The sequence below is a fragment of the Lepisma saccharinum genome, chromosome 22 (genome assembly GCF_977018435.1).
Source record: "Lepisma saccharinum chromosome 22, izLepSacc3.1, whole genome shotgun sequence".
Classification (NCBI taxonomy): Eukaryota; Metazoa; Arthropoda; class Insecta; order Zygentoma; family Lepismatidae; genus Lepisma; species Lepisma saccharinum.
In genome coordinates this window covers 30,001,894-30,123,789 of record NC_139250.1, presented here as the reverse complement: position 1 = coordinate 30,123,789, position 121,896 = coordinate 30,001,894, and the positions used below count along the sequence as shown (strand labels likewise).

Sequence of the window (121,896 nt, the reverse complement as noted above, 5' to 3'; positions counted from 1 at the left end):
TTATTGCATCGACTAATTGCTGTTATGGCTGGGAATGAACCAATGGGCAAATAAAAAAGTATAAAAAATACCAAAATTCCTGGCATGAGTAGTTAGTAGTAGTAAAGGTTAGGTAAAGTTCCTCGTGAGTATAGCAACGTGCCATGAAGGCACATTTAGGGGATGTGGTAGTAGGGCACCGCATATTCTCGAGCTCGGTCATTTTGGAGGTGATACGATCAGCAGCATGCTCCAGCCGCCTTTTTTTCGCTAGGGTTGTAGTAGAAATGAGAAAATAGAAATGTTTTGCATTCTGCGTATGTGACAGTATTCTTTGGATATTGTCCCTGAAATATCTGTTAACATCCTAACCCGCAGCTTTTTCAGGATAAACTAGTTGAAGGCCACGAGTGGTTCCTGAGAAGTAATGAACATATCACAGAATGCGCACGAGTTTAGCTCACGTTTCTTGGGGGGGGGAGGGGGAGAATGATATACAAATTTATTCTACGAATGCTTACGTCATTGTGACAATGGAGTATAATTTGCAGACTAACGAGGATCTGGCGTCTAGACACAAGGCCAGTATAATGGTCTGTGAAGTTTGGGCTGTGTCCTATGTTTGTGATTGCCTTTCACAAATTTCGTCTTAACACACCTTTCATCCTTATCTATGTGATTACTCAAAAGTGGAAGAAAAGCGAAGTAAAATAAATAAATCAATTGGTCATTGTATCCCTGCGTTTTTCAATATTTCTTCCTGAACGAAAATTAATGTTTCACCGATGTAATGCATGAATATAGTAATGTGAATTATTATTTTCCGTCATCATAGTGTGCTTAATCATTCCTTAAAGCATAGACTTTAACGCTGTTGTCCTTAGTGTAAACGATCTTAATTGTGTGGAAGTTTTTATGTAGGCAAAGAAATGGTTAAGAGTAAATCCCAATTGATTGTTAGAAATTTAAAATATTATAACTCTGACGTGACGCATATTAACTGTTCTTAGTTCGCTGTCAAGGAACGATTTCTCCTAACTAAAAAGGATTCCGCCTTCGTGGTTAACACAGCTTGCTTAAACACTGCCTTGGCATTGTGTTCGTTCGGTGTTCATTGTGACTGTCCCTTCATCAATTTCATCATTTTATCGCTCATCCTCATTGTCGCGTTTAGCCAAAAGTGGCAGAAAAGCGAAGTAAAATAAACCAAATCAAACATAAATAAGAAGCTGAAGGGAAAAATATTCCATTACCAAAAATAAAATATATAAAATACAGTAATTACTTTGTTGACACTGCAATTTTTTGGCAGTGTGTAGCTGTCTTAGGGTCATATGTTCGAATTAACTGACCTCAAAATATACGAAGAGTGAATGATTAATGGAAATGGGGATGCACATTTCTATTACTTTAGTAAGCGTTCAGTCGTAAATCCTGTGGACACAGTGTGATTTTCGTGCAAGGAAGGGTTCCTGGGACATCAACTAGGTCGACGTTTACTTATAACGTTACGAGGGTATGGATTTCTCTCAACAAGTGCAACAAATGTTTATGGTCATGGAAATTATTTATACAACTTGTCTGAGTAACGTCGTTTTCTGCCTCTTGAAATTAATGGTGACTGGAGATAAAAAGACACGTGGCAGATTGTAACGTGCTTCGAAGACAGAGGTCTTAAGTTCGAACCATAATTAAGGCATGTTTGCCCCATCACATCCATGTTATCAATTGTTCAATCAATCTCATCGCCACGGATTAACCAAGAGGCCAAAAGGCAACGTAATATATCCTAAATAGAAAATAATACAGAAAAGGGGCAAGGAAATGCACATATCGTGCCGAGTCGAGGTTGTGTGTTGCAAGACGGAAATGTGTAACTATTATCGCAAGAGCACGTTCAATTATATTAGGGCAGAACCATATATCACACAATACAGGTGAAATTGTTGTAGGTTGACGTGAACTGTTAATCTGCCTAAGCTCTTAAAATACTCTAATATCAGGTTTGTTTTTTGTTCCACTTATTATTTCAATTTTGAGGGTCTTCATGACCGAGTGCTTTGCATACTGCTCTATGAAACCGGAGACCCTATGTTCGATTGATTGATTGATTTGCTTTATTTTACTTCGCTTCTTGTGCCACTTTTGGCTAAGTTGCAAATATGGGGGAGGCCTCCCCGATGGCGCAGTGGTAGCATCGTCGCCTTGTGAACAAGGGTTCCCGGGTTCGATACCCGGTGGAAGCACATAGTGGTTCGGATCCCACTTTAAACTGTAGGTCCAGTCCCGATTAGCCTTACTGTGCATAAAGTGGACTTCAAACACAAACTCAATCAATCAAACTCAATCAAATATGGGGATTAGTGACGATCTGATGAAATTGATGAATGGACACTCACAAATCCAAGGCCAGGCCAGGATTCGAATGAGGGACGCCTGGCGTCGTAGCGTGATGTGGTAACCACTCTGCCACTGGGGCCGGAATCTATTTTCGAAGCGTGGGTAATATTTAAGAGCTTATTGTGTTCGTTCATTTGTTCTGGTCACTCCAACATTCGTCCTTATCGTTGAAAGTAAACAAGAGGGATATAATATGGTCGTAAAAATAGCAAAGTTACCATATATGCCTGTCACGTGCCGAAAGAAACGACCTTCTTTGCTCGTTTTCTTTTTATATTTGTTTTAAAGCTAATGACAAAAGAGAGGAAAGAAACGAAAAAATTAACAACCTATTTTCGTTCATGAAGGAAATAAATCGCCAGCTCAGAACCCGATTTCTTGAAAGCTCAAAATGGACAACAAATATTTCTTCCGAGGCCGAATGACCACAGAAAGAAACGCTGTGCTAATTCCTTGATGACTCATGGTTAACATTGCTCCTTCTGTGAGGTGTTCGCGACGGACAGCTGTGCAGCTCTTCCTTATCTTGGATGGTTTCAGCATTGACGCTGCAGTGTTTCCAATTCAATATCGGTTTTTGTTTGTTGCTTCCAATCTAACTGAGAGGAGGCAGACCTTTTTTTAAAGTACGCCAGTGTACACAGCTTTTTCGTATCGAGGACGACAGCGCGTGTTTTGTTACTTGCCATTTGGTATAAAATCAGCTGTTTCTGTTTTTGTTGAAAGAATGAATAAGGTGTTTGGACCAGAGACGCATTCATTTCTGATGATATATGTGGATGACATTTTAATATTTAGCCCAACAATAGAGAAACATTTTGAACATCTTGATTATGTTCTACAGACATTGCAGAAGACGAACATGTCCATAAAATTTGCCAAATGCAAATTCTTCCAAACGGAAATTAAGTTTTTGGGTCATGTGGTGTCTGGTTCCGAGATTAAGGTCGATCATGATAAAGACTCAGCTATTCTACAGTTTCCTGTTCCTCAAAACAAAAAGTCACTTCGCAAATTTTTAGGACTGGCAAATTGGAGGAATCGTTTTATACAGGGATTTTCAGGTATCGCTAGTCCATTATATCATCTTTTACGCAAGAATGTGCCATTTTATTGGACGCCTCAGTGTCAAGAAGCTTTCTTGTTATTAAAGAATGCTCTAATTTCAGCACCAGCATTAAGTCAACCCGACTTTGAGTTGAGGTTTTGTGTTTCTGTTGATGCAAGCCAGAAATGATTGGATTGTGTACTTTGGCAAGTTGATAATGATGAAATTCGTGTCATACAATACGGCGGTCGTGCTCTTAGAGGAGCAGAGATTACATATAGTAACACGAATTGGAATGTTTAGCTATATTATTTGCTCTGGAGAAATTTGCTATATATCTTAAAGGAACTGATTTCAACTTATATTCAGATCAAAAGTCGTTGTCTTGGCTTAAAACTGCACAATCACTTAATTCTCGTCTTACGAGATGGGCTCTCAAACTGCAGTGTTTTGATTTCACGTTATATCATGTTCCAGGAGTTTAGAATAATATTGCTGATACGTTGAGCAGATTTCCGCCTTGTACTACTTATTCTGCACTTGATGATAAATTATATATCAATCAAGTAATTGTGGAAGATTCACAAGATGATACTTCTTCTATTTGGTTAAAAGCTCAACGAGCAGATGAAAAATGCAATAATATAATTTCTCAGCTGGAAGATAGTACAACTGATAAAAACTTTTCAAAGTATCTTTTTCACAACAAAATTATTTTTTTATAAACCCAATTCAGATGAAATTTGTAAACTTGTAGTGCCACGTGAGCTTATACCTTTGGTATTGCACAAAATCCATGATTTAAATGGACATTTTGGTTATCAGAAGGTTTTAGCAGCTTGTAGAAGGACATATTTTTGGCCGTACATGAGAAAATCAATTAGAAATTACCTGAAAGATTGCTTAGAATGTGCACGAACAAAGATTGTAGGTCGGCCGTTGCGGAGAGATGAATATCACGTCGTTTCTCACCAACCTCACGATTTCCTCTCTATTGATTTAATCGGAAAATTACCAAGATCACGTACATATGAATAATATCTCCTCACAATTGTAGACGTTATGTCAAAGTTTGTTATGATTTACCCGTTAAGAAAAGCGACTGCCAGGGAAATTATCAATCGTTTTGAAGAACAATATTTTAAACATTACCCTGTATGTAATGTATTATTATCAGATTGTGGAAGCCAATTTACATCAAATGATTGGAAAGCCTACATGGATTCAAGGAAAATTGAGCATATTACTACCACTACATACAATCCGAAATCTAATCCTATTGAGAGGTACAATCAACAGCAAATGAATTAGGAGAAAAAAGATTTTCTCGACGAAAAATGAGTTGGCAATGCTGCGAACACCGAGGCAATCTTGATAAGACGCTTGAGGAGCGTCGAGCAAACTTTCCTGAAAAGCACAACTCCAGTATCGAAGGTCATGCTACACGTGGATTGGCAACTTTCGGGAGCATGCTGTCTGTCTACACAATTCTCCCCAAATTCCTGTTTGAAGATGAACCTTCTGCTCGCATTTTATTTTTCAAATGTAGTTCTGACGTTGTAGTAATTTTACAATTATTTGTATTTGTTCTTATTTTGCTTTGCTATTATGTCACCTTTACATTTAATCGAAACTATGAAGATGGATGATAATGAGATTAAATTGATGAAGAGACACTTAGAAAAGAGATTGCCAGACCAGGACTCGAACCCGGAACCTAAAGCGGATAAAGTGGGGAGACCGTCAATAACTCCCGGCCATGAACTGGATTATAAAATTTGTAATTGCTCAGGAGTATTTTTTGTTCTGTTCATGACTAATATCTGCTTTCGGACACTTAATTTATAAGTGACACACTTCGTTCGGTGGGGACAAACCACGTATTGTTTGAGAGGAGGGACACATCTCGTTCATATACTAGATACAATCATGGACTATACTTGAAATGTGACGTGCTAAACAATACTTTCGGAGATCAGTTGGACATAGCAATTTTGATATACAAGTTGCATTGCCTCATAGATAATCTCGCAACAATGCAAAATATTTTAATTGACTCGAATTCACAATGGCTAATATACACTGGACCTACATATTTTAAACGCAAAATCTAGGTGACGAAAATATGCCTCAACACGAAATGAAAATGCAATATTCATTCAATACACTAAAAAAGCTAACCAAAACAGACTTTTAACAACATTACACATGTAACGTTTCCATCCTCTAACAGGGTTTTTGTTGGAGTAAGATTCACATGGCGTAATAGGATTATCATTCACTACAAAGCAATAGCTATAAACATGAGATAAACCTGAAATGAGGGGTTAGAATTCACCATAAGAGAAGTGCAGCAGGTAAAACAAAACACATATGTAAGGAAGAGGTGTGTCAGGGATCCTAGGTTCGAATACCGGTCTGGGCATTGGTGTTGTTTCTGAATGTTCTATTTATTTTATCTTCACTCATCTTCGTCGTCGCGATTGGCCAAAAGTGGAAGAAAAGTGACGCTAAATAAAAATAAAAAATGTATGTGAAAATTAGAAGGTTAATTAAGAGCTGATAGGTAAAATATACTCTATGAGCGATGTCGATAGAAGTTCTGTTAAGGTGTCAAACCTGTAAGAAGCAAATAGCGAAGTTGTGTGAAGGATTGAAGATAAGCTTCGATAACATGGTCACCTGGATTGTCTCGAGCTGAACCAGTAAATGGGCGATGTTTAATCCTCAAGGCCATTCTGCAAAACGAATGCCAAAAGAGGTTCGTGTGTGGATTTGGTCAGCATGAAATTGTTGGTTGATGATAAGTGAATGGTATTTTTTCTGTTTTCGTTATTTTACGTTGCTCTTCTACCTCTGGATCTTGAATGACGAATAAATTAATTTGGTGAACTGATAAACACAAAAAAGCCAATCCCGTGGCTAATTGGTTAGCGCACGCGCTTCGAAGTAAGATGAGGATGTGTCATTGTCTGCATCCCACTTCCATCTATCACATCTTTAACCTTCATCATTGCGATTATCCGAGACTGGTAGAACAGTGACGTGAAATAACAAAAATATCACCCTAGGTGTCGATTTCAAAGTTTGAAGTATTGCTGTTTCTGCATTCAATAGCGGCTCTAGATTGTGACAGTGATGTGAAATGCTTCTGATTTTATAAGAAATAGTAAAACGAGAAGAGCGATAGATATTCCTCTATTCAGAATTATTATTTTAGGGTTCAAATCCTGGCTTCTGAAAGAGGGACACTTGACCCCAAAAGTTTCAGGTTTGTTAACATTTACTAGTTAAGCATATTTTTGTTAAGCTCCTAGGACCTGAGGAACAAAAATATAGATATTTTAAAATGATTTCTCAAATCAAATGTAGAAATCATGCAGCACACTATAGATCGACCACAAGGAAAAAAACCTTGGGACGAAAAGTCCCCGCGCAGCTTTCCCTTCTTCCCTCCACCTCGAGCCATAAGGAAGCATGGTCCACTCTCCCCCTCCCCTACTCGCGGGGGTACGGTGCACAGGAGTCGCGGGTCTGCGCAGGCTGTTTTGCTCGTGGTTCCACTATAGCCCAGGGACGCTATAGCTTATTCACGGGATGGAAAAATTGTCATTTCCGCCCCCGCCCCCTCGCCAAGCTGTATATTCGATTGACTTAGATTCGAGTGTTAATATTGGTTATGATTCTTGGTAAGGTGATAAGGGCTTACGTCATTAATTGAAACTGACGTAACTATGCTATTGGTTATACAGTATAAACAATAATAATGACAATTATCGTGCCTAGCACTTTGATTACTCTACTGGGAAGATAATTTACACCTGTAAGTTTTCCGAAACAAATGCACATTTCACTTCGTATGACAAGAATCGACGATGAAATCGGCGATAAGTAGAAATTCAGTAGCATTAGTTTACCTTAACTTTCGCAAGGTATGAAAAATTCCGTTTTTGAATTATTGGATCGTAATGTTGTGACCATCCCTGATATTTTCCTTGTATATCAACGATATTTTTTTTGAAAATAGGGTTAGCGACCCTTAATTGAAGACCAAGTGAATAACTTGCGATGTGGTAGTCGGAAACCTGGCCAGGACGAGCAATCGTTCATTGGAGCTACGGAGTCAAGATGCCATACACGTCTGAAGCTACTCGTGGCCGTATAATTGGCATGTTTGAATGTAGCCGCACAATTTCCGATATCGCAATAGCTATTGGAAGGCATGAAAATGTTGTTCGTCATTGGATAGAGCATTTTAAACATGAAGGAGAAGAGGGCCTGAAAACAAGAACGAAAAGAGGGCGCCGCAGAGTGACATCGGGACAGCAAGATGCTGCTATTGTGGAACACATTGCAAATCATCCATTTTCTCCAGCCAGCATTGTTGCCAGACATTTACAACTGCAGTGCTCAAGTGATACAATACGAAGGCGTCTACAAGCTGCGGGGATACGGCACAGAACACCAGCGAAGAAAGTGTAACTCACAGCACAACACGTAAATGCTCGTCTTGGGTTCGCTTTACAATATCTACCCATGACAAATGACTTTTGGGAAACACTAATTTGGACTGACGAGAAAGTGTTTTGTTCGGGTGAAGATGGCCAAATTAATTTGTGGCGACCGGACAGAACTCGTTATGATCCAAGATATGTTCGTAGCAATCGAAGAAGTGGAAGAATTTCAGTGGCATTTTGGGCGTGCATCAGTGCAGCTGGTGGAGGAGATATCGTAGAAATATCCTCGAGGATGGATTCCGAAGAATATATTAAAGTGCTTGAAGAACATATGCTACCGACAGTTCGCGTTATTTATCCTTGGAAGGAAATGCCCATCATCAACTTCGTTCATGATAATTGCAGTATCCATACGTCCAAAAGAACGAAGCAATGGCTTGCACATCACCCTGACATTCAGCCATTCGAATGGCCAGCAAAATCACCAGACCTCAATCCAATTGAAAACGTATGGTCCATTATGGTGAGAGAATGGGAACCTGGCTATGAAAGAACAAGATAACAATTACGTGACCATGTGTATGACGTATGGAGAAATATACAGAACAGGCCACGTATTTGTCATAAACTTGTTGAATCTATGCCCAGAAGATTACGTGAGGTAATCGACAACAATGGCTGGTGGACTCATTACTGAACACACGTCAACATTGTTTGAAACATTGAAAATCAAGTTTATTTTTTTGTTTGTTTGAATGAGTGTGTCCTTTCTTTCTTTCGGTTTTCCCTAGAGACAATATATTTATTTTCTTTGAAACATTTTGAACTCTGATTTTTACAAGGCTGCATTAATTTAGCATGTGACACAATGGTCTCAAAATATGGCATTTCAGTTTGGAACAGGCATAATAAAATAGAGTTTGCAAAAGCAAATACATTTTTTTCGCCCTTGTAACTCATTGTTTCTTCCAATTATCGAGTACTTTCTTTGCTTTGCGTTGCTTTAGGTAACTCAGTCGCCATTTTTGTTTGTGAGCATATACTAAGTTTAATCGAAGCTTATCCTATATCCTTTCATCATACAACTTGACTATGGGCTTCAGGTTTGACATCTTAATAGAATTTCTATCAAATATAAATCATCAACTTGAAATATATTTCACTTACTAGCTCCTACTTTCCAAAATTTGGTATGTTTGGTTTTCTGATGATACACGTGATATCGTAAAATTTGAATATGATAGATTTGTATTTTATACCTATGGAGATTACTTACTTACTTTTGTATCTCAGATCTCTTGTAATTACCTACAAATTATGTGAAACAATACATTAAACATCCCCTCCCCCCGACCTGTTTTCAAGGATCGATCCAGCATCCACCTCACAGAAATTTCCATCTCGATCATTGCATATCAAGTGACTGTGGGTCTTCGTGAATCTTCCCTGTAATGCAGATCCATAATTTGCTCTAGAGCATGTGAAGATAACTTAAAGCAATACTTGTGTACTATTTATTCATCTATTTACTTATTTCATTGTGGGAGGGAGACTGGCAGCCGGGAGATAGGCCAAGGCCCTTCCAGGGCTGTATAGCCACGTTTTTTTAATTTACTTCTTCCGGTCCGGGGTTTCATACCCGGTGGAAGCACATAGTGGTTCGGATCTCACTTTACAACGTATGTCAAGTCCCGATTAGCTTTTCTATGCAAAACGTGAATTGAAAAAATACTTAGTCAAAATTTGTGACAGTTAGTTACTGATCGCAAGTTGCATTTTTGCAGAATATGCGGATACTAGACGTGTTGAAAGCAGAGGTGTTCATTTGGAATCAAACTCCCTCACCCTCCGAGATCGCAGTAGCCCTTACCCTCCACCACCCTCACCCTCACAAGTCTTCCGGAGGGTGAGGGTGAGGTCTGCCCTCACGAGGGTGAACACATCTGGTTAAAGAATCACGACGATGAGGATGAGTCATGATATGATAAAAGCACACAAAAAACAATGACCAGGCCGGTATTTTTTTAAAAAAGGAATACACCTATTCGGTAGTATCCCCCGTCATTCACACATTTCTTAAACTTTCACACATGTCAATTTTTACTCTAATTGTTTCTCGGATATGAACGAGACGTGCCTCCCCAAACGCCCCGTCAAACAAAAAGCGGATTTTCCCCGACGAACACATTTTGGATCTAATACCACTCATAAATTAAATGTCCAGAAACAGATATTAGGTATGAATATACGATGAAATACTCCTTAGCAATTACAAATAATTATAAGCTAACTCGTGGCCGAGAGTTAGAACAATGTGACTAAACTTCCCCGCTCTTGCTTCCGAGTTCGAGGCCTGGTCTCAGCATGGAGTTCTATCTCTTCAGTGTTTCCTTATCAATTTAATGTAATTATCACCCATCCTCATAGTTGCGACAAATTATAAATGTGTCATGGTAAAAACAAAGGAAAATAAAAAAAAATATTGTAACATTACTGCAATGTCAGAACTACGTTGGCAAAAAAAAGTGAACACCAGATCATTTTCAAACAGGCATTTGGGGAGAACTGTGTAGAGGTAGACAGACAACATACTCCCGAAAGTTGCCAATCGACATGACCTTCGTTACTGAAGTTGAGCGTTGAGAAAACTTTGCTTGAGGCTCCTCAAGCGTCTTATCACAAATGCCTCGGTGTTCGCAGCATTGCCAACTCATTTTTCGTCGAGAAAATCTTTTTTCTCCTAATTCATTTGCTGTTGATTGTACAATAAGGAGATTGTTAGGTTACTGCGATTATTCTGCAATGATAACACTGGTCTACAAAAAAAATATTTGTGAATGTTACAAGAACAAAACAAGCTGTTTCTAGTAGTTGCTGAGCCCCTGAATGCAGATCTAATTTCAGAATTTCTCCATCGGGCTCAGATTTCCTGTAAAAATGTATTTTTGTATTTTCCTACCTCAGCCTATGTTCTATATGTATTGGTCGAAAGGAGTTGCTTTTACAAGAGTAAAAGGTAATAAATCTGTGTCAGTATACAAAGCAATGAAGCAAATGAGTAACATGAAAGTGTATAAACATACCTAAAAATGTTTCCTTCCCGATTTCCTATGAAACTTTGCCTCAGGAACATCTCTTCGTAAGGTCCTGCAGAAGTCTGACAGCATTGCAGCACTCCATTTGCCTTGATACCGCTTTTCCATTAGAGCAATGTCTTGGTGAAACCGTTCACAGTGTTCGTCACTAACGGCACCAAGGTTAGTTCGGAAGAAGTCCAGGTGATCATTCAAGTAATGTAATGTTGCATCCCATATGTTGGTATGATCTAATTAGTCCATGTACAATATCGCGATACTTCTCTGCCTTATGGTTCCCTAAAACGTTTTTACATACACTTGTAAAAGACAACCATGCCATTTTTCAACATCTGTTAATTGTTGAATGAAATTCTCGTCATTCATCAATTCCCTTATTTCAGGCCCTACAAATATTCCTTCTTTAATTTTGGCATCGCTGATTCTTGGGAATTTCTGTTGCAAGTACATGAATCAACGTGAAGTTCTGTCTGCCATTGGCTTTCACAGAGTTTTTAATTAGTACCAATTGTATGTGCAGAGGAGGGAGATACACATTTTTGGGGTCAACAAGAGAAGTGTTCTCCACATTCTTCTGTCCAGGCACTAATTCACTGCGAAGAGGCCATTTTTTCCCACAATAGTGATTTTTTCTGTCCCACTCGCATAAGTAGCAGCAATGCTTTGTGTACCCAAGCTGCATGCCAAGCAGAATTGCAATTACCTTGAGATCTCCGCATATATTCCATTTGTATTTCTCATATTGGATATTTTTCAGAAGCTGTTTCAAGTTCTCATACGTCTCCTTCATGTTAACAGCATGAGCAATTGGTACTGATGGAAATTTGTTTCCATTATGGAGAAGTACAGCTTTCATACTAACTTTGCTGGAATCGATGAAAAGATGCCAATCGTGTGAACTGTATTCATGGCCTAGACAATCCATAACGAATGAGATTACAAAAAAACCATGTCTCCTTCGTGGGAGAAATATTCTTAGAAAATAGTATGGCGGTCACGAAAATAACACACTGTCGTATCGCAAGCGAGGAGATTCCAACCTTTCAGTCGCGAAGCTAAAAGTTCAGACTGTTGCTTAGACAAATTTAAATCCTGCGTAAGATAGTTCAGATGCCCTTGTGACAAAAAGTGTGGCTCCATTTATGAACCGGACACTTTAGATGTTGGGTCAGCAGTTTCTTCACCTCTTGCACTTTGTTCCCTGTGTTGGTCACGACAATCATCTTCACTCACAGTCACATTCTCAGGAGGCATTGGTACCGGCAATTCTTCATTGTGACATACAGGTCTCATGGCTGATAGTAAATTTGGGTACTGCACAGTGTTCCTTGTTTTCGACGTGATTCCAGCTGTTTTGGTCAGGCAGAAATAACAGTGTTGTGTGATCTGATGGTTCCCTCCAAACCATGGGAACAGCAAACGACATGTGACGTGATCCTTTTAACCAGCTTGTCAGAAGTGTAACACAGGTCAAACAGCATATGTGGGGGACCCATGTTTTGTCTTTACACCCAAAATAAAGTTCGTAGCACTTCTTTGTAAGAGGGGTAATTCGTCGCTTTTGTGACTTAAATGTCAACTCTCCACATATATAACAAAACAAATTGGGGTTATTTACTCAGGTACGAGGCATTTTGTTATGCACTAACACTACACACGACTTCTGAAACTTTGAATCACAACCTAATCAAAGGCAGTCACTTCCCACTCTGTCCGAACTCACAATGATGAGAAGCACATGATAACAAACAACACTGCGATTCTACATGTTCGGACATGACTCATCGACAGTGTTGCCATGCCTTTTTTACTTATTCACAATTTGGTTTGTTGCAACTGGAGGAAGGTCCCTGGCCTTTGGAACGTGCTGGTCATTCTATGGTCATATAATGACTGTTATTCAACAATATCTGTAGAGTAAATATAGGTAAAACTACAGCCGAATAGGCAGAATTGTCATGAATTGCATTAGGTACAGGTTAGTGTGTAACAAGAAAACTGAGCCCGATAGGAAAAAACTGATTTCATTTTCGAATTCAGCACCATCGACTTACCTTAGAACACCATTCACATTCTTTGTAACAAATTTCATGTTGACCAGTGCACACCAGTTGGTATCCAAAAATAAATTCTATTATTCAGTTATTAAATCATTCATGCTCTTCCGTTACCGGATTATCTCCTAGTGAACTTTTCTTACTTGAAGATATGAAGGACTCAATATTTGAAGAAATCGGCTGGCCAGAACAAATTAAATCTTTGCCATGGAAACGCAAATTGTTTTTAGCAGAAATCAAGACTAGACAATCTAGAAGTAGAAAGATTAAGAATGCATTGAACTCGATCAAACTTCAAACAGGAGATTTGGTTATGATAAAAAATAGGTAAGTTAGTTCCAAAATTAACAGCCAGATTCATAAATTGTTCAACTTGTATATTGGGCCATTCCTTGTCAAGGAAATTAATGACAATAATGCAATTCTTTACACAATGAACCAGCAATATTATGACACGGTGAACTTTTCAAATCTTCGAGTGTTTAACTGTTCGGAAGAAACGAGGAATCAACTCTTGTCTGAAAATTAAATTTATGAGAGTAGATACTGGAAAAATGAAACCATTCTATTTATTATTTTGTACAATTGAATGTTGTATTATGGTCTGATTTGTTATTACCTGTTAAGCACAAATCTGTTTATGTGCACATTGTTGTCGAATGTCAGATAATATTGTGCATTTGTAACTTTGTTTTAGTTATGTTGATAAACATCTGACTGATTTTTAAATGAAAACTCCTCCTTGCTGTTTCGTAGTTTTCATTTTCCCGGAGGAGGGGAATGTTGTGACGGTCCTGTGGATCCTGACAATATAATTAATTATATGTTTATTGAAATTATTAATTTCATATTATACAAATCACTTTATATTAACGGTTCAAAAAAATGTATAATTATTACTTTGTCCAACGTTAATTATGTTTTATGTTATTCATTGCACTATACGCTGTATAAACGAGATATTTGGAATTCTAACGTTGCTATAGCAACGAGAATCAATAGTCATTATGTGGTAATGTGTGTGACAAAAAAAATGGAAATATAGGTAATAGTGAACTGCATATTGCTCAGTTATTTCACTAATAGAATAGACCCATAGAAGTTGTATCTTCACCTTTGCGTTTTAGTTTCAAATATTTATGAACGAAATGTAATCGTGCAAATGATTGACTTGTGAACGTCACACGTTCCTCTTTCTTATTTATTTTAAATTCTTCCACATTCCTTTAATTGGGTTAAAAATGAATAAAAATATTGCTTGCATTTCTGTTATTGACGTAGACCAGACCCATACGCAGGATTTCTTTTGGGGAGGGGCCAGACCCAAATTTATATATATATCTATATTGTGTGTGTGTATATTTATATATGAGAGAGAGAGAGACTAATATTACAAATTAGTTCAAATAGTGCGAGCGCCATTTAATAGTCATGATAATTCTATGTTTAGAAAATAATATATTTATAAATTAAATGTTGCGTACTAGGAATTATTATTACAATAAAGAACATGTCTAATTGTGAGTTAAGAAAAAAACAATAATAAAGAGACTTTCTCGCATCACGATTGCAGTTCGAAAAAGTCGGGACAGGGATTGAAAGTAACTCACTGTCCTGACTAAATCGGTGAATCGGACGTCTACTAGCCTTGCATTATAAAACTAAAACCATCCAATGTTGCAGCCTGAAGACTTTTGCGCAAGAAACAGATTCATTTATGTAAGAACAAAATTAGAATGTTTACACACTGTTATTTTCGTAGTTATTGATAGGTTCACATTTAAACATTTCAGAGTTTGAAAGGGGCATGGTCCCCATGCCCCCTGGGTACTGGCCTGACGTAGACAGTGGGAGAGAAATTTTGAAGAATCTTTGTATTAAATTTATTATATAAATCCACCTTATGCTCAGAAAGGTTTATTGACAATCGTAAACTTTTCGTTTAATAGATAATATTTGGTTTTAAACGACGGGAAAACGTTGGTCTAATTTCCTTTCTTGCTCTTTTGAGAGAATATGTACTTCTACAATAGCAATCGCGTTCGGAAACGGTGAAAAAAATGACCTGGTTTTCAAAGGCAGACAAGCTTGGTAGCGTAGCTTGCTAGCGTTCAAAGTGACTCACTCACGCTATTCAAGGTCGCGTCTTGTCGCAAAACACTGTGCGCCGATGCATAGTGTCTGCACCCAGCAAGTTACAAGTGAGAGTGACCAGAGTCGAATTTTAAATAGAATCTGAAAATGATATATTTCATCAGAGGCGGCTGGGTGGGCACTAGCTCAACATGCAATAGTTTAAGTGATAATTTCTGACAAACAAGAAAACTTATAGACGGTGTTAAAGGCGGAGCTACTGCGGAGCATGCGCACTCGTCTGGTCCCCCTCGAACATCCGGTTACGCTTACGATGCTATGGACGTTAATATGAAAGGGCAAAGTGGAGATTATTTTACAAGGAAATAGGGTGTCAGCTGTGTAGCATATGGTTGTACAGTTCGATCGTGAACAACTTTATTGAGTCAAGTATCACTTCGAAAGTTTCCGAAGGACGTAGAGAGACGAAACCTATTGATGCAAGCAGAACGAAGAAAGGATTTGTACGACTTGCATTTTGTTACAAACATGTTGATCGTATATCTGCGTATTGTGTTGTGGTGAAAAGCACCACTCTTAGTGAGGTTTCAAACCAAAGCGACACGCGACAGCAGTGGTTCGTACCGAAGTGACAAGCGACACAGGCCCATTTAGTCTATAAATAAGCATTTCCCCCTCATGAGAAATCAAGTCTCAGGCGGCACAATACACGCCATTGGAAATCTGAGCGACACGTGCAGCTTGTCGTGCTGCTTCGGTTCGAGAAATTTCATTGATCACTGAGGATTCACTTTTAAGTGGCACGGAGATTACACATCGAAGCGCCAAGCAACAGCCACTTTACTCTAAAGGAAACAATTCATCTTGCATACGAGTACAACAGACCGGGGCGACACGATGCATGGTACTGAGAAAACAACAGTCCAGTCCAAGCGACATGTGTGTTTTCTCTTGGTGATTTGGTTCGAAAGGAAGCTTTCGGACTGCAGCGATACGTGTCTCTTTGAAACCAACATTCAAAAATAGACAACGCCTTCCGACTTAGAGACACACGACAAATTGCAGGTGTCGCTTGTCGCTCGGAATGAGCCGTTTTATCAATACCGTGCATTGTGATGCCCCGGGCCTGTTATTTGCGCAAGCGTGACTGGTGAATGGTTTGCTTTAGATCGAATGCTTCTGTGCGAAATCTCAATATCGCTTGTCCCTTCAGTCTGAAAACTCCATTGTTGTTTGAAATAAATTCGTGCAAGTGAAAGTAGCATGCCATATCATAGGTTTTCCCTAAATCCCCCAGGCGGAAAGGCGACGTTGAAAGCACATATATTTACTAGCATTTGTTATGTGTCATTTCATTAATTCTACAGATTTGTTGGCATGTTTAAGCATACTTTATAATATAATAATATCACTAGTTTTATAGATTTATCTTTCCCTCACTTTTCCATTTACAAAATAATTGAATATATCTAAACTTTCGTACGTTTTGAGTTCGTCGTGCGTGTACATGCGATACTTGTAACTCCTCTATGCTTGTATCATATGTAGTGCTATACAACTGGCGGCCACAAAGACGCGTCATATTTTAATAATCTGCTCTGCAGTTGATCATCCGACGGATTCTAGACGTACACTCCTTCATAGTAGAACCTTAACAAATACCTTTCTTGACTATCGTCGCACAACTAATGAAAACAAGCTCCCATTTCTTACTTCGTATGCCGGTGAATCTGCACTGGCAACAACGGGGACCGGCCTAAACCGGAAGTTCCGGGGGGACCGGGCAAGACCTCGCCAATGTTTATGTTTACATTTTTAACACGGTCTATTGAATAAGTATTGGGATAGTAATACGTGTATCTGCTCCCTCTTAACAATGTAAGCTCGAAGACAATCTGTATTCCATTTGTTTATATTGGCAACTTGGTCAACCGGAGGTAATTATAAGGAACTATTTCATAGATGTTCATGTAAACGTTATAAAATTACAAAAATTCACAAGCTTAGATATACTAACAACGAAGAAATAAATTCAGAGTTAAATTACAAATGCATGTGTATAGAGTAATTCTAGAAGTACAGAGCTATATCAGAGTATTGAACTTCTTTTTGCACGCCAGAAGAATTAAGAACTGTTGATTCAAGGGAAACAAAGGGCGTAGTGTATTGGTTAGAGTCCTTGAAAGCATTGACTGCTGTCCCAGGTTCGATCCTCCATACTAGGTTTTCTTTTTATTCTTTTTCTTAAATCCCCTTCTATTAAACAAGAGCATGATAACATTATTTGTAATAGCAATGTATAGTGACTACATTGTTCTGCATATGGAATTTATAAAGAAATAAACAAATAAATGAATTGACACACGTTCAAAGGGATATTTTCATGTATAAGATAGTGAATTATGATACTCTAACAATAGGCTAATTGTGTACTGCTTCAAAGACATTGACAAATATTAATGAAATTACTATTTATATTTGTGGCAATTCAGGACATACTAATTTTACCCCTTTTCCCACTAGAGTTCAATGCAAGGATACCTCCGCAAATATCGAATGAAAAGTTCTCATCATGTGCAATTTCTCCATTAAATGTTTTCGCCGAGTCGTACTACCTTCGTTTTCTTTGTTACAAACAAGTATTGTTTGCACACCACATGTAGGAGAAGAGTTGCATCTACATTTCACATTGGTCAGCTCCTTCTACTTACTTTCAGGAGTGAAAGCTTGTAGGGTAGTGTTTACCGTTCAGGCCTGTCAATCTGATGGTCGTAGGTTCAAACCCTTCCGGTGGCAGAAAATTTTCGTAAGTTTTAGACCAATCCCATTGTGTTCATTGTCTACGCCGTATGAAACGGAATGATTCAGTTCGGTATTAATGATGGGGGGAGGGGAAATAATAAATTACAAAATCTCCATTTCAACGAACTGATAAGTGGACAAAAATTGGATGATTCTTACAAATATTAAAACTACATTCATGTTTTTAGTGGTATAATCGCAGTTAAAATCAAAGATCTTACATGGAAGATTTTACCTTGCTCTGAACTAAGCCAAAAGGCATTTCGAACTGATCTAATACATTCTCCAATACTTTTCAAAATGTTATTGAATGTTTCATGTCGATAATTTGACCAATGCATCAATTCTTGATGCTAAGACGATATTATCTTCAACTACTTCTTCTCTTCAGTCCCTTCTCCTTCTTCTTTCCCCTCCTTCTGCTCTGCTTTTATCTCGTATCGCTTTCCCTATTTTTCTCGCATCTTATCTCCATCCCACTCATCTCCACTCCTCGTATCTCCTCTCCTGTCTTAGATTTCCTACTCCACTGGACTCTTCTCCTCTTCTTTTCGTTCTTATATTTTTCTCTCCTTTACTCTACTCTCCACTCCCCTCTTCTCGTCTCCTCTTCTCTGATCTCGTTTTCCTCCTCTTTTCTCTTCTTTGCTCTACTTTCCTTATCTCTCCTAGAATATTTTTCCATTCTCCTCACTACATCTCCTATCCTCGTCTATCCTATCTTTCTTCTCTCCTCTACATTTCCTCTTCTCCTTTCGCTTTCTCTTTCTCCTGTCCTTTGTCACCTTTCGTTTTCTCTCACCTCTTTTCCTTTCTGTAGACTCATCATCGACGAAATACTAGAAAACCTATTTCTTTTCTTTGAGAAATAATTTTGTCACTTGAGATATAATAGTGATATTTTAAATAATTTTATACAATAATACTGGTTTTTATTTCTTTCGCGTATTTTATAAATATCTATTGTGTATGTGGCAACCCTGAAATTGAGCCTAACTCTACACGCAACCCACCAACACCTTGTGTAAATTGGGTTGCCTAGTTTAAAATGTCGTTGTCCTAAAACTTTTGAGGGACACTGTACATAAGGCATAGTGATAATCTCGTTGCCTTTTTATCAAGGGTTCCTGAGTTTGATAACCAGTGGAGGCACTGTAGGTCCAGTCCCATATAACTTATCTGTACATAAAGTAAACTTAAAACAAAAATTTAAAAAATATTGAGGATCTCGAGTGCTAGAGAACATTTCAAATTTTGACAGGAGGCGTAGATGTCGGACAGCCTCGGAAAGGGATCTTGTGTGGAGTAACAACAGATGTAAACCGTATGCATCAAAGATTATTGAGAAATCCAGCTTCACCATTTAAACCAAAGGAAAAGACAATTAGATGATTGAAAATACGTACATGAATTGCTACAACCTTTAGTATTCCGCTGGCATATTCTTCCAGTATACCTACGAGACCTATAATACCATTTTATGAACATTCAGTCTATAGACTAGTCAAACTTACAGAAACGAATCATTGATTTCCACAAGTTTTGTAGGATATGTGAAACTTTGAAAAGGTTCAGCTGGAAACACAATTCTATTAAAATTAGGGCTGAGCCGATATGGATACTCTCACCGATGCAAATACCTGTAAAATTTGACTTTAAAATGACAAAGGCTAGTTACCGAGTCATACTAACTCATCACATCACATTCCTTTGATAATATTAAATAACTCCCAAATTATTCTCATGTAGACTTAGAACAATAAAATAATGCTTGTGATATTTGGTATTCTTTTTATGTGAACATCTCGGTATACCCAGAGGATGTAAAGAAAGAGGTTTTTGAAATGTTGCAAGACTTTTTAACATGTTGCAGTTACAATATAAAATTAAAAAATAGGAGTGATTTTACAATACCGGACAACTCCCCAATTTCGTTCAGATTTCACATAGTCAATAATTTAGGGCTCCTAATCACGAATCTGAAGTTAAAATTTGGCAGTCACATGTCGAATTTGCAAAAAAAAAAAAGCGAAATTGATTGCTCATTATTTACCGGAAGATTTTGTGTTTCCAATACTTAAAAAACGAAATATACATTCCTGATATTACTACGACCCCAAATTTTAACTGTTTGCCTAACCTAACCTAAGCTTACCATGAATGGTTTTTGGCGCTATGCCTGAATGGTTTTGGGGGCTATGCGTGAATGGTTTGCACCGTAAAAAAATGTCAGTTTCGTAGCACTTGAGCGACAAATTTTAACTACACAATCGTGATCAAGTGTCCCAAATTATTGACTATGCAAAATATGAATGAATGCCCTGTATTATTAATATGTACCCAACTGAAAGTTACTAAAAAAAACTTACGAAAGAAAGAACTTTATTTCCTACCTTCAAAGTCGCCATCTTCCTCACACCATGCAGATTACTGAACAAGTGAACGCTACGTTGAACAAAAATGGTTTTCATCCTTGTATACGGAGAACGATTGCGGTAATTGAAAAGCTTATTTTACAACTTCTACACGTCAATTAACAATTTCAACACGTCGCCCCCACATGTTAACCTCAGATACTTCATCGAAACAACGTATTTCGTGAGTATAAGAAGGATAGAAATTACGGAGTAGTCCAGTATTGTAAAATCTTACCAAAATATATGCAAACACTATTCATTCTTGCAGTTTGGGTTAACCTGAAGAGGGATAGGAGCGACGTAAAAATATATGCAGATGCAATTATTAAAATAATGCCCCTTTATGCTAGGCTGTCCTTCATTCTCTGTCATTTGCAATAAAAACAAGTTGATGCAATATCAGCAAATACCAACAGTCACATAAGAGACACAGGAAAGAGGACAAGAAGAAATTTTTGAATCCACAACTCTCTCTTCCTGCTTGCATGTAGATAAAGCAACCTTCACGCTTTACCAGTCTTTCCCAACAAACCCACATTTTTATCATCTGACCCGGAAACAGCCCATCATGAGAGTAATACTCTTTTTAAAACTGTCCATCTGTCTTACCCTACGAGTTTGCGAGCAGGATTTGAAAATACATTTCTTTTATTTCCACACAGGCTTTACCAGGTAGTTACGTGCCTTCGAGAAGTTTGGGTGCAGCTTTCCCTTGGCCCATGCCTTTGATCTGGTCAATCATCTGCTTCTCAGGAGAGGGGGGGGAGTGGGTGGGGCTTCCAGTCTGCCACAAAGAAGGGTGAGCGAATTTTTGAAAAAGACAAATGTTGCTCTTGTCCGCAGTTTTAGCGACATAAAAACAACAGTGGTATCGGTGGGAAAATTTCAACCGATACTTACCGATACTGATACATCGGTATCGGCTCAGTGCTAATTAAAATGCAACTTCGAAAAGAATAACAAGCAATATAAAATTTTATATACTTTATTAAAGTTTATTGTGGTTGGTTACTTTTACAAATATATAATGTCACAGGTTTCTTTCCTTCTGGCACACATACCATATACACACACACACACACACACACACACACACATAAATTTACAATACAAGAAAATAAAAAGAAGAAGTTTCAATAAATAATTTTCAACAGAATTTCAAATTATGAAAATGCATTTAAATTTCAAATGCTTAAAAATTGGAAGGAGACTATGCAAAGTGCATCATAACCAAATGAAAACTGTTAATTCATGATCTACAAATCATCACAGAAAATATTAAAATAAAAAGTGAATATCATAGTGAAACTTTCCATTTGGTAAATTATAGTCAGCTGACATTAATTCCACTGGCTATGTGAAACAGATAAAATTAAATTTAAAAAACAAAAACAGAAAAGTCAAGATGATCACAGTATTACTATGCTAAAAATAGTGGTTCCTGGATAGGAAAAGTTGTACTAGAACAAAAAACTGAAAATAAAAGACGTGTGTCAATAGTTCAGGTCATTCCATACAAAGTGTGTGTGCTAAAAAAAAAAAAGAACCATATAGAATTACATACAAATAATGAGGCCGAACTGAAGACAATTATATTGTACGATAACATTTAATTTAGTATCATGTTAGATGTTTTACTGTACTATAGTTGGTATAAAAGGGAAGAAGTAAACATTTTTGCACATAGAAATTTTTAAAAAAAATTATTTCTTATTGATTTTAAGAGCAGATAACTATTCACTACCATCTTCTGTAGATCCAAGACAGAATGTGATTCGCTAAATATTTTAGGGATGTAATACATGAATCGGCCAGTACTCTACCAATATTGGACAGTGTAGGGAAATTGATGTATGTGAAAAACTACCAATAATTGCACTAATCCGATGTGTCTATGAATAGCCTTTATTTAGTGCAAAATTCTACCATGTAACATGTCCTAGTTTTGTAAATGTGTAAATACACAGTTTCTATTTCCAAGCCAAAGCAAACATGTCATTACATTAAGAAGGTTAAAAGAAACATTCATGTTCTTAACTATGAATCGGATGGGTAAAGAAGAGTAGCATAATCAAAGAGGTTGGGTCTGTCAGACCTGAAGTGAATATATTAATGAAATGCATATTTTAAAACAATATGTCAGTTGTACTAATGTAGCATTACAATTGAAACATTACTTTTAAAAATCATCTTGTGATGAGGGCATAAAATGAACACAGAATATAATTGAATTTGGGGCACGTTTTATACAGGTATGTATGAAAAGCAAAGAATCTTGTATAATATGAAACTAATGTTCAGTTCTGATTTAAATTTAAGTCGAGAACCAATTGTTATTCATTTTAGTTGTCTGTGTTACATGAACTTACACATGGGTCTCCCCAATGATGTAGTGATAATGTTGTCGCCTTGTAATCAAAGGGATCCCAGGTTTGATACCCTGTTGATGCACATGGCACGGTCGTTAGCATCGAACTTTAAAAACTGTAGGTCCAGTCCCGATTAGCCTTTCTGTGCATAAAGAGCGGACTTAAAATAAAAAATCAAATTCATGAACTGACACCTGTGTCCTTTGCATAACTCAAAAAACAAACACAAATGCGCATGCTGGGTCTACTAGATCCAGACAAAGTTTCAAATACTTGTAGCTAAATGGCTAATGCAACGAATGTCACGATGATACAAATAGTGACCTCTACAGGATGTAGCCAGAAGGTACTGAGAGCTGTAGTACAAAATGTTGAGAACTCTATTAGAAATTTACATAACTATTACCACCTGAGTCGCATACACCCATCCATTGTAGAGTTAAGGGACAATTCAGATCAGTAGAATATCAGCTATCAGTAGTATTAAATTTTATATTAGTATTTTTTAAATTACATTTTTGAATTTATGTATATTTATATAAATTACAGGAAAACTTATCCTAACAGACACCTCTAAATTATGGACTTTTTTAAATTCCCCGGCAGAAATGCATGGGGTTTAATGGCAATATTACTTCTCAATAACGGACATTCTTAATAACGGATGCGGACACTGAAAACTACCTCCCCAACGCAAATAAGACTTCTTAATAACGAACAGCCTGAAAGAAAACAGTCGCAATTCCTGGAATTCGACACAACAATGGCCAGTATTTCGAACTAGCGCGCATTGTTTCATGTTACACCGAACGTATTTCTTTTTAAAAGTGCAGACAGTAGACAGTATTCTTTGTGGTTATCTTGAGAAGTGTGTGACTTCTGCTACGATGTCGCAGAAACGCAAACGTTGAAAGTCCTCAACGTTTACGAGAAAGAGAGACTTAGTGCTCGAGACATGGCCATTCGGTTTGCCGTTGGAAAATTACAGATCAGTGACATTTTAAGAAACAAAAGTGACATCCTTAAATTGTGGACTGGAAATGAAAATGTTTTTGGTAAACGCTCATTTCCCAATATACCGGGCTTGAAAGTTGACAACTTAACATTTGAATGGAATTATGTTCGTAAAGTACGTACTGTAATATGCTTATCCTATTGTGTAACATCCAACACTTTCTTTCTGAATAGCGGACACTTCTTAATAACGGACATTTATTTTTCCCGCAGGCCTGTCCGTTATTGAGAAGTTTTACTGTATAATAATTAATTTATATTTATTGATATAAGCAAAAATTACATTTTAGTCCACGCCACACATTGTGAGTGCACAATGAACTACATTCTGAATTTTTGACCTACAGAAGAGAACAGAGAGCAGAAAGTGAAAATCATTTCACAAAGTACAGTAAAAATTATACTCTAGGTTAATCAGCCACCGTGCTTTCTGCCATTCGAGAAACCAATTATTTCTTGGCATGGCCATACAACACACATGTTCAAAACAATCCTCACTTTCTTGGTTTCAGTCTAAGCTGACATAGTCACAGTTCAGAAATATTATTTTATAAAGTATCACTGTAATTGGTAAATACGAGTAATGACTAGGGAAAGGATTTTAAGGTGCAAAAATATGGTCCGGAAAGGGGAGAGGGAAAGGTTCTGAATATGTTTTCAAAAAGGTGAAAAAAAAGGGGGGGCTGACAAAATGCCTTTACTCAATGCTCTCTTTTTCTGCACGCAGACCGCATAGAGAACTGTGGTTCTGCCAAATAGGTTTTGTTGAGGTTTGTGTTTTCTCTCGTGGGTTTTGCTGCATTATCTCGGGAACTATTGGGGCTGCAATGATTATATTATACCATTTTATAGCTCTCGTTCTGCTCTACAAAATGAGACTACACAATTTTATATATAGCTGCTCAAGAAGAGTGAAAATCATTTATTTCTCTGTCCAATTTTATAACAAAACATGAAAAAAGAGAAAGGAAAAATTGTGCCGAAGCATCAAACAGGGGGGTAAAAGGGGATAAATGTGCGAAAAGGTGCAACAGTGTGTGTTCATTTTACTTGATTTCATGTCCTAAAATACATATCTCAAGCGATCGGTATGAAAACAGCTACATTTTTGAAAATGTGCTGCATCTTAAAATCCGTTCCGTAGTAATGACACTTTTGTATAGAATGACCAATTTCATGTTACCTACATTCACACACAAATATCCACATATATATGTACATGAAAATGTATCCCCCTTCTTGTACAACTGACAACATTCCTTTTGCATCATTAAAAATTGCCTAAAGCGTCAATATTTGAGGACGGATGGGTAAAATCGAGGCACTCTGGACTTAAAATGTCACCCATCAGTGACGTACCTGAAGTACTATACAAAATAATGCACTTGCTCATGTCCTCATTATGTACAATTTGTATAACCATTCTTAGATTAGACACATTGATAGATTATAACAAAATCATAAAGGACGGTTTGTATGTTCAAAAAGCAGAACTTCTTCCTATTAGATCAACAAACCAGATCATAGTGCACATTTACTTGTAAATGTAAACAAAATCAAAAATAAATTTCAAGTACACTGCAGCATTACTGAGTTACATCTGTTCAATACTTAATAGAAATTTACAGTTTTGTGAAACAAATACTGTTCTGAGCAAACATTATTTTTCAAATTTTCATGTCTGAAAAGACACAACATTTAAAAAAATACAGTTTGGTGTAGTGTTAAGCAAAAAAGAATAAGGTTTCGTTAAACATAACTGAAACACAATATAATAAAAATAACTTAATTTGCTTTCTCAAAGTTAATGTTTGACATACCACGACCCCTAATAATACAGGGTGACCCAAAAAAAGGTAACTGAAACATAAGGTAACGAAAGTATTCAGTTAACTTTTTTCTGGGCCACCCTGTACTTGCATTATTTTTTGTCATTGTTTAAATAAATACAAATAAAAAGGCACTACAGTATATTTTCCCTTGCAATATACATTAAGAGTTTTAGCTTCTTATTATCTTTATACTGCCAATTAAACTTATGTTGACATTTTTAATAATAAATAATGCTATTGTTACACGGTACAAACAATGAACGCAAACTACTTCCCAAATAAAGAAGTATAATAACCATCAAATCAGTCATCTATAAAAAAATATTACATCTTCAAATTTCTGACAAAAAAGAACATCAAAAAATATGCCAAATCAACAGGAAATAATAGTGAACGTAAAGTGATTGACCTTTTCATGATACACATGTAACACAACACGATCAAGCAAATTAATGGTGTTCATCCTGAGTGTATTTCGCTACACACTGTTTTTGTATTACATTACTTCAGAACAGTAATATATATTTTCCTGTGTCGTTAAGTGCTCATCATAACAAACAACTGATCTGCACGTGATGAACAATGAATTACGATGAATGAAGGGTGAATTTTGTAAAATAACAATCAATGAGTATTGATGAATGATAATATACAGGTGCAATTAAGTATGATGAGATGATATATTGTTTCTTTAAATGTCTGACTATGCCCAATTTTCCTTCAAGCTGGTCCCTTTCTTAGCTGTGTCTTCTTGCCTAGTCACTATCTGTTCATGATAATTACAAATTGTACTAATTGTATAAACAACAATAATGAACATGCCTTTTGAAATTCATTAACATAAGGTACAAATAAATACATTTTATCACAGTCTTCATCTTGTCTTTACAATGGTGCCAGTAGCATGACCAAGTACATCCACCAATGTCATTTGAGGTATCTGGAATGAAAAATTGCAAAATGAATTTTTCACATTGAAAAGGAATTAACCTTTAGTATACAGTCTTGTGCGTGGGTAAAGCCTCCCCAAATGGGACCTTTTCAAGTACATGCTTTTCAAACATGCCACGAAGTACAAAAAAAAATCACAGCTCGAGAACTAATTATCATAGAGAGATGAAATCAGTTTAATTTCCTTTTGAAATGACACGACTTTTAGCAGAGGTGAAATTTACACACTGTACCTCCCAATAATGACAGTCAAAGGAAGAAGAAAATCAAAATTTAACAAAGACATTGATATTCAGTATGCATATGCCCCTGTGGCAACCACAATAGACTGAAGTTAATAAAAAAAATGTATGTAGCAGAGCAGTGGTACATTCCTACAACCATGACAATTTGTGTTGAAAATAGGCTGATACTTCTTGGTGAAAAAAAATAATAACAGTGCATAAAAACAGCAGTGTTTCCAGCTTACAATTTCCAAAATATTGCTTCTAGCATCAGCCCTATGGGCGCTGGATGCACCAAATTAGGATGGAAGCACAACAAAAGGCCACTTTTTGAGGATATGTAATGCCCGTGCCCCAATTTTGAAAACAAAAGAAGAAATTCAACAACATTTCCAGAAGCCGTAATTTAGAGAAATTTCAAAAATTGGGCATTTCTTCCGGATCCCCTCCCTGGACTCCTAATTGTTGCACATGGTTTGTGTTCTTTTGTTCTCCTTATTACATGGAAAAGTAAAATATATCCGAAAAAAGTGCTGGATGAGGAGTTATAGCTGATTTTATAAGATCAATCCCATAATACTCAACAAATACTTTTTCAAACTCTGCTTGTTAGAAACAGTAACAATGGAAATATTGTTATGTAATTCAAGTATGTCATACCTCCATATGTATACTAATGAACAAAAAATACAGAAATGAAATACCATGTGTAGATTGCAAGATGTAACCATTTCTTGTATCTAACCAGGAAAATTAAATATATACTGCAAGAAAATGTAAATTTCAGGAATGTCAAATTACAATTCTACTCTATTCAAAACTGCATGTTTAAAAACTACAAGAATGTACTCACTTAGCAGCCCAATCTGTTCTTCCATGAACTCCAGCACTCGGTCTTGGTCCTCCTACAAGTGCATTCCGAGAGGGACCAGAATTGTAAATGTTTGATTTCAGAGAAACATGGGAACCTGATATGCCTTTCATATCTAAAGCTGTTGAAAAAAATTAGAAGTAAATGTAATGTTATTCTGCTCTTATTAATATTTTATCGCTATTTCTAAATTTACTAAGCATAACTTAATCCTCTATACTCTACGGTATAAACAGCCGACTGGCAGCTGTAAGTTGCACCTTGTGCCAGGTATTGTATCAGTCTCACGTGCCGAAGGTCCTGAATTTGATTATCATCATTTGCTTGCCCAAACCATTTGGTTGTTTACTCGAGCAACTGTTTATTAAATATTATTTCAAAACTTAGTGAAATAAATATGAAATAAAAGTAGTTTATTTTTTTTAATGAGAAATACTCCTTTTTAAATGTTTCCTTTAATTCTTTCATCATTTTACAAACATTTGCATATTAAATCATACATGTGTTATTTTCAACAAAATATTATGTTTAGAGAAAAGTACTCTCTTCTCTTATTTTGAGCAAAAGTTCAAGAAACAAAATGCAAGAATACTCTTCACAAGCAATGCTTATATTTACATTTTTGAACACAATCCAGAGTGGTAATTACCATAAACGAATTGGAAACAAAATATTTCTCAGCAATTCTCACAGGAAATAAAAATCAATTTTTGCAATAAACATTTGCTGGAGTTAATAAAAAAAGAAAAAAAGAGAATGAGCAATCAAATGGAACTGAACCCAGAACCTTTGACACATGGAACTGATACGCTACCACCTGGCCACGGGATCATTTGGAAGTTGGACAACGTCTTCGACTAATGAGGAGCACATGGAAAATTTCGAAACTTTGAAGTTGGACATCATCTTCGACTAATGAGGAGCACATGGAAAATTTCAAAACTTTGAAGTTGGACAACGTCTTCGACTAACGAGGAGCACATGGAAAATTTTGAAACTTCGAAGTGCTTTTTCTCAGAAATGGTTGACTAGCACAGGCTAGTACCATGGCATATTAATATCTATAGGGTACCCTACCACTACACCAAGTCCCACTCCAAATTCAATTTCCCAAGCGGTGCCCTCTCCTTGTAAGTGGGAGTTCTACTAATATGCTATAGACCCAATAGCAAAATAAATATCTTCCATGAAGAACCTTAATGCTTCATTCAACTTCTTAAACAATGCATGGATCCAGGTCAGTGCAAAGGTATTTGCTTTGAAGTAAGAAAGTGCATATTTAGACATTTACTTTTAGAAACCACAGGATATGAATTATACCCTTCTATTCATAAAACCGGCCAAATCCTGTGCTAAATTAAAGGTTATTTATACAGGTAGAGATATATCTGTGCCATACCTATTAATGACATCAACAGTTATTAAGCACAATATACCGGTACCATATTTATTTAAGATGGCATGAAATTTCACAGAAAGAAATTATATTTTGTTTATTTCAATATACCATCTTAAAAAGGACAAAGAATAATGAAAAGTCACAAAATTTCAAGGAAAAATAAGAAAAACGGGATAGTTATTAAAGAAACGGCCTGCCGTTCTAGTGTTAATCACCCCCAGAGGAAATAAACTCGAAACCACACAACTCCTTACCACTGCTTCCATAAGCATTGTTCTGTGGAACTGCAGCGTATGCCGCATTCTTCGTGCTCTGGCCTGCAATGTATCGAGATTTGGTGAGGTAATGTTGCTTCGCAGTCACAGCACCAGATGTCACTCTGCTGTCTCCATAGTTACCTGCCCTGCTCCACGACAAGTCTTGATTTGAAGGCACTAGTTCGTCTCTTCCCCTGAAAGGACAAAGAGGCACAAAAGACAATCAGAAACATACTTATATATCCAAATATTCAATAAGATATTATTCAAATGTAACATGGAAGCTGTAGCTATGCATGCAAATATATATACATGGGTTGGAGATATAATAGTGGCAACACACAGAACTGGTGCTTCTCACTTATACCAAATGTTACTTTGATACCTAACCTACCTCCCAGTAAATGGACTCTTCCTTCCAACACTAGGCGGATGTGCAGTGATGAGAGGAATAGAATATCGTTAGAGTTGGTGGTTTAAAGCTGTATAGTTGCAATGTTTTCAAATCAGGAACAGCGGAGTTGGATAAAGATTGAATGTGGCCACGGCCATACAGAACGACAGTGGCATCAAGGTCTTCGTGAGGCATGTGGATAACCTGCATTGCCTACGACCTGTGTTGTGAAAGAAGAGGCAACACTTTCTGCTGAATCTTCCCATCATTTTGCAGGACAATGCTCGGGTGTATGTAGTGCAATCTGTGTCAGAGTTGTTAGCCTGATGGGCCTCTATCACACCCCATATTCCCCAGACTTAATCCCCTGTGACTTGATTTGATTCCTAAGATGAAAGGCATTTGCTTCCGAACTGTTCCAGATTCTTCAGGCAATAGACTGTTCCATTCGAACCATCAACAGAACAGGCACTGCTACAGGTATACTACGATTTCTACATCACTGGCAATAGGTTGTACACAATGCTGGTAACTTCATCGTAGGACTGTAAAAGTTACACAGAGGTATCTCTTTTGTATCATTTGTAAATAAATAGTTGCCACTGTTAAATCTCCAACCCACTTGTATACGGCAAGAGGGCTAAATCATGGTTGTATGTGTGCATGTAGCAGGTAGTCATAATTAAAGATCCCCTACTCGGAACCTGTTCAAAGCATTGGATTGCGGTGAAACTTGGTATAGAGGTTATGAAAACAATGGGGAGGCGAAAGGTGACGAAAAAAAAAATAGTTCAAATTTTCATGAGGTGGAAATGTGACACTGAAATCTTGAGCTCAGTGAACAATATTCCGGGAAACAATTTGTGTGACAATTGATCACACTGTCCTACACTTTCACATTGACCGCATGCATATCAAATACTTCTGTACTGACAAAAACAAAAAATAAAGTTTTGCACATCCGATTTCTGATTGTTGTTATTTCAGCACCACACTTCCACTTGAACAATTTTTTTCACCAGCATTTGATTCTGCATGATCTCCATAGCCTCTACACCAAGTCTCACTACAATCCGTTGCATTGAACAGGCTCCAGAGAGCTCTGAGTAAGGGAACTAATTCAAAACGCCACATTTCCACCTGGTGGTGAAAATTTGAACTACTTTTTTTCATCAGTATTTGCTTCTCCATGATCTCGACAGCCTCTACACCAAGTCTCACTACAATCCGTTGCATTGAACAGGCTCCAGAGGGCTCTGAGTAAGGGAACTAATTCAAAACGCCACATTTCCACCTGGTGGTGAACATTTGAACTACTTTTTTTTTTCATCAGTATTTGCTTCTCCATGATCTCCATAGCCTCTACACCAAGTTTCACTACAATCCGATGCTTCGAACAGGCTCTAGACCACCCAGTATATGTATCTTGGGAATGTAATGTTGAAAACATTCTGGGGTACCAGGACAAAACATCACATCAAGAATAAAAAAATCACTTTAATAGTATTATTTTCTAATTTACTGATATTCTACCAATCTGATATAAAAGTACACTGACATGCCTACATTGGTCAATACCAACAAAACAGCAATTAACCTTTTCCATCCTTAATACTGTATGTATCCAATAGAAGCAGAGTATTTACAATCCAAGAGTTTTACTTAAAACTTAAACATGCTCTGAAATATCACAATAAAACAATTATATTAGTATGTCTGGAACATTACACAGGTTTGCCACCAGCATTAAATATAAAACCTCCTACCAACTACATTACTAAGAACTTTCTAAGCATGCCTACACATATACTATTAGACACGGTTATCACTATTCTCATGTCTTTCTACATGACGAGCACATTCTCCAGACAACACTTGGACGCCCACATGCTGGTAGCATGAATATTACATGTTTCTTCTCATTTCATGCAGCATAGCTCATGCACGTCTCCATTACTCGTTACTGATTACAGATTGCATGCTTACTATATGCCACAATGAATGCAATTATCATGGGTATAAAGCCAGGCCAGATGACAAAATAATCAGGATTTCCAGGTCCCTTTAAAATGGATACAGCTTATTAATCCACACTTATGCTAACACAAGCACAATTCAATTTAGATACACTTATGCATGTACAAATTCATACGTCTTGCAATTTTTCCCACTAATTCCATCAAATTTTGAGAAACTCGAAAGGCTTCTTTTTTTTGGGGGTAGGGGGGAGTGGTTGTTGTTCAATATTAAATGAAATTAAAATTTTAATTACTATACTTCTTCTTGATTTAAACATTCCATGTGTTTTATTTATTTCGTAATAAAATATTATAACTCTCGACCAGACTTACGACAGGCACTCTACATTCTGGCAAGGGAAGTGGGGAGAGACCAATCAAGTGTGATAAGAAATGCAGCAGCCTGTAGAATGAGGTGCACGTAGTTCTTCCTCGTGCCACATCACTGTTGTCTGGTTGGTCTGCAGCGTATATTCCCCGCTTTCCACTTCCCTTGCAAGCATGAGGGCCCGACCATCATAAGATTAAACAAGAGCCAAGCAGAGGCTGAGACTGCTTTATATGTAATTCAGTTCTGCATAATTCTGTTTTATATGTAAATTACTGTAGGTTCAGGAAAAATATAACTTTAAAACATATTAATTAAACCTTATTTGTACGTAGTGCATTTATACGTAATTTGGTGTTATACGTACTAATTTTTGTAAATTACAGTTGATTTGTATGTAACCAAGCTACAACAGCCTCCCTGATGGCGCAGTGGTAGCGTCGTTCCCTTGTAATCAAGGGGTCCCAGGTTTGATACCTGAGGCACATAGTGGTTCGGATCCCACTTTAAACTCTAGGTCCAATCCCGATTAGCCTTAAAGTGGACTTAAACAACTCAATCAATCAAACCAAGCCTCAATAATGTCACAGAAGTGACAGTTTTCAGTTGCTACTGGTTTGCCATGGACAACAGAAAGAGGAAAAGTTACACGCTTGACCAGAAAGTAAAATTTGTACGGGAAGTGTACGCTAATCTACATAAAACTAAATCTGAAATACCTGCAGTTTTAGGCAATGCTTACACCACACTTTGCACAGTCATTAGTTAAAGAAATGCTATTTTATAAGATTTTTTTTAAAAAACTATAAAACTGTGTCTGCTCTAGTATTTCAGTATCAAAGTGTTCACTAATAAAGTGCAAATGTAGTGTATTTAAGAATCAAACTTTCATAAATTTGTTAATATACCAGTTTATGACAGAAATAACCTGTATTACGTATATCTTGTTCCTCATAACAGATAATGATATGCCATGGTATCTAAATCTGATTTTTAAGTAATTCTCAGTTATATGTACAGTAAAACCTCGTTAATCCGGACTAATGGGGGGATAAGTTCACCGGTTTAACAAAAGTCCAGATTAACTGAAATAACCTAAAAGAACAGTAGAAAGTGCATTAAAACTCAGTTTATAGCAACAAAACATGTTTATTATGGTGTATTTAAAGGACATAGGCTTAAATACACTATGCAGTACAGTAAAATGTAAAGCAATACTGTACATACAATGCAGTACGTACGACGAATGCAATTGCTGACTTCTAGCCACATTTAAAACCTTGCATTCTTTTTTTTTTCTGTCTGGATTAAGTGAAGTCCGGCTTATCAGGGTCCATATTAATGAGGTTTTCCTGTATTGTTTTCTCTTCACCTTGGCATACGTATAACTCAGGTTCAACTATATATCAATAATTTCCATGTAGTATATTTAGATATTTTGGCTTATTTCAACTGTATTTTGTACTGGACACAGAAATTGTGTAAGTGGGATAGCAAAGTCCAGGTCTCCACCATATTTCATTATGTACAATACACAACATAATCCATGCATAAGTGTATATGGAAACAATTTGAATTAATTTAAAACTAAACTATGTGATTATAATGATACCACTGTCATGGCAACATGGCATACAACAAAATAATTCTCTACATACAAGTAATTACTCCTCAAAATTAAAACTACAAGCCTTTCTACTGACTAGCTTCTATGTCAAGCAAATAACGTCCGAGACAACATGATGCGAGCCACAGACAGAATACAGTCTCTTGCCTAGCTAAGTTTGTGCTCTGGCCAGCAACATATCGAGCCACATTCATATAATGCTGTTTGGCACTTGGCTTTCTTCTTGTTTGCAAAGGAGGGGGGTTCCAACTAGGCCTAACATCCTTATACATCTCTCCTTGAAACAGGTGGTTTGGTCTCACATCAGATGAACGTCTGTTCCTAAGAAATGAACATAAACTTATGGTCAAGACTTCCTTCACACATGCAGAATGGATTTAACATTTTGCATGTAACACAATGAGGCACACATTGAAAATATGTTACATTTTTTTTCAACTGTTGTAAAAATGTAAATCTGGTTATGCTTTCTCCATGTGCATGTATGTGTGTGATGAAAAGTGTGGCAGTGAAATGCTTTATTCATGGTTGCTGATGAAAAAACGATCACCTCAGTCGGTACACACTGCAAAATGTTGTGATGTCGCAATAAAAAAAAATCCAAGCCTAGATGGATTAAAAAAGTATTGTTGTCCAAAACAGAAATATATTATAAACTGAGAAAACTGTAAAGATATGGAATGCAAACACAAAGAATTAAAAAATAAACATATGCAGACCTGAATATCCACATTCTTAACTATTTTGTTGTGACATATTTTGCATCCTTCTGTTATGGCAGAAAATAAACAGCATGGATATTCAGGTACTTACACTTAATTAACAGACTATGTCTTCAACGTTTTGTGATATGGGGAAATATTATTGCCTTTTTGTGTCGGTTAAAGAATAGTTCTTTAGTTACTACGAGGGTAGGTCATTAAATAACAGGAATTTTATTCTAAACTTCATGGGGATTTATGCAGAATGAAAATTTGTATTTCGGGATTCAGAATTGTTCCTTAGTAAACATGTCATAAAGGTGTCCTGACGATCGAGCAGCATGCGTCTGCCCAATACCTCATAAAAGATAGCCGCTCCACTGTTGACTTGCACCATAGAAGAACAACAAAATGTTATTCGTTTTTTGTGGTCAGAGGGAGTGAAACCTGAAATCTACAGGAGAATGAAGGTTCAGTATGGAGGCAATTGTTTAGGTCCTGCTATTTAATGACTTCCCCTTGTACATGAAGATTTTTACAAATTTACTGCTCAATATTAATCAGTCCCAAGCTTACTGAATTTTTTGTCACCTGTTTTATTTTTGCTTTTTTTAACTCTCTTTCTAATGGTATGAATGACAAGCTTGTAAAGCATCACCATGTGGAATATGAAAATGTACTGTTTGTAATATGTACGGAATAAATATACGAGGGTTGGGGCAAAAGTCATTGCAACTATTTTTTTTCTTGCAGATACCAGCCCGGTTGGAAAATGCGACATATACAGATGAAAGGACGAGGGGGGAACTACATGTGGGGACAGTTAAAACATGCGAACATTGTGCCTCACGTATTTATTACGATAGTGTACAGGACAATACTGGTTTGATCGTGCAAAACAATTACATACCTGTTCTACAGTTGACAGAACAGAACTGGGGCTAAAGGCCCTCAAAGTAGTCACCTGCCATGTGCACCACACGCTGCCAACGATGTGGGAGACTCTGAATACCATCTGCGTCACCATTGGCCGCACCATGTGTGAATCGGGTCATCTGTTGTTGCACAGCATTGGTAATGTCGTCTCGTGTCGCAAACTGCCTTCCACGTAGTGGTTCCTTAACCTTCGGTATGAGATGAAAGTCACAGGGCGAAATGTCAGGAGAGTATGGCGGGTGCTCCAATTCTTCCCATCCCCAGCGGTGCAGTTGCCGCCGTACAGACTCTGCTTTATGTGGTCTAGCGTTGTCGTGCAGGATGATTGCACTGTCCAGAAGGTCCGGACGTGTGTCCCGAACGCCACATCGTACCTGTCGCACGAGGAAGTTTCTGTAGTACTCTGCTGTCACTGTTCTGCCATGTGGAACGAAGTGGCACACAATGACACCTCTGACATCATACGCGACGATCACCATCAATTTCACGGTGGAAGGATTCTGACGGAACTTCTTCGGCCTTGGTGATCCGGCATGTCGCCACTCCGCGGACCGACGTTTGAGTTCCGGTTCGTATGCCCTGGCCCAAAATTCATCGATGGCGATTATTCGTGACAGGAAGTGGTCGCCGTCCTGTTGCAAGCGTGCTAGGTGGTCGGAGCATGTTGCATATCGCATCCACCTTTGAATTTCCGTCAGTGCATGTGGTACCCACCACGATGCGATTTTGCGCAGTTGCAGCTCTGTCCTCAATATCCTGTGGATGGTGCGTTTCTCGTAGCCACTTGCCCTCTCTAACTCCAGTAGCGTCCATCGTCTGTCTTCCTGCAGGAGCTGCTCGATGACGGCACGTGGCACGTCGGTCCGCACACTGACAGGTCGTCCCGAGCGTTGCTGATCACCGCAACTTTCGTTCCCACCATGCTACTGTCCGGTATGGGAGAGCATTATCCCCAACGGCGTCCACCAATTCACTGTGACAATCTCTCGCATTTAACCCTCGGCGAACGGCTAGTTTGATGTACGAGCGCTGCTCAACACGGGTTACATCCATCTCGCACGACGCTCGCCACACAACTGATTTCACTGCGCTCGCTGTGCTACTTCCTGAAACCACAGAGCCATCTGTTGTTGTGCATACACACTATGCCTGCATGGCTTCCACGCGACACATAGCACTTTGTGCTACGCTCACATATCTGCCAGAAAAAAAACAGTTGCAATGACTTTTGCCCCAACCCTCGTACTTCTAAAATTATATAATGTATATGAGTAAAAACTACACATATGTATGTGAACCTTGATTCTATTGTTGGTATGTTTTGTAATTTATTCCATTTCTATAACAATGTTATGAATAATAAAGTGAAAAAAAGACATTTATTCACTATTATTGGATATAACAGTAAAGTAAGATGTACATGTGTAAATATTAACACCTTCATGTCTATTATTAAAATATTATGTAACTATTTTACTTCTGAGTTTCTAAGTAATATGGTACTTACCCCAAAATATCATTGAAGTCTTCGTCATTTTCATCTTGGCCCCATTTCTTCTCTAACCTTGAATCCGAGTGATTGTAGCTATTATACCCTGCTGGGTAACTTGGAACAACATTCTGGCCCAGAATGCTGCTGGGCTGGGTTACTACTGGCGGCTCCTGATTCATGATTCCAAGCTTCTGACCAACTTGAAAGTATGGATACCTAAAAGTGGGAGTAGGACAATACTTAAAAATTAATAAATACAAATCAGGGACAGAATCAATAACATTTTCAACATACCAGGTGTGGCTAGAAAAAAAAACGGATTGATGTTGCTGTCCACAAACGGCAAGCGTGTCAAGGTCAAGCGGTGCATGAGTGTATAACGTGATATCCTGCCTATCGACTGTGTGATTTCCCAGGGTGTGCGGTGCTCAGTTCCGCTGTAGCTTGTCGACAAAGTGAACCGTACATCTGTGCTCAGTCGGAAAAATGTTAAGTGTGAAAGTGGAACAGCGTATCAATGTGAAGTTTCTTATGAAACTCGGAAAATCCGCCACAGAAACTTATGGTTTGTTGAAGGAAGTATATGGAGATGAGTGTTTATCACGCACGCAAGTGGTTTCAAAGGTTTAAAGAGGGACGAGAAGTGATTGCAGACGACTCGCATCCTGGACAGCCTTGCACGTCGAAAACTGAATCAAACATTGTAAATGTCGGTGAATTGATTCGAGAGGATCGTCACTGGAGTATTCGAGCTATTGCAAAACAACCAACATTATAACACTAAGGTGTTGTCGACTCTTCGTGAGCGAGTAAGAAGACGTCAACCTGATTTGTGGAAAAGCAAGTCATGGATTCTTCATCAGGACAATGCTCTTGTCCATACGGCATTGTCAGTAAAGGCTTTTTTGGACAAGCATGGGATCCGTGTTAGAACATCCACCCTATTCGACAGGTATTACTCCCTTCGACATTTCTTTATTCCCAAAGATCATATGAGCACTGAAAAAAAAAACAGATTTACGACCGTAGAACCTGTGAAAACAAAAGCGACGGAAGTCATGAAATGGGTTTCAGAAAATGATTTCCAGCACTGCTTCCAGAAGTGGAAGATTCGTATGGAGCGGTGTATCGATAGTTCAGGGGGTACTTTGAAGAGGATAATGTTCGTATTGTACAAAATTACCAATAAAAGATTTTGTAGCAACAGTCCGGTTTTTTTCTAGCCACACCTCGTACACCTGTATATAGATATCAAGAATATTACACTATGACCAAGCTCTGGCTACAGGACACGTGCAGGTTCGAATCTCCTGCGGGAAGCATAACAACTTTTCTCCTGTGTATTGGAGCAGTGGCAGCCCACCATCATGAGGAAATTGGAGAGCTATGAATGAGTAGCATAACACTGTCATGGAAACCTACAACAATGACAGGGGGTTCGTCATGCTGACCACACATCACCCCGTAACTGGTTCAATGATTGTCCATCTCTGGTGGGAGTGAGGATGGCAGTCCCTGGTTATTATTATTATTTGAATTTAAAATTTTGGGTGCATCGGCACTTAGGTTATTTTACACCCATCACGTTATACCAGGTCCAGCCCCTTACCATAGCAAATAACATAACTGTAATGTCGCATAACTAACATATTAAAACATTCTGACTTCGATTAAAAGCTGAGGCTGTAAAGGGGCACTCAGCACACATAAGGGCAAAGGACAACACACAGAATTATACTGGCCGTGGTCAGTCGCCAGAGCCCCATTAGTCTGCAAAAAGCAGTCCAGGGTGTACTAGGTGGAAGCGAGGTTGACAATTGGGTATACTACGTGGAAGGTCACCCCTTACACCCCTATTATTATTATTATTATTATTATAAATATTAAAAATGTTGGGTAACATTGTAACAAAATTACATCAATCAAAAGTTTTGCAATAAAATAGGACTGAACTGGAAGCAGAATGCTGCTAAAATGACAGACAAGTGCTATATTGTAACAAAGTGACATCTAATATAATCTGAGGGCACTGTAGTTATAAATTGTACGCAAGTAACACAGTTGGATACTGTGAGAATTACGGCATCAAGATATTGATGTATTTCATGCTGATAGACTGGAATAAATCTGATGTTCACTTCTGAATATTGGAGAAGCAACCACATTTTGGTGAGAACAGGAAAAGGAAGTTCTTTCATAATTGGACATTTTAAGGAAATATTGAGCTAGCAAGAGGAAGATATACGCATAATTCTTCTTTATCTAAATATATTTCGAACATAATAACATTATTTATTTCATGTTGATGTGTCACTAACGTTATTGATTTTTATGTTGTAATTTCACAGTTATGAAATTAATTTTAAATTTTGCATTAGTTTTATAACAGGTTGGGATTATGCATCTTATATGGTACTAATATAAGTGATGAACCATTCAGATACTTTCTCTATTTCTACTTTTAACCATAGTATTGATGGTGTAAGATTAGGAAGTTTTGACCACCTATTTTCTTCTGCCTTCACGTTCGTTTTAGTTCATTCTTCGGTTACAGTGAGGATGTTTCACATAGAATCACCCACTCTGGATCAGCTCCGTCAGATGTGAGCATGGAACCAGGAACATACCAATCAACAATGTGCACATTCTTGAGCCTGTAACTCATTTTATAATAAATTAAAAAGGAGAAAATAACAAAAATATACATTTACAAGGGCTGTTCAACAAAGACCAAGACTGATATTTTTTCGCCAACTTTGTTTCAATGTTAACATGATCTTTTTCAAAATAGTCCCCACGCACTACAATGCACTTACGACATTTCTTCCAGTCCTCAAAAGCAGCGTTGGAGTTGGAGATGGTGATTTCCATACAGAGCTGGCTTGTTTGCCCTCTGGGTCATAGTGATGCAGCCACAACTCATCACCGGCGATAATTGATTCAAGGAAAGCATTACCGCCATCAGAAAACAGATGCAGCACCTCCATTTGAAAAGCTTTCTGCTTCTGGAGTCAAAAACTCATTGGGCACAAACCCAATGATGTAGATGATCGTGGACAATTGTGACAGTACTACCTGTCCAGGGCTTCACCAGATTGTCTTACTGTCATCGGTCGATCTTCACTGACTATCGCAGCAGCTGTGTTAATGTTTACTTCTCTAACTTCACTTGCTGAAGTGCCAGGTTTATCTTGCTTATCTGTTGACATTCTACCTTCTTTGAACTCCTTAAACCATCTAAAGACAGTAAAATGAGGTAGTGTATATTACCATAGGCTTGGTTAAGCTTTTCACACATTTCCGCAGGTGTATGATTCAAAAGGAAATGTCGCATACTGTTCGTTTCCCCTCACCTCCATTTTTGTCAGTCAAAAATCAAATGAAGGAACAGTGCCACCAACTGAAGACACATACGCTGTTGCCATCTACAGGTATTATGTATGAAAGCCCACTCTTTTCAAAGATGGTACTCTATCTAATATATAAAAATGGATGTATGTGTGTGGGTGTGTATGTATGTTTGTTCCGGCATAACTCTCGAACGCCTGGAGCAATTTCAACCAAACTTTGTACACGTATCACTTGCAATCTCGAAAGAAATACTGTGGAGGTAAGACACCCCTGGCACCCCCAGGAGTGGGGTGGGAAGGGGGTGACATGTAAAAATAATCGAAAACTACCGACATTAAATTCAGCACAAACAGACATCCGTGACTCTATGCAATCTCGCACAACGATAGTGTTTCTCGGGTTGTCTAACATTCAGGCTGATATGAGTTTGTGTTGCAAAAACGACGGATATTATTGTGGAATCCATAGTTTACGGGGTGGGGTCGCTAACACGAATAGTGACACTGCCAATGCCGTTCAACTCCAAGACACCCCTGGCACCCCTAGGGTAGGGGGTGACATGTAAAACGACCGATATTAGTGTGGAATCCATAGTTTTTGGGGTCGCTAAGATGAATAGTGACACTCCCAATGCCGTTCAACTTCAAGTTCATTTTACACTATAGTTAGAATTCATTATTTTCCTGTCTAATAGATGACTGGGATAAATAAATTCCCGGGCAACGCTGGGTAATCAGCTAGTTAAAAATATAACATACAAGGGAACTTAAGGGGAAAAATCAGTTGCAGTCTTTGTTGAACAGCTCTCGTAAATCAAAACACTGCATTTCATGATTTCTCGAAACAATTCCCATACCTGAGAGACTGCTGGGCATTTGGCCTCCTGTTAGGATTCCACTTCAACATATCTTCCATGAGTACTATTGCCTCATTGCTTGCATTAGGAATGAGAGAGCTTAGAGGGGTGGGAGAGAACTGAGGGAACTTGAAGTTCATTGCATTGGCTAACTGATAACCTTCTGCCCAATCTTTCTGCAAATAGACAAAAATATTTTAAAAACACATTTTCAAAGAGGCATCCGACATAAATAGTTTGAATTTTAAGTCCACTTTATGCATAGACAGGCTAATCGAGACTGGACCTACAGTCCTACAGTTTAAAGGGGGGGATGCAAACCAACATCGAATAAAAGACAGACCCTTCATTACAAGGCAATGGCATTACCAGTAGGCCATCAAAGGAAGTGGAAGCTTGATAAAAATAGTAATTTTATTAATTTTGATTAAGTTGTATAACAAGCATACATATACATAGTGGCCACAAAGTGGCGTACCCCTGGATTTTCCTCGGAAAATTGTTGTTGATTTGCAATCGTTCGACCATGATGAAACACATGAAACTTGATTTAAAGTGCAAGCCATACTGTCCTTGTCACGTTAATGAACTCTCTAATGCTGATAGGACATGGCGCCGAAATATCTCCGCAAAACATCTGCCAGAACATGGCGCAGACTTCAGCTGTGCTACGATCATGATGGTCTCCATACCGATGTCCTGGACAAGTGAACTATCAGGTACGTGATTACATTGCTATAACAACAACCACTGTAATATCGGAAACGGTACGCCCACTTTGTGACTACCCTGTACATAATAATATAAAAAGTATTTCAACACACTACCCAACAGGAAACACACAGACAAAGATCCTGCTCACTTAAAAATATTCCAAAATATTAAAATTGTTTCATTTTTCAACTAAAGTAGTTTTGTTTGCATGGTGTATAACTTTTCTTGCATATCAAATCACAACATATGGCATGAAGTTATTTTTTCCCCCAATAGCACAGATTAAAACAAAAATTTACCTTATCTGGCGTTCCTAAAATGGAACAAATTTTAAATATTTCATCTATTTCACTGTTCCCAGGAAATAGTGGACGAAATGTATACAGCTCAGCCATAATGCAACCCACAGCCCATATGTCAATTGGACTACTGTATGTTGTAGAATGCAGAAGAACTTCTGGTGCTCTGTACCTGAAATAGGGAAAAAGAACAAAATTTTTCTACACAAATCCTTAATACTGTGGGCAAATAATATGAAATCTTTTCTTTTTTCATTAAAATTACAGTGTATTGATAACAAAATTACAAATTACCATGGCTGTATTTAAAGGAGCAGGGGATTAGGGTTCGACCCCACCCTGAAACTTCTGACGTGTTGGATTAATACAAGTTTAGAAATCAAAATCAGCTACACATTTTCAACTACTTATTCACAGATTTATGAAAATACAACAGGAAGACAATGCTGAGAGAACCTTCTTTGGAACAATTGAGCTACAATTTTCCAACATTTGGAATTCCTGAAACATGTGCGAAACAACCCCGCCCTCGACAATTCCACTTTCATTCTGATCATGCTCTTTCCAGTACTGTTCCTTGTTCGGACTGAAAATTCCCTTTCCAACCCTTAAGGCTTGGCTGGACTTTTGGCCAATGCAAGGGCAACTTCTTTCAAAATTTTCCTCGCCTTTCAAAAAAGGGCTACAATATTACAAAATTCGAAAAATTGAGTTTGCTTAGAATTTCTTCTAGAGGATTCATGTTACGTGCTTTGCTTTTTTCTTTTGTCTAGATATTATCAATAGTTTAATAGACTTGCATAATCATGCAACTATTGAATCTGAAAAAAGCTGCCCTTGAGTCAGCCAAAGGTCCAGCTAAGCCTTACATTGCCTGCGTTTTTGGAAAAAGCTTTAATCCTCCTTGTCAAGAGATCAAACCTGTGACCTTCTGGCTTCGTAACATGTCCCCCCCCCCCCCCCCCGCAGCAGTCAGGTATTATATAAATGTAACCTGTATTTGGTCCTGTGCTTGTACAGTGACAGCACAGTGCAGTGACTACGTGTAATACTGTTAAGTATAAGATAAATGAAAGATGAACCACAATCCCCGCTCCAAAGTTTCTGTCAACATCCATGCAAATTCCAATAATCAATAATGGTTTGACAAACATACATAAAGGATATTATGTAGACAGGGTGTCTGCAATTTTGTAAAAACAATTTTCCCTGACTTTTTCAGGTTTTCCAGATCAAGAAACAAAATTTTCCAGACGAAAGCCATCAGGGAAATCCATGCATTTAAACATGTGTGTAAGAAGGTCACTATATTTAGTTAACACCACATTTAGAATCCCACTTAAATAAGTTTCGGAAAAGTAATAAGAAGGAAAATTGAATAGAAATTCATTGTTGTAAAGGGTTATCAGGCGTGAGGTTTTATAGAATGCTTGACACATATTGACTTATGGTTAACAAAGAATTAAGAAACAAAATAAATAATAACAATAAAACTATTAACTATTATATCATAAATAATACATAATTATATGTAAAATTTACGAAACACAACCCAAAAATTGCAAAAGAAAATGGGACCACGGTGGCTCAGTCGGTAACACGTCTGACTACCATGCTAAAGGTCCCGGGTTCGATCCCCGGCCAGTTCAAATCTGGGAACTTTTCTAACGATGGAAGCAGCCCCGGCACCCTCCCAGCGTCGAATAACATGGGTACCTGGGGGAAACCCTGGAGGGTAAAGGTGGTCAGGGGCGTGATGCTGATCACATCACCCCCACACGACGGGATCAAGAAAGTGTGGAGCATTACCCCCACACCCACTATACGCCTTCATGGCATGGTGCTATGCACAGGGGAGCACTTCACCTTTTTTTACCTTCTTTAATAGTCACTTACTTTACTGTTTATCTACATGAAAATAGTTCAAAACAGGACCTTTTCCTAGAGTATTTAATATACCATATTACTGTAACTACCGGCAATACTCAATATATCAAATTGAAGTGTAGTTTTTATGCAACAAATTTTAAATTTCTTGCCTGTCCTTTTCTTCTTTACTTGTTCAAAAAAGCTACTACTGAATTAAGCACTATTACAAAAAAATGTTCATTTTTCCAGAAACACACTTAATTTCCCTGACATTTCCATTACTTTTCCAAGATTTCCAGCCGGCCCCGTGGCAGAGTGGTTAGCACATCGTGCTACGACGCCAGGGGTCCGGGTTTGAATCCTGGCCTGGGCATGGATATTTTTGAGTGCCCGTTCATCAATTTCATCATATCATCACTCATCCCCATCTTCGCAAATTGGCCAAAAGTGGCACAAAAAGCGAAGTAAAATAAAGCAAGTCAATCAATCAATCAATCAAAACAAAGATTTCCAGGTTTTTTCAGACTGGTAGACACCCTGTGTAGAGAAAGTGAACAGTGCTGGTGTACATAATGTATAATGCAACTACAATTGTGATCAACATTCCACTGGTAGAGCCAGAACATCAGAATAACAGGAGAGAATTAAAAAATGCCTAAAGGAAGCTTAAGAAAGAAACCCCACAATCACTACAGTCTCAACACATCAGAACATATCTTCAACAGCATTAAGATTTTATACAAGTTCAACAGTTACAAAAGGAACTTATGAAATCTTCAGAATCCAATTCTAAAAACAGACGAAGGACAGGCCCACCAACTTTAGCAACTAATTTTAAAGAAAATTACTAGGGATGGGCCGATATGAGATTTTGGACGATACCGATAAAGTAACGATATAAAATTTACCGATACCGATAACCGATATTCTACCGATCCGATATAAAATTAGAAATGGTCTTTGAAGAACCTGAAATTTTCATTGACCTCCTTAATAAATGTGTATTTCAAGGTGACTGCAGTGAAAAATAAATTGCATATTTAGACATTTACTTTTTTTAGAACTTAGGGCATGGAGATTATCCATAAAAATTACAACAAAATGGCAGAATTTTGCACTAAATTATCAGCTATATCGGATTGGTAAAATAATCGGTAATTTTACCGATAAACTAATATGCCTATATCAGTCAATACCGATAGAGTACCGATTAATCGGCCCCATCCCTAAAAAATACTAAGTAACAAAAGAAACTTAACATAAATGGAAGTGGCATCTATTGAACCAGCCTAAAATTAAGAGCAACAACTATAGGCTACATTGGCCACATGCAGTTTTGTACTTAATTCAATGCAGAATTGATAGAATGTCCATCAACAACATTTTGTGAAGGCAGTGTGTAGGTTTCTTTTGCAAGTCACATGGTCATCCTTTGAAAACATATTTTGCTACAGAATTAGCCATGTTCTGGCATATTGCAAGACTGACATAAAATGCAGTGGAACCCCAATTTTACGTTCCCAGATTTTACACCTTCCTGCATTCAATATTTATGTACCAGCATAGCAAAATGTTATAAAATTTACCTCAATTTTACACGTTCCCGCATTTTAAGTTTTATTCAGCTTGGTCTCCTGAAAAACGTAAAATCAAATTTCCACTGTAATTATATTACCATTTTGTGGCAATATATGGTAAGAAAATTCACTTCCACCTTGCAAAAACTGAAAAAGTGTTGCTGTTGATGAGATATAAAATTAACAATCTAAAAAAAAAATTCGCTTTAACATTTTTAGATTATCTGCGTGGCTACATTCACAGTAGAACTAACAATATTATAAAAACTACTCGGACCGACCATTTTTTATTTATTTATTTCACTCAACTTTTGATGTAAATCATATGAATCGTTTCAACATTTATAAACATTTTTAAAGTTATTATTTTAACTGGCTTTTGTGCCTCGTTAGACTAATTTTGGCAATGGTGATGAATGATGATTGAATAAAGGAACACATCGCCCATGCCTAGACGAGAAGTTGAACCTGGAAATGGTACGTATGTGGGTCAACCAACCAACAAACTTGGTCACTCAGGCAGTAAACAAAATCAAGTGTAACGTCTTCTTGCGCAGCTACATTAATTGCCAAAGTCAAACTTGAATTCAATTTGAGCAACAACCTGGATGTAGAAAGATTTGCAAAATCGACTGAACTCCCTTTCTGTGTGCTTACAAGTTATGATCCATTGGTATCAGTGGATGTTCAGTGGAGTATCTCCACACATAAGGATCTCCTGAGCTCAAAGCATCAGCGACTTACATTCGAAAACATAGAAATGCTGAGCGTAATTCAGTGTAACAAGTTGGTTGAAACTCAGTAAATCCCACGTGTACTTAATAAATAATGGTTATTGATTGCTTGATTTCCCTTATCTTACTTTGTTTTTTGTGCCACTTCTGGCTAATTTGCGAAGATGAGGATGAGTGATGACATGATGAAATTGATGAATGGACACTCACAAACATCCATGCCCAGGTCGGGATTCGAACCCAGGACCCCTAGCATCGTAGCATGTTGTGCTAACAACTCCACCACGGGGGCCGGCAGTAAATAATGGTTACTTTATGTAATTACTAATTATGTTATTTGCTACTGTGTTGAATAAGGAATGTTAATGTAACTGGTGTAGACCTGAATAAACGCACTTCATCAGCACCTTTTCTTTAACCTTTTGAAAACATTTTCAGAACTTTTCTATCCCTTTCCTGACCATAATTTTGCATCTTAAAATACGCTCCCTAGTAATGTCAGTTGTAAAAGAATGTTATTACCATTGCCAATAATATATGCTTACCAGCGTGTAGATACATAGTCCGTATAAGGGGGCCTTGACCTTATCTCTCTTGCTAAGCCAAAATCTGCAATCTTGATCAACTCCGGCCCCATGCAGAGTAAATTCTCTGGTTTCATGTCTCGATGGAAAAAGCCATGCTTGTGCATGAAAGCTAATCCCTGAAGAACTTGGTACACCATGTTTCTTATCACAGGCTCAGGAAATAATTTGTCCCTGAAATAAAAGAAAAAAAATCAATGACTACTTTTAGCAAGCAAGGAGGTTCCAGAACACATAAATGGCACAAGTAAGCTTGAACGCCACAAGCATCTAAAAATCTACAAAGAAAAAAACAATAACAATGTTAAAATTATAACAAAATTTGAAAACAGATGACTTTTAAAACATAATAAACTACTTGAAAAGGTGAAAATTTACTTAAAGAAGAAAAATTAAATGACATTTATGATGGTTGTTTCATTTATTGATCACAGTCCATAAGTGATAAATGAATAAATAGAAAATTCCAGAAAAGGGTAATAAATCTCTGTTGTACAATGTTGTTCACAACATACTGTTATTAATTTATTTTGTGTTGTTTTGCACGGCGAAGTAAATGCTGTGGAGTCTTTTCATCCGCTTGACCATGCAGAGGCACAACCACGAATTTTTGTCTGGTGGGGCAAGTACCAGGATAAACGTACCAATAATAATAATTTTAATAATAATGTTAATAAAAATAATGTTAATAATAATAACAGTACTAATAATGTTATTATAACATTATTATTATTATTATTATTGTTATTATTGATTTGCTTTATTTTACTTCGCTTCTTGAGCCACTTTTGGCTAATTTGCGAATATGGGGATGAGTGATGACATGATGAAAATGATGAATGGATACTCGCAAACTTCCAAACCAAAGCCGGATTTCGAACCCAGGACCAACATTATTATTACTATTAGTAGTGGTAGTATCAAAGACGTTATTATCCTCGTAAATTACGCAAGAAGGGGGTAGAAGTTTGTGCTAAAGCATTTGTGATCGAACAAACGATTTGAATAATTTTTTTAACATGTTCAATTTCACATTAATAATGGAAAACAAGCACATAAACCATTTTTGAAAGACAGAAAAAGGTTGATAAATGCATTCCAAATATAATTCTTTTTTACATTATCATAACTTTCATGCACGATATGTTTCACATATATGCAACGCGGAGTGACGTGGACACTAACTTGTGTACATATTCAAAGTTTCTTTAATAAATATTATATATAGCATATATCATTTAAATTCATTACACAACCAATTCATCCATCTCTCAATAAACCAACAGCAAAAATTACATAAATTGTCTCTCAAATGTGCACGCTCCCTTTCCTCAAAACAAATGTTCATGCATTTAAAACAAATCAATTAAGACAAGTCTTATTTCTCTGTCTGGTAATTTACAATGCATTACAGAGAAAAATGATGTATTGCGAGCGAAGGAGCGAGAAAATTTTTGGATCCAATTTTCTTGCAGGCTAAAATCAATATTAATTTAATAGGGTGCAAATAATTTCACGCAACACTATGGCATTATATCATTTACAACTTTTGTGCCTCCTCGATGGTGTTGTGGTAACATCGTCGCCTTGTGATCAAGGGGTCCCGGATTCGATACCCGCAGGAAGCACATAGTGGTTCGGAACCCACTTTGAGCTATAGGCCCAGTCTCAATTAGACTTTCTGTGCATAAAGTAGACTTTTAAAAAAACACAAATCAATCAATCAATTTTACAACTTTTTTTCATTTAGATCGTTCGGTGCCCAGCGCCGTCTAGCTATGGTTCTGAACTTGATAAGACCAAGAAAAGGAGGCATCGCGAGCGAAGCGAGCAAGAAAGTTTTACGAAAAGTATTTTTATTTGCATAAAATTTGAAGTTCTGGGCGGTAATTGCCCCCTGCAGGTACACTTGGTCGCCAATGTTTGCCCCCCCTTGCCCCCCCTAGAACTCATTTCCGACCAAGGTTGGGGGGGGGGTCAATGCCCCCTGCTTCCCCTGTGGTTGCGCCACTGTGACCATGTTTACACAATTTTTTAATATGGAATTTAGTAGTCTACACTGAAATATTGAAAAAAGACAAAATACAAAAATTACCAAGCAATAAAAAATACTAACAAAAAATTACATATAAGAATAAAAGTTTAACCTATAGACATGGGCACACAACAACAAAGGAAACAGAAACAACCACCACCCCAACCCCCATACACACCATCACATATTCCTGACAATAATATGGAGTTTCAAATGGCACATCAATTAATTTGAGCCAACTTAGTTTTGTGTAGAAAACAGATAAGTGATCCATATATTTCAGATTAAACATAAAGTGAACACAGGCAGTTTGCACTCTTTGATGGCATTGAGCCAGATCGTCTGATAGATTGGAGTAGACAGAATCCCAGTAATCGACATGTGAAAAGACAAGTGTTTCAACGAGTTTGATTTCAATGCTAATGGGCAGAAATTTTTTTATTGCTTACCTTCCTGATACATCGAGGTGTTAATAAATTACATGCAATTACATGTTTGTAATATGTCATGTGCTTGAATGTGCAAATGAAAATCCAGCTGGACTCTTGCAATTTTAATGTACCATATTGTACATTCTTATGTATTTCCTTGTTGATGGGTACTTGCATGTACTATGTTGAATTATTAACATATTTTTTCTACCTATTGTTGGGGAACTGTTATGCCTTATTAATAAATGCCACTCGGGGGTAAGGGATTTTTTTTCTTTCTTTTTTTTTTTTTTTTGTCAGATGAATGTGTTGACAAGCAGAGGTGCATGTAAAAGTGGAAAGCTGCTGAGAGGAAACCAGGTAATCATTGATGACCACCAAATATGAAATAAAAGACCTGCTAAACTTTAATAATGAGGTTTCTCAAAGCAAGAAATCTTACCCTTTTTTCAAAATAAATTACCATTTATAGATCTAATGACAGTGGCAGATCCAGAAGTTGCAGTTGGGATGGGCAAATTTCAGTTGAGCATTTCACCTAACCGAGAATCGCTTTTTCTTCTTATTTTTCTATTCTTTCTCCCAAAAATAGGGCTGGAATAGACTTATTGTGTGCCGTTATTACCACAATTCCTCCCATTATCATGGTAAACTGAACAATTAGACATGCGGAGTAAAATAAATAAATAAAAAACATTCTCTGGAGGAATTTCTGGTTCGATCCTCTTTTCAGGCATATTGCACAGTAGTTCAGATCCAAATTTAAACTGTAAGTCTCGTTCTGATTAGCCTATCATGAGTGAAAGTGGGCTTAAATTAAACTTTAAAAATATTCTCGAGCCTGTTAAACTTGGTGATAAAGTCAGAATATTTGAGTCTTCCAAACTATTAGACATAATAATATATACAAAAACCTGGCAATCGGGAAGGGTGATCACTCCTATCGCCCTCTGTGTGGATCCGCATCCTATCGCCCTCTGTGTGGATCCGCACCTGCCTAATGAGAGGATTGCAATGCGGTTCCCCGACCAATCCACGAGTTTTTATTTGTAGGTCATTTGGTGGTGAGGATACCACATTAGACAATCTATCGAATTTATGCATTAATATATGCCAAATAAGTGCTGTGAGAAAGATCACTCCTTTTATACAATGTGTAAAAAAAAAGCTGTAAATAAAGCGTGCAATCACACAAAAGAAGGGTGGAGAAATAACAATGGAAGGAAACAATTACCACACAAAATTTAAATTTCTACTTATATTTAGAAGTCTGACCACATGCTCATTGTAGGAACCAAGCTGGTGCCATACTGGAATGTAGTCAGATTATGGGGGAAGATAGCAATAAGCATTAGGTAAAAATCTGCTTTCACCAGGTCTCGACTGTTTGCTGGATGGTGGGTGGATGTCAGAAATATGTAGTCAGGATTAAATGGGTGGTTATAAGTTAGGGATGGTTACTGAGTATACATTAAAGAATACTTTTATTTGTAAGGATGAACTGATACGAATTATTTGCGAATATTGAAAATGGACTATTTTTAATTCGAACTTAGATACCTCGAATTACTGGGTTATTCGAGCAGAAGTTTATTCCCCTTGAAATCATCTTTAATGATCTTATGCTTTTGTTAATTTCAATTTTAGATAATTCAAACTCTTTTCATGTCATGTCCCCTCTGAGTTCAAATTAAAAAGAGTCCACTCTATCAAATTTACTTTTCAGACATAAAAATTTTGAATATTCCACAAAAACCTCGAATGATTCATTAGTCTCCTTTAATGTCTCCATGTGTCAACAACAGGTTTCGTCATGAAAAAAGGAAACTGCATGTTTAAACACTTTATAAAACAAGGGTTAATGATTGGCACACAAAAAACAATAAAGAAATGGAGAATGATGTACCCAGTTATAGGCTATTTATATACAGGGTGTTTCCAGGCTGATGATACACTTTCAGGGATGATGGAGAAGGGCACATTTATCAATTTGAGATAAGAAACCATGGTCCGGAAACGACTTAGTCGAAAGTTATAAGCGAAAATCGGTGTATGAAGATGTAATGGAGTCATTCCATGCAAAATCAACACAGCCCTCAACCTGACCATCACCGATTTTCATGAAATTTGGGGAGTTGAAACTATGCATGGAACTTAGTAACTATGGAAATTTTTAGTTTCGTTTGTCTTGTAATTGTTAAATTATTCAAGGTCAAATTTCGCATAAATTGCTCTTTTTGAGCCTGCTTAGCTGTACTAACTGTGCTGTAACTCCGCCCCTATTTAGCCTAGGAAGCTCAAATAAAGCTTATTTGTACAGGGAATTGAACAAGCTTTCCAGTGATATATAACAAGCATACCTTTGGATAAAAATATAATTTTGTCACGTGATCTTGCCCTTTGACCTTAAATATCTCAAAACATGTCATCACCAAAAATCATGAAAAAAAATATATTTGGTCCCTCATGCCATACTCTAAAACATATCAAAATATGATTCTGGGACTGAAATGGGATCAGAAGATACAAAATAATACGTGTAACTATGTGACTGATAAAGCCCTCATTACATGAACTATGACGAGTCAAATTTCCCTTAACACCCCCCTACAAAATGTAAAGGAGTTATCCTGGGTATAATTGGTCATGAAAGAAATAGGTTAGGCACAGGGAGATCCCTAGTCGTGTGTGTCAAGGCATATTGTTGACCGCCATATTGAATTCAATGCAAAAATTTCAAAGGAAAGGGAGTGATGTGATATATAAAATCAGGCTAGAATTTCACGAGAAATGAAGTGACGAAGATATTTCCAACATATATTTAACCAGCAAAAAGTTATTACTGCATGCTTGTAACCATTTTCTCCTTTTCGAGGTGTTAAAAACAAAGTATTAAGAATGCTCCTACCGTGTTAGGTACTCGGCGAGATCACGCTGACATCTCAGGAGAGTAAGAAGTATAACCACCATTGCATATGATTTTAAGCAGCGACATTCACCAAATAGTTGAATAGTGAAGAATATTGGGAAAAGTATCTCAAACAAGCACTTCTTTTGGAAAGAAAAATTCTTCAGTGACGAGGCTAATTTTTATGTTGACGGTGAAGTTAATAAAAATAATATGCAATACCTGTGATTTGATAATCTACAGTAGACAGATCCCAGCTGAATGGTTGTTGCTGGTAAGCTAATGATGTGGTATAGTGTATGGAGAATGGGAATGGTTGGTCCATATTCAACAACGTAAACCTTAAATGGTGAGGGCTTCTTGGATTTGTTAAGTGAACAGGTTTTTCATCCTTGCTTACGGGATATGGCACTTTTCCAAAGTTTTGAAACAGGACAGAGTGTGACCACACTATATGGACATTGTGGCAATTTCTTCATGGTAAATTTCTAGGTAGATTGATGGGTAGACGGGGATCTATTAAATGGCCTGCACATTCCCCAGATCTAACATCTTAGGAGGACATTTACTTTCAGAAACATTTGAAGAGAATGGTGCATGCACTAAAAGTCCGTGATATTGACCATCTGAGAGAAGGCATAGTTGCTGCTTGCGATGATATTTGTTGCACCTGCTACATTGCCAAATGTTCTATGTGAGTGTGAGAAACGTCAACGAGTGTGCTCACAGGAACATTAACAACATTATAATGTGCATATATCATAAGTCAAAGATATGCGTATAACTTTTTGCTGGCTAAAGATACGTTGGAAAAACCTTCGTCACTTCATTCTAGCCTGATTTTATATATCACATCACCCCCTTTCCTTTGAAATTTTTGCGTTGAATTCAATATGGCGCTCAACAATATGCCGGACTTGCGCTTGACACACACAACTAGGGATCTCCCTGTGCCTAACCTATTTCTTTCATGACCAATTATACCCAGGATAACTCCCTTACATTTTGTAGGAGGGTGTTAAGGGAAATTTGACTCGTCATGGTTCATGTAATGAGGGCTTTATCAGTCACATAGTTACACATATTATTTTGTATCTTCTGATCCCATTTCAGTCCCAGAATCATATTTTGATATGGTTTAGAGTATGGCATGAGGGACCAAATATATTTTTTTCATGATTTTTGGTGATGACATGTTTTGAGATATTCAAGGTCAAAGGGCAAGATCACGTGACAAAATTATATTTTTATCCAAAGGTATGCTTGTTATATATCACTGGAAAGCTTGTTCAATTCCCTGTACAATAAGCTTTATTTGAGCTTCCTAGGCTAAATAGGGGCGGAGTTACAGCACAGTTAGTACAGCTAAGCGGGCTCAAAAAGAGCAATTTATGCAAAATTTGACCTTGAATAATTTAACAACTACAAGACAAACGAAACTAAAAATTTCCATAGTTATTAAGTTCCATGCATAGTTTCAACTCCCCAAATTTCATGAAAATCGGAGATGGTCAGGTTGAAAATTGCACATATCTGTGTTGATTTGACATGGAATGACTCAATGCTTTTATTACCTGCACAAGTTTCACAAGCTGCTACATTCACAACAGTTGTTCAAAGTGGCATCCCACAGCTTCGCTGCAGGCATGACATCGTCACAGAAAGTTCTGGTGTACCCGTTGGAACAACCCTGGGGTCTTTCGAACAATGTCACAGGTAACGAGAATTCCTGCCAGGAAATCCTCTTCAGTCTACTACAGGTGTCTCGTACACAAGACTGTCTTGTCATGCCTGCAGCGAAGCTGGGGGATGCCACTTTGAACAACTGTTGTGAATGTAGCAGCTTGTGAAACTTGTGCAGGTAATAAAAGTATTACATCTTCATACACCGATTTTCGCTTATAACTTTTGACTAAGTCGTTTCCGGACCAGGGTTCCTTATCTCAAATTGATAAATGTGCTTTTCTCCATCATCCCTGAAAGTTTGTATCATCAGCCCGGAAACAACCTGTACATTTATACATATATTGGGATTAATAAAATATTAGCAATGTTACCAATGTGGCTACATCATCCAATCCTGATAAAGTATTGACTAATCTATCCCATCATACTGATTCAAAGTGGCATCTGCTCAGCCCGACAAGAAAAAAAAAGGTGATACTCAACTGACAAATGCATCAAACAACATGCAAACAAAGCAAGGGAAAAGACAGCCCACACACAAGGCAGGAGCACACGAGACAATTTACAAAGGACATTACCCACAGTCATACCTATCCTTCATAAGCTGGTATAGGTTTTCTTTCATGTACTCAAAAACAAAGTAGAGCGTATCGTTCTCCCTGATCACTTCCTTCAGCTTCACAACATTGGCATGGCTCAATTTCTTCAAGGACTGGAACACAGAAGAATATTACATATAATTATTTCTTCTTGCATGTAAGCTTGCATTGTAGAATTCTTCTAGTTTACAGCTATTACAAACATTTAAAAACGTTCTTTGCATGTTACCTTAATTGAATATTTATTTGTACAAATATCCGATGCAGGAAGCATGTGTTATTCTGAAACGTTACTTCAAAAAATGTATCAAAATGCTTGTAACAATTATCTACTAGAAGAAAACATGCACAAAAAATTAACAATAGTGGAGCTACATGTTCAGGATTCATACTCTAAAAAAATGTTAACACTGTGGTGCAACAAACCTTGAGCATCAGGGTCTAACAAGCACCTTTTTGTTGGTATCACATAGTCATCTCATTGCCTGTTTTCTGTATTTCGAGACCAGTCCACTACAATTGCTTTCAAGTAGCTCTTTCATTGTCCTCACAATGCTGGGTCGACATCAGAATTTCAGATCTCTCACTGGGGATAAAACCAGGGAACAGTCACACGAACCATTTGGCTTAATGGAAGTTCTATTCCCAGCCATTAAGCCAAATCAAATTCCCTGACTTGTCCAGTTATTTCGAGCACTTTCAAATAATAAAGCACAATGAACTGTCCGACACACATCTCAAGTGTCTTTCTTCCTTCTCCGTTGCATCTGATGATGCAAACAAGAAGTTTGTGTAACATAACATGTTACAAAATAATCAATGTGCTGTTTATAAACATATAGTGAATAAGAACGATTTTTAAATAACTGTCTAGACCAGTGATTGTCAAACTGTGGTACGCGTACCCCCAGGGGTACATGAATGACTTGAAGGGGTACGAAATCAGCTCGGAAGAGAAATGTCTAGGATACCCACACGACAACATTTTCATAGCTTTAAAACTCAACAGGAAAATAAGGTTGTTTTTGTCACTGACACACTTATTTTGTTTTTCTGAAACAAAATACTCGTTTGAAATCTATAATAGACTAAATTTGGAGCCGAATCTCCACTTGAAAGTTTTAAGTGTACAACCAGTCATCAAGGTACTGTGTCAAACTATGCAGGCACTTCCTTCTCAATTTACAATAAAAAGTGCTTGACAGTTTGTTTACAAACTTAGTTTTGTTCGTTACTTTTTTTACAATAACTCTGGAAAAATGTATGAAAATGTAATTTGTTATATACTTCTTAGCATACATGTGTTTCACATTTTTATTCATGTAACTAATCATAACAGATTGTAATATACATAGAATTCTAATGTTTCTTTGTTTACCATCTTTCCACATGCAGTCCAATGTCATTTTGCTCTATCACAGATACACGTCCCCAACATAGTATTAAAAATGCCCCACCAATCAGGCAGCCAAAAAAATCCCCAAAGGTAAGATTTTTTTCACAAAGTATATCCAATCAACAAGGAGTTAGGAGTAAAAAAATAAATGTGTTCTCAGTAGGGAATTAATATAGGGATCTCGAGTTTCTCATGATTTTTTTACTTTTAGTTTGATTTCTAGTTTTCTAGGATATTCAAGTCATTGGGAGAGCTGATATTGAAGTTAACAATATGCACAGATTCTAGTAAGAATGGTCTAGCATTTTTAACGAGATTAGAGCCACTGAAATGTTAATCCATTACCAGGAATCGATACACTGAATTTTAAAAGTTCCAATATTGCAGTCATCAGCACTATAGGTGTCACTTGCTTCAAATTAATGGGGGTGGTGACTGAGTTTGTGTATAAAGTCCACTTTATGCACAATAAGACTAATTGAAACTGAAAGTTCAAAGTGGGATCCGAACTAGGGAACGGCCACACAATTTGGATAACAGATATGCACATTTCAAATTTTCCAATATCCATTTCAGATGCAATGGATAATTCGAATGCCTGGTTAACCTGAATATCCAGAAAATTCAGATATACGTATAGAAAAATATCCAGATAAAATTTTATCTGGATTTGGCCATCCCTAATACGAACCAGTATGTGCCTCAACTGGGTGTTAAACCCAGGACCCCTTTATTACAAGGCAAATTACTATGGATTTCTGGAGGAGTGCCAAAACAAATACTCATATAAGCAACATGGAAGAGAAAACATCCTCAACTTAATATGCCTAGTCTGGCCATAAATACTGTTACACACTATTTTGTGAATAAATTTAATATGGTTTCAGATTTTTAAATGTTATTTTATTATGCTACACTTACATATATTGCACACAAATAGCACCAATCAGTTTTTAAAATGCCCACTTTTTGCCGTCACACAGGCTCGAAGGCTTCCTGGCCATGCATCTATTGCAGCACGGATGGGAAAGTCCACCCCTGCTGCTATCAAGGAGCACTTTTAACTTTCAATTATAGGGTGCCTCTTCTTGCAGACAGTCCCCTCTAGCTCTGGGCTCAGTTTGTAGTCCAAGGTACTGAGATCATGGCTATCAGATGGCCAATGAAAAGTGGAGATGAAATCGAGTACACTGGTCTCCAGTCACCGTCGCGTCATCCTTGCCTTATGAGCTGGGGCAGAATATATCTTGAACATCCAGGATTCATTGCGAAACATTGTTTGGTTCAACAGTGTCACGAGAGGGTCCAGGACACTTTCCACGTACACTTTCACATGGCTTTTAAGCCATTTTCTCAAAAATGAGGCCTGATGGAACTCTCATAGCTCACCCCCCACCAAACCATTACTGAGGAGGGCTGGTGGCATCTCTGATTTTTGGGAACTCTCTCACAAGCATACATCCTTTCATTTTGGCAGTTCCTGCAATGCCCATTGGCAATGTACCGCTGCAGGAGCCGTCTCGATTTCAGTTCCCTCTGCTTCTTCACTTGTAGCATCAGGAAATTTCCAGTACACCACCGGTAAGCTCCAATTCCAAGGTCTTCGTTTAGTACCCCGAACATTGATTGTTGTGAAATGTTCAGCTCCTGTGCCATGATCACTTGCTTCCGGATGGGATTTCGGCGGATGCGAGCCACCACTGCTTTAACAGCTGCCGCTGTTCATACAGTGTGATGTCGACCAACTCTTGGGCGATCTTTCATGCTACCAGTATCAGTGAATCTCTGGATTGTCTGATACTCAAACCTTTTGCTGATCTTCGGGATTTTTAGGGGCTGGAAAATCTCAATGGGTGACTTCCCAACCATATGCAGCAATTACGGATACTCTGTTTTCATATTTGCCCCACTCCATGCTAAGCACAAGAAGCTACATGCTTGCTCTTTCACAGCTGAACATACAACAGCCAGGAGTGAACTTCACCACAAGCATGGTTCATGAGCCTGACTACCGGATGTACAGTCAAAGATGAAAGTTTGTGACAGTATTTATGGCCAGACTAGGTATTATAAGTGTAATCTTCATGATTAAATATAATAATAATATACCTGTTATTATTATTATTGAATTTTTATTTCTTTAAACTTAATGTTGTTCTTTATAAATGTTGGTACCGAAATCCAGGAGGACCCCTTCATTACAAGATGACGACGTTGACACTACGTCATTCGAGAAAGGCCATATTTCAAATGTTTCAACCCCTCCTTATCAAGAGAGTAATGAAAGGTTGGGCAGTTGCATATTGTTGAGTTTTTCAGCACGAGAATGAGTGGAATGTTGCCCAACCGAACTTCATTTGAATTGTCAAATTAAGTTTCTTTTGCTGGCAAAGTGCAGGTTGTGGCCCACAAAAATGGCAAACTGATCCAAGAGATGTGGGTTCTCTCTTCATCCACCCCGCCCCCTTCTTTTGCAACAAATAGGGGTGAAAAACTGGCAACAGGGCTTGACTCTCATGTGCTGGAGTTTCGCATGCTTGGAAGGAATCTTCTTGCTAACAACACTTCTATACTGGTCTCTCTAATATGCTATTGAATGCTATAAATAACACTGACACAAGTGCAACGGTAAAAGCAGCAAAAAAAAATCAATTATTGAAACAATATTCTTACCTTAACTTCTCTTAAATTCATGGCTTCTTCCCAGGAATAATATTTTCTCTTCATTCTAAAATAGGGAAATTCAATATTTACACTCACGATTTCTTTTCTTGCTTGCAAATTACATTGAAAATAAAATTATGCCTACCAATCAATATATACACGAGAAGAGCAATTGGAAAGTAAGTTCTGATAGGACATAAAAAAACGGAAAACATATTTGTTATTTGTACTTGAAATTCAAGGTTGTGGCTAAGGCACTGGAACACAATCTAGCAGGATGTTGGGGTTGCTAGAGAATTTAAATGGAAAGAAGGGTTAAGTGTCAGCTTATCAATTATGTCTTAATTTTAAGCAAATTTTATCTATGGGCCACTAAATTTGAATGCATACCCAAAAATAAATTATATATATATATATATATATATATATATATATATATATATATATATATATGAGAGAGAGAGGGGGGGGGGTATAAAATATATGTTCTTTTCTATATCCTAATTTCAATTATTGCATTTATATATGCATGAAATGCTCATGATACTTTCTTCACCTGTAACCAAGTCCCACACCGTGGAGCCATGCAGTGTACGGCATCAGGCTTTGAGCTCTGGCTAAAGGATGCATGCTGGTTTGAGTCTCCTGGGGGGAGGGGAGGAGCGTAACTTTTGTCCTGAGATTTCAGCCAGTGTATGGGATCAGTGGCCACCCACTATCGTGAGGAAATTGGGGAGCTACAAATGAGTAGCGTAACCCACTCATGGAAACCTACAACAAAGACTGGGGGTTCGTGGTGCTGACCACATGTCATTCCATAACTATGGGGTGTCTCACTTGCTCTCGGCCCCAGATTTTCGCTTAAATAAATCAAAGTAATTGTTGTAATTTAATAACATTTGCTACGGACATACCTTGGTGCGTGAGAAGCGTGGCGAAATCATGAGAATGAGCGCCACAGTCATTCTAGGTGTGCGCATGCACGAGTCAGCCATTTGATGCTGTGCCTCCCGATATGTTGGCAGCAGTCTTCCGTAACATGGAGAGACGTGTGCAGGCATGAATTGACGCTCATCACGATCACTTCCAACATATTCTTTGATGTCACCATGCTTCACACACACCAAGGTATGTTCGTAGCAAATTTTATTAAATTACAACCATTACTTTGATTTATATAAGCGAAAATCTTGGGACGAGAGAGAGTGAGATGCCCTGTAGTTGAATGATCGCACACCTCTGATGAGCCATGTGGGAGTGAGGCATGTAGACCTTGGCCCTCATTGGCTGTTGTGCCATAGGTTATCATCATTACCTATAACAAAATTATGATAATTTGAATGGGTAAAAGTAGTTTTGGGGCTCCCATTTGTAATATAATGGCCCACACCAAAAAAATATTTTCTACAAAATTAGTTTTACATTAAGAGACCTACTGACACTAGACCTCTCCTTTCGAGGAATCCCCAGGGTACCCTCCCAGTAGGCAGTACACTTTTAAAAATACCACCATTCGACTTATCTTATGGATTTTCATGTAATGACATGGAAAGTTTTTGTGCTTTGTTCTCCATTCTGAAAATATTAGCCTATTACGAAGCTAGAAAACAACTTTTGGGTGCCCATTTGAGAACCGTTGACCAAACCAAAAAATGTTTCTTACAAAAGTTGTTCAAAATTAACAGAACTATCAAACAAGGTGTTACAAAATCCCCTTTTACCATCAGAAATTTTCAAAATACTCCACCCAGACACAACATTATTATTATAAATATAATAATAAATAATTAGAAATTACAAAATAATCAGGACTAACATAATTTCTCAAATAAACCCAGTAAACAATGGAAACAATAAAAAAATCATAAACAAAAATCAGTTGGATTGATTAATTGATTCGGTTTATTTTATTTCGTATTTCTGCCGCTTTGGCTAATTACGAAGATGAGGATGAGTGATAATAGGATGAAATTGATGAAGAGAAACAAAAGGAACACCAATACTCAGACTGGGACTCGATCCAGAGACCCCTGGCATCGTAACAAGATGTGCTAACAACTCCAGCATAGACCAAAAAAATTAGTTGTATTATTTAAATTGGTTTTCCATAAACAATATGTGCATGTTTCCATTCAACTATATAGAAAAATCAATTGTTACATTGTCCGATTTGTTTTGCTCCGGACAAAGACATATTTATGTCTGAAAATGTCTAATGAATAAATTACTATAATTGATATAAATTACCTGTTGTTATGCAAACAATCTACAAAATTGAAAATATCTACCTTTTTATTGCAACCTTCTCGCCAGTATCAACTCTCTGGCCTAGTACGACTGAACCATAAGTCCCATCCCCAAGCTGGTTGAGGGTAATATAACGGTTCATCTTCATTGGGAACGGTGTGTTGTGGCTCTACATCTCCAAAAACAAGCTGTTACAATGGCTGCATCCTGATCTGAAACACAGAAAAAGCACATCTTGTACTACTACTGAATCATCAACAGAGAAGGGGAATTCAGTATAATCAAAAATAGCATTACACAAAATTTGATAATAATTTTATCAACTCCTGTGCATGGGTTCCACAAATCGATCATTCTATTTTAAGATAGATACTTTTTATTCACCAGATACCCTCTTTAAATATACTTTGCCGTTGTAGACCTCCAAGACAGTTCAAAATTGAAGTCCTAAAGTGTATCAAATAATTATTTGAAATTACTCATCAAGGGTATTTCATTACTATACAATACAATTAATCACACTACTCATTTTATTGTAATGATACTACTGAACAGCAAATGTTGGCCTAATATTTTATATTAAGAAATTTTATGTTAAAACCAATATAATATTAATAAAAACTATAAAAATATCCTCATGTTTTCACCTCTAGCAAGCAGTAGAAAATACATCTCTTTTTAAAAAAATCAGTAATAAATGACAATCTATTTTCTTAAACTCAACAAGTATTAAAACTCATAACTTTGGGGATCAACGGACCACAGATTAAGAGCTGCTAAGATATTACGCTGAACAGGACTCAAACATATAACCTTCAGAGGTAGTATTTGTGGGAGAATATATAATATAGGTACTTGACCAGAGTTGCTACGATTTTTTGATTATGAAATTCATTGACATTTCCAGGTTTTCCAGTCCAAAAATGATTTTTTTCCAGCCACGTTAATAATCATGATATTTGCTTTTAAATCTTGTTCTTCAATTAAATATATAGATCCGTTAATTATCATGAAAATTTATTTTCACAACTTTTTTAAAGCAAATTTCATTCTACATGCACAAAAACACCTGAAAATTCGAAGAATAATGTAAATTTACAGTCGGCATAAAATGTGTTGGATTCTATAATCGCTTGCATCTAGTCTTCATGCTAAGGTAAATTGTACATTATTTCACCATAACAGATCTCTACAATCTAAAAACAACAGAAAAAGTTCATAAACCATACCATTTTTTTCTCTCTAGTGGATTTATAGTGACGTGGAAAATGCTGCTTTTTGTTTACATTTATAAGTACACAGCATCTGGAGAAATTTTTGTTACATATAGGAATTCTATAGAAAATGCCAACAAGACTAAGATTTATAAAATAATAGAGGATAACCTCATCTTCAACAACCTTTCCGATAATTATAATCATATTAACGTATTTTAGTTATCAATCAGATATCTGGACTACAAGTTTTACTTTGTTATTCATTCTAAAATCTAGTGCAGTAAAACCTTGTTAATCCGGACTAATGGGGGATAAGTTGACCGGTATAACGAAAGTCCGGATTAACTGAAATAACCTAAAAGAACAGTAGACAGTGCATTAAAACTCCGTTTATAGCAACAAAACACATTTATTATGGTGTATTTAAAGGGCACAGGCCTAAATACACTATACAGTACAGTAAAATGTAAAGCAATACTGTACGTACATACGGACATACCTGGCCCTGCATCACTCGAAACTCTTGCTGTGGAAGTTGGTTTGAAGTACATGTCTATATTCTGTTGGGATAGTTTTTGCACAAGATTGAGAATCATAGGAACGAAAGGAACAAGTTTCTGAACTGAATCTTTTGGGGAGTGGAATCATATGAACCAAATCTAGGAGTGGAAAGGAACCACTTGTTCATTTTGCAACTTTTTCTTGTGCAGAATACAAAATGCACATAAATTCCAGATAATCTGCAAAATTCCCTGTTTTCCAGGTGTTCCCGATGGTAAGGAACCCTGCCAATGAGGAAGTATTTTACATTGCATAAATAAAATTTATTGTTCACCAATCCAAACATACAAAACCAGTGTTCAAAATGGACCAGAGTGGACCGAAATAAAATTCCCATTCGTGCATACCTGGAACCTTCCCATTCAGTCTCATCAGAAATGGCAACAAACCATTCTGGATCATTAATTTGTTTCTTTAGATATTTCACCACATTTTCCTATTCAGAGCTTCAGGAGTTCGGCAGAGTATGATGGTCTCTATGCTGCATTCATCCTTCTGTGCCTTGCAATTCTCATTCTTACTTTTTCATTTGTTAATTATTACTAGTTATCTTGTGTTGTGGATTCGACTATTCTAACAAAGGTAACCCCATTCACAAGATCTTTACACAAATTTGCATTCTCGTTTTATGGTCCTTTTTTCCTGATTAACCTAATCAAATCATTCTTGTGGCATGGTTTTTACTGATACTAAGCTGAGTAGACGTATTGTTGACATTGTGAAGAACAACACAAGACAACAATATGGAAATATCTTCCATTTGCACAAACTGACATTTAAATAACTATTACTAAAACGAAGTATTGAGGACACATGCATTTAATTATTTTTTCTTCCATTAGGCAAACTGACAACCATTCACGGTTTCAGTCTGTTTACATTTTAAAAAGGGAAAAATATTCCAGAAAACTCATGTCAAATATATTTCATATTATCTATGTGAATGTAAATATTTAAAATTAACTATTATTATTTATAATAGGGTGCATCATTTCATTTGTCATTAATCTCATCGCTGTATTCACTGACAGAAAGAAAAGATAGACAACACCATGTTAACAAAAGTAAAGCATTCCATTTCATGAAAATTTTCATTTTGGCCTCTGTTTAAAACTAACAGCAGAGAAAGAGAGAGAGAGTTGCAGCATGCAAAATAAAAAAAAACATCTCCAGCCATTACATAAGGTTGTTAGGGTGAGTGCACCAGTGAATGACCAGTTAAGAACATTTTCCAACAACTTTATTTCTAGGTTAAAGAAAAAACAAAGTGAATCCAAGCAAATTGCATGAATGAATTTGGCATAATGTTGGGTTTCATTTAATACTATTTTAAAGTAAATACATTATGAAAGAAATAGGTAAAGACTGGTGAATTCCAATCAAAGCACTAGTGAATGAGCAGCAAAATTCAGTGAATGACTACCTCAGGACCAGTGAATGACCACAAACATTTTTAATAATGATAATGCTTCCTGAACAAAAAAATGTGAAAAGTTACAGACTGGTTTTATTTAATATATATTGTAGCATTTTAGGTATTGTATAGTAAACACCATAAGACCTTTCAGACAGGATATTTGTGGAGACTGAATACACTTCTTGATGTCTCAATGACTTTACCAAATTTGATCAGCTTTGTTTGACCATTTCCATTTGTCACCTTCACAGTTATGCAAAATTTTTATTACAGATTCATCCTTAAATTTATTATGAATCACTATTCCTGGAAAATATTCACCATCATAACACGCTGTAGCATAATCACAAACATTGTGCATAATGTAATTTTCACTGCATTCACTCTTGTTTTTCACAACAGATAATAACAACTCTTGTAAATCTCCTTCAGATTCTGATGCCAAGGACATCTAATCTGAATCCATTGGTCTCACTATATTCTATCTTCTTCCGGTGTGATAGCTTTTGATCTCTTCTTAACATCCACTTTCACTTCTTGCTGTTTTCTCCCTCGTTGTTTTAGTTCATGATATTCTTTCCATTTCTTCGATGTTATTGCAAATGGTAATATTTCAGATCTTCTTTTGTTGGCTGTTCATGTTTTTGTCATTTACTTTAGGCCAATGCAAGTGAGTAGCCCACTCTTCCTCTGGAGTTTTTGGTTGTTGGCACTCAACCACGGAAGATGATTCTTTCCTCTTATTGTCAGTGACCAAGAACTGGCTTCCTTTAGATGTACAAGGCTAGATGAATTTTTGGAGACTGACGTATTGATGTCCATATCGGTGTTGAAATTTCAGCTTGACTTATTTGAAGTTCACTTCCTTCATGTAGCAATGGGCAGGACATATCAGTATTTCCTTCCTCATCAAAATGAAAATCACAAGGTTCATTTCCAGAAGCTTTCTCTTTGATTTTTTTTTTTAAAGATCAAAAGAGGTATAGTGTAAATCACCAACCCTGACCTTCTGTAAACAAACCGTCTCACCAATTCGATGTATCACTGAACACGGAGACCTTCCCACATGCATAGAACCGCCATGTTGAAAGTGGCACTACTTCCTTGCTGTTCACATGATTATTTTTAGAAAATAACCATTGTTATAAAATATCATTAAGTACACAAATCTCTAAGGTCATTGAAATTTACAATGCATATTCTATATATTTGGAGGAACAAGAATCGTTATTAGGATGCTTGTCAAAGTTTCCAACCGCAATACATTTACGAACTTTCTTTGTCTTGTTTTGATCATCATCATCAATATATTTATTGGACTTACAGCATTGCTTGATTGATTGAATGATTTGGTGTTTTAAGCCCACTTTATGCACAGTAAGGCTAATCGGGACTGGACCTACAGTTTAAAGTGGGATCCGAACCACTATGTACCTCCACCAGGTATTTACAGCATTGCATATATCTGTTTATGCCCATTATATATTTTAGTTACTATAGCCTGTGTAAGATTTTGGTTTCTCTCTCTCTGAATGAAAGAAGGTAAAAGCCAATAGATGGCACTGATCGCAGGTTACGTCATTCAGTTTGCCAGTTGGATGTAAGAATCCTAAACCGACACACTCCACACTTCACTTCCAGCTGGCACACGTTCAACATCACAATCCAACAGGGCACTCGACGTGACGGGAGAGGTCAACAGGGGACTTAGACGAACGTAGTGGTGATGGTTTAATTTCAGTTCTTTTGTAGATAATTAGTTTAACATTATTTAATTTTGTAGAGTTGTTGGTAGTATTATATTAATTTGCTTGTTGATCTTTACCGAGTGATCGTCATTACAGACAAGTACGAAAAGGGGGAAATTTAACATAGAAATATTCTCTTAGGCAATCATTTGAACATGGATGAATAATGAGACCAATTAAATAGTCAGCACAAGGAGAGAAAGCCAATTATTAGTTAAGGATAACTATTGAAAATTATCTTGATTTATATATTAATGGTACCGTTGAGGTTATAATTATTAATGACAGTTTATGTATATATAATATGATTGTTCTAATACAAAATTGAAGTTTTGTTAAATAAACTGTCATCCAATCCTATCCAGTGAACTTTATATTCTAGTATTCTAATAATTAAAATTACTTGATGCATGGTGTACCACGTACCTATGGGAGTTCAGTATGCAGGTTCATAGCTATCTTTCATCTGTCAATCGGAAGGGTATGTTTAATCCCAATTAAAACAAATAATCTTAAATCCGAAACAGAGCAAGAAAGAAAGGGCTATAAAAGGCAGAGCATGGTTCGATAGAACTATGACAAGTAATATTCATTATCATAATTGGTAGAAATGGAAAAGAGATAATGTCAAACGTTCAGAGAAGTAATCCATTTGTTACGGTAAGTCAGATAGGGGCTCCGGATTGGCAACCCGGGATACGATCTCAAATGTCGTCCACATTTCAAAGACCATTTGCAATAGGGGAAGATCCATTAGATTTCACTTGTCTACATAGTGGTAGAATCGAACAAATGGAATGTTACAATAAGGAAACTCAAGTAAAAACCGTAACTGATTTAATTGATCTTGGGCAGGATAATGTGAGTAGTACACCTTTGAATGATAATCGTGAAAGTAATGTATTAGGAAATATGCCATGTGTATTTGAAGGAAATGCTTTGCAAAAGGTATCAAATAAAATAGCTCATGACACATTGAATAATATGATAATACATCTTCCACTAATGCATAATCTAAATGCTAGATCAATTTTTGAATTTATGTTTAAATTACAACAAATCATTGACTTGAATCGATATGTAACATCATTAGGTAGAAATGAATTGCTCCAAGAATTCGTGCTTTGTAAACAAAAGGAAGATGAGGATGCACTTCAATTTTTGAAAGACAGGAAATGTGCTGCCCAACTGTTACGTGTCAATTGGAGTGAACCAGAATTTGTTAGATTATTAGTAGACAGATTGGTTCCTAACATTAGTGAAAAATTCTTGTTTACTGAAATTCCAGATTCACTGAGTAAACTTAAGCTAACATTAGAAAAGATGCAATGGCATCAGTATGTGAAACGTGATTTTTATGGTCAAGAAAAACAGAAGAAAGTACAAAATGTTCAGTTTCCCAGTAAAGTGTCATTTCGCACTACACCAGTTTCGTCAAGATTTAATGAACCAAGAAAAGAAAATGTTTGGCGTAATTATAATCAAACTTTGAATTCAGCTTTACCAGTAGTGAAAAGAACTGATGGCAATAATCAAAATGTAATTGCGGTATTTGCTGATACTGAAATCAATAATAAGCGTGTCAGTGCATGTTTAGATACGGGAAGTACGTACAATTTGATTAACAAACGTTTGTATAATGAACTGCGACAAGGCTGTAATGTAAAAGAGAGATTTCAAGAAGTGACAATAACATTGGGTGCAGGACGTAGCTTAAAATTGAACAAAGTAGTTGACTTGAGTTTGAAACTGTGTAACATGTCATGGCCCATTAGTGCATTTGTGTGTGAAGACTTACCTATTGACTTTATCATAGGAGTTCAGTTCATCAAGGATAGACAATTTCTATTAAATTTTCATGACAAAACTATTACATTTCCGTATTCTCGTGAAAAGGTGCAAATGAAGTGGATTTCGGACAGTGTTATTAATACGAGCCATTCATTTCAGGAATCACGTAAATGTAAAGGAACTAATGTTTGTGATGTTTCAAGTTCAAGGTCACATTGGCAATCGAGAACTCCGCAAAGCTGGTCTGGTGGCAAGAACAGAGTTTCGCAAGGAAGTATCACCCGAAGGCAACCTTGGCGTTCCAGAGCAACAGCTTGTAGCTACAACATGATTGCGGCAGAAGATACGTCGATTCCTGATAATCCGTCTGTCTGTCTACATGAACGAGAACAGCAACAATGTCCAGGAACATCGCATGAATACACGGAAGAACTAGGTATGTTGTTAAATTCATATCCTGAAGTATTTTCTGATAAAGTTGGTGTATTTAATGAATTTGAATACACGATTCATCTGAAAGACAAAATACCAGTGCGCGAACAACCTTATGTACAGTCACGCGAAAAACTAAAGGAAGTGGACGATTGTGTAAAAGAACTTTTAGATCTTGATCTTATTGAGAGATCACAATCTGCTTATTCAGCTCCATGTTTCGTTGTACGAGGGAAGAATAATAGTAAAAGGCTTGTTGTTAATTACCAAAAACTAAATGAAAAGGTAATTTTTGATGGTTTCCCAGCAAATTTAATGCAAGAGTCGTTAAGTAACCTTAGCAAAGGGTCAGTATTTTCTGTTATAGATGTTAGAAAGGCGTATCATCAGGTACGATTAAGTAAAGCTTCTAGAGATTGTACTTCATTCTCAACATCAACAGCAAGTTATAGATTCAAATCCGTACCCTTTGGAATCTCAATTGGGAGTGCTTGTCTAGCACGCATGATGCAAATAATGTTGGGAGATTTACGGGGTAAAATAGTTGAATATTTTTGCGATGATATAGTCATTGTTTCAAAAAATGAAAAGGAACATCTTGAACACATACGTATTGTGTTAGATAGACTCAAAAAATATGGTGTTACAATTTCCAAATCCAAAAGTAAATTTATGTTGAAAGAAATAAAATTTCTTGGTTATGTAATTAAAGACAAGCAAATGCATATTGATTCTGAAAGAATCAAAGCAATTCAATGTCTTCCACGACCTAAAAATCGTAGATCATTAATGAGAATTTTAGGCGTACTCAATTATTATAGTTCATTTATCCCAGAATATGCTCTAATAATAGGACCATTAAATGAACTTAGAAGCCCGAAGAATAAATTTCGTTGGACTGAATTTCATGAAAATGCCTTCAGAGAAATAAAAGGTAAATTTCTTGAGCATGTATTCCTAGCTCTCCCTGATTTTTCAAAAAAATTCGTTCTTGAATGTGACAGTTCATTGAAAGCCTATGGTGCTTGTCTAATGCAAGAAGATGATTCAGGTAAACTAAAGCCAGTATATTTCTTTTCAAGGAGATTAAAGGAGACAGAACGTAATAAAACAATATATGAACTAGAATTAACCAGTCTAGTTCAAGCATTAGAGAAATTCAAATATTTTTTGCAATGTAAAAGATTTACCATTAGAGTAGATAATATGGCCTTATTTCACATGTTGAAGAGAGCGAAGAAATACAGTAAATTTGCAAGGTGGGTTGAATTTATTTCTTCATTTAGTTTCGATTTACATCATATTCCATCATCCAGTAATGTAATCGCAGATTTTCTTTCAAGAATGTATGATCATTCTCAGTACGATACCGATGATTTAGATAAATCTGAAATTGATTCTGTTTGTTTAAACTTATGGGGTTTTCCTACATTGTTAAATTCCATTTTGTCTGAGCAAGATAAAGATGATGAGATAAAGGTCATAAAGAACAAAATCAAGGCCAATGAACAAGTTCCTAATTATTGTGTGCGTAATGGAATTGTATACAAGAAAACTAGAAATAAAGGACAGCCATTCAAGGTACTAGTCCCCAAACACTTAATTGAACCGTTAATTCAATATTATCACACCAATGCCATAGGTGGAGGACATTCAAATTGGTCCAAAACTTTGAGAAAACTTCAAAGAAATTTTACTTGGGAAAATATGGTCGATGTTGTAAAGGATAGAGTAACAAGCTGTGAATTGTGTCAATTAACTAAGGAAAGAAATAAAACTCCAATGGGTGTTTTGTCATCAGAAATCATTAAGCATCCCTTACAGAGAGTGAGTTGTGATATTTTGGGACCTTTGCCAAATTCAAATGGTTTTAAGTATGTATTAGTAGTAGTAGATAATGCTAGTAGATATGTTTGGTATCAAGCATTACGACAAGTTTCGTCGAAAATAATAATTCAACATTTGCAAAGATATTGTTCAAATTTTGGATATTTTTCTCAATTTTGTTCAGATAACGCTAGTTATTATACTTCTGAGTTATTCAGTGAATTTCTGTATGGTATTGGTTGCAAACATATTACAATTAGTCCATGGAATCCAAAAGCAAACTTGTGTGAAATAATGATTAGAAATCTGAAACAAGCTCTAAGATGTTTTTGTTCCAGCAATCAATCGACGTGGTCAAAATATTTGTATTATTTACAATATTGTTTCAATAACACTAATCATCAATCAATAGATTGTACCCCTGCAGAACTCTTCTTAGGAAGGAAACTTTTTGATCCATTGTTGCAAAATTGGCAATTAACTGATAATGAAATGTTAGATTTTACCCAAGGTAATCAAATAAAATGGTCTCGTGCATTAGAAAAAATGAAAAGTGAGTGGCATAAACGTGAAAAAAGTTACAAGAAAAAATACAGTAATGTGACGTATCAAATCAATGATAAAGTAGTTGTAAGGACTCATCCTAAAGCATCATTGCTAGAGGGTGTTACAAGGTCCTTAAGTATGCTGTATGAGGGTCCATATATAATCAAGAAGTTTTTAACCCCAGTTTCTGTATTGTTAGAAAAGGTGGAAAATCCATCTATTGACAAACGTTGTCATATTGATCAAATAAAATTGTATAGAGTGTCCAGGAAGTGAGTCAGTCAAACAATGTTATGATTTCATGTTCATAATCATCATATATATATATTCTTGAATGTGTTGTAAAATGTGAGTTGAGATACTGTTGCTTGTTTTGTATTGACAGGTATTCCTCAATGGTACAGATATGTCGACAATCACCATCTAATGAAAAAGGAATCCTAAGGACATTGAAGGATATTTGTGAGAAGCAACTATAGTATCTAATTGTGTTATTTTGTTTATTGTAAGCAATCAATATTGTTCTATATATATGTTAAAATCCTCCACAGGTAATGTTCAAGTATTGGGGGAGGGCAGTTTATAGCCTGTGTAAGATTTTGGTTTCTCTCTCTCTGAATGAAAGAAGGTAAAAGCCAATAGATGGCACTGATCGCAGGTTACGTCATTCAGTTTGCCGGTTGGATGTAAGAATCCTAAACCGACACACTCCACACTTCACTTCCAGCTGGCACACGTTCAACATCACAATCCAACAGGGCACTCGACGTGACGGGAGAGGTCAACAGGGGACTTAGACGAACGTAATGGTGATGGTTTAATTTCAGTTCTTTTGTAGATAATTAGTTTAACATTATTTAATTTTGTAGAGTTGTTGGTAGTATTATATTAATTTGCTTGTTGATCTTTACCGAGTGATCGTCATTACAGACAAGTACGAAAAGGGGGAAATTTAACATAGAAATATTCTCTTAGGCAATCATTTGAACATGGATGAATAATGAGACCAATTAAATAGTCAGCACAAGGAGAGAAAGCCAATTATTAGTTAAGGATAACTATTGAAAATTATCTTGATTTATATATTAATGGTACCGTTGAGGTTATAATTATTAATGACAGTTTATGTATATATAATATGATTGTTCTAATACAAAATTGAAGTTTTGTTAAATAAACTGTCATCCAATCCTATCCAGTGAACTTTATATTCTAGTATTCTAATAATTAAAATTACTTGATGCATGGTGTACCACGTACCTATGGGAGTTCAGTATGCAGGTTCATAGCTATCTTTCATCTGTCAATCGGAAGGGTATGTTTAATCCCAATTAAAACAAATAATCTTAAATCCGAAACAGAGCAAGAAAGAAAGGGCTATATTACATAAGATACAATTTACATAAAATCTACAAACAAATTTCAAATATACTCCTATCTATATCAAACCTTAGAAATATACATTACCATATCATTTTGTTTAAAAAAAATGCAAGTAAAATATATTCAATTTGCATGCAAGAAAGAAGCCAAATTTATGGGAAATGATTACTGGTGCAAAGAGTTAACCATAAAGGTGAAGCAATAAGTACAAATATCCCATACTACAAATTGGCCATTGTTTTACCTTATGTAATGAATCCTGTAACAACGCTGGATTTTTGTGTGGATTATTTTACTTCTATGAGTTTGCAATGCTTTCTGCATGCACGTGGTTTTGTTTAGAGAAGGTCTCAGGGTTGGTGATTTGAACTTTAGTTGGTTATATGTCAGTAGATCTTCCTTTCTTTTCTGACTGCAGTGGTCAGTTACTAGAGATGATGTCAAATTGGTATCTAGTGCATGACCACCTCCCCTGCTTTCTTGCAATTAAATGCACAACAGGGAATGTGTGATTTTTGAGTAGCCCACTATTCTGATTTCATCATGTAACCATTACATAAGAACAAATTTCACACATCTTGAATGTTTCTTGTACACATGATTACAATGTAGTAATCCTTACCTTATTAGCAATACCAGATTCTTTTGTCCCCTCTGCTGAAATCAAACAAGTGTGCTCTTGAACTCCCTACCTTGTGACCTGGACAAACCAATCACAACCTACATAAGAGAATGTGGATTGTAGATGAATGCAAGCCCATTTCATATTGGCTCAGATTGTTCCAAGCCTTATTTTGCTTTGTAGTATTTGGGAATGGTCATTCACCACTGCACTCACCCTAATCCACTACAGTCATCAGTATTGTGTTTAGTGCATGATTTGTAACAATGAACTAATTTGCATAAGCTAAAGTGCAGCATAAGTAATACAACACAAACAACTTTGGTTGTTTCATAATGTTGATGTTACATGACATGAAATATCAGCTTTTTCTAAAATAAATAATGGAGTAATCTAAAAACCATACCTCCTATACAGAAGAATTATTAGCAACATAATGCTAAGAAAGTAGTACGAAACAAAACAGAGGTTGTTTTGTTAGTTTTCACTCCTCCTCTTCTCCCAGTTCAAATGTATTTTATTCTGAAAAAGAAATAATCAAATTACTACACTTTTGAACCTATAAAAGCAATTTTTAATATCAAATTAATAGAATTCACACACATATTTATAGTTCTTAAGTCACACACAAACCATAATTGCTCAAAGTTCTAACTCCTAAAGTACTAGCTCCTATAGTACTGCATGGAGAGAATATAAAATGCCATGCTAACGAAATAGTAAAGTCTCTTTACCTTTTGAGTTTGCAGAAGTGACTGTCAGTAATGAACAGCAACTCCGCTAGCATGGGATGGAGTACGAATCTATATTGTTAGATGACTGTGAACTTAAGATATACAACTTGCCCATGGGGAGAATGTACAGAAAGCTCTCAGAGAGGAAGCAGCCTAGCAAGATGTTCCAGATTACCATGAAACAAGCAGGATGAAGATCTTCAACTCCTTTTGTACACTGTGAAGAAGTAATGAGGAACTGGATCTTCTTGGGAAAAGATTTCAATAATACGTTGGAGATTCGGTACTAGGCCCTAACTGGTGCGAATGACGCAAGAAATATGCAGCGGCCGTTTTCGTGTTCCACGGGTCCCTAAGAGTACAGTGGTATGCTTGCAAGGCTCAATGGGTATGGCACCATTCTCCAAATAGTGTAAAGATGCTCCAAAGCCAATGCCTCCTCCACTCATAAGAAGAAATAATCATGGAACCCAACTAGTTCATGTTCCATAACATGAAATGCCGCTGTAACACATAGCAGCAAGTGACCAATGGAAAAATAGGTACAGGTGCAGCACACCACCAGGCCTCAACCCATGCGCACCGCACAAACAGATATTTAATACCATGAGGATCGAGCCTCCACAATCATAGTGAAGATTTCTGCCTCCAGGGCCAAGCAAGAATGCAATAAAAACAACAACAAGAAGATATACAACTTCCGACACAAAGTTGACCCGAGTAAATGTAGTAATTCTTTGAAACACGTAAAGGGAAAAGGGTCATTCTATCATTGTAGTAAACTCTGATATGGAGGAAGACACCAAGGGCCCAAACCACATGGATGCCAAGAAAACCGCGGAAATCCCCAAAGATGTGTACGCCTATACCAAGGTCCAGAAAATTTCTTCCGAACAAAGAAATCAGCTAAGAAAGCAAATGTGACACTGAGCCAGGGGTTCTAGGTATTCTACAGCAACTGAGGACACAATCGTCCACAGAACACGAAAGAATGTTGGGAAGGTCTACTTCCATCTGTCATCCCACAGCAGAAAGTGCTTCACAGAACGTCAGGTTCAGAACTTGTACTCATAAAGAAACAGCAATTCATAATTGGAAAAAGAGAGACACGGTAGTATATAAATACGGAGAAAATAGTACCCACTTTTATCCGCGAAGCTGTTTTTCTTTTTTGATTAATTTCAGTGGCCACTGCCACCATTCTCGTTGGAACTTGCTGTACTGTTGTTTGGTGTGCATCTTTTGTTTGTAGTTCTCTGGCTGCCGCTAGGTGTGCTGTTGTTAACTGTGCATCTGGGTCTGTGTCATCTGCTATTTCCGGGCGATAACTGTTGCAGTAGGGGAATCCAAGTGTGGTGCACTTGAGCCGCTATCGATGTTTAGCTCATGCGGGAAGTGCATCTTCATCTTGGCTTTCCTACTGGTCTCTTTACCATCAGGTTTCCCAACAAGAATCCTGTAAACTCTTCTTTCCTCTCCCATTCATGCCACATGGCCTGCCCACCTAAGTCATCTTGATTTAATCATTCTAATAATATCTGGACATGAATACAAATTATGTCGTTCTAAATCATGTAACCTTTTCCACTCACCTGTCTCCTCATCCCTTTTTGGTCCAAATATTTTCTAAGAATCTTATTTTCAATTACTCTCAATTTATGTTTCTCTTTCAATGTAAGGGACCAAGTTTCACATCCATACAATACTACAGATAAAATTATAGTTTTGTATATTTTAATTGAACACAGCTGGTGTAAGTCCTATTTCGACAGCTCCAGAGAGTTAAAGAAATATTTTGACGGTAAATATGAATATATTGCCACATCAGGTTAAAAAAAACGACCAAATAAGGTGTAGAAAAATAATAAAGACCATTGTCACATAAGGGATAAGTTGGAATATACCGTATTACACCGAAGGCATGACTCGAACCCAGGACACCTGGCGTCACAGCTTAATAGTCTAATCACTTCACCAAGGGGTCCGGCTGAGGCGTTGCAAGTAACTTGCAAATTACACTGGCGAGCTTCAGCGGATCTTTAAAACTCCGCTGACATGGGAATCGACAGGAAATCAGTCGAAATAATGTAACATTAGCCTTATGCAAAAAGCACGGTTAACGACAGGATGGAACTCGCTCAATGGCTTTAACGATCGGAAATTTGAATCCCCTTTAAATAGATCACGAGACCAGATTTCACCCCAGTTGTAATCAAAAAGTTACCGAGTGAACAGTGGGGTTGCCTCCAATTTATAGACTGATTATTATCGATTGATACGTCGCTCCCTACAGTAAATCAGCAAAGACGATCATCTCTACAGGACACCAGAGGTAAACAAACATTCCTTTTCTATACGATACTCAGCTTCACATCCCAGAACTTGGACACACAGGGAGAGAAATTGGACTGTCCCGAGTTCTCTTGTAGGGTGTCACACACAGCAGATCAACCCACGTTGTCAAGAGGAGGAATATCGCCAAGAACATTCAAGGGAAGGGAAATAGGGTAGAACCAATTAGAGCACAATAACGAGCCTTACTGCTCTCGAAAAAGTTTCATTATTCAGAGGGTAGTTCCTGCACAACAAGAGCAAGCAGCAAGATACAAGATAAGCACCTCCTACCGAACATCAAAGCATTTGGAGAAAGCAAGCAGTTTCAGACTCGGTCACAAGATAAAACTGCAACTGAAATACAGATAGACAAAACTGTATCAAAAGAACAGCAACAAGAGACAACAAACACCAAAATAAATCAAGGAGAGTAAATAAATATGAATAGTACCTTTGCTGAGAACAATTACATATTGGGTGGGATTTCTTGCAGAAAAAAATATTAGTAAGGTACTGAGATCTTGTGTCTTGAAATTTTCCTAAGGTTTCCTAACCCAGGGTACTGGGATTGAATATCTGTTGGCTGAAAACCAAGCTGATTGTCTCACCATGCACTTTTTTAAAATTAGGTGCAATGCTGGAGGGGAAAGAGCTCTTAATCCCATCCAGCATATTTTCCAGAACTCTTAAGACTATCAGTTTTCCAATCAATAGGGCAATTCTTCTCTGTACGGTGCTTTGAGAACTTTAGACATGTTGAGACACGAGTTTAGGCTCAAATCCCAAAGACTTGTATAGCAATTCATGAACAGTACAAATATCCTCAAAACCCACATAATTTGTTTTTTCAAAAGCCCAATCTATGGTTTGTTTGGCTTTAAATTTACCCTGTCACCCTCCTAAATACACACGTACACCCCCACGTCCCCAATTGAAAATTCTGGGTAAACCCTTGACCAGGAATTCAACCATTTGCTAGAAAGATAGTTTTAAAAAATAGGGCACAACAGATTGTGTTATGAACTTTTTCCTACTGAAATCTGACATTACTTACGAGGACAAATAATAAAGCTTTGAATAACTCCAAAATAAACATTTAATTAGGGTCATGTGCAAAGTAGTGCAGGTAAATTTAACATTCTAGGGCAATCAAAAATTAATGCCTCCTTAATTCTACAAAATCCCTTTAAGGATTCAACAGCCAAATATGGATGTCCTTAGGTGAGCACCCTCTTTCATCAGAAATTTAATGACAGCTCATTATTTTAGCCTAACATTCCAAGTCCTGAGTACTCAATCCGAAAAAAAGGAGCATACCAGTTGGACAATAAAGAAGCTAAGCTTGTGTTGTTGAATCACATTTTTAGAAAATCTGAAGGAAATATTAAAGAGAAGGCCCGGGATGTACCAATGTTAGCAACAGGAGAGTAGAGAAACATGTAGAGAGAGAGAGATGGAATTGTAAGTAACTTGAGTAGCCTTAGAGGGGTGTAAAATTATATAGGTAGAACTTCAATGTAACATATTTACAGATGTTCTGCTTCCCTTGACAGAATAGACTTAAGAAAGTTGACTAAATATGCTTGAGCTTGATGACGGTAAACTGATGAAGTCAATGATCATTTTTCCAACTATAATTCTGATTGTGTGAACCAGCAGTTTGTAAACTTTTATAGCTTTTACAGTATAATTTTACCTTTCATTTATACCAATCTTTCATGCAGGTGCCATGTAAGCCGGGCTTACAGTTTAATACATCTAGTAAAATGTATGTAATTATGTGGCAAAATTTGTAAACAAGTTCAAAGTTCAACTCGGGTCGACACCAGTGTTCAAGATTCTGTTAGATTGCAACACTTCAGCACAAGGCAGCACAGAACATGAGAACTCCCGCCTTCTGCCTGTGGGAAGCTGTAAGCCTTCTGAATTTTACCTTACAAGTTGCTGACCGCGAGCGAGCAGTGCCTACCCTCCTTCTCTCTGCCTACCCTATCTGCATGGAGAAGAGCAGGCCAAAACCCTACATCTGTAAACCTTTCGGTCAGAGGCTTACAGCAGTGCAAACCTCATGTTTAGAAAAAGTGTTGTTCAGGGACGTCTGCGGTATTTCTTTCCAGCAGGGAGGATTAAGCAAAATATTTTTTCCAGGGGGTGGGGGGTAAACTAGGCATATTTCCCCCTTAACAGAGTTGCCTCCTCAAAAGATACTAATTCAATTTGAAGTTTAACATTTTTCTGCAATGCCCTTACAATAATTAACATAATTTGCTGTGACTGAAATGAAATTATATGTGTGAAATATATAATTTTATGGTTGACATTCATTTTCCATGAGGGGCCTCCCCTCCTTACCCTTTCCGAACATCGATGGTGTTGTTTATACTCTGAAATTATGCTACTATATTGTTCTAGGCTCTATATATTACTAATATTAATTTATAAAGAAAACAATAATTCATTATTTTCCGAAGACTAATTTTAAGTTTAATTTATACATCAATTTTAGAGTTTTAAAATTGCATTAGTAATTAGCTAAATACTATAGTTAAGTAAAATACGGAATTTTGTTCCGTACAATATAAATTAGAATGGTTCAACCAACAGGATGGGTTCGACGTTAACGTGAAAAGATTGAGAAAATTCAACCCCTCACGAACAGTGACCCTCTTGTTTTATTTACATCTCCTACTGTCCAACGACCTTTTAACTTGTGCGAGATTTATCACCATTATGCTTGGGTGGCATCACTGGCTAAATATGCACCCAAACGGGCCAGCAAGACACCATTGCCCCGCAAGAGGAGGGAGCCACAGCATTGTCGGGTTTTAGCCAGGAAACAGTGGAAACTGGCCAGATGTGCATTCTGTAGTAAGGCGATCTTCATATTGCTGGCATTTTAACAACTCACATTGTTCAAGACCACACTTGACAAAGACCAATTAGCACATCCCCATGAAGGAAAGATCGGAAAGCTAGCAACCACCGCACCATCTCCCTTCCTCACTTCAAGAACTGTATGCAGTGCACTCAGTCAAAGAGTAGCAGACGACTTTCTAAGTTTCTATCGTAACTGCAGCATCTGGTAACTATGTATGAAGAGTTGGTTGCAACGGAAATTTGAGCTGGTGGTGTTTCAAGGAGGGTTCTTTTCAGGAGAAGGGAATTTTGAAGCAAAGAAACTAACAGAAATGGGAAAAAGAGAAACACCTAAAAATGAGCAAGAAACGAGAAAATGATAAAATATAATAATATATACATTAATGTGCTTAACGCTTGTTTTTTGCTTGTAGGATAGTATACACATCAGAAATATTAAGATCTCTGTTTTTAATTTGAACTCTGCTGGTAGTAATTGAGCTAAATAGTGCAAAAAGATTTTATTTTTTTTTAAAAGTTAAATGCTTGATGAAAAATTAAGACTGAACCAGTTTTACAAATTATCATATCAAATGTGAACCAAATATCATTCATTACATAGTCCGTGATTTAAACTCTCTCCGAAAACACACGAAAAGCTCATTTATGGTCTGTGTCTCTTTTACACTCCCCTTAGAAATCACTTACATCTCCTTTGATAGAAATGTTTGGATAAACTTCTACAATTAGTGAGCATTTATTTTATATTTTATTTTTGAATTTATTTTCTCTTTCTCTCTTTACGAATTATAGGGAATTTATTTATTTCCGAAAGGGATATTTCACTCCGAGTCCGGAATATTACTGCTTTGGGCAGTGGCCACTTTTGGATTTGATTTGTTTCCCCTTTCTTGTTATGTGCATCATTAAATTCTCATCGTATTTTTCTTTTTTTGTGAATTCCATCTATTGAAAAGTGGGTGGTGTGGTGCAGTTGTCCCTGTACTGTGGTGTGATACGAAGTGCATTATGGAAGAAAACGAGTGTGATTGTGTGGTGGAGAATTTGTTGAAGACGCCGTTTTCCAGCAAGGATTTTGCTGCAAAGAAGAAACTTGTGGATGTAGGTAGGCCCACTCCTTCTCTAGCAGGCATAGTAACGGAAACAAAAAATAATGTGCGCCGGTTTTGTGACTCATGGTACGAAGCTGATACTTGGTTATGTCGTTGTAAAAAGTATTCAGCACTTTTCTGTTGGCCCTGCCTTCTCTTTTCAACAGAAAAAAACTGCTTGGACAACAAAAGGTGACGGCGACGCTAATAATTATCATTTATTAAAGAAAAGACATGAACTCTCCGTAGCACACGTAAATTCAAAGATTGTGTTGTTGAAATTTGTAAATACGCGAATTGAAGCTTGTTTAAACCTTGCCTTCAAATTAAACCGAGAGAAACACAACGAAAAAGTCAAAGCAAATAGATACATCGTTGGTTGTTTAATCGACACTGCTTGTTTTTTGGCGGAACAAGAGCTCCCTTTCAGAGGTCATTTGGAGGGTTCAGATTCAAACAATAGAGGTAATTACTTAGAAATGCTTCATTATAGGGTAAGCTATGATGAAAAACTACGTCATCATTTGGAATCATCTACAGTTTTTGCTGGCACTTCTCACGATATCCAAAATGAGTTGATTGATGCAATTGCAACTTTGATGATGAACAAAATAAAAAGTGAAGTGAAAGAAGCATTATTTGTGTCTGTCATCGAAGATGAAACAGTAGACGCCTCTCAGAAATCTCAACTTTCATCGGTGCTACGTTATGTAACTTCAAATGGTAACGTAGAGGAGCGGTTCATAGGTTTTAAGGATGTCAGTGGGGATCGCACGGCTGCTGCTCTGGCAGACCATGTTTTTGGTGTAATAAATTACTTCCAGTGTGGCGAGAAATTAGTCGCTCAAACCTATGATGCAGCAGCTGTCATGGCTGGAGAACACAATGGTTTGCAAAAGTTAATAAGAGACAGATATGAGACAACGCTGTTTGTCCATTGCTATGCTCACAAGTTAGACATAGTTCTCAAACAATCTGTGGAGGGCATCAAAGAATGTAAAGTATTTTTTGAAACTTTGTCGGCTCTTGCACCATTCTTTTCTAAATCTTCAAAGAGGAAAGCAGCGCTGGACAAAATGGTAAGCAGGCGCCTGGCATCAGTGGCTCCTACTCAATGGCTCTATGCAGAGAGATTGGTTGAAGTTGTTTCCCAGTTGAAAACAGATGTAATTAATTTCTTTGAATCAGCGATACAGAATCAAGAGCAGTGGGATGGAGAAACGCGTCTCTCTTCTCGTGGATATTTTGCTACTCTCCATGATTTTGATTTCAATTTTATGTTAATTGTATTTTCAGCCATTCTTCCACCAGCTAAAATACTTTTCGAAATTTTGCAAACCAGAGTGAATGACATCGGCTACTGTACTCGAAAGGTACAAGAGTATCAAAGTTTCTTGAGTACTAAGTGGGAAGACTGAAAAAGTGTGGCCCAAAAGCGACAGTGCCAGGTTGGGAGAAGAACACTTAAAGGTGCCAAGCAAAAGAAAGAGAACTGTTCTCATCAATAATGAGAGGAAAGCTTCTTATCAAAGAATTTACTATGAAATTATTGACACCAAAAGTCCAATTAGCCAAGAGATTGTACGATATTCAGAAACTAGAATTTCTCTCCTTGCTAGATTTTGATAATTTTCAAAATTATTCTCTAAAATTTCCAATAAATGCGTACGAATCATTATTGAAATCATATGGACGATATTTTGATTCTCTAATTTTGAAAACCGAAGTTACTGCTATTTATTCGTCGCAGGAGATTTTGAAACCTTCAGTCTTAGACCTCCATAAATATTTAATTTCAACAAACCTGTGCAATGCTCTTCCGGAAACAACAAAGCTTTCTGCCTTAATTTTAACCACACCTGCAACTAGTACATTTGTTGAAAGAACATTCTCTGCCTTGAAGAGGATACACACCTACCTGCACAGCACACAGACCCAGGAGAGACTTACTAAGCTATCGCTAATGGCAATAGAGAGAACACTCTTGAAGGATTTAAAGAAAGAGCTCTACCTTCCATGATGCTGTGATTGACATCTTTGCCGAAAAAAATTGCCACCTGGATTTGAACTACAAGTTGTAATGGAAGAGTAGCATGTAAGACGTATGTTTATTTTTAAATTCATTTAGATAGAGGTTCTGAATCGAACAATTTTCATTCTATATTTTATCTACAGTGAGTCACATAATTATTCGGACACACAGTAAATTTCTAACGTTTAAGAGCGGGAAGGGAGTGAAATCTGTGTACAGCGTTGAAGTTGATTTTCGTTTAAAAAATGTCATGTTTAGCACAAAATTGGATGATAAAAAGTTAAAAAACGAACATCAGCAACAATATAACGAAGGATGAATCCCTACCGTTGCAAAAATAGTGCCACAAAATTATTCGGACACATATTAAATGTTAACGTAAATTTGCGATACAGTGACAATTTCGATTTACGGATTGATTGATACTCTGTTCATATATATTAACTCTGGTTTCCTGTAGGTTTCTATAGCAATTACGATCGCATTATGTTTAACAAAAATTGTGATATAACAACATTTTCTATGTAGAAATGGGGCGAAGAGGAAAGGAAAGTTCACTTGAATAACGACAGTTAGTGATATGGCACCACGCTAAGGGTAAAACTTACCGTGCAATTGCCTCAATGTTGAAAATGAAAAAAAAGTACAGTTCCAGATATTATTAAGCGATTTAAAGATGAAGACAGGATCGAGTCCCACGGTCATACAGGGAGACCAAGATTTTTTCCCCCCAGAGAAAAGACAGTAATTGTGAGGAAAATTTAAAAAAAAAAACAAAGATGAGTGCTCAAATGGTGTGTGCTGAGGTAGCTGAGGAGTGTGGAAAGCATAGTCATCCTGAAACTATACAAAGAGTGCTTAAAAGGGCAAACTATCATGGCCGTGTAGCCTGGAGAAAGCCATTTGTAAGTAAGCCAAACAGGACAAAAAGACTGGTGATCGCAAAGGAACACTTAGGAAAGGATCAGACATGGTGGAATCGGGTAATTTTCACTGACGAGAGTAAATTCAATATTTGTGAGTCAGATGGGAGGGTAAAAGTGTGGCGTAAACCAAGTGAGGAGCTCCAAGGGAAAAATTTGCAATCAACAGTGAAGCACGGGGGTGATCACATAATGGTTTGGGGTTGCATGTCGGCCCATGGCGTTGGTAAATTGGCTTTCATCGAACAGACAATGGACAGGTACCGTTATCTTGACATTCTGAAGTCAAATCTAAAGACTAGTGCTGAAATGATGGGCATTCTTTGTAACTTTATGTTTTATCAAGATAATGACCCGAAGCACACTTCCCGCGTAGTACAAGAATGGTTATTGTACAACTGCTCAAAAGTGCTCCATCCTCCACCGCAGTCTCCAGACTTGAACGTCATTGAGCACCTCTGGTGTATGTTGGAAAAAGAAGTGAGGAAACACCTGAAACCTCGAAGGCAGACCTCAAGGAGAGACTTCAACATGAATGGGCCAACATATCGCCAGTGTTCACCAGAAAATTGGTAGAAAGTATGCCAAATCGTTTATCCGAGGTGTTAAAAATGAAAGTGATGCCTACCAGATACTGACATTCCTGTTCGTTGCTTTCAAGCGTGTTTTCCTGTTTCTCCTTCCATGTGTCCGAATAATTTTGTTTAACCCACAAAAAATGTTTGTTTTGTTTAATGAAAATATTTTACTAATATATTATATTAAACATAATTGAAGATAATTAACAGTGTGCTCATATTGTGTTTTGTTTGTTAAATAAATATTAAACATTTATCACCGTATTATATCACGACTATGTCAGTAAATATTCAGAAATCTTATCTGTCCGAATAATTATGTGACTCACCGTAACTTTGCATATTTTTTATTGTTAGGTTACTCATAGTGATAGGAATAAGACTGATGTAATTATTAGTTCTCCTCTAAATGTATTCGATACCCAGTGGAGGCACATAGTGGTTCGGATCCCACTTTAAACTGTAGGTCCAATCCCAATTAGCCTTAATGTGCATAAAGTTGACTTAAAACACCAAATCAACCAACCATTCTTCTCAATGTAGAAGAACACAGCCTAGCAATGAAAACACCACGCTCACGGATGTTTCCAGAACTTTTAATCTGGTGTAGTGTCACTTTGTTTTTAAGAGGTGTAAGGTTAAATTTAGTGCAAAAATTAGGCTTTTCTGAAAAATTCTAGGGAACTGAAAAACTTGGAGGGGGAGTCGATATGCCAGCCCCAAAATAAGCACAACGAAAAATAGCCTTCATCATGCTAGGCTTACACTGTTGGAAAGGTCATGCTCCGCCACTGCTTTCATGATTGATGGAAATTTTTGTGTTCAAACACTTCTGTAATCTCGAAAAGGAAAGGTTAGATATAATTGCACTTATTTCTTTTAAAATGGATCCTTATTTATTTATTTATTTACTTAAAGTTTTAGATACAGTACTGAAAGATCATTTTGTACTGAAACTGTAGCAACAAGAAGAAAAAAAATAACAACAACAAAAAAAGACAATACAAGATGGCAGAGGGGGAAAAAAGAAAATGTTACACGTACATTCTTAGCAATTGTCAGAAACTGTGTTCTGACAAGAAAATATCAATATTTGCAGGCAGGTTATTATATACTGCTGGACAAAAAAAACCGGACACTTGCATTTTTTGTGATAACGCATAAATTCTGATTCGAAGGCTAACTAAATGTTGCAGAAATTATTGGAAATAAGAAAACCTGAATATATTCAACAGAAAGCAAATTAAAATTTATTGTTAATAAGTTAAATTAGAACATAAACGAAAGTTACAGAAAACGACCAAAAAAAATCTTAGCAATATTTTTTTTTAATATTGTTAACTGGTACTGGTGGGGTATATAAGCTGTGTAGTAGCGGGTGTTACCTCCCCTGCCATCAATTACAGCTTGTAACCGCCGTGGCATACTTCGAATAAGGTTGGCAATCACTTCTTGGTCCAATTGCTCCCATTCTTCTTGAATAGCACGTCTTAGCTCTTCAATTGTTTCTGGAACTATTGCGCGGTTTCTGATATGTCGTTTCAGTTGATCCCAGACGTGCTCTATCGGATTTATGTCCGGACTTTGTTGTGGCCATTCTAATCGCGTAATCCCAACTTCGTCCAGGTACTCCGTGACAATATTCGCAATGTGAGGATGCGCATTGTCATGCATAAAAACAAAATCTGGGCCTATGAATGGTGCATATGGTACTACATGATCTGCCAAACATTCTGTAATATACCTGCGAGCTGTCATTGTCCCATTCTCTACAAGAACCAACTCTGTACGTCCTTGTAAAGAAATACCTCCCCAGACCATGACACCACCGCCTCCAAAGGGTGTTATTTCAATGAAACAACATTGTGCATAACGCTCATTAGGTCTTCTATACACATGTTCACGCCCGTCTGATGAACGTAGGTTGAATTTTGACTCATCGGAGAATAAAACCTTTTCCCACAGCTCCACATTCCAATGTAAGTGTTGTGTAGCAAATTCCAGTCTTCGCTTCCGGTGACGTGCTAGCAACCTGGGACCTGTAGCCGGCCTCCGAGATGATAAACCACTTTCATTCAGTCTTCTACGAACTGTTCGTGAAGAAACCACAGCTCTATGAACATTTCTCAAACGCCGTGCCACAATATTTGAAGTTGTACGACGGTCTCTTAAGACTATGATACGCATGAAACGATCTTCCCGTGCTGTTGTGCATCGTTTCCGACCAGAACCCGGTCTTCTACCATAGGAACCAGTTGCATCATACCGTCTGAGAGCTTCGTGGATAGTACTTCGTGCTATATTTAGCACCCTAGCAATATAACGCACACTACGACCATCATCACGAAGAGCTACTGCTTTCATTACCTCTTCACGTCTCATTTTCAAGCTAGCAAACTTACAATACACTTGCAAGAAAAACACCAGCAATGATAATGTCAATAATATCTGTTACTATGGTTACTATGAACCAAAATTCATGGCTCTCTAGACATTAAACAAAATAACATCAACAGGAATTGAAAATCAATAAATTAAAACGAAATTGCATGAAATTGATTTTGAGCCTACTAGGTGTTCCAAATAAGTAAATACGAGTAGATAAATACATAAATAATAAACGGAAAAAGTATGGAAAATGTTCAATGATGAATGTTCAGTTGTTCAATACTTAACTGAGAGCGTAATTCATAAGTAATTCCAATTCAGATGTCAAATATTAAGGTGTCCGGTTTTTTTTGTCCAGCAGTATATATTTACTATAGTAAAGAGACCGCTGTAGAAGGGTCAAGAGACATGGGATCCCGGTTTGCATGGACCTCAGATTCGAGGTGAGGTAAGCATCACCATGCTCCAGTAGCGTTGGGTGTGAAAAAATGTAGTGGGAATCTTTGTGCAAGAATTCTTAACCACTTTTCCATATTTTTTAAAATATTTTTGTTATTTCTCTGCCTCTTCTGGTTAAGCGTCATGATGAAGATGAATGTATACTCACAAAGCACACCCATGCCAGGATTCAAACCCAGAACCCTTGGTGCAATAGTAGACTGTGTTTACCACTGTGTTATGGAGATTGGCTTTCTTCATATAATTTTGTAATATTTTACTTATATCTTAACAATTCACAAACATCTATTTTTTTTTCCAACTTTTCTTCTGTTCCACCCTTTTCAAGTTAATCATATCAATGATGAAGAAGTGATGGTCTGGTGAAATAGGTGATGACAAAATAACACACCCAAGATTCAATCCTACGACCCTATCACTATGCTAACCACTCTGCCACACTTCAGAAGCACTGAACATAAAACAATGCCTTGCAAACAAATAGTAATGCACTTTAACATGAAGCCTCGCCGATGGCGCAGTGGTAGCATCGTCACCTTGTAATCAAGGGGTCCCAGGTTTGATACCCAGTGGAGGCACATGGTGCTACCTTAAACTGTAGGTCCAGTCCCGATTAGCCTATCTGTGCATACAATTAAAGCAACAACTCACTTTAACATGAAGTCTACATTATTACTGAAGCAGATAAAACTAATTCCACACAACCAATTGTCCTTAAATCCAATACTTTAAATAAATAAAATACTTACATTTTTGTAATGATTGTTAAGCAAACAATATTTTAATTCCACCTGCAGACAGTGTTGTTTTTTTTTCACTTTCTTAAGCTTTGCATTTCACATGAAGAATTAAGCCAATTTCTTCATCGCACATGTACAATCTATTCATGAAACTTGAATTGGACATAGCTGACTTTGGGGGTAATCACAAATACTTATAATCCTTGGTAACATTACCAGAAGCACAGAAACAAAACAATCGAAACATGGCTACTTAACACAGACCCTCATACAACTGTCACCCTCCAGTTCTCACAGAATACTGGCACACCTGCCTGAGTGAACATATTGATTTTTGTATTGGGCCTCAAGGACAAAGGTGCATGCTGGTAGGCTACACAGAGATAAACAGTGGATTGGTTTTCCTGTCTCCTTGGTGTTGTTATGGCAACGTGAAAATATCACCACCCCTTTCATAAGGCTATGCAAATCAAAGTTGTCCTGTATCTTCTAAGTGGGGGACTTGTTTACTGACCTTTAGCCATTTTATGTGCTTATTAACAAAGCATAGAGTGCATGACTGAGTCAAGTATATATCTCTCATACAGACCAGCTTTTACAAGCGCCACTAAAAATATCTAAAGGGTACTTAAATCGAAAGTAATGTTACCCACAGCGAAAAACCAGTATAGGGGAATATCCAGAAATTTGCATTGGGGGAGGAGGTGTAAGTGAAAATTCAGAGTAAAAATTACCACAAATTGGGCCTTTGTGAAAAAATTTAGGGGGTGTTGGGGGAAGATGCATAACTCACTGAACAAGTAGATAGGCGAAAGGGGTGAGTGAAAGTTTCATAAAAAAAAGTAAGAAGAAATAGATACAATAAATCACCTTGATTGACTTCAACTTTTAAATGTTAATTGGGAATTATTTTTATTTGAAAAACAAGATAAAGTATAATAAAAATACAAAAAAGTGTTCCGTTTCTGATGCACAATGTTTTGGCCCAATTTCAAATGCTTTCTTCTGGCTTCCCAAGAAGTTTCAAACATTAAAAAGCGACCTCCATGACAAGAGTGGTTTAGCACAGCATGCTATGATGCCAGGCAGTGGCAGCCATTAGGAGGGGGGGGAGCCAAAAAATTTCGCCACTTTTGGCCCGGCACTACGCTAAACCTTATATACAAAGGGAAATATACTGTCTTTTCCCCCAGTTTGCACTTTGCCCCCCTTGGTTTTGGAACCCAATTGCTGCCACTGATGCCAGGGGTTCTGAGTTTGAGTCCCAGCATGGGCATGGGTGTTCTTTGAGAGTGTCCCTTCATATCGTCATTCATCTTCATTATTGTGGCATAAAAACGACATTAGATAACAAAAATCAAAACATAAAAAGTACAGACATCAGTAAAAAGGATTCCAGCCGTCAGTTTACACAGCTCCCTTCAGTTTACAACAACCCCTCACCTTCCTATTTTATCGTTTTAAGCTTATTATCATTTTACCAAAGTCAAGGATTTTCAATAATGTTTTAAACTTCTAGGGAAGCCTGAAGAAAGTATTGGAATGGGGCCAAAACATTTCACGTACTTTTTTTGTATTTTTCTTATCATGAAACAGTAGTAGAAATGCTTTACTTTCAAAAAAAGGAAATGAAAAAGGACTATAGCTTATTTTTTGCACTCCACTAAAAAAATATTTTAATTTATTTTATTTATGGTACATATTGCGCTTTCATTTATTTTTAGTGGAGTTCAAAATAATTATAGTTCTTTTTTCCCCTTTTTTGTCCTTTTTAGAGGAGAATTTTTCCCTTTAAAATCCAGCTTCTAATTATGAGAATCAATAACCAATTAATGATCTGGATAATGGGAGAAATGCAATGATACATACATGCCTGAACAGGGTTTGAATCTAGACCCTCTGGCTTAATAGCACATTACATTGACGATAGAGACTGGCAAAGTAACATTCTCCCCCTGTACACAGCAAAAAATTGTTTTTTAAAATCTATTGTATGCTCGGAGAGGCTGCATGAGATACAAACCACTGTGCAACACGTCACCATCAGTAATTGAATCTGCTTCTCTTATTACAAGGTGATAATTAGCAACTATGCTAATGGGGAGTCAGGCCTACCATATGCACTACACCATGTGAAGGCATAAGATCCCAAAATGCTATCTACTACTACCAAAAGGTTTGAATTCTAGTCATTCCCACTAATCTACGATACTTACTGTCGCTTCTATCAACAAAGAGTGCCTTGTCCATGGGGATCATGCATGCTTGCGTAAGGTAATTTTTAAGTTGTTGTTTTTTTTAATATAAATAACTTTTTCAAAATCCAAAGAGTGCTCATTACTTTAAGGAAGGTTCAAATTTTGTGTGATAATGATTGCAAAAATTCTACGATAATTAGTCTTTCTGCTAGGAGCATTTGAAAAAATCATAAAACAATCAGAACCGTTACCAAGATCGTTTGTTTGATTTTGTGTTTTAAGTCCACTTTATGCACAGTAAGACTAATCGGAACTGGACCTACAGGTTTGAGGGATTTCTACAGCAAGTCATGAATCAAAAGTGAGGGAGTACGTAGAAATACATAATATACTTCAGTAATGAATTCTTTATTGAACTTTCCAGACAATCTGTGTAAGACACAGAACAGGTATTGTCAATTTATAGTTCTAAGTATTATACTGATTCAAAGGAAATAACAGAAACATGGGTTCAAAAATCAAGAAACTTTAGTATGGTGAAGAGGGTTTTAAGACGAAAGTGACAACAGTAACATGTAACAGTGTCCTACAACACATAACAGTGACAACTGAAAATGAACCTTCATAAATAAAAGCAACTTTTCGTGCCGGATTGACACATGGCAAGCTGCACATCTTGTTTGTCACTTGCGTGTAAATCAAACTTGGCAATTTTACAACAGTGTGCATTGTGTCAGCTCGGTTTGTGAATGCTTGTTTAGACTGAATGGGCTATGCCATTTGTCGATTGTAACTTCAGTGTGAAACCCTGTGTCTCACGTCACTTGTAGTGTGTCACTTTAACCTGATAGCTCTCTAAGGAAACAATTTCTTCACTTAAAAACAATGAAATGTTTAGAAACATAACTTCAGCTTTAATTTGACTACCCACATGTGAAAATTTCATCAGGTTTAATATTTATGATACGGCCATTTCCAGACTTGGCATCAAAATATCTAAGTCTAAGTCAGCTTTTGATGAAATTTGCTTAGGTATTGCAGGTAGGAAACACTTGGTACCCTCCCCCCCCATATTAATTCATACCCTGCTTTCACCTACAGTCCCTAACATCACAACGTAACTAATTTTCTTGTAACATGCCTCAGAAACAAGAACTTGTTATTAACCTGAAAGATCATAATGTCAGGTTTTACACTATGCCTAAGTAGTACAGTCAACAGCAAAGATAATGGTAGGCAAATTGTCCACCGCTATTTTAATTATTTTTTATTCTACATTCTGTGTTGTTTTAAGGAATGAAACTATGTTGGTTTAAAGCAGGTATTGGTCTCTGTTTATTGAGGTCATTATTTCAATTCATTGTCATCACAATGCAAAATACAGACCGAATTAAAATGGTGGTGGACAATTCGCCTACTGTTTCTTCCGCCATTGGGTGTACATTGATAAGTAACCTAGAAATGAAAGTATGTGACATGCCACTTTCAATATCAACATCAAAAATGTTTATTTCTCTTTAAGCATGGCAATAGATGCCATCCTCAGCGGTTTTCCTGTCATCTATATTAATAATTGTCTGTTGGTAGACACATAAATTATGCCAAAAAAAAACTACAAAAAATAAAAATGGGGTTGCAGCACCAACGACATAGCAGTAACACTGTCATCTTGTAATCAAGTGGTCCTGGATTCAATCCCGGTGGAGTCACATTATACAGTGGTTTGCATCCCACTGTAGGTCCAGTATCGATTAGCCTATCTGTGCATAACATGGACTTAGAACAAACTTCAGTATGAATTTACAATACCGGAAGTATCTCCAATTGCTTTCAAATTCGGCATACTCACTAATTTTGGCCTCGTAATCACGAATCTGCAGTTAAAAATTGGTGGTCACGTCTAGAAATTGCAAAATAACCTTGTCAATTACCGCTATGATTCTCCATACACTAACATGGAAACAATATGAAGATGTCTTCCTTTCCGCACAATGGTCTTGCTACATACGTTGCTCAAGAGTTGTGCAATAAGTGGGAGCGTTGATTTGCATGTCAGAAAATGGCATCTTGCGTAAAGATGGAAAATATGTTTGCCCCACGAACCATTCACGGTAAGGTTAGGTTAGGTTAAGCAAGCATAGTTAAAATTAAGGGTCAAAATAAAAATAGTTTTGAAACGCTAATCATTGCAAAAAATAGTTGTTTTCTTCATAAATCAAGGGTGTTTACTCCATTCACGAACCCACTTTTTTCGACTTTTTTTGCAATTTCTAGATGTGACCACCAAATTTTAACTGCAGATTCGTGATTACAAGGCCAAAATTAGTGAGTATGCCGAATTTGAAAGCAATTGAAGATACTTTCGGTATTGTAAATTCGCTCCCAAGATTCAAATGTAGCACCATGTTTGTCTACACTATATAAAGTGCTACGTGGACACGTCCATCTATTTAAATACACAATCATAAAGAATATATTTCCCCTGGAAAACACAAAAAAAATATATATATATCTGAAAACAATACAGCAAAAGAGATTTCTAATCAACATCAGTAACCATCAATAACTATTGGGAAGAAATGGTAAAAATCTGATATTCCCCGGACACCCATAACTAATTCGTTTTGTCAATTTTTGACATTTGTACTTACCTATCTGCTTCGCGGAACATTCTTTAAGGTGTATTCACATTTTTCATCCCGGAATCGGTGGGAAATTTAAACTAAAAAAATATTTTTGTTTTGAAATTTTTGAGTCCAAATTTCCCACCGATTCCGGGCTCCACCCCTGGGGTAATTGACCTACCGCCCCCAACCACTAACGCGGCCCCACCTCCACTCCGACTTTATCTACAGAGTGCATGTTAAAGGCATGTTAGAAATTGGCCCCGAGTCACCTGCCCTAAATTAAGCCCCAAACTATTAAATTTGAAAAAATCCGTTACATCACACAAAACACCTTCCACATGTTAGACAATCCTACAGGAATTTATTACCGTAAGTAGTTTCTTCTGTAAAAATTAAGAAATCTGTCCGGGGAATATTGAATTGAATTGAATTGACTTTATTGAATATTGAAGAATATTGAATATCCGATTAGTACCGAAATTTCTGCCTCTCCCCTGGACACCATTAATTCTATGATAACCATATTTGTATGGGGAAAATGGTTGAAAAGTATGTACATGTAGGAGGGGGTGTAACATTTACAAATAAATGTACACTCCCTAGTTGTACAGCATATAAGAGTGAGATAATGTAATAGAATAGTTGGGCTGTGTGGTTAACTGTGCACCATCATAACGTTTTTTTTCAATGTTCTGTCTCTCCCATCTTATTAATCGACAATAAAAAATCACCACTTTCACAAAAGGAAACTAGAACAAAGTTTTCACAAAACTTGAAACTGTATGTTAACACATTAAATTGGTTACACCTACACATATATATATATATATATATATATATATATATATATATATATATATATATATATATATCGTAAATACGTAAGCACCAAAGTGACATTATTTATTTTATTTACAAGAAATGTCATGCCATGACACTCAGGTAAACTATATTCTTCCCATGAAATGATTCTGCCGGTACCATCTGCACACGCCAATAACAACAACTATGCCATAAGTCATTCAACTTAAAATAAATTAGCATACCTTTTGGTTTCATAAATTCAGTTAAACTGAATTCGGATTCTACAGTTTTGAAATTATTTTTGGAAACACAAATCACATTTCCACATAAATCTAAATTCACTCAACTTATACTTTTTCATACTTCGCGTTCGTCCACTAATGTTTAACGTACACAAAAGCAAAGCACAAAAGCACCACAGAATCGATATAAGCATGCGTCGTCTGCTTCATGATAACGTTCTTGCTTATTCTTCTCTGAGCTCGCATCCAAGGATACATTTCCTTTTCTTCTTGTGACAAGCTCTTTCTAGACGTCATTAATTATTTCTCTTTTCAACCTTGGATGACACGACAAATTGTGTAAAAAAAGAAAAGTGCAAGTGTATTTTTAGGGCATCCCTAATCACGGACTTTCGCATATTTTTTTCCACAAAGGGACAAACAAGGTATTTTTCCATGGGGCATATTACCCCGATAATAGTGTTGCTCCCCTCAAAAAACACCACTTGGATTTGAAATTATCACATAAATTACTGACTGAAATCGAATTATACGTGTAAAATATATACTTTTAGGTTGACATTCGCTTTCGAAGGGGGAGATGTGGCCATACATGCCCCCCTTCCAGACGTTCCATGCCCCTATATTATTATACTTTCACTTAGAAATTTAGTGTAGAGGAATCTTATTGCTGTTACTAAACGATATTATACTCTTAAAGAAAAGGAAGTATTTTCAAGCCGATGAAAGTTCGAAGCAAGTACGGGGGAAGGGGGTTCAGTGGCACAATAACAAGGGGGCAGGGGGGCATTGCCTTTTCCCAACCTTGGACTGAAATCAATTCTAGGGAGCAAACATTGTAAGGCTAATCGGGACTAGACCTACAGTTTGAAGTGGGATCCGAACCACTATGTGCCTCCACCGGGTATCGAACCCGGGACCCCTTGATTACAAGGCAACGACGCTACCACTGCGCCATCGGGGAGGCCGGCAAACATTGAACACGAGCAAAACAACCTGCGCAGACCCGCGAGCCCTGAGCACCGTACCCCCGCGAGTAGGGGAGGGGGAGGGTTGACCATGCTTCCTTATGGCCCGAGGTGGAGGGAAGAAGGGAAAGCTGCGCGGGGTCTTCTCGTCCCAAGGTTTTTTTCCTTATGGTCGATCTATAGCAGAATCTTAAGAGTAGCAGGACAAAATAATACTGAAGATGGAATTAGTTTTCACCTCTTTCTTGCATTATTTCTTCCAGACGGCCAGAAGCTCCTGCAGGGGGTACAGAGGGGCAATTGACCCTCGACTTCAAATTTTATACAAATATTTTTTTTTTTTCGTAAAATTTTCTTGATCGCTTCGCTCGCAATGTCTGCTTTTCGTCAGTCTTGTCAAGTTCAGAGCAGTAGCAGGTAGGGGGCTGCGAGAGTTGTCCCTCTACGCCGAAAGATCTGAATGAGAAAAATTGGAAAGGAGAATGCCATGGCATCCCTGAAATTATTTACGTCCTATTAAATCATTGTTGTTTTCAATTTATATAAATTTTGATCGAAAAATTTTCTTTCTCGCTTTGCTCGAAATTTGCTTATTTTCTGTAATACATTGTGAATTACCAGAGGGACAAGTAAGAACAACTACTTGAGACAGTTGCTGCTATAACAGTTTGGTATGGAGGAAACGGAGAGCGCACATTTCAAAGACAATTTATATCATTTTTGCATTTGGTTTGTTACGGGGCGGATGAATTGATTATTTAATGTATTTTAATAATATGCCTTATACACCCCCCCCACACACACACACACATACCCATCAATGCAATAAAACAAAAAGAGTGAGATAAAATTAGTTTTTTCTTTCCGGACAGAACTTCATCAAGGCTTTTGGCCCCCCTAATCAGAGGGCCTGCGCACGCCTAAGTTTTAGGGATAATGTATTGAAAGCCATTTTGAAAGTACCGTACACTCACCGGATTTTTGACAATTTGCCTTTTTTATTCCTTAGCACGTTAGCAGAAAACCTTTCCATGTTCTTAATTCGTTTTGAGCCCATTCCTGCACATTTCTAATGTATATAAATGCCTTCTGTTAGGCTCATCCAGATTGTTTTTGTTTTTTTAGGGGCGGGGGAGCAGATTCGAAAATGTGGAACAAAGATAACGCCGAAATTCTGTTGGATTAATTGAGTTAGACATGTTTATCTGCCACTTTTGGCTAAACGCGACGATGAGGATGAGTGATTATATGATGAAATTGATGAAGGGACACTCATAAATAACACCCTTGCCCAGGCTGGGATTCGAACCCGGGACCTCTAGCATCGTAGGAAAAGGGGTCTCCTCGATGGCGCAGTGGTAGCGTCGTCGCCTTGTAATCAAGGGGTATCGGGTTCGATCCCAATTAAAACTGTATGTCCAGTCCCGATTAGTCTTACTGTGTAATCGTATAAAGTGGACTTAAAACACCAATTCAACCAACCAACCATATTGGGAAATGATTTTATAATATTTCCTGTTCGAAGATCCATGCTCATCTGCTCCTTTGCAGTGGCAATTTCGTAAATAATTATTAAGGCGCCTTTAATTTGTAGAAGACAGGTCACTACGTCACAAGAAATGTTTGTGTTAATGCAGGGAGCTGAAGCCTACCTACCTCCATCAAAGTCCAAAAGATGAGTTAATATTCTTTAAACAATTTCCCAAAATGGTATATTTTTTTAAATGTATGTTGGCTAAGTTTTTTTTATTAAATTATATGAGACAAAAGATGCCAGGCACGTAGTCGTGGGGAGGGCTAAGGGGGGTTCAGCCATCCGAAGTCCTACAAATATCTATTTTAAATATTGGTAATTAACTTTATTTCCTTATCAGGATTAAACATTGGATCGAAAAAAGTTTAGTGTATAGTAGAGGAACTAGGTTGTGTTTTAATATTCTAGCATTTAATCCAAAGTATAAATGGATCTACAGCTTCACACAGGTCATACAATCTAAACTTTCTGAGTAAAATTTCCCCCTAACTTTTAAAGCCTTCTTTTTAACGGAATGTGCAAAAATAAATAACAAAATAACAATATCTATAATTTCAGTACACCAACTGTACAAAATGTAAGAAAATAATGGACAACACTTGTGTTGGATATTCACTCATATGGTGGATCGAGTAGCAACGACTCTCCATTTACATAAAAATAATATTAACAACAATAAATTTGGATTAAAATTGGTTTACTTTAATAATGTACAATAGTTATTATTGTAAAATTACAATTATACCCGTGGTAATAATTATTATTGTTATCATTATTTCTAGTAATCAAGTTTTATCAATGGCCTACCCCCCTCTACAAATATTTCTGGCAATGTCCGTGCTGATAAGGAATGAGCCCCCGAAATAAAATCCTGGCTACGGGCCTGAAAGATACAAATATTTGCCTCCTCTTCTTCAAGGAAGAATCCTGGCTATGCCAATTTCAAAAATTTCCACGTGCAGCTATTTATCGGAGAAATTATATCATCATGATTTAGTTTCCAGAAGCTACTTCGATTACAAAAATTGAAAACGCAGGATATTTTGGTAGAAAGTTAATTTCTTGTTCGTTGTGGCTGCGAGGAGGGGAGAGGAAGAAGACTAGCTAATTATTCTACGTCCGTCCACCATCAATCAATGCGTGCAGTGGGATCCATGAGTATTACCATGCAAATTGTCCATGACTATTTTCATTATTTTTTCTCTTACATCCTATGCGTTTTCAAACTATGCATTTTTATGTATACTGGTACAGAAGTTATCAACAGCTTGTTTTGAGTTTTCTTGTAATTCTTGAAGCTCTTATTGGGCCAAATAAAGTGCACGAACATGGTGATGGACAATTTGCACGGTAATACTCATGGATATATGTACATATGTTGGAGTATTATTGAAATTTTTTTCCACTAAGGCCCCTCCAATATTTGACTTGTGGGGGAGCCACAGTCACTGCGATACGCCACTGGTTTAGTAAATTAATACAGCTTGCCTTAGAGAAATAGTGGCGGCGAAAGTTTTCCGAAACTGGAGGAGCGGGGCAAGGTGTCAAAAGGGCAAGGACATTTTATGATTTTAATTTCCCTTGGCAGAGAAGGTTTAGCATAGTGCGTGGGCAAAGGTGGCAAAAAGTGTGGGGGCAACTGTCCCACCCCCACGCCGCCATTAATCGCCGCCGCTGGCTAGAACAATAATAATATTAATTGTATAATTGTAGCATTATGTTTACAACAAGCCTTTGCCGAATTCTTATATCGACCTATCCAGAGGTGTCAACTTTACATAAATATTGGGGGAGCAAGGTTGACAACAATATTTTTTTTATGTATTGAGGAATTTGGAAAGGTCAGAAAGTGCCTTGCACCCCCCTAAGTCGGCGCATATGTACCCATCGCCAATGACGTTGTGGTGTCAGGCAGTGGTGCAATGTCTGCTGCGTGACGTCAGTGTAGATGCCATTGTAGCCCTGAAACTGATGTCATATCAGATATAGATTTTGGGTGATTTCTCGATACGAACCAAATCAAATGTCAAATAAAAATGTCAAGAAAATGTAGTTTTGTAGCTTTCGCTAAGCAATGCTACTATCAGGCTAGTAGAATGCCTTAGAAAATCATAACAATATATTGAACTCGAACTCGCGTAGCAGAGCGAGTCTGGGTGCTGGTAGATAGGAGAGTTGCTTGGGTTTTTCGTTTCACGTCAGTGCGTCGAGAGAAAACCCCCTTGGAACATTCGCTGTGACTGTAATTTCAGTACGTTTGGAACGGACGACTGGAGGTAATTGCAGTCTACACAGTGGTTTGGTGTTTCCGAGGTACATTGTTGAACGCCTTGCTGCGAAGGGATATCTAGCTCGAACGACACTTTTCAGGTGGCAACAACTAGGTTGTAGCCCCAAACTTTCAACGGTGGAGCTCTGGTCACAGTACTTAGAGGTATCAATACTGCTTATTTTGAAGCAAACCGTGTTTTGCAACCCACGCTTGCAACACGTGCTTGTACAGGAGCAACCTGTGTTTGCACCCAGTTATATCTGGAGCAAACTGTGCTACAATCCTCGTTTGCAGCACATTATAATCAGCTTATTTTGAAGCAAACAGTGTTTGCAATTCCCGTTTGCAACACTTGTAACTCTGTTTCTTATTGTTGTTTCCGCCTTGTTGATTTTAAGATAAGTATTGGTAGGTCTCCTCCCTTTGTTCACCATGCATAAAGGGCTCCCCCAACAAGTTGGGGGTGCACACGCTCGAGACAGGAACATACAAAAACAAGACCGAAGAAATCCAAGAAGCACCTCAGCTGATTCAAAGACAGCTAGGGATCGCTCTCGATCCCCTCTCCAACAACAAAAGAAGCAAAAATACCACGAACAAACACGCAACCCAAAGTTAAATCCTAGAGATACCACACAAATTGATGGCCGAACTGAAGAAAATTCCACTGTCTACAACTTCCTACTACAAAATTACGACCCGAAGTACAGAACTCCTAAGTTGCTCCTTCAACAGTTACAAAAATACCTCCCCCGAGCACAAGTAGAACAAATTATATTCACCAGAAATGGCATCATTATAAAATCCAGAGATCCGCAATTTCTATCCACTTTGAGAAACAAAGTTTCGTTCGAAATTTTTGGACCACAGGCTGCTCTATCTCAACTGACACCCAAAACTGCCAAACAATCGCCACCCCCAAACAAACCACCTCACATGTCAGTCGTTATTAAAGGCGTAGATACAGAACTCGCTGACCAAGAAGTATTAGAAGAACTACGTTTGGAAGGGCATGAAGTTATAAAATGCGTTCGAATCCAAAACAACAACGGACCAACTTACCTGATGCGAGTAATAACAGATTGTTCCAGCACAATCGATCGCTTACTTCATGAAGGGGCTTATATATATCGCCAACGACACAGGGTTGAACCATCGCATTCAAGGGCACCTCTTCCGTTACGATGTGAACGCTGCCAGAAATACAACGTCCACACTACGGCAAATTGCCCCGAAACACCTATCTGTGGCTATTGTTCTGGCCAACACACGACTAAAGAGTGCACAAATCTGAATGCACCACCTAAATGTAACACGTGCAAACAGGCTCATCCCTCATATAGTTACCGTTGTGCTGCACGCCCAAACCCCGAAGCCTCACGCCCTGACCTAACTGTACCATTAAGAACTATGGACTCTACAACTCCACCACAGAACTCTCTGAAACAACCAGTGACTGTTGAAGATCTACTTAGATTTCAAACATTAACCCTACAAAATATCCACCCATTTCTACGCCAACATATATTACAACAGATAGTACAGACAGCTAAGACTCTTTTTCGTGTCCACCTGTTCGCTACATATTCTGGTCCACATGTACATTTTCAAATTGTACCACTGGAAACTGAAGTTTAGAAACCTAACTGTTATTTATATAATTATGGCGGGCTATATACAATATAATTTCCTATTTATGAACATCCGTTCTCTACCGAAACATAAAGCTATATTCCAGGAACTTCTCCTGGAAGAAGACATTCATTTCTTTGCACTGAATGAAACCCGTATCCCCAAAGCCACACCCCTTTACATACCCAGGTATTCCTTGCTACATACACCTGGTCCTACAACGGCGCAACGATTATGTGGTGGAGTAGCCCTAGGGATCAAGCCAAAATTTCCCTATAGAACAAATATATTACCACCTCAATTTCCATACCAAGAATATTCTATTGCCACACTTTATCTCAAAAGTATAAATGTGACATTGGCTACTGTATATATACGACCCACTAGCCCTCTACCTACGGACTTCTTTCTTTATATCGCTTCTACATACCGTCACTACCTCATACTAGCTGATATTAATATACATAGTCGAACAAATGCAGAACGAACAGCTTTCCACACTACCATCGATAACAATACTACAGGTATATTTCAAGATTTACCATCTGCAACTCGTCCAGAGAGTAACACAACCCCCGACGTAGTTTTTGTGTCACCTTCCTTAGCTGACAAAATTAACATAGAAGTCCTTGCACCGATAGGAAGTGATCATGCACCAATTAAAATAACTCTACCAGTGCACCACTATACTCAACACAAACAGGTTCCTCCAAAACGGATCTACGATTATAACAGAGCAAATTGGGAAGGTTATCGAGAAGATCTCTCCACTGTCTTTCAAAATCTCACCCCTCCAACGAACTCTGACGAATTAGATAAGGCTGTAGAAAACATCACGTCAGAAGTCAAACAAGCAGCAAGCACACATATACCACAGATAACTGTGAACAGTTTTAAACCTAAACTACCACCTAAATACTTTCATCTAGTAACTGCATCACGTCGTGCCTATCGGGAATACGTACAAACAAGGAATCCTGAATGCCTGCGAGTTCACCGTCAATGGATAAGAACTGTCCATAACTACATAAAGGCACACAAACAACGTCAGTGGATCGACACTTGCAATCACCTTGATGCTGAAAGCCATCCTAGCAAATTCTGGAAACGATTTCATATGCTTACAGGAAAACATACGAGTACTACGTATCCTCTTCTCTCACAACAACAAGCTCTTACAAATGATTACGAAAAAGCAAATGAATTTGCACAGATTCTCCAAGACACATTTACTCCTCCGCTTCCGCTTGCTCCTAATAGCAGATTAGAAGCTCAAATAACGAGGAAGGTACATCCTGAAAATAGACAACTGCAACCCAGTTCTCATCATGCTATCAACGCAAATCACCCTCTTACTACTTTAATTACCACAGATGATATAACAAACGCAGTCCGCAATAAAAGAAACACTGCCCCAGGGTTTGATTCCATCACATATGTCTTGATAAAGAAAGCTCCACTAGCAATGTTGTCATTTCTCGCCTTGATATACAACTTAATCCTTCGCACTGGATATTACCCTGTCGAATGGAAAGTGTCGAAGGTTCTCATGTTTCCGAAACCTGATAAAGATCGTACAGACCCAAAATGCTATAGACCTATACAACTAACATCAACACTCAGCAAAATCCTTGAAAAAATTTTAGTCCGCCGATTACACTCTCACTTATTGTCAAATAATTTTCTCCCGATACACCAAGCCGGATTTAGACCACACTTTAGCGTCTTGGATAACCTACTAAGACTCTCAAATCGAATCTACAACCAGTACAATACATCTAAACCCTCTTGTTTAATACTATTCGATCTTGAAAAGGCATTCGATAAAGTGTGGCACACCGGCCTCATATATAAACTGCATAAGTTTCGCCTTCCTTTCTGTTACATTCGACTAATTTTCAACTTTCTTACCAACCGAATGGCATATGTAACAATAAATAACAATCTGTCTCACCCTATCTTCCTGAACGCCGGAGTACCGCAAGGATCGGTATTATCTCCATTGCTCTACTTACTTTATGTCGCAGATATGCCAACATTCTCTCAGGTGTCAACATACCAATACGCTGATGATACAGCTCTATTGGCTTGTGGTTCTACAATTCAAGCAATAAATCGCATTATGCAACCAGCTATTAATGTATTTCAACGATGGTGCGACACTTGGAGACTCACCATCAATAGCGCAAAAACTCAAGCCATAATATTTCTTCCTACCGGATGTCGCTCACGGATACAAAGAAATCCAAGTCTGTTAGATCTTAAGATCCGTGGCACACGCATAATTCCTACCAACAGCGTCAAATATCTTGGTGTCATATTTGACACAAAACTAACATGGACACCACACCTGCAGAACATCAAAAAGAAAGCCAAAAACAGACTACAGCTGATGAAGAGACTTGTCGGCACGAATTGGGGACTTCGAGCAAACATCCTCCTAAATACCTATCTGGCCTTTCTTCGGCCCGTACTTACGTATGGACATACAGCATGGCTCTCAGCAGGGGACTCGTTCTATGAACGACTACAAATCATAGAGAGACATGCATGTCGACTGGCATACAGAATCAAACTACCAAGTCCAACTCGACTCTTATACACACAAATAAGTTTTCCACATATAACACTTCACCTAGAGGCATTGCGAAAAGAATATATAAATAACAGGATGGCCAAAGAACACCCACCGTTGGTTCACACAATCCGTGAAGATGCAATACACGACTGCTACCCGTACAGATTGTATACTCCATTACAACATCTTTTAACTCTGTATACTCTGACCATCGGGCCCAGACATCCTGATTATGAACTATACACCATTCATCATCCACCACAATTACGACCACATTTATACCCTTCATATTGCAACTAATAATCAAACTACAAGAAAGGGTATTTACTTACTAACATAAGAATGAAAGTAGGGTGTAATATAATATAGCAATGAAAATCCAAGGTCATTTCAAGACTAGGTTAGAGTTCATTTCATAATCCCAAAAATAGAAAAAGTGCACTTAGCCTATCTATTATTATTATTATATAATTAAAAGTATCAAGCACGTACCGAAGAGAGGGACATAACCCTCTAAACGGATGAACAATAAAAAAAAAAAAAAAAAAAAAAAAAGTTTTTCGTTATCGCTTCTCGGCCTATTCGGGCTAAGATCAAAGTGTAGTATCTGTTCTTATCAGCTTAACATCTGATAAGACCTGCATTGCAGGTCCAGTTTGTTAACCTGTTTTTTGGAAACTGGCGAGGTGATCGTGGCTTGCCACATCCTTGCCACCTGTCGGCCTGACATTGCAGCACTGTCGGGATCGGCAGACATGTATAAATGAAACCAAATTCTTAAACACTTCAAAAAATTTAACTTTCCTATCTATCCGTACAGTGGTGGCGATTAGGGAGGGCAGTTGCCCCCACCCCCCTTTTTGCCACTTTTTCTCCCGCACTGTGCCAAACCTTATGTATCAAATCAAGGGAAAATAAACTGTCTTTGCCCCTCCAGTTTTGGACCCCAATCGCCGCCACTGTATCCGTACAATTCCACCCAATACACCATTGGAAGCTAATGAGTACACGATGTCTGTGAAATGTTTGCCCAGTTGGTAGTGAGTCTGATTACAACACGGGAGTCTCAGATTCGATTCCCAAGGTGGCTGATATTACATTGAAAATTTTCCAGTCAATATCTTTGGATTACTGTTCTGTGGCTAACTCAATCCCTCATCAATGGGAGCGGAGCGTGTTGCTGATTTCATCACCTACTCTGTGGCCGCGATCGGGAAAGTGTAGACGATACCTCTACCAGGGGCGTGCCGTGACCTTTCGTGATGGGCAAGCGATGGGTTAATTTTTCGTTTCGGTTAATTATAACAATTTGAAATATAATATAGGCCTACACACATCCCTACTTACAATAATGTGCATAATGGTGAAGTATCGGGCTTGAGCGTGTGAAGTGCATACATACCGTAAAATCAAATCTTCGCTGCACGGTTTATAAAGAAGAAAAACAGCCTCTCGATATAAACTTGTAAATTTCAACCATGAAGAAAATAATGATTTACTGTACTTGATATTTGAGGGCAACTGTAAATTAAATTACGTTCTTTTTTAACCCTGAAAATAATAAACATCCTATTAGCATAAAGTTTCGATCTTAAATAAACGGACGGGTTTCGGTTTCTTACTTGGCTAGAATTATGAATCATGACTTGTCTTCAGTTGGATGCAAGCGCAGATGTGATTCTGGGAACGTTCATGTCTTTGCACTGCATTATAAAAATTGCTCAAGTCACTGTCGCTGGTATAGTTCCATGTTCCTAAATTTGTATTGAACAAAACACATGGCCAACAAAATAATTTATTGAGATCATTGCTGCCACATAACTACATAATATTGTTGTACTGAGATGTTTTAAACTGCCTAATGAAAACTTTCCCATCTTTCTTAGTTGGTTTGGTTATGCACAGTTCAGGACACGGTCGCTCATGATTCACAATCACAAGCTCCAACTTTACACCATATGTTCTCGAACTGAATGGTTTTGAAAGAAGGTCCCTAATCAAGTCCTTACCTGCAGCACTGCAAATCAATGGCTCTTCTGGTATGTCAACCATGGCGGAAATTTTCAATGCAGAATCATACTTTTACACCAGGTACAAAAACACTACACAAAGAACAGAAAAAAAACAGCACAATATCACAGTAAAAAACAACATGCATCAGCAGCATCCACGCTTCTAAATTAACCTCCCTTTTCACCCTACCTGCAGTGTTACATACCCTCCATATTTTCGAGTAACTGAACACATGACGAATATGTTCAAGTACCGGCTGTGATTTCATTTCTTATAAATAGCATACGACTGGTGATCACTGGCTAACTTCATAATGTAATTTGTTGATTACTATAGAGTTTCAAACATGAAATCGTACCGCGTTAGGTGGTGCTACGGATGCACAGAAAATTCTGGAAGTTAGTAACACTTGTGGCCAGTGTGGACGAATTCTTTCCAATACCCTTACCAAAGACAGATGCGGTCTTGGTGTTGCTTGCCCTCGGCCTTTTTTCTTCGTAAACTGAGATGGACAGTGTCCATGCAAAAACTGCATAAGTCACTCGAAAAGCGGGGAGAAAGGCGAGCAGTCCTCTTCTTCTAACGCGGTCAGTCGTGCCGCATCGCCCAGGTCATAGAGGGTGTAGCTGGTTTATGTTTCAAGCCAAAAGAACAGAAAATAGAGGAAATGAAAATTCTGAAATGTAAATATCTTATAGTAAATAAATTCCATTCTAATGTGTATAAAGGCATTGAAAAACACGAACTTAAGATATCAAAAGTGTTTTAAAAAACAACGCAAGCGGCGCTTGCCCCGCCTTTCCTTACCGCACGCTTCTGACCTCTACAGACCACAATGTCGTATATATACGGAAATTATGGATGTCCTTCAGCTTACAGAAGCCCAAGGATTGTAGTATTTTATCCGTTATAATTTAATTGATACTATTTGTGTACACACATGTACACTTGCTGCAAGGGCTGGAACCTCCAATGTGTCGTGTCTGTAATGTTATTTTAAGGCATATTCTTATTGAATGTGTCAATGTTGCTTTCCTCAGGCATACTTAATCTTCCCAACAGTTTATCATCCCTGTTGGGAGATGTCGACAGTGTTTTAACAAATGTTTTTAGCTTTTTGATAAAAGCTGGTCTCTTCCACTGCCAATGTGGAAGTTTTTAGTGTTTTGTCACTTTTATGATGTGTTGTGTTTGTCCTGTGTACTTTTCATTTTTCCCAATGGGCTTTCTATACCCCTTTTTAATTAATAGGTAAGAATTTCAGATAAGGGGATATTTCCCCACGTACATTGAAGGGTGCAAAAGACCTTATGTGACGAAGCACCCAACAATTTTAATTCATTCTTTCTTTGTTAGAATTGAGCTTTAATTTGTAAACACCTACTTGTGTGTGCGGGAGGGGGGGGGTGAGAGAGAGAAATTAATATAACTTTCAAAATATTATCAACTAATGTAGTGTTTTGATCAATTTTGAGATGTTACTTATTTGCTTATTCAATTAATACAGAACAATTTATGTTAAACGAGGGAGAAGAGTATTGTCCCGTTATACCATATTCTCTTACACACACATACACACACTCACACACACACACACACATAGCATATATTCGGCCATGCTTTCATGACACTGTGCAATGCGTAATTGGGCATGCTTTAAAAAGGTATCTGAACCCCCTATAATATGAAACACTGTGTACTTCTTATATGTAGTCAGTCCTCATTTTGCAATATTTTCCTGCCTTTGACGTTCTTTTTTTTTTAGAAATACTGGTCCAAAAGAGGGGGTTAAAACTGCCACCAACCCCCCCCCCTCCTCTTGGGCATGCCACTGTATATGGGTCGCATAAGACTATCTTACAGTTCATGTAAATAAGTATGTGTGTGTATGTATATCTTATTAGCATACATTTATAATTCTCATCTTAATACACTTCTCTATTGAATATGAACTAACCAGCAGTAAATACAATTAGAGATAGGCTATTATTAAATTTTTTCATTCTTTCATTATTATAAGTCGGTATGCTAGAAGGTTGAAACGTTACGTTTAGTTTATGTTTTATAATAATATAAATTTCTGCCTTGGTCAGCATATTGAGTTTTCATACTTTCGTTGATTAAAAATTGAATATAATACTTCATTATAAAAAAATACAGTCATATCTTTATATAATAATTCCACTCCATCTGTTGGTAATAAAATGAGAGTTTTGCGATTTATATAAATATTTCGAATATAAGAAGTGAACAACGAAAGTTAATTATATACACGTATTCTTTACTTAGTTTTAGTATTGCTATATCGGAGATATTTCAGGGGCACAACCCCTCATACCTCATTTTTGGCACTTCTTTGGGGAGTATCTATTTTTTTTTAACATGGAGGTGCCATAAATGTAGAACTCTTATGATGAAATCTTTATATTGTCTGGATGCCTTTGGGAACTAGTCTGTGTTGCATTGTGCAAAGTGCATTTCAAGCTGACCAGAAAAAGAAACGAATTGTTCCCTAAGTTGTGCTCCATTCGTGATGCAGCGTTGCCAACTGTATATGTACGGTAATTTCGTGTCCAATACAAAAGTATCATATGCTAGGAGCATGGCAATGGAGAGAATCTTATATACATAAAAAAGAATGACCAATGTTTAATTGAATTAATTTAAATTACTTCGCTTTTCTGCCACCTTTGGCTAATCGCGAAAATGTGGATGCATGGTGATAAAACTAAATTGATAAAGAACAATCACAAGCATATAGGGACAGCACACAAGTCTCACAGTTGAGCCCACGCGCCAGAGCCTCATTAGTCTGTTAAATGCAGTCAATGGTGTACTACGTGGAAGCACTAGCGTACACAGGATTTTTTTGGAGGGGTGTTGAAATTGTAAGGTGAGTTCTACATAGCTGCATTCTGGGGGGGGACAATATGAAATATTTTTGTGATTACAATGTTTAACCTTCGATTTAAAAGTTATTCACAGACAAGAATAATTTTCGGGGATCATTTTAAGTGAAATTCGCTTTTACAACTGTAGTTTTTCCAGATATCTTTATTGTTTTTATTTGAAGAAAAAAAATGATTATTCTAAAAATTTGTGGAGGGGCTGTGCCCACATCATCTCCCCCTTGCGTATTCCAGCGCGTTTAAATGAGATTGACTTTTGGGTACATTCAGGTCCCTTGCAATTGAACTGAAATCATAAACCTGAATTATTTGCGCACACATTGCAACATTGAGGTTGAAATTTTGCCCTCATTCAAAGCAGAACTCTACTGCTCAAGTCAGGCAGCTACTCGGTCTGAACAGATTTAATTTGCAATGTAGTATAAGTATAAGTATTATCACAAATATCAAATAATACGATCAACGCACACTTAAATGCCTGTTCATTAACATCATAAGACAATTCTTCTTATCTGAAGAACTCCTTGGACCATCAAATAAAACAAGCACTCTACTTTTGAAAAATATTTTATCACATTGTCAATAGATGTCACGCTCTTACAAGTTATTTTTTACATACAAAATAAACTTTACAGCCTGTTTATTATTATCAAGAGTATATTCTGGAATCACAACGTCCTGCAACATCTGAAGGAACGTACGTGTCACTGGTAACAGTTCCTGAACGAATAAGAATGGTCCTATGACACCACCACTACAAATACCACCCCAAACAGTGACACCAGGGACGTTTAACTCTTCCGTCATAATTTCGTGTGGATTGGTATCATTCCAATAAACACAAATGTGTCTGTTTACGCGACCGTTCATCTTGAATGAGGCCTTATCTGTCCACAAAATTCGTTTCCAGAAGTCTCTGTCAGCTTCGTTCCGAATGAGACACCACTCACAGAACTCAACACGTCGGTCCGGATCACATTCGTGTAACGCGTTCAGAAGCTTTGGCCGGTAAGATTTCATCTTCAAATCCTTTAACATGTTCCTTACAGAGTACGTGACATTCCCAGGTCCCCTGCGCGCCTTCTGGTACACTTCTTTGAGCTGGATACACAACTCTGAGCAACATGTGCAGTGTTTTCTTCATTTCGTACACTTCGAATCGTCCGCTTCGCTGTAGATCATGCACAGAACCTGTAGCCTCGAATCGTTGGTTCAGGTTTCTCATGGCTTGACGTGATGGTGGTTCCACACATGGAAATCTTTTGAATTCTGCTGTCACCACATTTGTGTTTTTGTTGTGTTTCCAACAAGCTTGTAGCACGAAAACACATTGTTCCTTTGTTAATTTGCGATTCATCTCAAGACCTGCAATGCAAGATAACATCTTCACTCAGTAAACAACTGTTTTCAACAAACAATAAACAAAACACGTACGAAAACATGGTTACCAGTCCTAGAGACACAGTAGTGCCAGTCCCAGTATAAAAAAACGCTGATTCCTCGCTTATTTCTTTCTTTTCTTTCCTTACTTGTTTTGGGGAAATCGACTTTGTGCCCACACTGTATTTGGAGTGCACAATTTCCCGTGGTTTGGTTGTAGGTTACACTTTTTAAAAATCTTTTTCGTGTTAAACATTTTACATGAAGCAAGGAGAGAAAGTACACATATTAATGCAACAAACGTACTAGCCTAACCTATTCGATATACCTGGATGCTAGGAACACTAACCTTAAATGATCTAACAGTAATTCAAGCCTATGAAAATGGAAATGATAACACTGGTCTACATATGAATTTTTTTTTCTGCTGACTTAGATATTTTAACTGATTCTATATAATTTGAGGTCGCTGATTCCAAATATGTAGTTAGATAAAGTGTATCACGTCACAATTTTTCACAAATCACATTTGAAAATTTTCACAATATTTCAATACTGGACTAAACTCCAACAATTTTCCATATAGATAATGAAATTATAGGACTATACATAGGTGGCGTAGCTGATAACAGGTATTAAGCTGCATTGTTTCACAAGTCACATTTCAAAATTTTCAGAAAATTATATCCGGCTACATTCCAACAGCAGTTGCAAATTGATCAATTTATTTCGCGAGCACATACAGTCAGCACCTGATGCCTGTACTTATGCTAAACTTAACATACACCACAGAATAGCACAACTTGCATACCTACTTAGCAATCGTCGGCCATCATGTTTTCATTCCATCTCCCATGATATCGGTGCTCCATTATTTTTATGTGTTGGTGGAAGCGTTCTTCACTTACGGCACCAAGATTGGACGGAAATACATCTAAGTGGTTGTGCAGAAAGTGAAGCTTGACACTCATATTTACTCCTAACTTTTGAAACGTCACCAACAAATTTTCATCAAGAACCTCGTAGTTGTGCACCCTGAAGTTTCCAACAAAGTTTGTAATGACATCAGAAAAGGCACACCATGCATTTTTCTCTGTGAGGTTCATTGTTTGTAAGAATTCTTCATCTTTCATTAGCATCCTTATCTGAGGACCATCAAAAATACATGCTTTTACTTTCTCATGCGTCAATGCAAGAAATTTTGAGCAAATGTATTTAAAGCAAGCCCCATTCTTATCCAGAGCTTTTACATACTGCTTCATTAAGAAAAACTAAATATGCTGACCAAGGCAGTAATTTATTTTATTAAAAACATAAACTAACGTAACGTTTCAACCTTCTAGCAAGGTCTTCTTCAGACTCTGTATCAAGTACAAGAGTAACCAGATACAACAAAAGTGCAATATATATACACACAAACATTACTCCCTCCAGACTATTTAGAAAGTTGTTTGGAACTTTCTAGCAGATGACTTTCACTTCCCAACTTTACTTTCACCTAAAAGGTTAAACACAATTACTTCCATAGAATGTGGTTGGACTTTTTAATCTCACGCTCTTTTCCCTTCATTTTTCTTCCTTCTCCTCTCCTCTTTTTCTCTTGTCCTTTCCACTCTTTCCAACATCTTCTTCCATTCTTTGTTTAACTTCAGTCCCCCATTCCAGTTCATTGTGTCTTCTTCACCTTTCTTCTCTATTTCCTTGGCTTCTTTCCACTTTCTAACTAGCATTCTCTTCTCCCTTCCTATCTGCTTAGCCTCATCCCACTCTATGTCATGTCCTGTTTCTCTCGTGTGTTTAAATATTGCATTTCTCTCTCTCTTAAGTCGTACATCATCCCTATGTTGTTTCAACCTGTCTTTCAGCCTTTTTTTCGTTTCTCCTATGTACACACTCTGACATTCTTTACATTTTACTTCGTAGATAATCCCTTCCTCTTCTTCTTCTCTGTTTTCCTTTTTCTTGTTAGCATTCCTCGCTATTCCTAAGATGCTTCTCCCTCCCTTCCTGTAAGTTTTAATTCCCGCTTTCCTAAGCACTTTGCATATCTTTTCTGTGGTCTTCCCCATACTCCTTATTCCAAACCTTCTCTCCTCTTTTTCTTTCTCTTCCAATTCTCCCCTGCCCGTTTTCTTACTTTTTCTGTTTATGTCCAGTCTATCCTGCTTCTCATTGCCATTCTTTTCCAGCTGTTTCCATAGGCTATTTATTTTGCCTTCTTTTTCACATTCTTTCATGCATATTTTCTTGATTCTGTCCTCCATATTCTTTATAAAATTTATTTTTGTCACCTCACTTACATCACTTCTTTTGTGGCAGAATACTCCTGCTGCACACTTCTTCTGATGCCAAGCGGTTTCAATTTCTTGTCCTCTTTTCCTTTTCATCAATATATCTAGATAGCTTAACTTGTCTTCTTCTTCTATTTCAAGTTCCAATAATATCCCTCTTTCTTCATCTTGAATTTCTTTGGCAAAAATGTCAAGCTGCCTCTTCGTTCCCTTCCATATGCCAAAACAGTCGTCCACATATCTGCAAAACAGAATCATTTTGTCACCTCCCTTTTCTATCACTTTCTTTTCCCATTCATTCATAACCAATTCAGCCAATGCTGGGCTTAGACTGGAACCTATATTTAGTCCTTCACTCATTAACATTATTTTATCTCCCATTATACTGTAACCGTTATTCCAAATGGTTTCCAGCGCCTTCACTACCCTTTCACTATCCCATTCTCCTATAATTTCTTGTCCCATTCTCTTTTTAATAATGTCCAAAACGTGTCCCCTCTTGATGCTCGGGAACATACTTTTCACGTCTAAGCTAAACATTGTCGTCTTCATCTCATTTAACTTAAGTCCTTTTATGAGGTCTACTACTTGTTCACTGTTCTTAACTGCTCTGCTTTCTTGCTGTGTTACTAACACGTCAATAACTTTCTTTAATTTCTTTTCTAAGGGTTCCAAAATATTGTTTCTGCAGTTCATTACTGGTCTTAACTTTATCTCCTCTTTGTGTATCTTTGGAAAGCCTTTCAAACTTGGTAGTCTTCCTGTCTCCTTTATGCATTTCTTGAAACCACTCCTCCTACAGTCTTTTATGATTCTTTCTTTTATAGTTTGTTCTTCACTTGTTCCACAAATCTCCTCATATCCATTTTCTTTTAGGTCTTCAAACTTCATCTCGTACCATTCTCTTTCCATCACCACAATTGCTCCTCCTTTATCTGCCTGCTCTATCACCACATCATTTCTTGTTTTGATTTTCTTCATCCCTTCCCTTTCTTTTTGACTCAAATTATCTACTTTTCCTTGTTTTCCCATTTCTTTCTTCAGTATGGCTGCTGTTCTTCTTCTAATCTTGTCTCTTTCTGGTTCTTCTTTTATATGGAGCACTGCTTCTTCAATGTCATACATAACTTCCTCATAATCTACATTTCTTTCTTTAACTTTGAAACCTCTGCCTAGTTTTAAAAAAGCTTCCTCTTCTTTTGTTAGGTCTACATTCCCTATTACCACAACTCTTCTTCTGGTATCCTCTTCTTCTTCCTCTTCTCCTCTTTCTTCTTTCCATCCTAGTCCCTCTCCTTTCCTCTTCAATTTTATTTTTATTTTCTCTCTAAATTTCTCCTGCCAGATTTGTGGAACAAGTGAAGAACAAACTATAAAAGAAAGAATCATAAAATACTGTAGAAGGAGTGGTTTCAAGAAATGCATAAAGGAGACAGGAAGACTACCAAGTTTGAAAGGCTTTCTAAAGATACACAAAGAGGAGATAAAGTTAAGACCAGTAATGAACTGCAGAAACAATATTTTGGAACCCTTAGAAAAGAAATTAAAGAAAGTTATTGACGTGTTAGTAACACAGCAAGAAAGCAAAGCAGTTAAGAACAGTGAACAAGTAGTAGACCTCATAAAAGGACTTAAGTTAAATGAGATGAAGACGACAATGTTTAGCTTAGACGTGAAAAGTATGTTCCCGAGCATCAAGAGGGGACACGTTTTGGACATTATTAAAAAGAGAATGGGACAAGAAATTATAGGAGAATGGGATAGTGAAAGGGTAGTGAAGGCGCTGGAAACCATTTGGAATAACGGTTACAGTATAATGGGAGATAAAATAATGTTAATGAGTGAAGGACTAAATATAGGTTCCAGTCTAAGCCCAGCATTGGCTGAATTGGTTATGAATGAATGGGAAAAGAAAGTGATAGAAAAGGGAGGTGACAAAATGATTCTGTTTTGCAGATATGTGGACGACTGTTTTGGCATATGGAAGGGAACGAAGAGGCAGCTTGACATTTTTGCCAAAGAAATTCAAGATGAAGAAAGAGGGATATTATTGGAACTTGAAATAGAAGAAGAAGACAAGTTAAGCTATCTAGATATATTGATGAAAAGGAAAAGAGGACAAGAAATTGAAACCGCTTGGCATCAGAAGAAGTGTGCAGCAGGAGTATTCTGCCACAAAAGAAGTGATGTAAGTGAGGTGACAAAAATAAATTTTATAAAGAATATGGAGGACAGAATCAAGAAAATATGCATGAAAGAATGTGAAAAAGAAGGCAAAATAAATAGCCTATGGAAACAGCTGGAAAAGAATGGCAATGAGAAGCAGGATAGACTGGACATAAACAGAAAAAGTAAGAAAACGGGCAGGGGAGAATTGGAAGAGAAAGAAAAAGAGGAGAGAAGGTTTGGAATAAGGAGTATGGGGAAGACCACAGAAAAGATATGCAAAGTGCTTAGGAAAGCGGGAATTAAAACTTACAGGAAGGGAGGGAGAAGCATCTTAGGAATAGCGAGGAATGCTAACAAGAAAAAGGAAAACAGAGAAGAAGAAGAGGAAGGGATTATCTACGAAGTAAAATGTAAAGAATGTCAGAGTGTGTACATAGGAGAAACGAAAAAAAGGCTGAAAGACAGGTTGAAACAACATAGGGATGATGTACGACTTAAGAGAGAGAGAAATGCAATATTTAAACACACGAGAGAAACAGGACATGACATAGAGTGGGATGAGGCTAAGCAGATAGGAAGGGAGAAGAGAATGCTAGTTAGAAAGTGGAAAGAAGCCAAGGAAATAGAGAAGAAAGGTGAAGAAGACACAATGAACTGGAATGGGGGACTGAAGTTAAACAAAGAATGGAAGAAGATGTTGGAAAGAGTGGAAAGGACAAGAGAAAAAGAGGAGAGGAGAAGGAAGAAAAATGAAGGGAAAAGAGCGTGAGATTAAAAAGTCCAACCACATTCTATGGAAGTAATTGTGTTTAACCTTTTAGGTGAAAGTAAAGTTGGGAAGTGAAAGTCATCTGCTAGAAAGTTCCAAACAACTTTCTAAATAGTCTGGAGGGAGTAATGTTTGTGTGTATATATATTGCACTTTTGTTGTATCTGGTTACTCTTGTACTTGATACAGAGTCTGAAGAAGACCTTGCTAGAAGGTTGAAACGTTACGTTAGTTTATGTTTTTAATAAAATAAATTACTGCCTTGGTCAGCATATTTAGTTTTTCATAATCATGGAAACAATGCTTAATGGTGTTATGCTTCATTAATCCCAACTTAATGTGCAGGGGAGGAAGTAACACTTTCTTAGGATCAACAAGCGGCTTGTTCTGGATGTTTTTTGCCCCGACTTCAAAGCTTTTCCTGGCAGGCCACAGTCTTCATACCCAATGTTCGTTCCTTGCTCGACTGTCCCATAAACACAAAAAGCATGGATATTTCGTGAAACCTGCTTGTTGACCAAGTAACATTGAAATGACCTTGAGATCTCCGCAAACAAGCCAACTGTCATTTGCATACTTTATCTTTCGAAGCAATTCTTTCATTGTTTCGTAGCTTTCCTTCAAATGTACGGAGTGGCCAACAGGAATGGATGCTAACTTATTGCCATTATGCAGCAACACACACTTCAAACTCCTCTTCGAGCTATCAATAAAAAGCCTCCATTCTTCTGCATTATACGTACATCCCATAGCTTCAATTAGTCCCTTCACATCTGTACATAGACAAGTTCTTCGTCCCTTTGAAAATATCTTAATAGATGCCTCTCTCTGTCCCGATACATGTTCCAGACGCTAACATATTTCTTTCCTTTAGTCTACACAGGTCCTGCATACTTTATGAAGTGCCAGGATTTATCTTGGTCACCCAATTTAATCCCGAAATATGCACTATATGCTTTCCTTACAAAGTCAGTAATATTTGTCCTTTGTTTTGGGGTTAACAATGTTCGAATAACTGATTGAAATAATATTCATTATAACATTCCATGTGCTGCCATCTTGTGGCGTCTTTACGGACTACGTTGTTTCATTGCTCTAAATATACATCCCTAATATTAGATAATTTTCTATTTTCCTCCGAAACCTGACGTGATAGAAAAAAACGGATTTCGGTTTTGGATTTACCACCCTCGAATTACTAAAGAACAACCATCAGCCTCCAGTCAGCAAAATGGACGTAGACCAGTGTAATAATACTGATGCAAGCAACATACTTTAAGAAGTCCAAAGCAAAAATCAGGAGAACACAATAAACATCATGTTCTATCAAGAGAATATTGTTAAAAGAATATCGTATTCTAAAGTCCTTATAATTATATCCCTTTTCGGTAAACAAGCTAGATAATGGTAAAAACCAAGAGACAAGTTATTTTTCAGGATAATGCGTAAGTTTTAATATATATCAGCGTGTGTTTCATTCATCCCTAAAAACAACAATTTACTTCTAACTGTACCTGAACTGAAGTCGTCGATCTCGCTCTCCTACTTTTCCACAGAGCATAAATATAAATAAAGCAAATGTGTTACATGAAATCACAATGGCTGACTATGTAAATGTACTAATCGTTATACATTTCATATTTTATTTTCATAAAACTATGTAAAAGTTGGCAACTGAAGATTTTCTTAAGTAAAAAGCAAAACTCGCAAACAGAGATTGGATTTAGGGAGGCCAAAGTCCCTTGGCTTCATCACACCATCAGAAGAAAATTATAAATATTCTACACAAAATGCTGTTCTAGTAAGGCGCAGATGAAACGTCACTTCCTTTAAATATGAAGAGTTTGTGTGGAAAATCACATTTTTGCCTCCCCATCAATTTTTTAAAATTCGCCGCATGTGTATACACGTTTTATTAAAAATATATATATTTGCTCCCCTTGTTCTTCCATTGTCCAAGACGGGCACAACCTTCAACCAGCCAATGAAGACTGAAATAAAGATAGTTTGCGACAAAGAGAACTTTATGTTTTGCACTTGCACTGTTTGAGGCAAAATTCAGAGAACCGCGGAAAGCTTTACATAACAATACCCACAGACAAGGAATATAGAAGTATTTTAGGAAGAGCATTCCGAGGCACGGAGCTCTCCCATTGGCCAGAAGCCGCAACGAGCTCTGACGTGACCAAGGGGATCTGTCAAGGGGCGTGGCTCGCTTAGCAATGGAAGCTTACGGGAAATATTTTCATTTTTAATTGTCCATATCTTGGTTCTATTAACCATTTGCAGCAGAATAATAAGCAAAACGCAAGGAATAAGACCTAGGCAATATTATGAAGAAGTTTACAGCACGCAATTACAATAAATGGCGTTATACAAATCAAACAAAAAGTAATCACGACTATCCTCTTATATCGCCCCTACATTGAAATCTGAAGTTGCGTATGGGTAAATAAATACAATTTTACGTATTAAATATTTTGCTACCACACCAATACTTATTATCCTTCATACCTTCAAATTTTCACAGATGTTTGTTATTAATAATTTGTTCATTATAATTTATATATCTAGTATACATAGGATGTCGCTGTTGTTATATGACGTCGCTTTTCTACGTATTTAGGGTAACCGCAACAATAAAAATGAATGATGAAATGATAAATTTGATGGGCTAGATGAGTGTGTCAAGCATTGGTGTACGCAGGGGGGGGGGCTTAAGGGGCTGCAGCCCGCCGAAATTCTTAGAAAATAAAAAAAAATCAAATGAAGACAGTAATGAAGTAAAAAAAAAACTTTAAAATGACCCCCAATAACTATTTTTGTGTTTGAATAACTTTTAAAACGAAGGATTAAAATGGTAATTGGAGCTCGTATCTAATGAAAACAGAACAGCGACAACGGGATATCAGCGAAATTGATTTTCGGCGATACATTCTATGAACCAATCTCATTCTTTTCAGTAAAGGTTAGATTCATGGCACTGAACCCGCGTATAATTTGAATTGAATTAACATAATCCTTGAGTGAGGTGGAAATGGGTTTTGGATATTTTTTTTTTTTTTTGTAAATGTTAAAATCTTTAACTAGTGATGCAATCATGCTTTCGCTTACATTAAAGTTTACACTATGGTAAAATTGCAGAATATTCTACCTAAACTGATTTGTGTTTAAAAAAACCGTAACATCAAAATATGATTTTTAGAAATTAATAAATAAATAATAAATGGATAAAATGCAACGTCGTGGGAAAGCGTAATCCCTTAATAAATTCAAGGAAACTCGTGCCAGATCGATGGCGAATCTGGTCAACCGCGTGTTCGACTTTGAATCCCGTCACTGAAGTTCCCGACTTCGAGTCACGTCGTGGGCATTGATGTTCTTTGTGCCTGCCCTTTCATCAGTTTCATGTGATCATCACTCATCGCCGCGATTAACCAAAAAGTGGTAAAAAAAGCGACGTCAAATAACAAATACATGAACAATAGGCCTGGCCTCTGTCTTGGTTTAGCAATGTGATTTGTTAATCACTATACGGTGGAGGCCGAGGCGGAAATAAATATCAGTAAGAATAAAAATTCATTACAACTTACCCTTCCTGGAGACGAAGTGGAGACAGTGCTACCCACTGTCGTCTTTTTCTCGCTGCACTTGCTTCCATGGACTTGAGTTTCATTAGTTTATTCAAATGTCGAATTCTAATAAAAGTTCTTGTTCTGACATACAGGGAAGTAATCTTTTCGTTAACTTCAGGAAATTTTGACTGAAGTACTGTCTTTAGAGTGTCCATAACTTTATGTTGCTTGGAAACAATTGACCCATGGAAGGATGCAAACACAATCTCAAATTGAATAACTTTTTCCATATCCGAACCACTACGTCCCTCCACCGGGTACCGAACTGGAATCCCTCGATTATAAGGCGATGACGCCACCACTACGCCATCGGGGAGGCCCTCAAAATAGAAATAGATGTGGTGCCAGATTCCTTAAAGCCCCAATTGGTACACTCTGCAACAGCACAAGAATGTTTACCTTTGGCACGCTTATTCATGATACAGACACCGAATACACGTAATACGACCTAAAATTACTCGCTTTAATATTCAAGACAAACAGCACAAGCACTTCTGTAAACGAATACCTGATCGCTACTACTGGACCTGCAGATTTTTCTGACATCTGGGAGAAATCTGTGCCTCGAAGTTGGCTTATACCGAACAATGAAAGCCATGTCGCTTTCGGAAACTGGAAGCAATTACTTTCCATTTGAATGTTCCCAACTGCAGGTATGAACCCCCTCGGTGTACATCAAATCGTCTATCGAATATCCTTTACCTGGAGGAATCGCTATAGCGTAACGCTCTATGAACTCAGAAGCGAACCTTGGTTGAGGCCTGGGTGTGTATCATTGTGTGTCTTATCTATTTCATCTTTCATTTTCATTTCATTGCCCTAGTTTGCTCTATATGTCAAAAAGCGACGTGAAATAATAAAACAGATTGATTGAATTGGCGTATTAAGTCCAGTTTATGTACATTGAGGCTAATTGTACCTACAGTTTAAAGTGGGATCCGAACCACTACGTGCCTCCACCGGGTACCGAACCCGGGATCCCTCGATTATAAGGCGATGACGCCACCACTACGCCATCGGGAGGCCCTCAAAATAGAAATAGATGAGAACGTTAATTGGTTCAGTAACGATCTCGCTACCCAGCGAAGGTTTAAGGCTCGAGTCCCGCCTGGACATTGTGTCCGTTTGCGGGTGTCCATCTATTTCATCTATTCATTACTCATCCTCGCCTTCCAATTAGGTAAAAGTTACAGGAAAGCAACCCAAAAATAACAAAAAAATATTTGCCTCTTAATGACGCAATTTGACAAGGACGACCGCAAGATTTTTTTCACAGGAGAGGCAGCAGTGCTCAAAGAGGGAAAGGTTTTGGAATGTTATCTCTCTAGTTAAGAATATCCTCTTAAAGAAAATTCCCCCACTAGGATAAATTGCATAGACATCCTCCACCCACTGCATTTTGTTTATGATTTTGCAATATACTCGTACTTATTATGTTATGCAGCACTAACTTCAATTATTTCTTGTCAACAATAAGTCGCCCCTGCAAAGAAGTTGCTGAAATTCTACTGCTGGAAATTTTTAAAATACAACACTACCTGAATATATGTACAATATATTGACATAATTTGACGCATGTTTCTTCCGTATGAAAAAAAAAACACTACATGTTAAATAAAAATTAAATAAGAAGGATACTGTTATAGACATTCGTATTATTGAAACTGATGGCAATATTTGCATTCATACGGCTTAGACGTTTATTATTGCGTAACTGTAACTTCATAATAATAATAGTTTTATTCACACGCACACAACACCGAAATTTTGGAGCTTCCCGTGGATGCAACTCGACAGGACTCATACCACTGCATTTTACATACTAGTGACTGGACTCGTGGCCATTATAATCCTTGGTGGGGCTCGTATTGTGTTGTCCTTACATGTTTATGATTGTCCCTTCATTCGCCTCATCTTATCACCATTCATCCTCATCTTCGCGATTAGCCAGAAGTAGCAGAAAAACGAAATAATAATAATAAATCAATACGTATGTATGTGTCGTTCATTTAAAGACGAATTTCTACTGGGTTGATCGCTACTATGAGGATGAATGATGAACTAATGAGTGGAGAATGAGACAAACATTGCAATATGCCTTACTATTGTTCAAACTGGGGCCTCTGGCTTCCTAAAGCGTTATGCTGTCATGGAGACCCGTTATATACATATAGAGGGACTTACTTAATCCTTTCCGTTCAATCTTACTCTCTCGATCCTGTTGCGGTTATGTCCATGGTATAATTAATTAAATTAGTAAACTATTTGCATGAAAATATGCGCACGAGACTCTACTCCCACCCCCCTCCAGCACACACAGGCATTTAAAATTGTTTCACTTTACGATTTTTCGTGTGTTCTATCTATTGTGCTCGTCTCAAGATGAGACTCTCATCTAATAATCATTTAACTTCATTGCTGTGTCTCGTAATCAAGGGGTCCCGGGGTCGATACCCGGTGAAGGCACATGGTGGTTCGGATTCCACTTTAACCTGTAGGTCCAGTCCCGATTAGCCTTACTGTGCATAAAGTGGACTTAAAACACCAAATCAACCAATCAACCAACCAACCAACTTTATTGCTGCGTGTAGAAGTGTAGACAAATGGTGTTAAAGAATTTGACATTGATTCCCTTTTTGCTGAATTCAGCATGAATTTGTTCGTTTGCCATCCTCAGTTAACTTGAGAAGGTACGGGAAAGCAGTGAAGAAGAACTACATGTTATAAACATTGCTTCCCAAGAGTTATAATCGCCTCTATGAGGCGATAAACTTGTATGATTTTACATGTTATTAAGCGGCCCGCAGCTGAGGGATCCCCTTTTTGACGTCACTCTAGCAGAAGACCTTCACATGCCGCCGTAGCGCGGGAAGCCGGAATAGCACCCCCTGACCCACAGACTCCCACTCCAAAAGCCGGGACATAAGGGTGAATGGTCAATAACCTCCGGCCCCAAACGGTAGCCAGATGTGGACCAACCCAAATATTCCACCCTTCCTATCAGAACAAACTATACGACAAAATTTTAAAAAATAAAGTTCTTATTTTCAAAACTGGAATCTCTTATAATGCTTAATATAATTAATGATAAGTCTGTCTTAAAATTTCCCTGAAAATTCGCTATTTTTCATCCAATTTCCCTTTTACCTTTTCACTTAAAATTAGCTCCAAATTTCCCTTCAAAAAGGGAAATTTCCCTTCATGTGGCAACACTGTACGGGGGTCACCACTCCCCAGCAGACTTTGGGTGGATCGTCCCTTCTGAGGGCCACCAACCCGGTCGGTTTTGATCAGCCATTGTTATCCGCTGTCCCTTTCCTCTCCATCCGCTCCTTTGCCCAGGTCGCGTTATTTCATTGGAGTTTCTCACTGACTTTGGCAATCCTTAGAAGGAAATACCGCAGTACTGGGGTTTTTGGGTACCAAGCTTTTGCAACCGGGGAGACGACATCCCGTGGAAGACTGGAGCTTCAGAGTTATCTCGTCCGGCAGGTGAACGAGAACGTACTCCGGAGTACGTAATTTTGAATCGGGCCGTGCGCTTCGTTGTCACCGTTAGGATGAACGCACGCCATTCTGTAAAAATCCACCATAGGCCTTTGTCTTACGTTTTGTGCTGTGGCAGTTGGTCCTTTGTTCTACAATATCAACTCCTGACTTTGTTTTGATGTAACGGAGAATGATTTGTGGCATTTTCTCTACTGTAGCAGTGGCAACCTCTAGGTTCTTTATGCAATGTGATAAGAAAAGCTACAGTTTTTGTTTTCTTTGGACAGTAAGGCATCCTCATGAAATGAAAACAAACTGCTCCTTACTGTTCTATACTTATCTGGTTTGAGAAATGTGGGTGGAAGTTCGAACATATTCTTACAAATTTCGAATATCTAATACCAGCCCCGAATTTTTTTACAGGTACCTCTCATAGAGTACCTTTTACGCTGTAATTTTTATTAGATCTCCAACACGAGATATTAGAACTCAAATTTTGAAAACAAAATTAAAAATGAAAACGAGTATATTGAAAGAGGTATAACTCAAAGAGGAAACCAGTAGCAGAGCTAAAATATTTTCTGCTAGAACTTTATATATATATATATATATATATATATATATATATATATATATATATATATATGTGTGTGTGTGTGTGTGTGTGTGTGTGTGTGTGTGTGTGTGTGTGTGTGTGTTTCATCAAAAAAGTATACCTCTGATATTACAGTATTTCCCTGCTAAATAATCCTGAACTTTGATATTTTTTCAAAATTGAATGTCAGTTTTGGCCATGAATATCAGCCATTTGTATGAGAAATGCTGCAAAAAGGTACAGAATATAAAATGTAGCTTGAAATGCAGGAGACTTCAACAGTTGAGCGTTATTCGATTGTTTCTGTCACGAGCAGACAGACAGATCATACAATCAAGTGAAATTATGTTGCATTGAGCTAGTATTTGGTAGGTCTCCGTGTCCACACTCCAACTTGTTTCACGGCTCAGAAGTTGATGAAAAATCTTTCTACACCTACAGTCAAGCTTGCAATATCCTACTAGATATAAAAAGGTAAAGTGTTCCCCTGTGCATAGCACAACGCCATGAAGGCGTATAGGGGGTGTGGGGGTAACGCCCCACACTTTCTTGATCCGGTCGTGAGTGGGGGTGATGTGATCAGCATCACGCCCCTGACCGCCTTTACCCCCCAGGGTTTCCCCCAGGTACCCATGTTATTCGTCGCTGGGTAGGCGCCGGGGCCGCTTCCACCGTTAGAAAAGTTCCCGGATTTGAACCGGCCGGGGATCGAACCCGGGACCTTTAGCATGGTAGTCAGACGCGTTACCGACTGAGCCACCGCGGCCACTTCCTACTAGATATGCACCCCGTAATGCTTTGTTGACCATTTGGTTGCCTAACATTCAGGCGTAAAAAGGGTAATTGTAGTTTGAATGTACTTTGAGAGAATTGTGAAACCTTATCGGCTACATTACATTCTTCGAAGTTGACGATCGGGGTGTATGGGTGACCTTCGCTTGAGGCATCCGAAAGTTAACCTCGTTTCCACGTAGTACGCCAATGTTGCAGGCCAAGGAGGATTTGCCTTCTGGTCATACTAACTCTCTAGCCTTCTTAAACTCGACGGTTTATGCCAACACAAGCCTTCCATCTGGGAAGAAATGTTCCGTACTCTTCAAGTTAGTTTCTTATTTCCTTTCACGGCAACTTATCAAAATATCGTGTATGATGCCCAGAAATGGTCACCTATAAAAAGGTGCAGGTACGGCGTACTGTCGCCTACAGTCAGGAAAAGGCACTGTATCATACATACAAGAACAAATGCTCTAAATACAAATCGTGGAATTTAATTTGATCTTTCGTCGTACATTTTTTTCTGTATTGTAGACGGTAGGGTGCAAGCGACGCACGAGCCTTGTCTAATGCACACGTAAGCTCAACGTCAAACGTCCAGCGCG

General features: G+C 37.4%; 2 protein-coding genes and 1 non-coding gene across 6 annotated transcripts; 2 read left to right on the top strand and 1 right to left on the bottom strand.

The window, feature by feature from the left end:
- Positions 1-21,328: 21,328 nt before the first annotated feature.
- On the bottom strand, positions 21,329-92,437 carry LOC146005008 (serine/threonine-protein kinase MAK-like). 4 transcript variants are annotated; one of them, XM_083144120.1, is made up of 13 exons: positions 92,284-92,437; positions 72,663-72,778; positions 60,754-60,924; positions 58,475-58,529; positions 54,385-54,518; positions 46,708-46,920; positions 41,983-42,154; positions 40,970-41,145; positions 36,778-36,978; positions 33,781-33,954; positions 29,264-29,460; positions 27,593-27,731; positions 21,329-26,504 (listed from the first exon to the last, which is right to left on the bottom strand). In XM_083144120.1, the coding sequence occupies exons 3-13, from the start codon at positions 60,858-60,860 to the stop codon at positions 26,492-26,494; spliced, it is 1,581 nt and encodes a 526-aa protein (XP_083000246.1). In that variant the 5' UTR covers positions 60,861-60,924; positions 72,663-72,778; positions 92,284-92,437; the 3' UTR covers positions 21,329-26,491. The 4 variants fall into 4 exon arrangements, with proteins under 4 accessions (XP_083000246.1, XP_083000245.1, XP_083000247.1 ...); XM_083144119.1 differs by lacking the exon at positions 92,284-92,437 and adding an exon at positions 86,422-86,699; XM_083144121.1 differs by lacking the exon at positions 92,284-92,437 and adding an exon at positions 86,422-86,699 and having other exon boundaries at positions 54,397-54,518.
- On the top strand, positions 79,895-80,710 carry LOC146004797 (zinc finger MYM-type protein 1-like). The gene has a single exon (XM_083143820.1). It carries the CDS (start codon positions 79,895-79,897, stop codon positions 80,708-80,710), a length of 816 nt encoding a protein of 271 aa, XP_082999946.1.
- A 9,395-nt stretch (positions 92,438-101,832) lies between the features above and the next one.
- On the top strand, positions 101,833-102,027 carry LOC146005050 (U2 spliceosomal RNA). Its single transcript, XR_014443984.1, has one exon. It is a non-coding gene; the product is annotated as a U2 spliceosomal RNA (small nuclear RNA).
- Positions 102,028-121,896: the final 19,869 nt, after the last annotated feature.

Bases quoted from the DNA above. Each gene is read 5' to 3' on its own strand.
- LOC146005008 (XM_083144120.1), bottom strand. From the start codon at position 60,860: ATGAAGATGAACCGTTATATTACCCTCAACCAGCTTGGGGATGGGACT. The intron at 42,155-46,707 runs GTAAGCATATAT...TCCCTATTTCAG, and splicing joins GACTATGTATCTACACGCTG to GTACAGAGCACCAGAAGTTC. The intron at 27,732-29,263 runs GTAAGGAGTTGT...TTTTTTCAACAG, and splicing joins CAATGCTTATGGAAGCAGTG to CTTTAGATATGAAAGGCATA.
- LOC146004797 (XM_083143820.1), top strand. From the start codon at position 79,895: ATGAACAAAATAAAAAGTGAAGTGAAAGAAGCATTATTTGTGTCTGTC.